The 121896-nt window shown below is 43.6% G+C and overlaps 2 protein-coding genes and 1 non-coding gene across 4 annotated transcripts in view; 1 reads left to right on the top strand and 2 right to left on the bottom strand.

The window, feature by feature from the left end:
* Positions 1 to 284: 284 nt before the first annotated feature.
* Positions 285 to 90405, bottom strand: NRK (Nik related kinase). 2 transcript variants are annotated; one of them, XM_087941147.1, is made up of 31 exons: positions 89910 to 90405; positions 76280 to 76345; positions 68188 to 68244; positions 63936 to 64061; positions 63018 to 63128; positions 59637 to 59727; positions 58562 to 58692; positions 56578 to 56632; positions 54522 to 54600; positions 53725 to 53900; positions 52782 to 52854; positions 51079 to 51286; positions 49245 to 49406; positions 48144 to 48308; positions 43393 to 43545; positions 39152 to 39283; positions 38101 to 38168; positions 37060 to 37175; positions 35328 to 35404; positions 33064 to 33188; positions 29646 to 29739; positions 26342 to 26503; positions 25062 to 25194; positions 23151 to 23309; positions 19752 to 19895; positions 19028 to 19162; positions 17780 to 17880; positions 16868 to 17017; positions 11576 to 11735; positions 5484 to 5623; positions 285 to 3793 (listed from the first exon to the last, which is right to left on the bottom strand). In XM_087941147.1, exons 1-31 carry the CDS (start codon positions 89964 to 89966, stop codon positions 3710 to 3712), a joined length of 3690 nt encoding a protein of 1229 aa, XP_087797273.1. In that variant the 5' UTR covers positions 89967 to 90405; the 3' UTR covers positions 285 to 3709. The 2 variants fall into 2 exon arrangements, with proteins under 2 accessions (XP_087797273.1, XP_087797274.1); XM_087941148.1 differs by having other exon boundaries at positions 25062 to 25191; positions 89910 to 90391.
* On the top strand, positions 81096 to 81167 carry TRNAC-GCA (transfer RNA cysteine (anticodon GCA)). The gene has a single exon. It is a non-coding gene; the product is annotated as a tRNA-Cys (tRNA).
* A 12360-nt stretch (positions 90406 to 102765) lies between the features above and the next one.
* The window catches only part of IL1RAPL2 (interleukin 1 receptor accessory protein like 2), a 321249-nt gene continuing 302118 nt past the window's right edge, over positions 102766 to 121896 (bottom strand). The window contains exons 9-11 of the mRNA XM_087941140.1: positions 116078 to 116221; positions 113080 to 113250; positions 102766 to 105192 (exon numbers count right to left, since the gene is read on the bottom strand). Of these exons, the coding sequence (XP_087797266.1) occupies positions 104492 to 105192; positions 113080 to 113250; positions 116078 to 116221 (1016 nt within the window). The 3' untranslated portion in view covers positions 102766 to 104491. The remainder of the gene's footprint in view (positions 105193 to 113079; positions 113251 to 116077; positions 116222 to 121896) is intronic.

The raw sequence follows: 121896 nt of genomic DNA, 5'->3' as shown, positions 1-121896 counted from the left end.
ATACTGATTTCTATGCTGTCCACATAGGGATAACAGCCCAGCTGCTATTGCAACCGTTCAGTTAAATCTATATTATACGGCACAAGAAGAAGAATATATATTGGAAATTGGAGAAACATTAAGTTCTGATATTACCTCCAAAGTTATAAAAAGAAAACAGTGACTGAAAATTTTTTCTCCACCCAATTACTCTGACAAAGTCTCCAGAGGAAATAAATACCGCAACTTTTTCAATTCCATGCCCTCCCAATTTTTGAGCATTGGAAAAACAAGCAACTCTAAAATAGTTTCTTTTTTTTAATCGAGTAAAAAAAAAACGTTAGGAGAATGTTAAGCATGGAAACAGAGACCCCAAATAATTTTGAAGCGATAGATTGCAGCTGTTTCCACTTATTCTGTTTCAATCTTATTATCTCTGACATAGAAACATGCTTTCGAGTTTGGGGAAAAAGCATGACGGAATACTGTAAAGAATTCCTTGTTTTCTCCCCTCTTTTTCGCCAGTGTTTTTGCTTTTTTTTTTTAAAAAAAATAAAGTATTATTATTCGGGTCTGATTTCAATTTTTAAACCGAAATGCAACAATAATTGTGAGAACAATCAGCTCCAGAAACCAATGGTATCCCTTCCAGCTGGACTATATCGATGGCCAGAATCAGAAAAATCTATTTTACCCCAGCTTAACAACACATCCACTTCCTAACTATCACAAGTGTATGACACAAAAGGCATTTATAGATCATATCCACTCAGTCTTCCGTCCATGGGGCATACCAGTTACTTCATTAGGACACAATGCAAGTGTCCTCATCTTTCACCAATTTCAAATCCTGACAGTCAAGGAGGTGGATGGGTTTGTTGCTATAGAAATGGCTAATACATATGATTATAAAATCTGAAAAGTCGAGACTGCGTGTTATTATCTTATTCTACTGTGCCGAAAGAAGTCAAATGCTTTCTTTTTTCTTCTCCCCTTTCCCCTACGCCTTTTCCTTTCCCCCCTTTCCTTCCTTCTTTTCCTGTTATTTTCATCGTTCCTTTGCATTTCTGTACTTTATACTTTGATAAACTAATAAAAATCCTCGAATCGGGACACGAGTGAGCACACAGAAGAAAGAAAAATGAATTACACAACACCAGCCTGCAGAATGGATGGTGGGTGTTGGAATGAACCAAAGCTTATCACTTTAAGATGAACCCGTCATTAAAAAAAAAAAGTTATTTTCACCCTTAAAAGATTGTGGGGAGCTCCTGGCTGCCTTAATGAAAGCTAAGCAAAGTTAAGAAAAGTCTTTCAAGAAATTGTTCGCATGACAAAAGTCTCCCCATTCCACTTCTCCCAGTCTTTGGTGTTTGGATAAACTCCCCAGTTGGCTAAAAACTGGGAACACAACACAGTTGTGGCAGTGTGGCATTCCCAATTTTTCCCCCAAAATACTATGTCTTTATAACAATCTTGCTCCTCTTCTAACAGCCTTTATTCCATTGAACGATGATTGTTTTTCCAGAGGCTTGAAGAGAGACAAGATTTCCAGCCCAGTTCTCGAATATGCATTTAATTGGAAATCTAGGGAACTGAACCTCACAACTTCTTGGAAGCACAACACACAAGCTTTCCCCAGGAAAAATAATAATAATACTGATGGCAATTTTATGCTGGAATTTAATCCAGGGTCTGTTTAAATCCTTCACAGGCCTCACCTTTCTCCCACTGTCCTCCAGTATATGCTTCTTCCTTGGATAAAAATAATTTGGTAAAAAGTGTTCATCTCCTTAAAAAAAATTGTGCCTTGCATTTTCCCAATGGGCTGTACAAACTTTAGCGAAGCCTTGCAAACCTGAGAAATAGTGCAACCCGAATTGTAAACCCTGAGAATATAAGATTATGGTGGAAAAACACAGTGTGTCATTTGGAGATGGCTCCTATCCATGAGACATTACTGATATAAAATACTTTTTTCTTTTTTAAGAAAAACCTTCAAGAAAGGATCTCACTTCAGGTAAGTCCCAGGGAGGTTAATAGCCATTGTGGTCATTCTAGTTAGAAGCCCGCAGTGGCCTTTAGACTCATTTTGAGGGGCACAATTGTATCTGTCACTATAATAGAAGCATCATGCTTAAATGGAAGTTCTCCATTGAGATCTAACAATAGAAATTTGGAAAAGGCTGAATCCCAGATGGGTGGGGATCCTCTTTCAAATATTAAGGACCGTTCAAGCAAGTAAAGATGAGTGGGGACTTAGTCAGACTGACAGAGTTGGAAGGGACCTTGCAGATCATCTAGTCGAGCCCTCCCTCCCTCTCCCAAGCAGGAGACCCCACACCATTTCTGACTGATGGTAATTTAATCTCTTCTTGAAAGCTTCCCACCACTTCTGAAGACAACTTCAGTTTCATGGGTTGATGGTTCTCACTGTCAGAAAATTTCTCCTTATTTCCAGGTTGAATCTCTCCTTGTTCAGTTTCCATCCATTGTTCCTCGTCTGGTCTTTGGGTGCTTTGGAAAATAGCTTGACCCCCTTTCTCCTCCTCTGTGGCAGCCCCTCAGATATTGGAAGACTGCTCTCCTGTCTCCCCTGGTCCTTCTCTTCATGCAAACATTCTTCGTATATTTTAGCTTCCAGTCCCCTAATCCTCTTTGTTGCTTTTCTCTGCATTCTTTCTAGAGTCTCAACTTCTGTTTTATAGTGCGGTGACCAGTGATGGGATTCAGCCAGTTCACACCAGTTTGGGAAAAACGGTTCTTAACTTTTCTGAGCAGTTTGGGTGAACTGGTTGTTGGAAGGGCAGAGAACCCCTTGTTAAATTATTTGAATCCCACCACTGATGGTGACCAAAACTGGTGCAGGATTCTAGGTGTGGTCTTACTCTCTCGAGGACCTTTTTCGCCCCCTCACGGTTTAAGAAGACCTTGAAAAATCCAACGGAGCAGCACACCCAAGAAGAGACTGTTGTTAGGAATAAACAATGGCAAAATCTGTTAGAAACCAGGGGTGTTGGTGTCCCCGAGGACACTTCTAAGCCTCCAATTGCTGAGAACACAGACTTCCCCTGGGAATTCCTCCCCGTAGAGAAATTCATTCTGCAATGAATGGATGCTTCACCAGGGCTATGAAATCTCTAGGCAAACAAAGATGTGACTTCGGCATTCAGGAAAGGAGGCAGCTCCACCTGAGAAAGCGAGCTTTTGAAAAACAGGGGAACCTTAACCAAACTAATTTAGCCATCCAACGGTTTTGGTTTTTTGTTTTTTTTTCCGCCCACCTCACACAGAATATGCCTTGCTGGGTGCTCGGTTTCACCCCACACGCGCCCTCTGAACATCGAACAAAACAGCATCACGATCTTTGTGCAAAAATTTAAAAAAAATAACACACACGCACACACACTCTCCAACAGCTTTGTGCATACTTTGTAAGAAGGGGAGCTTGGCTTCTATGGCACAATTGTGCTTTGCAAAAAAATAAAAAAAAGCTTTGTTTTTCTTTTTTTTTAAAATAATGGTTGCTCCGGGATGGCTAATTTTAAACGATACACTTGCAAGTGTTATATACCGTCCACCATTGAAGGGCATTCTGCGAGGATCGTGGGGGTTTTCCTTTCCTTTTTGTTGCAGGAACAAAGGGACAACTTCTGAAATGGACAACTTCAGCTTTTGATGGCTCGTAGAAACGGGGGAAGGTCAAATAGGAACTTCATTCCAAAACGATTCACCAGTTGAACAGGATGCTTTGGCCCAGTGTCATAAAGTAAATTTGGCTGCTGCCCCCAGACTGAACCGACGCAAAGAATACCTTGAGGGGAGAGAGATAAGGAAAGTGTCATTCTACCTTTTTAAAAAAAATAAATAAATAAAAATATGGAGCATCGCTGGATAATATTTCATACACTTCAAATTGCATAAATATGCCAGCCTGCTTTCATCCATAAATGCAGGCAGTTCTTGGCTTACAACCACAACTGAGCCCAGAATTTCCATTGCTTAAGTGAGCCATTTGTGAAGTGAGTCTTATGATCATTCTGGCCCCAGTTGTTAAGTGAAGCACTGCGGTTGTTATGTTAGTAACACAGTCATTAAGCGAGTCTGGCTCCCCTATTGACTTTCCTGGGTTAGAAGGTTGCACAAGAAGCTCCATAGACAATATGGGGGGAAACCCAGTCTTTGAACAAGATTCTCACTAAGTTCTTCAACCGGAGGACCTTCTGCCTCTCTTCTAGGAGCACAACTCAAAACACCAGACCTTCTCTGGAGCAAGGAATGGATGAATTCCTCTCCACCCTCCCAACTTCTGCATAAACCGCATCGTGGGAAAAATCTGTTCTATCAAGATTCTCACAAGGTTCTTCAAGCAGAAGGCCTTCTGCCTTTCTTCTAGGAACACAACTCAAAACACCAGATGCAAGGGATAGATGAATTCCCTCCCATCTCTCCCAACGTCTGCATAAACTACAATGTGGGGACAATCTAGTCTTCTATCAAGGTTCTTCGATGATTGTCAGAAGGTTCTTCGACCAGATGTCTTGTCTCTCTTCTATAAACACAACTCAAAACACCAGACTCCTCTTTTGGAGCAAGGGGTGTATGGATACCCTCTTACCCCTCCCAATGTTTACATAACCTACAATGTGGGGACAATCTAGTCTTCTATCAAGGTCCTTGGAAAGTTCTCAGAAGGTTCTTCGACCAGATGTCTTGTCTCTCTTCTAGGAACACGACTAAAAACAGCAGACTCCTCTTCTGGAGGAAGGGGTGTATGGATACCCTCTTACCCCTCCTAATGTTTACATAACCTACAATGTGGGGACAATCTAGTCTTCTATCAAGGTCCTTGGAAAGTTCTCAGAAGGTTCTCCGACCAGATGTCTTGTCTCTTTCTAGGAACACAACTAAAAACAGCAGACTCCTCTTCTGGAGGAAGGGGTGTATGGATACCCTCTTACCCCTCCCAATGTTTACATAACCTACAATGTGGGGACAATCTAGTTTTCTATCAAGGTCCTTGGAAAGTTCTCAGAAGGTTCTCCACTAGATGTCTTGTCTCTCTTCTAGGAAGACAACTAAAAACAGCAGACTCCTCTTCTGGAGGAAGGGGGTATGATACCCTCTTACCCCCTCCCAATGTTTACATAACCTACAATGTGGGGACAATCTAGTCTTCTATCAAGGTCCTTGGAAAGTTCTCAGAAGGTTCTCCGACTAGATGTCTTGTCTCTCTTCTAGGAACACAACTAAAAACAGCAGACTCCTCTTCTGGAGGAAGGGGTGTATGGATACCCTCTTACCCCTCCCAATGTTTACATAACCTACAATGTGGGGACAATCTAGTCTTCTATCAAGGTCCTTGGAAAGTTCTCAGAAGGTTCTTCGACCAGATGTCTTGTCTCTCTTCTAGGAACACGACTAAAAACAGCAGACTCCTCTTCTGGAGGAAGGGATGGATGAATTCCCTCCCATCACCACCTCCCACCTTCTGTACCGTATACCTTATCGTTCCTTTCGCAGAGAAATTTCAGCTTCTGAGCTTTCTTGTGCATAAACACGCCTTCCAGACATCCCGTTTCCACAGCACGCAGTTCAATTGCTTTCTCACCCCAGCCCATCACTTGATTGGACTGAAGATAAGCTTTTAGAAAAAGAAAGAAAGAAAGAAAGAAAGAGTTAATGGAGCTTTTTCTTTAAAAAGGAAAAAAAGAAAAGCCACAAAAACAAAGACAAGTGGCAGAGAAAGGGCTGAATAAATGGCTCTCTTCGTGGGAAGCTGTTGGCAATAGTAATTCCCGCCCCCCTTATTTCTGGTATTTGCAGTGAAGGCTCCATCTGATAACAAGAAGCATTACAATCTTGTGCGACTTTGGCTTTAGCCCGGACAGGACTGTTTTATACTTGGAGCCAGAAGGGAGGGAGGTGTGTATGTGTGTATGTGTGTGTTTCCTGGCTTTATTGTTAATGGGCTGAACATCTTGGCTCTCGTGTGTACCTCGAATTCAACTTTTTAAACGCTTTCTACTGTCTTAAGTCTTGTTTATTGTTTTAAAAGGTTTCTAAATTTTTATTTTTTGAAGGGGTAGACTTTTTTAAAAGTTTAAATTGTAGAGTTCTTAATTGTAGATATTCTGGGTTGTGAGCCAGCCAGAGTCTTTTACTGAGATGAGTGGCTACTAAAATTGAACAACCAACCAACCAGCCAACCAACCAAACCAACCAACCAACCAAACCAAACCGACCGACCAACCAAACCGACTGACCGACCAACCAACCAACCAACCAACCCACAAACAAACAATGGCAGCCCCCTTCCACCCTCCACAGCTGTGTGGCAGCTTTTAATAAGGATTCCAAAGCTGACAGCAGCACGGAGCCTTGGGGAGGGCAAAAAACTGCCCCCCCCGAAGTTCAAGAAGGCCGGAAATGGGCCTGTTTCTGGCTTCCAGAGAGCCTCCGGAGCCTGGGAATCTCGAGGAAAGCCTCAGGAGCCCAGGAGGGAGAAAACACCCACCCACCCACCATGGTGCAGGAGGCTGACTAGGCCACGGCCACCATGGCCACACCCACCCAGCAACCGAGCAGAGAACCCGTTGCTAAAATTTTTGAAGCTCACCCCTGGAAAACACCTTTTGGGACACTAAGGGAACGTTTTACAGACAACACAATGTCACACCATCAACAAGGGGGCCTCAACGTCAGGACCTCCAAAACTGTAGGCATCTCCCCCGCCCCCAGCTCATCTGCAACACGTAGCTAAATTGTGACCAGGAGGGGAAAATAATTTATATTTTGATTGCGTTCATTGTTGTGTTCATTGTTTACATTGGGGCTTTCTTCCTGCCGCCACCTGCTGCATTGCCCACATTTGCATTATCTTTGACCTGCCCTCCAAAATCTAGAGAGAGAGAGAAAAAAAAAAGCTAAACCTTCATTTGAAAGTTGTCTCAGTATCCCATGATCTCTCCCTAAAATTTGAGAGAACCGGTGAATTTCCCTCCGTCTGCAAGATCCTGTAAGTCCGTTGGCTGATGCCAACATGAAACACGATTCTCTTTATTGGAAATCCCGCCTCCCTTCCTAAGAGGAAGCTACCCTGAGTCAGGAGAAGACACCAAGATCGTTTGGAGTTTGTTTTCCTTCTTTGCACATCCCTCCTTCCCCCCCCTCCACCCGTCCTTATTATCGCAACCTCTTCAATCTGAAGCTCAGGTCCAGGGATGGTGTGGTTTATATGAATCAGCAAACCGCACAGGGAGGAAGGCTTTCCAGCTGACATAAGGAGAGAAATGCTTTCATAAATAACCGGTTAGATAACATTTCCAGATGTTGACGGGCATCCAAAAAATACGGACTGTTTGTTCTCGCCAAGGCAAGCCCGAGCTTGCCCCATCTATCGTTCGATCACCAGGCTGCAATCCCAGAGCTGCAGCTTCCTATAAATAGATGATGGCATCTGCTGCTTGGACCTTCTAATCTCCGTGATGTAGCTGGCAGAGAGGGGAGAAAATGAATGTTCTTCCCTATCCAGCTATTTTTTTCCCCTTTAGTAGTTTCTGGATCGGGGTGTCAGCTTTGGAAACCATATTGAGATCATATGCTCCCACACTGACAGGCGTCCCCCCTTGAAAAAAAATCACGTCCTAGCATGGGGTGCTGTTTTCTGCTTGATTGTTTGTCTGCTGTCAATCCCTGCTTATCTGGGATTTGGCTGCTGGAGTGGATGTGTTCTGGTTTAAACAAGGAGCAAACCCCACTTCCTTCTAACACTGATGAGGTTATCTAATCAGGTAATGAAATGTCTTCCTTGAACAGGGTGTTGTTTTCTGCTTGATTGTTTCTCTGGCGCTAATCCCTGCTTATCCGGGTGTTGGTTGCTGGATAGCCTGTGTTCTGGTCTTAAACAACGCCACTCTCATTAGCCCTGATGAGGTTATCTAGTCAGGCAATGAAATGTCTTCAAGAAAAGGACCAAGCTCAGAGACCACCAAGGCCTCCACAATTTACAATCCGAGCTACAGAGATTATCTTTCATTAGAAAAATTGGTGTAGCCGTGCTTCTAATTTCATGGGTAAGCTAAATCTAGACCAAGGTATTTGTTTTCTGCTTGATTGTTTGTCTGGTGTCAATCCCTGCTTATCTGGGTGTGTGCTGCTGGAGTGTATACATCCTGTCTTTAAACAGAGAGCAAGCAATACCCTCACTAGCCCTGATGAGGTTACCTGGTCAGGTAATAAAATGTCTCCAAGAAAATTACCAAGCCTCCAAGGCCTCCACAGTTCAACCCTGAGCTACAAAGATTATCTTCCATTGGAAAAATTGGTGCAGCCAAGTTCCTAATTCCATGGGTTATCTAGGTTTCTTGGGGAACCAGAAAAAATATAACCTCCACACATCCCTAAATTTCATAGAAGGCACACATGATATAAAATATTAAAAGCCAGTTTGCACCATTTCGGGAGAGCCGGTTGTTAACTTTCTGAGCAGTTTGGTGAATTGGCTGTTGGAAGAAATCATTAGGACAGAGAACCGGTTGTTAAGTTATTTGAAGCCCACCACTGGGTGTACCCTTATCCAAACTGACTGAAGGGACAAAGAAGATCCATTTCTAATGATATTCCTGCCATCTTATTTTCAAAGTATCAGTCTCTGTGTCCAGAGAAACCCTGCATTTCAGCTGCACATTTTTTGAAAAGCCAACAACTTAAGCTTCCCCAATTTAATTTCCCTCCGGAGTTAAGTTTCCTTGTTCCAATTACCAGAACAACTCCACCAGTCTAGCTTGCCCTAAATTCTTAAAGAGCTCCCTATGTTTCATTTCTTGAACGATATTGATCATTTTATTCCTCCACCAGTTAAATTTTTGCAAATGGCTTCATTTTATCGATAACGTTCACGACACAGCAGCTGGTCGAAATAAGTCAGAATTAAGGGGTCAGCTTATTCTCGAAAGCACCCAGAAGGCAAGAAAAGAAACAATGGTTGGAAACTAATCAAAGAAAGAAGCAACCTGGAGAAACTTCCTAACAGTGAGGACAATTAACCAGTGGAACAGCTTGCCACCAGAAGTTGTGGGTGCTTCATCACTGGAGGTTTTTAAGAAGAGCCTGGACAGCCGTTTGTCTGTAATGGTTATAGGTCTCCTGCTTGAGCAGGGGGCTGGACTAGAAGACCTCCAAGGTCCCTTCCAGTCTATTCTGATAGATTGAACAGACTCCTGAAACAGTGTGGCTTTGACTGGATATCTAGTCATACTTGAGAAAGTGTTTCCAATAATAATAATGATAATAATAATAATAATAATAATAATAATAATAATAATAATAGTAGTAGTAGTAATAATAGTACAAGAGCCCCCCTTGAACTGTAAGCAATGTTTAGAGAAAAACAAAGACGATGCTTTTAGGAAAAAACGACCTGTTCTTTCATCCCTGCCTTTTGTCTTTTTCTAAAAAAAAATCTTTTTTTTTCTTTTCGCTCAACATTTATTACAGTTCATTGATCCTGGGTTTTTTCCTGCAGAAATCCATTTCTGTTGCTTCCATCCTTGGTCTTCCTTTCCAACCTCAGACCTGGTTCTGAAAAACAGCTTGAAGGCAATTGTCTACTTTAATAGAAAAAAAAAATCAAATATTCTGCCTTATCAGCTGCACATGGTACCAAGATAAGAAGAAAAAAAAATCTACAGTATTCCAGGTTCCTTCCAGTATTATTACTACAGCAAGTTGTAACTTAGCCTGATTCCTCCAGGATATATTTTTCAAATTTCCAGACAGGCTCGATACAAAAACCTAGGATTATTCTCGTCTAAAACCCACTTACTAATAGCACTTTTATCTCTGAGAACTTCACATCTTGCAGCTAATGCTAGATTGTCAGATGCGAGCACTTGACATTATACAGACAGTGTTAAACATCAATGGACCAGGGAGGACAGTTGTCTTGACATGTGTTAATTATATCATGCCGTTCTGATTCTTAATTTAAAAAAAAAAAAAGAAATCATTGGGAAGGTGAAGTATTGTGACAATGCCAACACCAAAAAGGAAATGACTTGCCTTGCTCTATGAAGTAACGAGAGAAGAGAATATCAGTAGCTCAGGGCTGGACTATGGGGTCCTTGCTGCTTCCTGAGCTTGGTTGTTTTCTTGCAGACGTTTCAATTACCCAACTAGGTAACTTCATCAGTGCTAGTATGATGTGTAACTCCCTATTTATATACAGTGGTTTGTCCTGCCAGTGTTGATGGGAATGTGGTTTTCTCCTGGGTAGTTCTACGATTAAGGTATTGTTTCTCACTTGACTGTTTGTCTGGTCTTAATCCCTGTTTATCTGGATGTTGGCTGCTGGAGATGGCCTTTTCTGGTCTTAAACAAAGAGCAAAACCTACTCCTTCTATCACTGAAGTTGTTACCTAGTTGGGTAATGAAATGTCTGCAAGAACACAACCACACTCAGAGAGCACCAAGAACCCCACAGTGCTTTTCCTCCTCCCCTTCTCTTCCTCTTCCTCTTCACAGTTTTCTTCCTCCTCCCCTTCTCTTCCTCTTTACAAACCCCACTTCCTTCAACCACTGAAGTTGTCAACTAGTTGGGTAATGAAACATCTGCAAGAAAACAACCATACTGTGATGACGCGGGGCGTGGCACAAAGGCAACACAGCCAGAGAATAAGTAGAGGTTCTTTTATTAGCTCCAACTTTGCCCCCGATGACCCGGTTATCTTCCGGTCTGGAGAAAAACTCTCCCATGAACCTGCAACAGCCTTTGGCTGCAGATATTCTAGTCCAAACATTGTAAACTGAAAAATTTAAACTATAAAATCAAGGAGGCAAAATAAGGTAATAAATCCTGCAGAGCAAGATGGGGAGTTCCAGAAATGAAGTAACAAGGCAGTAAATCAAACCAGTTGGGAGGATGCCAGGAACTCAGATAACAGCAGCCAACGTGAGATAAACTCAATGTTTTTTCCCAACGAATGCTGCTCTCACTTGCCTCTCCATTAAACTCTCTTCCCAGATGTGCCTAATGAAGGGAATCAGGGCCCTTTCCTCACCCATAAGACAAACCACACATGTTGCTCTCTTCTCTGTTCCATCCCTCCTTAGGATGAAGAAGGGGTGAGCCTGTGTCTTCCTCTGAACTCCCTCTCCCTTGTTCTACCTCTTCCCTGCTCTGCCCAGCCTGACTTTGCCCTTCCCCAGTTTCTTCCACAGCCAACGGAGCCACACTCCCAGTCCCTGATGGCTGTTCATCTTCCTCCTCGGATTCAGACTCTGACAAGGGCATAATGTATACTGAGAGAGCCACAAGGACCACATAATCCTCTTTGCAAACCCCACTCCCTTCTAGCACTGATGATGTTCCCCGGCTGGGTAATGAAACATCTGCAAGAAAACAACCAATAAGCACCAAGGACTTAGAAGGAACAAGAGTAACTGTGATTTGTCCACTCCCGTGTATGGTAGGTGCCCCAAACACATTTAGAAGAGGAGCTGCAAACCTCAGCACGGTTGCAATCATTGACACGTTCCCACATACAGGGAAATCTGGTTCTTGTGGGTCTTCTACTCCCCGTCCATTCATACGTACCTACTGATGTGGGCATTTCTCCCCACTGCAAAATGTTTTCTTTGGAGAAGTGCCCATAGATGTTAAGGTAGACTCCTTCATCTTCATAAGCCAGTAGAAGTTCCATCCCGTTGGTGTTCCGGAGAATGATAATAGCGTGCGGATGAATATTTCCCTGGATCTGGAATAACATTTGATGAAGATTTACATCATGGAACAAGTTACAATTTAAGGAACTGCAGTCCATCAATTTCGGTGTCATGACACTGCATTAAAAATCAACCAGCTTGGAGATCTGAGAAGCGAAAAAAGATTTATCTCTTTGAAAATGTCGGTGTACTTTCTTCCGGATTCAGCGCCGACACAATGGGAAAGGCATTTCTGTCTTTTTTTAAAATATCAAGGTTGAGCTGCTACCTGAGGAAAAAGGTGTTCCTTTTATCCCTCTTGTAAATATCAAAGATCGTCTCGAAGCTTCTATTCAGGGTTTGCCTTTGAATTTGGTGAGTATCATGTTGTGAAAATAAATAAAACCCAGGGTAATTTGGATGCAGTAGGACGTGCAACATAGCATTGTAAAAATGATTGTAAAGGGCATTTTAGCATAGAAATTATCCTGTTAAAAATTCTTACAAACGTTACAGAATTATACAAAACGGTGTAAAAATAAACGATGATAAAGCAATAGATAACATAAATGCACACAGGCTGACTGAGATTATTCTAACGATAACGTTTTTGGTTTTTTTAGTTCCATTCTCAATCATTTCCTATCATGGCATACATAACTTATTAGCTTGGGTGGGGAGGGCATTTTGTTCTATAACTTTACATTAATTCAACCAGCAACTACTAAAACTTCAGTTCTTCCTGAAAACGAGGGGGAAAAAAATAATAGAATCACAAAATTGGTGTACGTGGTAGTTAGAAAGGTGATTCAACTAAATTGCAATATTGAAGTATTTTGCATGCATTTTATTTACCAGTATACCCAGGGGAGCTATGTAAGCCAGAAATTAATATATTGTTTGCTTTTTAAAAATACACTACATGACTTCTAGTTCAACAGATCTGGAAACAATACCAGGGAAGCAATTTTCATTACAAGAATAATTTATTTGTTTTTCTAGTTCCAGCATTCTTATAGGCCTAAACCCCATCTTGACAGAAAAAGAGAGGCCACTTCATTTTATTATAGGGATATTTTTATTTTATCCTTACTTTTTACCTCTTCAATGTGTGTCTCTGGATTCGCTTCAACCAAGCCTGATAACAACACTCAAGACTGCATGGCATAAAGTTTTGTGACACACAAGAGAAAAATGGTATCTGAGTCTAGAGGTTTTTTTTAGACATTGGATAGATGTAGGAGTTTGACAGAAAAATTTGATAGAAGGGGACACGGTGGCTCAGTGGCTAAGACGCTGAGCTTGTCGATCAGAAAGGTTGGCAGTTCGAATCCCTAGCGCTGCGTCACGGAGTGAGCTCCCGTTACTTGTCCCAGCTTTTGCCAACTTAGCCGTTCGAAAGCACATAAAAAATGCAAATAGAAAAATAGGGGCCATTTTGGTGGGAAGGTAACAGCGTTCCATGCGCCTTCGAAGGCATTTAGTCATGCTGGCCACATGACCACGGAGACGTCTTCGGACAGCACTGTCTCTTCGGCTTTGTAACGGAGAGGAGCAGCACCCCCTAGAGCCAGAAACGACTCACATGTATGTGCGAGGGGAACCTTTACCTTTTAGACTTAGGAGAATCAAGGTAGAATGAGGTCTGAGGGAGACACCAAAAAGAGAACATTGAACTTGCCCCTTGGCTGCCTCATCGCTAGAAGGACAGAAGGACATCACCCATGAGAGGTCCACCAGAGTGATCTTCTGCATCGAAAGAGATGGCAAAACCCAATCTGCTTTCATCCAAGAGAAGGGACGTGGGTGAAAAACAAAATGCAGATTTGTTTACTGACATTATGCACTTAAAGGGGGTGTGCATAAGCACACCAGCATGCCTACTGTCTCTGTCTTCATTTATCTGTATTTACTTCCTTTATTCTTGTTTATGTTCATGCTTATGCTTGTTATCTTCTACATGTTTGACAAATAAATAAAATAAAACTATGGGAGATTGTCAAATCAGATGCTAAGAGGAGTCTACAGGTGGGTTTCCCTCAGGGGTGGGATTCTACCAGTTTGCACCTATTCGCTAGAACTGGTTGTTAACATTCTAAGCAGTTTGGAGAACCAGTTGTTAGAAGAAATTACTGGGCTAATCCTGTAAGGAAGGCAGGAAGGAAACATTCTGGTGTTGCTTACAGAAACTGCCTCTCCGTTAACCCTTATTACATTCTCAGCAGGACTAGAGTCCCTGTCTCTGGAACTTCTCTGGAGGCTTTTTTTTCTCCTTTGTTGGTACATTGCTTGTGTGGAGTGACCATTCAAAGTTACAATGGCATTGAAAAAAGTGACTTATGACCCCTTTTCACACTTACGACTGTTGCAGCATCCCCACAGTCATGAGAGGCCAGGTGAGGAGATGCGTGCCTCAATGTGAGTGATGTTGAGTTGGCCACGCCCAGCCAGTCACATGACCACCAACCCACGTCCATCCAGTCACATGACAACTAAGCCACGCTCACCAACCAAGCCACAGAACCAGTTGTTAAAAAATGTGAATCCCACCCCTGGTTTCCCCTCATTTCATCTTTCAAATCAACATATGGGAAGAAGAAGGCACTATAGATTGGGGTTAAACCTGCTCCCCACAGGTTCCCTTAAAGAAAGCCTAATCAAGTGAGGGATTCCTTGTGGGGACATGATCCTTCTCCTTTCACCGACAGCAAGGAGCTTCTTTGAGGAGAGCTGGAACTTAAATCAGGATAACGTCAATTCTTTTCTCCTAACCTCACATCGCCCTCTGATCTGATTTGATGCAGAGAAAAATCCCTATTTAATATAGCCTAAATCCCAGTGATTTCTCTGGTTGAGTTCCAGCTAGGTTCCAGCTGTCTAAATAAATACACATATTGCTTGAAAGTCATTTAGAGGCTTATATATAAGACATGTTAAAACCCACAGATAAAAACGCACTCAGGAGAAACAAGTTGTGCTTAAAAACACCAAAACAAAACCTTCTTTGGCACACCTTCCACCCAGATGCAGAGCAATCTTTCAGTTCCCGCTATAAAATTTTCAGAGAGCTTTAAGCAATTTAGAATATATAACTTCTCAAATCCTAGCCAGCTTCTCAAGAGAGAGAGAGAGAGAAAGGATTTTCAGCAGCATCCATAAAGTGAGCAGAGAAAGAGAGAGAGAGAGAAAGGATTTTCAGCAGCATCCATAAAGAATTTTTTTTTAATAAAAAAACCAGAAGGCAAAATTAATTCTACAGACAATCCCACCTGTACAATACAAGAGACACGAGCGCCTCAAAAATCTAATTAAGTTGGAAAGAATGGCTACTATTGGTGTTTTTTTAAAAAAACACAAATGAAGAAACCCAGGACTGCAAAGCACCCAGGCCTATTAAAGCCTTCGTGCAATTCTTAAGACTTAGAATAATTTTATTGTCCCTTTGAATGTACACTAATCGACATACATTAAAATGAAATTTCATTGCATTCAGCTCTCAAAGAGCCTCCACCTCCAATATACACTACCAATACATGACCATTTTTGCACATACCCACATATATTATAGGACACAGAGAAACACCACAGTCTAGTTCAGATGTATACATGTACATTTTACAGAATCAGGTAGTCCTGCTGGAAATACTTCGAAACTTCCACCCAGAGGGGAGCAACAGATACAGACTGTGAAGTGGGTGTGTGGGGTCTCTAACAATGCTTCGAGCTCTAAGCACATAGTGCTTATAAACAATATCCTGAATAACGGGGTGCAAGTTTCCTATAATCTTCTCCGCTATCCTCACCACTCTCTGTAGGGACTTTCTATCTGAGGCACTGTGGCCAGCAAACCAAACGGGGATACACTTTGTCGAAACGCTTCTAGCTGCCAAGCAAATCTGGCCAAACAAGGACGAGCACAAGAAAACTCTACTTGCTAGACGTACTTGCCCACTCATGTAGTCTGGGATCACTGCCGCAACTATCCGCAACACCAAAATAGGGATCCAGAGCCGGAAAGCTATTTTAATATGCTGCCTCGGATTGAGCGGCATGAGCAATTGAAGCAGAGAAGCCGAAAGCATAAAGGCAAAAAAAAAAAAAAAAAGAAGGAGAGAGAGAGATGAATTCAGAGTCAACGTGTTCAGTGTGTTGGCTTTCAAAGATGCCGGCTCCAAATGGAGAATTTCAGAAGAGAATTATTCACGTCTCCAATCCTGACAGCTACAGCTCAGCAGGAAGAAGAAGAGGAGGAGGAGGAGGAGGACAGTAATCGTTCTTCAATTTCTACCCTCTTGAGGGAATGTGTATTTTTAGTGTATTCCATCTTAACGGTGACAAGCCAACCAAAATTGGAGCCAGAAGGTCTCCTCAGGGAGACCCCCTATTGAGGGCAACCGATGGGGGAAGATTGCTCCTCGCGCAGATAATTGAACGGGGAGTTTGCTGTCGAAGCCAATCTTTTCTTTAAAAACATTATCCCTTTTCATTGGGCTGGTTTACTTTTTATTTGGGACATCCGATGACCTCGTTTATCTTTGCATCCTGTCCTAAAACCGACTTATTTTGCATGGGTTTATGGGAAGGATTTGAAATGAACCTGGAACCATGCAGGAATAGAGGCAGTCCTTGGACTTACAAACGAGCGCAATGTTTCTGTTTCCAAAGATGTCAGGAGAAACATTCGAAATCAACCATTCTCAACCTGACACCTTTCAGGTGTGTTGATGTCCCAGCAAAGGCCAAGATCCTTGGAGAATTCTGGGAATTGAAGTCCACACATTGTGAGGGGACATGAGCGGGGAAAATTGTCCTACGTAATAGCAATAGCACTTAGATTTATATACCACTTGACAGTGCTTTACAGCCCTCTCTAAGTGGTTTACATAGTCAGCCTCTTGCCCTCAACAATTTGGGTCCTTGTTTTACCCACCTCAGAAGTCTGAGTCAACCTGGATCCCCATGAGATTTGAACTACCAAATTACAGTCAGCCAGCAGTCAGCAGAAGTAGCCTGCAGTACTGCACTCTCACCACTGCGCCACTGTGGATCATCATCAATCAAGCTGGATAGTTAACAGATGAAGTGCTACACCACCCTCTAGTAGAGTCTATATCTAAACTCCATAGTCTGGGAAGTTCACGCAGATCTCGTGATCTTTAAAAATGTCTCAAAAGGAGATACTTACATGTGTCGGCAAATATAGGTCATACACCGAGCCAGAGTCCACGTCAATGGCATGAAATCCTACGGCTGACCCATAAGTAACTTTCAGCCGCTGCCCGTTCTCCACAGTCAAATTAACCAAGAGTGGTTTTTGAGAAAGCGAGGTGAAAGACTGTAGAGGAAGAGAGATTTTTTTTCAAGTTTACACACCAGAATCTCGTCAATTAATGGTCAGCATTAAATTTGTGCCAAAGGAGGATCAACAGAATTCAAGGGAAGCTAGATGTGGAACATTTGTGGCAATGTAAGGATTCTAAGCTGATGACACATTTAACCCCGCCTCCCAAAGCATTGCCTGCTCTTCTCCGACATGAAAAGCAAACCATTTCAGAGTTTGGATAAACCTAAGCATAGATATAAAACAGATTTACGGCACTTCCCTATCACAACTTCCCTCCACCCCAGTGGTGGGATTCACATTTTTTTACTACTGGTTCTGTGGGCGTGGGAGGGGAAAGATATTGTAAAATCCCCATTCCCTTCCTCCAGTCCTCGGGGGGAAGTTACTGCAAAATCCGCATTTCTACCACATCCCACTAACCTACTTTCCAGCTCCGTTCTCCTGTGCAGGGCAACCAAAGAAGATGTAGCTGATCAACTGGACTCAGGAGGCAGAGGATAGATGGGGGCGGGGCCAGTCAGAGGTGATATTTGCCGGTTCTCTGAACTACTCAAAATTTCCGCCACCGGTTCTTCAGAACTGGTCAGAACCTGCTGAATACCACCTCTGCTCCACCCCAGCTACAAATCCAATGAAATGCAATTGGTTGAAAATCCTTTTGCTTCCATTCCTTAGCCTTCATTACAAGCCAAATATTCCCGGGACCGTCCACAAAAAGGAACTAATTGGATCAATTTAAGTTCTGCCATTTACCTTAAAAGCCATAAATTTGTGATATGGCTTGGGAGCCCAAGCGTAGACTTCGACCGAATTCTTCACGGCAATCACCAGAAACTTGATCCTCTCGTATTTCACTAGAAAGCAATCATTTCTTTTTTAATTGGCTAAGCATAAAGATTGAGAGAGCATTCTAAATCACTGTTTAAACAGCCAGGGTGTGTAGCCGAATGTAACAGGATTTTGATCTAGTGTGAATGCAACGGGAGTTGATCTACGATGCCGGAGAAAGTTGAGGGTCACGCAAAGACCTTGGTTTATCCCAGGATTCTAGCTCTTAGATCTACTACAGTTCCTCATTTGCATATTCATTTGGGAATAATTCAAAGCTAAAACGAACTGAAAGTAATCAAGCCCCAGCAGAATCATTATGTAAAGACTTATGTTAAAAACAGAGCATCAACGATAATATAAATCTTGGTAAGATATTATCTCAATAGCCCCCTTCTCATGCTACAGATTGTGTGCAAATAACTTGTCTCAGCACACTGTATATAGTTGCAAGATATATTCCGGGATCCTGTGTTGAACAAACAAGGGTTGCATTAACCTCCAAATCTAGATTGTGCCAATAAATATACAGATTGGTTTCTGTCATATATTTCTGTCGTGAAATTGCTTCTGTGTATAATTTTTTTTTTTTTGCCACATCTCATGTGTCCATGTTTTATTTATATATTTAACTATTTTATTTATTTATATATTTATTTATCAAACATTTTCATTTTCTTTTTTTGTCTTCTTATGGATTCTTTTTTTTGACGGGGGGGTTTGTATTTTGTATTTTAACCTTGTCGTGAATAATAGATAGATAAATAGATAGATATGGATAGATGAATAGATGGATGGATGAATGGATGGATAAATGGATGGATGGATAGATAGATTGATTGATAGAGATAGATAAATAGAGAAAGATAGATATGGATGGATAGATGGACGGATAGATAGATAGATAGATAGATAGATAGATAGATAGATAGATAGATAGAGATTGATAGATAGAAAAGATAGATAGGTAGATGTATAAATAGATGGATGGATGGAAAGATAGATAGATAGATAGATAGATAGATAGATAGATAGATAGATATATATATAGATATGGATGAATGGATAGATAGATATAGATATATAGATATATAAAGAAAGAATGACCCTCGTTTTGCCTGACCCTTATTTTAATTGTGTTCAGTGCCCTTCCAGGGAAAGTACCACCCTCACCAACTTTGTAGTGTACACAGCCTTCTAGATCGCCCACCGAGACCCAGCCTTGTCGCTTCTCCACATCGGGATCGTTCCGCAGAATCTTGTTTCGTAGCCAAGACAGATAATATACCCGTAGCTTATTCTTTTTGCCTGCGTGGAACAGAAGCAAAAAAAAAAAAAAAAAAGAGGAGCATATTAAAATTGACTTCTGCAGACAATTCCATCACTGTCATGGTTGTACTAAGCTGGATCATAAAATTATAGAGTTGGAAGCAGATTCAGTTGGTTCTGACCAGTTCTGGAGAACCGGTAGTGGAAATTTTGAGTAGTTTGGAGAACCGGCAAATACCACCTCTGATTGGCCCCGCCCCCATCTATTCTTCACCTCCCGAGTCCCAGCTGATTGGCTGGGTCTTCTCTGGTTGCCCTGCACAGGAGAATGGAGCTGGAAAGCAGGTTAGTGGGGTGGGGAGGGAAGGGGGATTTTGCAGTATCCATCCCCTGCCACGCCCACCAAGCCATGCCCACAGAACCAGTAGTAAAAAAAATTGAATCCCACCACTGCCTCCTTCCCTTAACCATTCATTATATGGTTTAGTCTTCAGATCCCTGATCTTCTTCATAAAGGTTTGGCAAGAGGTGGCAACATTTTATAATCCAGTTTTATGGCCTAATCGTCCCCCTCTCTCATTGCTTGGTGTTGAATGGTCGGTCAGAAGCTTTTGGACCGCAAACAAACCTGAGATGGTAATTAGCACGTTCAATCCTTCCAACACGTCCATCTGTTGAAAGCGTCTCCGACTGATCAAGGAATAAACTCGACCTTGTCCACTCCGGTCCAGAAGCCACAATCCGTTTTCGGATCCAACAAGTAAATTGACCCCTGTTGAAGTGCGAAGAACATAGCATGGAATGACAAGCGTATCTTTGGAATGGCTGGGTCTTTCAACTATGGTTTGGGTTAAAACAAATAGCCTGGAAACAATCCAAGAACAGTCACCACTGTCCTGTACCATTTTAGACAAATGGTTATCCAATCTCTTCTTAAAAACATCCAGTGTTGTACGCTCCGTCCCATATTTGGTTCAGACCAGGTTGCCCTGATTTTTTTAAAAAAACACTTAATCTCTACCCTGGTATAACCAACAAAGCTAGGTGAGCCCGTGGCTTAGAGGGTAATACATAAAGGCAGGGCTAGATGAATCAAAAATTGGAATTAAGATCGCTAGGAGAAATATCAACAATCTCAGATATGCAGATGACGTCATTCTCATGGCAGAAAGTGAAGAGGAACGAAAGAGCCTCTTGATACAGGTGAAGAAGGAGAGTGAAAAAGTTGGCTTGAAACTCAACACTGAGAAAACTAAGGTCATGGCATCCGGCCCTCTCAATTCCTGGCAAATAGAGGGGGAAGAAATGGAGGTAATGACAGATTATATTTTCCTGGGCTCCAAGGTCATCGCAGATGGGGACTGCAGCCAAGAAATTAAAGGACGCTTGCTCCTGGAGAGGAAAGCTATGGCAAATCTAGACAGCACACTCAAAAGCAGAGGCATCCCCCTGCCAACCAAAGTGTGTAGAGTCGAGGCTGTGGTTTTCCCAGTTGCAATGTATGGCTGTGAAAGTTGGACCGTAAGGAAGGCTGAGCGCCAAAGAATGGAGGCCTTTGAACTCTGGGGCTGGAGAAGATTCCTGCGAATCCCTTGGACTGGAGGACCATCAATCTCAGAGGAGATCAACCCTGACTGCTCTTTAGAAGGCCAGATCCTGAAGATAAAAGGCAAAGGCTTTGACCACCTCATGAGAAGGAAGGACTCCCTGGAGAAGAGTCGAATGCTGGGAAAGATTGAGAGAAAAAGAAGAAGGGGATGGCAGAGAAGGAGGGGGCTGGATGGAGTCCCTGAAACAGTCGGCGTGAGCTTAAATGGACTCTGGGAGATGGTAGAGAACAGGAAGGGCTGGAGGAACATTGTCCATGGGGTCACAATGGGTCGGACACGACTTTGCAAATAATAACAATATGTAAGCAGCCCAGGTTCAAATCCCCGAAAGGGTATGGCTAGCTGATGAGAGCTAAATAGCTTGAAATAGATCTATACTATCTCCCTCTACTGTTTTTGTCAGTAAATATAAATTTAATCTAGTGTTAAGAGCATTCACAACTTCTGGAGGCCAGCAGTTCCACTGATTCAAACAGACATCTGAAGAAGATGAGGCTTCCATTAGGTTGGGCCCTGTTGATAGGTTTGATAAGGCAAGTTGTGAGGTAAGGAATGAAAACAAAATGGAAGAATTGTGTATCGTGGGTCAGGGTGAGGGAAGCAAAAGAAGCTCCAAGCAAGAGGCTGATAAGAAGACGGCGTTCTTCACCTCAGCACACACATCATTAACCAGCTTTGCTGTGCTGTTCTGTTCCTAATTTAAAAACTTGGCCTCTTCCAAACATACATCAAATGAAACCCAGAGAGCTGTAAACTGTAAATTTACATTTCCTGAGATAATTTTTTTCCTGGCATTTTCATTCGTTTATTTTGTTCCTCATTTAAGACTTAAGTCAAAGCAGAAAGGCAGGAGCAAAATATTGTGCCGGCTTCGTGAAGCCTGTCGCTTGATGTCAGAAAGATGAAAAATGAAAGCCGGTGCAGAACCACAAGAATGTAATGTTGAAACAACTGAGAGTGGAGTCTTGCTTTTGGTATATTGAACGTTGAGGTAGGAACCAGGGGTGAGCTTCAAATTTTTTAGCAAAGGGTTCTCTGCCCGGTTGCTGGGTGGGTGTGGCCAGGGTAGGCGTGGCCTAGTTGGCCTCCTGCACCACAGCCTGGGGGAGGGGGAGCTTTTTGCCCTCCCCCAGCTCCGGAGGCTCTCTGGAAACTTGAAACAGACCAATTTCCGGCTTGCTAAACTTCCGGGCCGTGTGGGTGGGGCAGGGCCAACCAGGAGTGGGATTTAGGGGTTCTCCGAACTGCACAGAATCTTAGCCCAGGGGCTCTTCCAAACCCCCAGCAGCCCAGCCCTGGTAGGAACCCATGGTGGCCATCACCTGATGCTCTCAGTCCATTCCAAAATGGAGGGAAGTAGATGTATCTAAATGGACACCTTGAGAGGAGATGCCGGACCTCCTTCACCACTCTCAATGCCTCCACAGATGGAGAGAGGACCAGGTTTGTTGTGGCCTGTCGGCCGCCGGTCCCTCCAGCAGCTGAATCAGAGGAGGAGGTGTGGGAGTCAGGGTTAGCATCAAGGCAACCTGGGAGCTCCGAGGAAGAAGAGGAAATGGAGCTGGCAGAGAGAGAGAAACAGACAGAGGTGGAGCTTGGGCTGTCTGTCAGCTCTCAGAGGGAGAGTCAACAGCCCCAGGTCTGGAGGTGGCTGATGAGGAAGAGGAGGAACAGCTGGGTCCAGTGCCTGACGCGAGGATGCACAGAAGGCAGAGGAGAGGAGAGCAGTGGAAATCTATGGGCCGGTCCTTGGGACGGAAGAGCCATCGCTGCTAGCGAAGCCCTACCCTACCTCTGGGGATAAAAGGCAGGGGGCAGAGATGAATAGGTCTGGCACACAACTATTCATCTTCTGGCCGGACTTGTTAGCCTGTGCCAAGAGAGAAACTTGAAGGAATCTTTAAGTTCACGTCAGAGGGTTTGTCACGTTTGAAGAACTGGGTCAGAACAAGGTTCTTGCTTACAATGGGTGCACAAAACCTTTCCTTTCTTAGTTTTACACGAGGAAAAAGAAGCCAGGACTCTATAGAGCAACATCTTGTTGAAGTTCAAGAAAGATATAATAAAGACATAAATAAGTGAATCGTTTTCTTAGTTTTCCCCGCCTGCTCTTAGTGCTCCAGAATGGTTCCTTGGTTCCACCTCTCCTACCACCCTATCACCAAGACTGTATCCAGATATTATACTAAGCCATGGCTTAGCCATAGTTTGTTGAGTAGAACACAATGCCTGGATCTGTCCACGATCAAACCATGGATACCTCAATGTACTAAGGCCAAACCAAACCAGGTTGAGCAGACATGAGGCAACATTTGAACTCTACATTCAAAAGTCTGTGTCCTACATGGTCTGAAAGGGCAAAAAAACCTGGCCCTGTTGTCTAAACACCTGCCTCTGCTTCAAACCAGGTGACTCACCCCACAGCGCAGCACACAAGATTTCGGAATTGAACTTCTTTTTATATTTGCGGATTTCGGGGCTGTCACTCTGTGGCCGGATATTTGTAGGGTTCACATTGACCACAGAACCTTTTCTTGTATTTTGCCGGCTAGGAGGATCCATTTTCACATTAGACGCTGGAAGGAAAAAGAGAGAAGATTTATGAACATAGCTGTTGAGTTTGAACATCTCTAAAAGTACATGGCATCTAATATTCTACTTTCTAATAAGAGTGGGGTAAGGTTACGAATTACGATGATGGTTATGACATGTGGTGGACTGGCAGGGAGAGGAATGGAAGAGAGACAGATGTCAGCAATCAAGAGATAGAAAATGAGGCTGTTGGCAACTATCTCCTAAATGACACCTGAGTTCAGGTGGCAAGAAATCCAGGAAGAAGCGTTTCAAATAATTTAATGAGGTTCTGCTTAAATATTTCCCTATAACTCAGACATTCTTATTAGTTTAGTTTACTTTATTGTCATTGCACCTCGTGCAACGAAATCAAACACCAGTGTACATCCTGACCATGAAAATAAACACAAACGCACATCCTTCACACCCCACACATTGAACCGAAAACCCACAACACTGCACCAACACTGCACTATACAGTAGAATTCAAAAGAGCTACTGCCCTGGGATAGAACCTCTTTTTCAGCCTATTTGTCTTTCTTTTTATTATTCTGTACTGTCTGCCAGATGGTAATAGTTCAAAAAAAGGGTTCCCAGGATGAGATGGATCTTTGAGGATGTTTTGAACTTTCTTAAGGCAGCGGGAGCTATAAAGCTCTTCCAAAGAGGGGAGAGGGCAACCAATGATCTTCTGGGCAATGACATTAACCCTCTGGAGTGCTTTCCTATCTGCCCCTGTGCAACTGGCAAACCATATAGAGGTGTAGTATGTTAAAATGTTCTCTATGGTGCAGCAGTAGAAGGTCACCAGCAGTTTCTCATTCAGTTGTTGTTTTCTGAGAAGCATCAGGTGGTATAATTTCTGCTGGGCCCTTTTGACCAGGGCTGCAATGTGGGTACTCCAAATCAGGTCCTCTTTTAGGGTAACCCCCAGAAACTTAAAACTGGCCACTTGCTCCCCTCGGTCTCCCTTGATAAACAAGGGATGGATTTCTGATCTGTTCCTTCTACAGTCCACTATAAGCTCCTTGGTCTTATTGGTGTTGAGGACCAAGTTATTGTCTCCACACCACGAAAGCAACCGGTCCACCTCATCTTGGTAGGCAGACTCATCCCCCCTGGAGATGAGTCCCACCACTGACAAAAGACAATATTGGTAGCTCAAAGTTGTACTCTGGGTTCCTTAATGTTTTCTGAGTTTGGTTGTTTTCTTGCACATGTTTCATGACCCTACCAGGTAACATCATCAGTGCTAGACGCAAGTGGGATTTGCTCCTTGTTTAAAACAGAACTATCCAGCAGCCAACACCCAGGTAAGCAGGGATTAATCCCAGTCAAACAATCAAACAGAAAACAATACCCTAATTTAGGAACTACCCCGGAGAAAAACAGCTGGATCGGGAAGCACAGAATATGAAAGCAAACCCCACTCCCTTCTAGCACGGATGATGTTACCTTGTTGGGTAATGAAAAGTCTGCAAGAAAACGACCAAGAACCCCACAATTCTTATCACAGTTTTCAAGTTCTTCATTTACTCCAGAATAGCTCTGGCCCTACTGATATTGGGGCAATTCTTGCTTCTTGGTCTTGCCCATCCTACATGGAGTTTAACATTGATGGTCTGTTCAACCAACTCTACAGATTCCAGGGACTTACATTCTAACCACTGAGCTTTGACCTCATCCTGGATGCCAGGAAATTATAGTTCCACCCACTTAGTAAAAGAGACAAGGATGACCTTATCTATACTCACGGGAACCACAGTTTGGTCCAGTTGGACTGGAGTGAGGCGAGATTTGGAGAAGTCTAGGATCAATGAAGGATGTAAAAGATGATGTAGAAGAAGAACTGTTTTTGGAAGGGGTACTGTCAGCATTCAGTGCCTGCTTTTAAAAATAAAAAATAAATTCAGGATATACCTCCAATTGCTTACTGCCAGGATTCAAGAGCTGCAGCTTATGGGCTGGATATGATGAAGCAAATAGTCACCATGTGAGATCTCACATAATTTGTGTTTGATATGTTGGGCTGCAGTCCCGAAATGGAGCTGCTGCTTATGCTGGTCGGAAAGAGTTCAGCGACTGGAGTCAATCCAGCTAAGGTCCTTCAAAGCCCAACGGGATGATGTGAGAAAGGGACATGACAATGAGCGAAGATCACAATTGATATTCTACTTAGGAGCATGATAGAAGAGATTTACCCCAACGCTTTCTGCTTCACCTTCAAATACAAAAAGTCAGTGGTGGTATTCAAATTGTTTTACTACCAGTTCTGTGGGCGTTGCTTGGTGTGGCATTCCCTTCCCACCCTGCTAACCTGCTTTCCAGCTCTGTTCTCCTGTGCAGGGCAACAAAATAAGACCCAGCCAATCAGTTGGGACTCAATGGGAGGCGGAGAAGAGATGGGGGAGGGGCCAGTCAGAGGTGGGATTTGCCGGTTCTCCCAATTACTCAAAATTTCTGCTAGTGGTTCTCCAGAACTGGTCAGAACCGGCTGAATACCACCTCTGCAAAAAGTGGATGTGGATAACAGATTAAGGGGAAGGAGCAGGAAGTAGATTTGATCAACCTCCCGCCTATATCCAAAGCAAAATAGCTCCTTCACAGAAGCGGGATTCAGCAGGTTCTGACCAGTTCTGGAGAACCAGTAAGGGAAATTTTGAATTGTCCGGAGAACCTGGAAATCCCACCTCTGACTGGAGATCTTGCAGTATCCTTCCCCTGCCACGCCCACCAAGCCACGCTTACAGAACCGGTAGTAACTACTCAAAATTCCCACTACTGCTCCTTCAGTTTCCCACGGATGGACTCTCTCATCAGTGGTGACCCAGGTGCATCACTTCTTGGGGCCCCATCTTGATTTGCATTTTTGCAGAACTGTACAACTATTAGACAATTGGACGCTCGTGTCCCTTCTACTTCTCCCCATACATGGTGGTCCTCAGATATGGTGGTCCTCAGAACCAGAAGTTCATCGTTCGCCTCCCCCTTTTTAAATCCTTTTAACATTTGTTACTGGTTTAAGAACTTTAACCTGGTTAGCAGGAGGATTGTTTGGAAGTTCTTGAGCAGAAGTTTTCATTTGGTTTGCTGGAATCTGACTCTGTTGGAGGAGGTCGGGCAGCAGGTAATTTTGGTTGTTCATGTTCCAGAGTTCTTCACGAGCGTCACAGCCATATTTTCCTGCAGCATTATCCTGCACCAAAGAACAAATTGAACCACTAAGTTGCAAGCAGGCTTAGGGAAGGGTTCTACACCCCTCCATTCTCCACCTTCCTTCCTTCCTATATGGGGAAACTTGTCCAAATCTCTGCCCTACCTCAAAGCTAATGGAGATCAGATTACGGGAGGAAAGTCAACACTCTGTGGATCAGGGGAATGGAATACAACAATATGGTGACAAAAATGGGATGCTGTTGGACAACATGGGCTTTAAAGCAGGGGTCTCCAGCCTTGGCCACTTTAAGACTTGTGGACTTCAACTCCCAGAGTTCCTGAGCTAACATGACTGGAGGAGGAATTCTGGGAGTTGAAGTCCACAAGTCTTAAAGTGGCCAAGGCTGGAGACTCCCGAGTTAGGTGATGGATTTGTGTGTTGTTACACACACACACACACACACACACACACACACAAAACTTTTTTCGTAATTTGGTGTAATTTACCAAGTTTGGGAAGCCCTGCCTTAAAATTTGGAGTGAGCCATAAGAAAAAGAACTTTCTTCCTCTTCCTCTTCCTCTTCTTCTTCTTTTTTAAATCAAGAAGAAATTTCCTGACAGTGAGAACAATTAATCAGTGGAACAGTGCTCCATCACCTGAGGTGTTCAAGAAAAGATTGGACAACCGTTTGGCCAGGATGATATGCAGTCTCCTGCCTTTAGCAGGGGGCTTGGACTAGAACAGGGGTCGCCAATCTTTTGGACCTCAGGGACCATCAAACTCATAATTTTAAATCCCGGGGACTACTAATATGAATTTTGACTGACGGAGGCTTGCTAATATTGGTGGGAGAGAGAGAGAGAGAGAGATCTGATCTAACCTTTCTCTCTCTCTCTCTCTCTCTCTCTCACACACACACACACACACCAACACACAGAGGCAGGGGTAGGATTAAAATTTCTTAACAACCGGTTCTGTGGGTGTGGCCTAATTGAATCACAGATTCACTCAGAGATCTATCTATCTGCAATCTGCTACCTGAGTCGGCATGGAAAATAGAAGATTCAGTTTTAAGGAAGCTTCAGCTCTGCTTTTAGATTAGCTAGAAGCCAAAAGTCCAATGGTTTCCTGCTTTCTAGCTAATCTAAATCTCCTGGCACAGCAGAACAGCTGATGGTTGGATAAAAAAAAGGAAAAATAGCAACTTAGAAGGCAAATTTGCTGGGGTAAGCTCTAGGATTCTATAAGTCTAAAGAGAAGTCTTCCGTGTCAAATTTTGAGAAAGCAGCAAGAGTTAGGGCCCACTTATTCTCCCCAAAACCTTTGTGAATGAAATCAAAGAAATGTCCATCCTGGATTTCTTTTGCAGTAAAAATAAACCTTCTTCAGACTGTATTGATGGGGTGCCTTGAATGACAGGAGAAGCGGATTTGGTACAGCTTTTATTTCTATTGGAATGTGTAAAGAATACATTGGCCTGCAAGCACGTTGGGTTTTATTAGAATGGAACTGTTTTGGATCGAAGCAGGCTTGGCGTCTTAACCCACAAACAACCTGGCTGCAGTCCCGACTGTGGTTTGGAAAATATTTGAATCCTTTCAGCTTTATCATCCCATGAGAGCTTCGGATTTGAAAGTTTGGCAATTCCTGAAAGGTTGCAGAGCCAAGAGGGATGCAACTGGAGATAATGGGATGCTGCCTCTTCCTCTCCAAGCAAATGTGAAGCCAGAACCGGAAAAAAGATGGTTTGTTGCTAGCATAGAAGAGGGAAACTGTCGGCCGTGGACTTTGCCGGCTGAGAGGAAGCTTGGCAGATGCCAGCATGAATCCAGAGGTGACACAAAGTTTTCAAAAGCCAAGATTTTCTCACTGGGAAAATATGGAAACATGGAGAAGAGAAGGATGCACAGGTAATCCTCAATTTACAGCCAAAATTGAGCACAGAGACTATGTCACTAGTCAAGACAGTTCTTAAGTGAGTTTTGTCCCCATTATATGACCACTTGTTAAGTGAATCGTTGGTGGTGCAGTGGCCTAGAGGTAGAGTTCTTGTCTCACAATCAGGAGGCTGTGAGTTCAATCCCTAGGTAGAAGCAGATATTTTTCTCTCTGGGCATGTTGAGATTATATCTGCTGAATATAACTCCACGTTGGCAACAGGAAGGGCATCCGGCCAGGAAACACTCAGCTCCATTCGGCTGCCTAGACTCCAACCCGCAAGGGATTATGGGGTCATTAAAAGAAGATGATGATTAAGCGAATCGCTGCAGTCGTTAAGTTGCTAAGACTCTCTTCTCGATTATTTAAGTCCATAAAATAGAACGCAACTCGCTGAACAATTACCTGGCCTACCAATGGCCTAGTTTTGATCGTAAATCAAATCTAGCAACAACATTCACAGGTGTTTCTTTTCCTTTAAAAAATTGGGGAGGTTTTGAATGGTCTAAAAGAAGTTTCAATGAAACTTTGTCCTCCCAAGCATTTAAGCTGACTTCATAACCTTTCATAATTCCCTTGCTTTTAATCTGATTATTCTAATTCCCGTAAGCCAAAGGATCAGATCTGGCTAACATGGAGATTTAGTGTGCTTGTTCAAAGTGTGAACCCCAAGGGAACCGAATCTAAAGAAAATATGGATAGATGTGCTTGTCCTGTTTTTTTTTTTTTTGTTTTTTTGAGAAAAAACTGCTCTTTATTTATCTTGTTTCATTTCCATCGTTTCCTTCCTGTATCTTCCCATAGCTTTCTAAAAAGGAACTACAGATAGTTCTCGAATGGCAACATTCATTTAGTGACTGTTTGAAGGCACTGGGAAAAGGGTTCTATTCTATTCTATTCTATTCTATTCTATTCTACTCTACTATGCTATACTATACTCTATTCTATTTTCCTTCCTTCCTTCTCTGTTCTAATTCTATTCTATTCTATTCTATTCTTCTCAAAGATCAGGAAAGCCAATTTGTACAACCAAAATGTGAGCAGACACTTGAAAAAAAGGGAGTGAGGCTAAGTTGCCAACTGGGCAGAAGGGAACATGACTTTTCCATTATTATTATTATTATTATTATTATTATTATTATTATTATTATTATTATTATTATTATTATTGTTATTATTGTTATTATTAATTTGGGGGGACCCATCCGCTGGATTCCTCTCCCAACCCTCGCGAAGAATTACCTGGCGATCCGCTACAAGGCAGGGAGAGTTCAGCTCAATCCCGTCAGCAACTCCTGCCCTTGAGAAGCCGGTCACTCCGTTGCCGAGCAGTTGCCTAGTAACAAATTCCAATTAGCGCAGGAGAAGGAGAGGAAAATCAATGCATTTTTAAAAGACCCTCCAAGAAAGAGGGTTCTTTTTTCCTTTTCTCCAAAGGAAAACCACACACACACACCTGTATACGCACACACACAAAATAAAAACATGAAAAAACAGCAGCATCCAAGAATCATTAATATCCCAAAAGTACTTTTTTTCAGGAGGCAGCTGGGGCTGTCTTTTTCTTTTTTTCTTTTGAAGACTTTTCGCTTCTGCTCCGAGAAACTTCTTCAGCTCTGACTGAATGGTGGAGGATGGAAGGACTGATATTCCTTGCAGACAGCTGGGGATGCTTACAACGGTCGTTACGTATGAAAAGTGATCCTAAGTCCCTTTTTTCCCCGGTGCCGTTGTAACGCCGAACAACCAGTCGACCAACTATATTGTACGTCAAGAACCCTCCGTACAGGACAGGCATAATATTTCATATTTAACTTCTGCTCTCCCCCAGGATAGAAATTTGGAAGTTTTTTTAAGCAAATGGTGTTTCCCTCCTTTCGTCTCCCCTCGTCCAAGGGTGGGCTGCTGGGGGTTCGGATGGGTTCGGGAGAGGCCCTAGCTTCTGCTGTGCAGGTCGGAGAACCCTCAAATCCCACTCCCGGGTGGCCTTGACCACCCCTCCCCGCACCTCCCCTCCCCGGAGTCCCCACGTGGCCCGTTTTGGATGCAGATAAGTGCAGGGCACGGCGGAGACTCAGGGAGAGTGAAAAATGAGCCTCCCAGAAGTTCAGGAAGGCCAGAAATAGGCCCGTTTCCAGCTTCTAGAGAGCCTCTGTAGCCCCGGGAAGGCCTTTTTCACCCTCCTGGAAGCTCAAAGAAAGCCTCCGGAGTCCGGGGAGGACAAAAACACCCCCCACTCCTTGCTGTGGTGCAGGAGGCTGACTAGGCCACGCCCACCATGGCCACGCCCACCCAGCCACCGGGCGGAGAACCTGTTGCTAAAATTTTTGAAGCCCACCCTTGCCCACTTCAAGCTTTTCTCCTCAAAAAGACCTGGCACATTTTGTTATCCTATCTCGTTCTGATCACGCGGATCACATTACTCCTCCGAGTAATGCCCAGATGGGCAGCTTGCAAATGGTGGCGCGAGCACCTTTGAAAGAGCGCATTCATCGGCATTCTGTGCGGAGGCAGCTATTTCCAAAAAGGGAAAGGTCAGAACCGACAGCTGGGCTCATTGTAAGGAAACCCAAAGCGTTGAAAGCCGCATCCAAATACGTGCCGCTCGGAACACAGGACCCTCCGCCTGGGAATGAAAAGGTGTAACGTTCATCGTCTCTCATCTTGGACCGACGCCAGCTGGAATCTGTGTCAAATCTGAGATATGATGGGGGGGACAAGGGACACCTGATCATCCCAATCGAACTGAAGTTATTTGATTTTTATTTTTATTTTTTTGGAAATTAGGCAGGCATTCAGAAATAATAAAAAAAAATGCACAGCAAAACATCATTTCTGGCATTTTGCTGATATTTCCACTCTGGAATTTTAAGGGATTCGTGTCCCCCCCTTTTTTTTTTAAACAGATGAAAACTGTCGTGGAGGCCAACAAGAAAGCAGAGTCAAGAAATAGAATAGAATGGAATGAATGAGCTGGAAGGGGCCTTGGAGGTCTTCTAGTCCAGCCCCCTGCTTAAGTAGAAAAGGGACTTTCTAGACTCTTCTGAAAAACCTCCAGTGATAAAGCACTTACAACTTCTGGTGGCATGCTGTTCCACTGGTTAATTGTCCTCACTGTTAAGACGTTTCTCTTTAGTTCTAGGCTGCTTCTCTCTTTGGTTAGTTTCCATCCATTGTTTCTTGTCCTGCCCTCAGGTGCTTTGGAAAATAATTTGATCCCTGTCTGTTTTGTGGCAGCCCCTCAAATACTGGAATACTATTATTATGCCACCCCTAATTCTTCTCTTCTTTAGACTAGCCAAACCCAAAACCTGCAGCTGTTCTTCGTATCTTTTATTAATGTAATGCAGGTAGTCCTCAACTTATGATGACTATCGAGTCCCCAATTTATGTTCTTAAGGGAGACAGTTGTTAAGTGACTTTTGCTCCCATTTTATGACCTTATGTTGTGGTTCGCCAGCTGCCGGTGCAGATGGCTGAGGTCTTGGAGAGCGAGGACTCAGATGAGGGGCCTGCGTGTGATGCAGGGATGGGGCCAGGACCCTCAGGGAGTGGGGTGCTGCCTTTGGAGGTGATGGAGGCTGGCAGCAGTGATGAAGAGGCGCCCGAGGAGCCTGTGCCCAGTGCACATGCACCCAGGGCTGCTGGAAGGAAAGAGCAGCTGCAGCAGCATGGGCGACTCAGGAGTAAGGCTGCCCCTCCCTCCAGAGATAAAAGCCAGCTGAGAAACCAGAGTTCTTTGCAGGAAGCGAAGAGGTTTTGGACTCAAGCCTTGTGGATGTTCAGACCATCTTGGTTGGTGTTTGGAAACTCTTTGTATTTGAAATATTTCTTAGTAACTTTATCTTGTGTTCTTGGCAGCCTTGCACAACTTTGGCAGCCTTGTTCTTATCAGAGACAATTAGTTTAAAGCAGCCTTTTAACCGGGAAGGAACGGAATTCGTAAAGAATCATTAAAAGGTTTTGCTGTTACCTTCGTTTGGTGTTTGTTTCCTTGGAACAAGGTTTGGGTTAGAACACCTTTCTTGCTTCAGTGGTTAAGCAAATCGTCGCATGTAATAAGTTAGTAACCTGGTTGTTAAGTGAATCTGGCTTTCCTATTGATTCAGCTTATTAGAAGGTCACAAAATGGAGATTGTGTGGTCCTGGAAGACTACCACCACCAAAAAGACGAGTCAGCTGCCAAGTGTCCAAATTTTGATCATAAGGCAACAGTCATAAGTGTGAAAACTGGTCATGTTACTTTTTATTTTTTTCTCTTGCCATTGTTGCTCCAAACAAATGTTTGTAAGTCAAAAACTCCTCTAACGCCATTCTATTTTCATTTATTTATCAGTCCAATTGGTGTAGCCACCCTTCTACCTGTGGAACTCTGGAGGGTGAACAAAAGATTAAACATAGCAGACCATCAATCGATTAAAAGAACCGAGTCAAAGCCACCGTAAGCACCCATTTGCCTGTCTGTCTTCCCCAAATATACCAAGCTCTATTAACATCCCAGTAAAATCATGGTGGGAAGTCAAAACTACGTGTCCTTCAGAAATGGCTTCATTGCTGACACGGGATAACTAAGATATACCTCCCAAACTAAGCTACTTGTATTCTATTAACTTTGAAGTTAGTCATCTGTGGCTGGAGGCTGAAGATTGGGAGAACCAACCTTATGTGTCCATCACCCTCCTCATCCTCGTCGCTGCTGCAGATTTCGTCGCTGGAGGAGGAATATTCTAGAGACTTCCGGAGCAGATGGCTGCCAACTTTCTCCTTGTTCCACAAAGCTGGGCTCTACGAATGAGAGGAATGTGGTTTGTAAACTTGAGCCTGTATAAGGCCTTGACACAAAGCAACCCCTGATCTAAGCCACCTTTAAATACATACTTTTATTACAAATATTTATATATTATAGAAAAATAAAATAAAATATTGCAATGTTGGCAAGAACAAGTTGTCTGGCCTGGCCATGAAAGGATTAGGAGTTGAGCTAACCTCAAAGAAGTCTTTACTTTTACTGTCTTTCTGATTCACCTAGCCTCTCTTTTAATCGTGATTTATTACAAGTATTTCCATCTTGGCCTTCAGGATAAAAAATCCCAAATAGAATGGAATGCAAGCTACCGTAAATAAAAATACAATAAATATTTGACAACAAACAGAACCCTTATTTGGGAAGGCCCATTTTTAAGCGAACAGGTAATCCTTGACTTATGACTCTGAGTCCACAATTTGAGTTGTAAGCCTTGAGAATTGTAAAGTGTGTCACCATGTAACCAGGCCTGATTTTATCCATTTTTGCAGTGGCCATAAAGCAAACACCACAGTCATTACATGGACCCATTGTCCCTCCATTTTTATGATCCATTATCACCTCAAACGGTTACTAATAAAACTTTTCTAAGTCAAAGATTATCTGTAGTCACCTCACCATTCCTCATGATTTGAGTTCATCCCTTTGCTCCTTGCTGGTCTCCAGATCAATCTATGGACTGATTTAGGATATGCCAATGACAAATCTTTGTATTTAAAGGAAAGTCTCCCGTCAGGTATTTAAGGACTGGTGTTTTCTTTTGAAAGAAAACCCACAGCTCCTAAACAGAATACTGTACAGGTGGTAGATTCAGAAGAGAAATTCAGAAGAGCCTTCTGAAGCTCTGAAGAGCAGCTCAGAATCAACTTGATGATCCAACGTCATGACTTCAGAGGAAGTCCTTATGTTCAGGGTCGACATCTTGTCTGAGAGTGCCACTACGCTAATCCCCATCAAGACACTTGTTTTAACCAAGTGGAATGTTCTCACGTGATGGATTCTCCATCATTCTTCTCTCAAATACAAGAGGAAGGAACATAATAAGCCTTAACTTGTCCTGTGTGGCACAACACCGAAACCCTGTCTTCTGAATATTCAAAACATTGAACCAGCCAACACATCATACCAAGCAAAGCACAATGAAAACAAAACTCCTCTGGGTCTTGAAAAAAGACAGGTAAACAGAGTGGACACTTAATTTGATTAATTAACAGATGGAGACGAAGGATAAAGAGTGAGTCAAGCCCAGGTTGACTTCAGTTGTAACAGATTAACAGAGTTGGAAGGGACCTTGTAGGTCATCTAGTCCAATCCCCTGCCCAGGAAGGAGACCCTATCCATTTCTGACAAATGGCAATCCAGTCTCTTCTTGAAAGCCTTCAGGGATGAAGCTCACATAACTTCTGAATGCAACTTCTGTTCCATGGGTTGATTGTTCTCACGGTCAGAATGTTTCTCCTTATTTCCAGGTTGAATCTCTCCTTGTTCAGTTTCCATCCATTGTTCCTTGTCTGGCCTTCGGGTGCCTTGGAAAATAGCTTGACTCCTTCCTCTCTGTGGCAGCCCCTCAAATATTGGAAGACTGCTCCCCTGTCTCCCCTGGTCCTTCTCTTCCCTAGACTAGCCAGGCCCAGTTCCTGTAACCATTCATTGTATGTTTTAGCCTCCAGTCCCCTAATCATCCTGGTTGCTCTTCTCTGCACTCTTTCTAAAGTCTCGACATCTTTTTTATAGTGTGGTGACCAAAACTGAATGCTTTATTCTAGCTGTGGTCTTACTAAGGCTTTATAGAATGGTATTAATACCCCACTTGATCTTGATTTTATCCCCCTGTTAATGCAACCCAGGATTGCATTAGTTGACTTTGTGGACATCCTCATTAGCAGTAGGGAAGTGATTTGGTAGCACCTCTTGATGCATTTAGAAGCACGTTAAAGATACATATTTTTAAAGACATCCATCAGGGGTTAGAGTAGAAACCATAAAAAAGAAAGAAAAGAAAAGAACTTTAATGGAACTAAAAGCAAAGGAGTACCAAAATTAACCTTGAGACCAGAAAAGAACAATAATGTAGCAGGAACCGTAGAAGAATTAGAAGGTATAAGGAGAAAAAAACTTACTGAAATTTGGCCTGAACGAGATGTATTTTCAGGTTTCTTACAGGACTGGAGATGTCTGTTGTCTATTCTGGAGGACTCTGGATGTTGTAAAGAGAAATATTTACTGATGCATGCACATTATTTAATCATTTAAATAAGAGCACTGCATCTTAAGATGTCTATAGATTGCCCCAGGCAACCACTTGCTAGCAAATTGTCCAAAGCAATACAATTCAACTGCTCTTCACTTCCAAACAGATGCGTTTTGTGCCTCACATATTTGTTGTACTTTAACTGGTAAAGAACACAAAGAAACTTCAGTGGGTTCTTTCATCCTAAGCTATTGTGTTTTATGAAATGGATTTGTATATATATATATATCAATGTGCTATTTTATAACTCCTCTATGCTATTTCAAGGACATTTTAGAGTGGAAAACCAGATAAGTTTTAAAAGAGAGTACTCTGAGCAAATTTAACTTAGCTAAGGTAAGCTAAAAACAATGGTTCCTAACCTGGGATCCATCAACAGATTAAGAAGTTCTCTGAACTTGGATAGAGGAAAAAAATATTTTTACTAACCTCTAACGGAAATTTAGTTTTTCATTAAGCAAAAAAAAGTAAGTTTATGGCCTCTGCACTCCAAAAAAACACTTATCAACTAAAATGAAACTCACATTCTAAAATTATTATACCCTAAAAAGGACATTATTTTGTCCTTGGCTCAGTGAACTGATGAAGATATTTATTGTTTTTAGAAAATATTTTAGAATAGAATAACAGAGTTGGAAGGGCCCTTGGAGGTCTTCTAGTCCAACCCTCTGCTTAGGCAGGAAACCCTACACCACTTCAGACAAATCTCTTCTTGAAAACTTCCAGTGTTGGAGCACTCACAACTTCTGGAGGCAAGGAGTTCTGCTGATTAATTCTTCTAACTGTCAGGAAATTTCTCCATAGTTCTAAGTTGCTTCTCTCCTTGATGAGTTTCCATCCATTGTGTCTTGTCCTGCCTGCTTTAAAGAATAGCTTGACTTTTGATAACTATGCTTGAGTATCATTGTTTTCCTCTGTCACACAGTCTGTAGCTTGGTCTTCTAACCAGTGCATTTAAGTATGTTTTTCTGAGAAAGAGTCTGTAGCTTTTCCCAGACTCTCAAAGGGGTTCAGACACAAAAATATACACAGGATTGACCTGGGTTAGGTGGAGAGGAGGGATTATTTGAAGTCACCAGTTGACTTCAGAGCCCAGGAGACCTCAAGATCCCACCAGCCTAATCTTCTGTCTCCTCCACGCACTGACTCATTTCCATCCAAGCTCCGAGCATTTCTGCCACATGCCATATGTAAAACATATGGAAATATTCTCCTAAATAGTCTTAAGGCAACCCTCCAGCTCTTCTGACTGACAAATTTACATATCTTGCTGGGTAAAATAAAAGGCCAAGGCTGAAGAAGGAGAAGGAAAAAAATCACAACCAGTTAATTCTTTGCAAACACCAACAGCATCTCTCTGGATTTGAGCATGCCCTGCAGTTAATAAAAACATCTAGAGTGCAGATGTTCACCCACGCACATATAAAGTCATGGTAAGATGAGGCTAGCATGGGGAAAGCAGTTAGCAAACAAACATAAGTAACAGAATACCTTTTCTCTCCTAGAACTTTTCTTTCCCGCATTCTCTTTCCTAGGGCAAGGGAAACCTTAAATTCTGGTTGGATCATCCAGATAGTCTACAGCGTGACTCAAAAAATTACCTGAGATCAATTGGCTGTTCTGCTGGGACTTGAAGTCCTTTGGCTTGTTGCCATTGAAATCTTTGTAGCTGTTATTGGATTTCGCTTTCGGATCCCCCAGGAGTGGCTGATGTGAGCTGTAAAGAGGAATGACAAGGGGAAGAGGAGGAGGAGGAGGAGGAGGAGGAGGAGGAGGAGGAAGAAGAGGAGGAAAAAAATGAAAACAAGGGAAGAAGGTGGGGAAGAGGAGGGGAGGGAAGAGAACAGGAACAAAAACAAAGAGAAAGTGGTAGGAGAAGGAGGAGGAGGAGGAGGGGAGGAGGAAGAGGAGGAAGAGGAGAAGAAGAGGAGGAGGAGGAGGGAAGGAGGAGGAGGAGGGGAAGAGGAGGAGGAAGAGGAGGAAGAGAAGAAGAAGAGGAGGAGGAGGACATAAAGGTGGAGGAGAAAGAAAACAAGGGCAAGGAGAAAGAAGAGATTACATTCATCCACTAACATTATAAAAACTCATTCCATATTGCAATATACTTCAAAGAGATAACCAATTCCAGACTAACATGTCTAAAACCACAATAACAACATTTCCATTAAAACTATCGAAAAATCCTGCCGAGACCACAGAGGTTTGGAAATGCTACCCTTGGAGGCTTATAATGCTCATCTCAAATGTCAGGTGAGAATTACGATCCTCAAATTCTTCCCCGACTTGGAACAAAATTTAAATCAGAACAGAGTTACCACTTTCCCACTTCTAGCTCAAAACAAAAAATGTCAATGAATCAAGGAAATGAATCTTGGAAATGGCCACAAAGCAGTTTTCTTGGGTTCCAGGACTGGTTTGCTTTCACCTTTAACTTTTTTCCACTTCTCTTTCTCTCTCTTCCCTCCCTCCCTCTCTTATAGTCTTCACGCTAGAGGCTCCCGCAGAAGACAGTTTGGTCCTGCTGAAATTCTGAATTGTTGGTTCTCAAAGGACTCTTGAAGTTTGGACCAAAGCTACACTTGTTCAAGGACTACAAGGTGCTCAACTGCATGCAGATCGATAGGAGAAGGAATTGCACCTACCTCGAAGGGAAACTCTGTTGCCCACACTGATCCCTGGTGTAAAACGTAGAGGTTGTCCTTTGAGGAACCTATACAGAGGAAAAGCCCAGGAAAGTCAGAACTGATGACATCTGCAATTTTTTTTGGTAGTACTGTCTATATCGGCATTTCTTTACCTCAGTCACTTTAAGGTGTGTGGACAGAATTCCCCTGGCTATTTGATGAAAGACCTTAGTAAGACCACACCTAGAATCCTGCATCCAGTTTAGGGTCACCATACTATAAAAAAAGATGTGGAGACTCTAGAAAGAGTGCAGAGAACAGCAACCAGGATGACGAGGGGACTGGAGACTAAAACATACGATGAATGATTGCAGGAATTGGGCTTGGCTGGTCTAGTGGAGAGAAGGATGAGGGGAGACAGGATAGTGGTCTTCCAATATTTGAGGGGACTACTACAGATAGGAGGAAGGGGGTCAAGCTATTTTCCAAGGCACTTTTGAAGACCAGACAAGGAATAATGGATGGAAACTGAACAAGGAGAGATTCAACCTGGAAATAAGGAGACATTTTCTAATAGTGAGTACAATCAACTCATGGAACAGAAGTTGTCCTTGGAAGTTTGTGGGAGCTTCATTGCTTGAGACTTTCAAGAAGAGATTGGACTGCTATCAATCAGAAATGGTGTAGGGTCTCCTGCTTGGGCAGGGGGGTTGGACTAGATGACCTACAAGGTCCTTTCCAACTCTGCTAATCTGTTAAATGGGTACCACACTAAACTTGCCCAGCAAAGACCTCCAAGAGGCAAAAAAATAAAAAAAAATAAAAACAAAACAGGGAGTCTACAAGACCCAACATGGAATTGTTTAAAGCTGGTTTATTGATTATAGCTGTCAGGGGTATCCAGAGTTATTATGGGCTAGAAAATCTTGCCACAGGACCATATTTTGAAAAATAATAATAATGGGATGGCCCAGAAATAGTGTGATAGTTCTTAGTTACGGACCTCCTATAATAAACCCTTACTTTAAATCATCTCTTTCTTCTGACGGTTCTTCCAAAATTTCATTACCTTTGGGGGTTGTTCTTCAGTCTGAGACAGACTCCAAAACACCTCATCCTGACTGGGACTCAAGGGTGTGACAGTGACATCAGATAGCAAACTGCCATGAGACACATCCCGACTCATTCGGAGGTTTTCATTCTGGAGAAGGAAAGCAGGTAGAAAAAAAATGTTCTGATGATGACAACCCTATCATTCAATTTTTAAAAATAAAAATAAAAACACACTCCTTAAAGAAACCGCTGGTGGCACACTGTGGGTTATAAACAGAGAGCCACGAGATACAAACTACGGCTCCATCATGGAGTCTATTTTGCTAAATCAAACTGGCAGCCGCCAGAAGCACAGCTGTTGGCCTGGCCAAGAGACTTACATCGCAGGGAATCTGCTGGAAATGCTACTTACGGCCCACTTCTTAGGTTTGTCAGATGAGGACGTCGAGCCAATCTCCTTGTCAACTCATAAAACATTTCTATGCCTCTTTTATAGTGGCCAACAGAAAGGGCGGCGGTGGGGGGAAGGAATTTGAATTGAGAGTGCATTCCATTGATGACTTGCAGAGATTGTCACTAGGTGCCATGACCCTGTTGGAATCTGATTTCATAAGGGGAGGTCAAACAGCTGACAGGGAGTGGAAGTGTGGCCCTGGTGGCTGTGGAGGAAACCTCTGCCATCCACACCGGCTCCCGGCAAACCACAACAAGGCCTAATAGAACTATTTGGAAGGAAAACAGCCACCTGTCCAATCCCACACCAAAAACCTTCAGCCGCAAATGCATCGGTTGGCAGTAACACATCGGGGTTGGGGTTTCCACGATGTTGTTAATCAGCCCCATCAGAAAGAAGCATAGGGATGAGGAGTAACCAAAGGGATGAGGGAAAAATAATTCCATCTGTCTTACGCCCGAGATGAAGACCAAGTCTCGCTCGGGAACCCTACCGTCGATTGATGTCTTTTCCCAAACCTGTGTGATGACCCAGAGGGGGAATACAAAACAAACACAGTCACAGAAAACAGGTGAAGCCCCTTTTATTCCTTCACTTTGCTTCCAAGCTGCGAATATTCTTGATGGAAGACAAAAAAAAAAAAAAAACAACCTCCCACACAAACAGTTACAAGAAGAAGGAAAAAGCAACACAAACCAGGCAAGATAAGGGCTGGAGGATGCCCATAGATAACACAAACTGGGAAGGACGCCAAACTCAGAGAGGAACCATAAGCTAGAGATATTTCCATGCTTTGTTTCCAGCGTTCGCCCATACGCGTGTCCGTCCTTGTATTCAGTTGTCACAGCTGCAGCCCATGAAGAGGATGAAGGCCCTCTCCTCCCCAGTAGACCACGTCTCTCCCTTATCCTCTCCTCCCTGTGTGTCCTAGGATGGAGAGGGATGGGCCTGGGTCCTCCTCTGACTGCCCAGTCAGCCTCTGCCCTTCCCCAGCCTCCTCCACAACCTCCGGAGCCACACTCCCACTCCCTGTCGGCTGTTCCTCCTCTCCCTCAGAGTCAGTCTCCACTGCGGGCACGACACCCTGCTTGCCCCCATTGCAGTGAATTTGATTCACTGGGATTCTGCACATCACAGATCCCTGACAGAATTACGCGAGGAGAGCCTGTGGCCAGAGCCTTTCATTTGGCTTCTCCATCAAATTCTCGCCTGGCCGGAAGGATCCTGCACTTCTCAAGAGAGGTATTCTTTATTCACCAGCCGACATTTCTCTCCCCTGAGTTGCAACTGATTAAGGAGCCATAACATCCTTTTTATCTCCAAGGCTGTACGCCTGCTCTTTCGAATGAAAGAGGAGATAAAAGAAATAAGATGGCTTTATTTCACACGGCCTTTTGAGTTTGCTTTCTCCCTTTCTGCAAACATTTGACTCAAGTCCAAATCCAAAGGACCATCCAGTCAGAGCGGAAGAAGCTTCTTGGATGAGAAGCAAAAGGTCTTCAGAGAAAAACCAGAAAGTTTAGTGGTCTCTTGTAAAAAAAAAAAAAGGACCTTTGGGACAACCATGACCTGGAGAACTGAGAATCTCCACAAACAAATCTGAGCAGACTTGAAGTTCCTCAGAATCAGGTGTATCAATTTGGGAGGAACAACGTGGCATTGACAAACCCTGGAACATCTCAATCCAAGCCAGCCCTGCGGATGCTGTATTTGGACAGGTCTGTCTGTCGGGAGTGGGTGACAAAAAGGGAAGAGGTATGAAGCTGGCGTTGGGGTGAAGGAGACAAGTGATTAATAGGCCTGACAATTACCCAAGCAGGTGGAAAGGACAGGATGGCACAATCTTGATGTTGGAAAGGAAGGAAACGGGGTGACGTGGCTTCTTAGGAGCCCCCAAAGATTGGATTAAGGGGTGGGGGGAAGAAGGATTGTCCTATTACAATAGAGCTATCTTAAGAAGTTGAGGAAGGGTAGCAAATAACATTCTCTACGTTTCCCTCCTGCAGTTGTAGCCAATAATAATAACACACTCTAAATTGGCAGAGGAAATAAAACAGATCAGATCTGGAAAGAATTTGGAATCATGCTAGTAGTGGATTTAAGGATAGATCCATCCTAAAAGAGATCTTGGGGGAAAAAAACCCCCTACTTTTGCACCAGCAAACGTTGGAAAAAAATGCACTACCTTTAATTCCAACAGGCTTGGTTAGTTATTGGTTAAGTTTCTGCATAGCCTTTTGATCAGGACGCAGCTACATGCTACACGCAAGTGATTCCGTTCTCATATGTGGGAATGCACCATTCAATCTATCTGCAGCCAATTATCTTTCCTCCCTCCCTCCCTCCCTTCCTTTCTTTCCCCCTCCCTCATAAAAATCCTTCCTTCTGTCTACATTAAATCTCTCCCTCCCCCTTCCTTCCTCCCTCCTCCCTCCCTCCCCCTTCCTTCCTCCCTCCCTCCTCCTCCCCTTCCTTCCTCCCTCCCTCCTCCCTCCCCCTTCCTTCCTCCTCCTCCTCCCTTCCTTCCTTCCTCCCAAAAATCCTTCCTTCCATCTATTATAATCTCCTCCCTCCCCTTCCTTCCTCCCTCCCTCCCTCCCTCCCCTTCCTTCCTCCCTCCCTCCCTCCTCCCCTTCCTTCCTCCTCCCTCCCCCTCCCTCCTTCCTTCCTTCCTCCCATCCTTCCTTCCATCTACATTATAATCTCCCTCCCTCCCCTTCCTTCCTCCCTCCCTCCCTCCCTCCCTCCCTTCCTTCCTTCCTCCCGCATAAAATCCTTCCTTCCATCTACATTATAATCTCCCTCTCTCCCCCTTCCTTCCTTCCTCCCTCCTCTCCCTTCTCCTTCATTCTCCTTCTTTCCTTCCTCCCACCCTCCCTCATAAAAATCCTTCCTTCCATCTACATTATAATCCCTCTCTCCCCTTTCCTTCTTTCCTTCCTTCCTCCCTCCCTCCCTTCCTTCCTTCCTTCCTCCCGCATAAAAATCCTTCCTTCCATCTACATTATAATCTCCCTCCCTCCCCCTTCCTTTCCTTCTTTCCTTCCTCCTCATCTCAATCAATGACTCTGGACAGCTTACAACTCTCTCTCTCTCTCTCTCTCTCTCTCTCTCTCTCTCTCTCTCTCTTCCCCCTCCCTCCCTCCCTCCCTCCCTCCCTCCTTCTCTCTCTCTCTCTCTCTCTCACACACAAATTAAAAAAATTAAAAACCTTTAAATACAGTAAATAAAAATAGCATCTTAAATAAATAGGTCTAGCAGCCATCAACAATAAAGCCAGGAAAAGGGGGGACCTTGACATATTCAGTGCCCCAGGCAGGGAAACACAGGCAGGTGCTTAGAGACTCACATAAGACTAAACCTCTCTCCGTGGAACCAGCCCCTGTTGCCCAAAAAGTTGGGGGCCATTGGTCAGTGGTGGTATTCAATTTTTTTTTCCATGTGGGCATGGCTTAGTGCGCATGGCAGGGGAAGGATATACTGCAAAATCCCCCTTCCCTTCCCTCCCCAGCCCACTAACCTGCTTTCCAGCTCTGTTCTCCTGTGCGGGGCAACCAAAGAAGACCCAGCCAATCAGCTGGGACTCAGGAGGCAGAGAAGAGATCAGGGCGGGGCCAGTCAGAGGTGGGATTTGCCGGATCTCCAAACTACTCAATATTTTTGCTACCGGTTCTGGAGAACTGGTGAGAACCGGCTGAATACCACCTCTATACCCTTGGTGTAGAAGATCTTTCTCATAAAAGGGATGGTGAGAATGACCAAGCTATCTCCCCTGTCAGATCAAAACGAAGAGGATTTCCCACCTGGGCCACCGCCGCTCGTTGCAAAGCTGGCGTACACGGGCTGGAACTACTGCCAGAGCCCAGCCTTGCGTGAGGGTTGGTCTCCTGGCCGAGGGCAGCTGACCAGCTGAAGTCTGGCTGGACACCGTAGCTTTTCTGCAGCTTCTTTTCTGCCTGCGAAGAAACCAGCAGCAAGACGGAGCATTGTTATTCCACAGAGGATGTAACTCCATCCCAATTTAAATTTGTTCTCTTCACCCCAAGATCAGATACAGGCATACTCCGTGCATTTCTTGCTAGCCTTTTGCTCTTTCTTCTTTTCTTTTTCCACACAGAAAAACTTAAATCAACAAAATTGAACCTCTTCTGTTCAACAGCAAGAGATACATAACTAAAAAGGCTATTTTTTAAAGAAAAAAAATCGTCTCTTTGTATTGGAGAGTCTATGCTATTTTCCTTCGTGATGTATATGATGGATTGTTTTAATACCCAAGCCCTCTTTGGTGTACTGATATTCAGTATCTCGCTGATCAGATTTTGACCTTAGAATGAGAATAGCCGAGTTGGAAGGGACCCTGGAGGTCTTCTAGTCCAGCCCCCTGCCTAGGCAGGAAACCCTACACCACTTCAGTCCAATCTCTTCTTAAAAACTTCCGGTGTTGGAGCATTTACAACTTCTGGGGGCAAGTTGTTCCTCTGATTAATTGTTCTCACTGTCAGGTGATTCCTCCTTAGTTCTTTCTAGGTTGCTTCTCTCCTTGATGAGTTTCCACCCATTGCTTCTTGTCCTGCCCTCTTTGGAGAAGAGCTTGACTTCCTCTTCTTTGTGGCAGCCCCTGAGATACTGGAACACTGCTATCATGTCACCCATGATTTATCAGTTATAGCCTTTATGTTCCGTACAATGAGAGCTTATGCACCGAAGATAAATTCCTTGTATGTCCAATCATACTTGGCCAATAAAGAATTCTATTATGTTCTGTTCTATTTTATTCTAGTTTAATCTATTTCTATTCTTCATTCCAATAGCTATTCTATTCTATTCTATTCTATTCTATTCTATTCTATTCTATTCTATTCTATTCTGTTCTGTTCTGTTCTGTTCTGTTCTATTCTACTCTTTATTCTACTCTACTCTACATTCTATTCTATTCTATATTCTATTCTATTCTCTATTCTGTTCTATCCTATCCTATCCTACTCTACATTCTATTCTATTCTATTCTATTCTATTCCATTCTATTCTATTCTACTCTACTCTTTATTCTACTCCACTCTGCATTCTATTCTATTTCTATTCTATATTCTATTCTATTCTCTATTCTGTTCTACCCTATCCTATCCTACTCTACATTCTATTCTATTCTATTCTATTCTATTCTATTCTATTCTATTCTATTCTATTCTATTCTATTCTATTCTATTCCTTCTTTTCATCCAACTAAACATACCCAACTCCAGCGACCATTTTCTATACGTTTTAGCCTCCAGTCCCCTAATCCTCTTTGTTGCTCTTCTCTGCACTCTTTCCAGAGTCTCAATGTCTTTTTTTACATTGCGGCGAATGAAGTAGGATGCAGTGTGATCCTATATATGATATTCAGGAAAGTCCTCTCTTCTTTGGGGGCTTTCATTGAAATAGCTAACTCGGCATTGCTTTTTTTGGAGCTTATGGTGCAACAAATTTATTTACAGTTTTTACTGATAGCACAGTCAAATTCTTTGCAGCTTGATTTAAGCAGAAAAGAGAAATGATTGTGCGGGTTTTAGACAAGCACTTTGGATAGATTTTTCTCAAATTAATCCACTACAGGGAAAAAATAAAACATAAAGTAAGCCTTCTCAAAAAATGCAGAATTCCACTTCTTTGGATAGGCATGTAATCAGCGAATCTTTGACTTACAACAGTTCATTTAGTGACCGTTTGAAGTTATGGTAACAATGAAAAAGTGACATGACTGGGTTTTTTTTCGCACTTACAACCTTGGTAGCTTCCCCATGATGACGTGATCGAATTTGGTGACTGGCTCATCCTTATGGCCGTCGGTGCCTCCTAAGGTTACATAATCCCCTTTGCTTCTGACAAGTGAACTCAATGGGAAAACTAGATTCACTTAACAACCGGATTACTAATGTATCAACTGTGGTGTGATTCACTTAATATTCACTTAATTCACTTAATGCCGGCTAACCACAACATTACCTATTATCTCCTCTCACTTACGAGTATAACTTTGTTGCTTGTATCTTTACAATTTATATTGTTTTCTTTAGTTTCCTAGTATGACTTTGACTGCTTATTTAGTATATCCTATAACTAACACTAAGTGTTGTATCTTATGATTCTTGAGGAATGTATTTTTTTATGTGCACTGAGAGCTTATGCACCAAAGACAAATTCCTTGTGTATCCAATCACACTTGGTTTAATAGTTTTAATACGTTTTAGCCTCTTGGCCCATAAAGAATTCCATTCCATTCATTTCTAATTCTATTCATTTCTAGTTCTATCCTATTCCTATTCTATTCCACTCTATTCATTTCTAATTCTATCCAATTCCTATTCCATTCCATTCCATTCCATTCCATTCCATTCCATTCCATTCTATTTTCCCAATTCCTAATTCAATTCTCTGCCTACAAGGTGATGGAGAATTCCATTCCACACCAACCTTTGAGGTCCAGTTTGACTCCAACTGGTTTCTCTACCTGCAATTGAGAGATGGGGGTCACCTTGTTCTCTACCTCCATCAACACCTCTCTTGGACTATGTTCCTGACTAATCACTTATACCTTTTAGGTACACTGAGAGCTTATGCGCTGAAGACAAATTCCTTGTGTATCCAATCACACTTGGCCAATAAAGAATTCTATTCTCCTTCAGAAATTTGGAGTTCAATTGTGGTCATAAGTCAAAGACTACCTGTACACACTGTGTGTGTCTGTGTGTGCATGCGTGCACACACACACACACACACACACACAGGACAGATTAAAAACACAAGGCAGAAGCCTCCGTGTCCGAAGGAACTGTCAGACCCAATTTGTGTCCTGTGACTGCACCACACTTCCTATAGAGACTCACTGCCTACAGCTGCTAATGTCAAAACTTTCACAATAACTACATCTGGATTAAAATTTAACCAGAAAGGCCTGGGCTGTATTCTACAATGGCTTTTATTCCCTCTACAAAACAGGTCACTCACGGAATGCAAGCCAGAGACGCAAATGGATATTGGAACTGACTTTTTGCCCCTTTCGGCATGCAAGTTCTCGCTCTTCTTTTTTTGGGTGGGGGGTGGGTGGGTGGGAGAATGTGGAAGTGATAGAAGAGAACTTTTAACGCTCTACCTTCTCAAAGCCAGGAAGACCAGTCACATTCTGCCACCCCACTTCTTCTTCAATTTTTTCTACAGGTAACCCTCAACTTATGATTACAACTGAACCCCAAATTTCTGTTGCTCAGTGAGAAATTGGTTAAGTGAATTTCGGCCCATTTTCTTGCCTTTTTTTGTTAAGGGGATCCTTAACCCTAACCCTAGTAGACAGATGGTCATTTGCATCCTTTTAGAGGGCCGTTGAGGCCACTTGGAGGTTTGTTTTCTGGTTTCTGTAGCCTGCAATTTTCCATTCCTACTCCCACACCATTCAAAGGGGGTCACATCCTCTAAAAGGATGCAAATGAGCAGCTGTCTGCAAGGAATATAAATCCTTCCATTCCCCACTATCCGGTCAGAGCTAAAGAAGCTTCTTGGATAAGAAGTGAAACCTCTTCAAAAGAAAAAACAAGAAAGCCCAGTTGCCTCCTGGAAAAAAAAAAACGCCTTTGGAACAACTACGACCTGGAATGACTGAGAATCTCTGCAGACTTTTAGCTATATGATTTGGGATGGACACCCTTGGAACGGTGTGGGAAGCAGGAATGGATTTCCAGAGGAAACAATGGCAAACTACAAGAACCTTTTGCACCGCTCAAGGTGACCCTGTGGACACAGATAAACCTCCACGTGGCCTCAATGACCCTGTAAAAGGATGCAAATGACCAGCTGGCTGCAAAGGAATATCAATCCTTCCATTCCCCACCATCTGGTCCAAGCTGAAAAAGCTTCTTAGAGGAGAAGCGAAACGTCTTCAAAAGAAAAGGAAAAAAAAAAACAAGAAAGTCCAGGTTGCCTCTTGAAGTCTTAAAGTTGCCAAATTTGGAGACCCCTGCGCCGAGAGAAGAGAACTCAAGAAGGAGGAAACGCCATAACTCCATATAATTTTTTCCTCTGTTTTGAGAATCAAGCTCAATCTAAGATGTATAATTCCACCCCGCTTCTCTTCAAAAAAAAAAATCTGGACATTCTCAGAAGACTGTTATTCTTTGGTTTGCCTTGCAGCCTCTAGAGCTGGTCTTGTGATTTTGGAATCTGGACTGTTTTTACCCATCGATGAATGAGCCTTTTCTTATCATTCTCTGTCTTTTCGAAAGCATTCTTACCAAAATAAATAAAATAAATAAATAAAACCTTCAATTAGCTTTCTCTTCAGCCCCAAACAACCATCTATTTATTTGAAGGCTGGAGATGGAATGAAATGGTTCCCGGCCATGTGAGATTTTATAAGAAACAACCAAGTTTGGAGAGACCTCCAGAATGCCCGTTGTTTGCTTCTTCTTCTTCTTCTTTTTCCCTTCTAAAAGCCTTTTTAAAAATAAATAAATTAAAAACTGGTTTTAGATGGCAAGTGGCCAAATCCAACATAGACAAGGGTTGGTGTCTGGGCTTTTACCTCTTGGCTCAAGCAGTTTGGTGAAGGGCCCTGTGCGAGGTTAAGGATCTTAGGAGTCTCCTTATTCTTCTGCTTGTGGTCGTGTTGGAGAGAAAGGAGTTGGGTCTGGTTTTTGGGAAGGGTTCGGTGAAACTTCTTCCCTTGAGCTGCTTCGTCTGCTTTTTTCTAGAACGGGAAAGAAACAAGAATGGCCTTGTAATCAAAAGAAGAACCCTTGCGAGATCAGTGGAGTTGGTTTAGGACTCAACAAGGTCCTTTTTTTTCTTGAGAATCAACAACAGCAGAGGCCATCTTAGATATCTGAAATCAGAGGTGACACTGTGGAATGTGAGAGGGATCCTGGAATCTTAGTGGACAACCAGCTAAATAGGAGCCAGCTGTGTGCAGCGGCAGCCCAAAAAGCCAATGCAATCCTAAGTTGCATTAACAGAGGGATACAATCCAGGGAGGTACTAATACCACTCTATCAAGCCTTAGTAAGGCCAAAGCTAGAGTACTGCATCCAGTTTTGTTCACCACACTATAAAAAAGATGTTGAGACTCTAGAAAGGGTGCAGAGAAGAGCAATCAAGATGACTAGGGGACTGGAGGCTAAAACATACGATGAATGGTTGCAGGAACTGGGCCTGGCTAGTCTAGGGAAGAGAAGGACCAGGGGAGACCGGATAGCAGAGCCCCAATATTTGAGGGGCTGCCCCAGAGAGGAGGAAGGGGTCAAGCTATTTTCCAAAGCACCCGAAATCCAGACAAGGAATAATGGATGGAAACTGATCAAGGAAGAGATTTAACCTGGAAATAAAGGAGAAACTTTCTGACAGTGAGAACAATCAACCCATGGAACAGAAGTTGCCTTCAGAAGTGGTGGGAGCTTCATCCCTGGAGGCTTTCAAGAAGAGACTAGACTGCCATCAGTCAGAAATGGTGTAGGGTCTCCTGCTCGGGCAGGGGGGAGGGGGAGGGGGAGGGGTTGGACTGGATGACCTATGAGATCCCTTCCAACTCTGTAAATCTGTAAAAAATTGGTCTAAGGTCCAATTCTATTCTGATTTCATGCAAAAAAAACCCCCCAAAGACGCCTCCTCTGTCCAACTACAACCACACCTGTTGCATTCCTGCATGTTGGACCGCCTCCCCTTTGCACCACGCCTCCTCCGGCTTGTCCTGGCTGCTTTTATCCTTCGGCAGGTTGCCTGCGGCCACTTTGCTCTCTGGGTATCTCCTTTCCAGGTCCAGATGTTTCCGAAGCTCTTCTTTTTTCTGATGCTGAAGACAGAATGCCAAGAAATGACATTGCTTTCATTTCATCTTTTTTTTTTTTCCGGGGCATCTCATGCAAGGAGTAAATTATTCATTCGTAGGTCACGTCGTTGCAACTTGGTTCTGACACTAGCGGGTTCTAAGCATGGTCGAAAGCATCAACCTCCCCAAGAAATGCTTTTATTCCTCCTCCCTCTTAGTGCGTTTGGCTACCATTCAGCCGACAAATAAATGGATATGAAATTGTCCTGAGCAAGCTCCCAAATGAAGAAATATATATAACAAGGGCGCAGCGCAGTTTTTCCTGACGTTATATATCTACTAGCTCAATATTCTTGCTTCGCTACGAAACTATATGGTTGGGCTTAGTTTTTGGAGAGGAAAATAAGGGGGAAAAATTCTCCCTACCAGCATCCATCGGTATTTATCTGGCTAGCATCCTGTCAGTGTGTTGAGGGCTGTTTGGAAACTGAAAGAATATTTGCTGTGTGAGCAAGAAGGAGACAGTCTGTCTGTCTGTCTCTCTGTCTGTCTCCCTACCTACCTACCTACCTACCTGCTGTTGTATATCTCTATATCTGCCTGTCTGTCTGTCTGTCTATCTATCTATCTATCTATCTATCTATCTATCTATCTATCTATCTATCTATCTATCTATCTATCTATCTATCTATCTATCTATCTATCTATCATCTATCTATTAACTGTGCCAATCAGATAAAGTCAAAGCAGATAAAAATCTGCAAAACTCTTGGATCTTACCATGGGTAATTCCATGCTTCTTCTTCTTTTTATTTTTAAGAGTGGGCACTGTGGAGTTTTTTCTTTAGTTGCTTCCCAACTGATCACTGCAGGACTACCTCTGCCTTGGCAAAGCAGTCTAAAGAAGTCCAAAGGGCTCTTTTCATCTACAAGAGCAGATGTTCCGGCATCTAAGAAGGAGGGCAAGACGTGGCCTTCCAGATTCTTCAAAAGAGATCATGAAAGGCCAAGATACTTTTGTGTTTTTATACTTTCAAGTCCATGTTGACTCCTGGACAAGTCCCTGCGGATTTCTTGGCAGGCTTTCTTCAGACATGGTTTGCTGTTGCCTCCTTGCTACAGCTGAGAGGGAGGCTCTGGCCCAAGGTCACTCAGCTTCCTTTCCGCTCAAGATACAACTGGGATAGTGGTGGGATTCAAAAGGTTTTACCATCGGTTCAGTTGGCGTGGCTTGGTGGGCATGCTTTGCGCACATGCACCAAAAGCACACTACTCTACTCTACTCGACTCGACTCTACTCAACTCTACTCGACTTTACTCTACTCGACTTTACTCGACTCTACTCGACTCGACTCAACTCTACTCAACTCGACTCAACTCGACTTGACTCGACTCTACTCGACTTTACTCTACTCAACTCGACTCTACTCGATTCGACCTCGACTCAACGCAACTCTACCCAACTACTCGACTTATTCTACTCAACTTGACTCAACTCGACTCGATTCGACTCAACTCAACTCTATCTCTATCTCTATCCTATCCTATCCTATCCTATCCTATCCTATCCTATCCCATCCTATTTCTATTCTATGAAAAGAAAACAAGGAAGGCAACAGGACGAGGCCAGCCAAAGATAATGGAACCCAATCCCAACACACACACACACCCTCAAAAAATCAAATCCAATTCCTACATCTTCCAACTTCTTCCTCTGCAGTTTTTGCTCCACGATGCGCTTCTGCCTCTCTTCCAAAAGCTGCCTTTTGTAGTTTTCCTGGTGTTTCTGTTGCTGGTGTTGCAGGGATTGGAGGCAGGGGGGGTCTGAATGGGATTTGTTCTCTTGCTGAAGTCGAAGGAACTCTCGGCGCAGGGTGGATTCCCCCGGGAGATTCACGATGGAGCTTAATTGAAAAACACACATGGGTGCAAAATGAGAGAGAGGGAGGGAGGAAAAGAAAAGAGGAAGAGAAAGAGAGAGAGAGAGGAAAAGAGAAAGAGAGGAAGAGGAAGAGAGAGAGAGAAAAACAAAAGAAAAAAGGGGGAGAGTGAAATATAGGGAAAAAAAGTGTGAGAGAGAAAAAGACAGAAAAAATGGGAAGGAAGGAAGGAAGCAATGAAGAAAGAAAGGAAGGAAGCAATGAATGAAGGAAGGAAGCAATAAAAAAGGAAGGAAGGAAGGAAGGAAGGAAGGAAGGAAGGAAGGAAGGAAGGAAGGAAGGAAGGAAGGAAGGAAGGAAGGAAGGAAGGAAGGAAGGAAGGAAGGAAGGAAGGATGGACAATTTTTTGGACTAATTTTAGTATTAAGATAGTCCAGCAAACGCCAAAAAAACTCAGCAGCATTAGAACATGCCAAAAAAGAAAAAAGAAAGAAAGAAGTAAAACCCTCTGCAGAATCTTTCTGGTTCAGCTCCCAGACCGGCCTCTGTTTTAGCAACTTTTCCAAATCCCAGCTAAAGCTGATTATCTGTTCGCTAGAGACCTCCCTTCACCGCTGCCTTCCCCAAACCCATTTTAGCATCTGTTCACACTTTGCATTCAACAGCAAAACACTGGAAGTGGAACAAAAGAAGGATTCAGCTATCTATATTTTTTTTTTGAATTGGTATGGAAACCCATCTGCTGGGGTTCTGGGTGGTTGGGAGGTGGTGGTAGTGTGGAGGAGAGGATATAAAGGCCCTAGGAAAAAATAATGGAGCTCTAGTGAAGTCGAATTTCCTTTAAAAACAACAACAAAAAAAAACCTCTCAGTGGTTGGGGGAGAATGAGCCATGCACAATTTTTATTTTGCTTTGTTTAAAAGAAAAAAGAAAAATATGAACAACGCTTGGAATTCGTGGCTCGCTTATTAACCAGCTCGTTCCTTCCCTTTTACATCCAACCCACACAGACAGATGTTTATTTTCCCACCTTTTCTTGCAAAACACAATTCGTAGCTAGGGTTCTCTGATCGACCCAGACTGTTTTTCCTGTCACCTTAACTACTGGTTTTTTTGTTTTTTTAGAAAAAAACATCGCTCCTCTGAAGATAAACGGACATGGATTTCAACCCAGGAAAGCATCGTCTAATAACTGTGAAGGTAACAGGCTAACCAGTGGTGGGATTCAAATAATTTAAACAACTAGTTCTCTGGCCTCATGATTTCTTCCAACAACTAGTTCAACAAGCTGCTCAGAAAGTTCACAACTGGTTCTCCTCAACCGGAGTGAACCGGCTTTTTAGTTGACACCCACCACTGAGGCTAACTTAGAAGACACCTGCCCCGTGGCCTCTAGAGCAGGAATGTCCAACGGTGGCGACTTTAAGACCTGTGGACTTCAATGGGCTGGGGAGATGTTGGTCTCTTAGCAGACCATCACAGAACTGTTCCAATTTGACCTGCAAAGGCAAAACCAAACCTTGGTTCTCCTTCGTCTTCGTTCAACTCGTCCCCTTCTTCCTCGCTTCCACTGTACTCATATTCTGTTTCATCTATTAAAAAAAGAGACGGATGGGAGGCAAAGTCATACAAAACAAGCGTTATTGTTCCAGGCAGGGTACAGAAAATCTGTTCCATATATTAGTGTGTGTGTGTGTGAGAGAGAGAGGGGGGGGGGAGGAAGGGAGAAGAGAGGGAGAGAGAGAGAGACAGAAACAGAGACAGACAGAGATGGGACATAGAGGAATGGAGCTATCAGATTGCTTTATCTATCTGTCTATCTCTTTTTGTATATATCTCTCCCATCTATCTTCCTCTATCTACCTATCATCTCTATCTACCTATCATCTCTCTTACCTTCCTACCTATCTATCTATCTTCCTCTAAATCTAGCTATTGTCTATATCTATCATCTATCTGTCTTCCATCTCTCTCTCCTTGATTCCTCTATCTCTTTCTATCTGTCTGTCTGTCTGTCTATCTACTTACCTTCCTACCTACCTCTCTGTATCTATCATCTGTCTTCCATCTCTCTCTCTCTCTATCTATCTCATGCATCTTAAAGGTTGCCATTTGAGGAATTCTGGGAATTGAAGCCAACTCATCTTGAAAAATGCCAGCTGGACATCTTGGGAGTTGAGTCCACATAAAGATTTACCAAAGGGATCTCCAAGAAAAGATGAAAAAGTCATTTCAACTGAGGCCTTGTGTTCAAAATCCCCCCCTCTCTTTATGCCCATTGCAAGCAGGCAACAAAGAGGTAGAGTTTGGGTCATGGTCAACGTCTTTGACCCTTCCTCTACTCCCAATCTCCAACATGCTTTCCTTTGCCATTACGTGAGGTACAAACTGATTTTCAAGCTTTACTCTCTTCCATACAAACAACTCTTCAAAATCAATAGTGGCAAGAATATAGAAATCACCTTTTTCTCCCTTTTTCTTCCTGGTCCTGTCTAGATGGTCTTTTAGCAAGATGCGTACTTGGCGTTCATTTTGCATGTCCCTGATGAAGGAATGTTTGAGCAGAGTCTCAGTCACAGGGCGATGCATGTAATTTTTGACCAAGCAACTGTCGACAAAGTTGAGAAACTTTTTTGACCTAAAAAAACAAAAAACAAAATCAAAATAAATCAAGAAAAATGACACAAACAATCTCATTTTATGGAGAACTTTGGCCATCTTTTTTTCTTCTAAGATGCCAGCAAAATATTTGGTTCTTTTCCATGTCCTACTAAGCCAAGATTTTGCTTTTGTGGTGCCTTGTTAAACTAGGCAGAATCAGTCTTATGGATGAGCAAATTAATCATGGTTTGTTTACTTTGACTTTCTTCCTCTTTGGAGGCAGTATCTCTAGCTTTTTAGCTGTGTGGTCCTTGATGATCTCTGAGCTTAGTAGTTTTCTTGCAGATGTTTCATTACCCAGCTAGATAACATTATCAGTGCTACCAAGAGGAAAATATAATTTCCACCAATACTGACAGGGAAAGCCAGTCAGATATATAGATATATAAATAGAGAGCAAACTCCACTCCCTTCTAACACTGATGATGTTCCCTAGCCGGGTGATGAAACGTCTGCAAGAAAACAACCACACTCAAGAGAGTACTTGGACTTCAATCTGAAGGACATGATGAGATGGCAACTGTTTAGGATCCGTAAAGACCTTCCACCCTAACAAGAGACCACTACACATTCATGATAAATAAAACCGACGCTTTACCATTTCCTGGACTTCAGTTTCGGAGAAGGGTTCCGTGGAATCAGAAAGAGAGCTCTCATTGGATGCATGTCGCACAAAGCTACAATAAAAACATATCCACACAAACACAAAAGATTAAAAAAAATACTTTTGAGATGGGTTTACCTCCCCACTGACCACCACTGTTGCTTAAGTTCTCTAACCCTGCATAGTAAGATACTAAAAAGCAGTCTGAAAGCTTCGTCTGAACCAGGGTTGTCCAAACTTGTTGACTTTAAGACTTGTGAACTTTAACTCCCAGAATTCTCCACGCTGGCTAGAGAATTCTGGGAGTTGAAGTCCACAAGTCTTAAAGTCAATAAGGTTGGACACCCCTATTCCAAACAGTTCTTGTGATGGTCTACTTGTGTGCCCAGAAATCACCCACAAGAGATAAGCTCTTTTGAAGGAGATAGCTCAGGAAAGTCCCATGTTGTCCCTTGACTACACAATGCAGTCCTCACCTCCTTGTCATCCCATATTCCAAACCTTCTTATGACCATCCATGAGCTTCCAGAAAACATTTTTTAATCCATCCCAGGGCTAAAGGCTATCAACCTACTTCCTTCCCTTCCCTTAAGCTCATCCATCCAAACCAGCTTTGATCCAACATTGCTGGAAGCCCATGGAAGATGCTGGTGTTTAAGAGGCAGGAAAGAGATGATATTGGTTGTTCCTGCACCAATGAACATCTTCACAAGCTTCTTCACCCCACAGATACAGTGTCCTTTGATTGGCCAGACAGCAACTTACTGATCCAGTTACATGTCTCAACTCGCCTTTGATGGCAAGGAGTGTGAAAGTCAAACTCGGCTTTGCAACGGGCTGATACGAAACACTCGTAATTCCAACTCAGCCAATCTACACGGAAAGGTTCTTCGCTTGCTCTGAAAACCGCAAGAAGGACGACTCTGAATGTGTGAAACATCTTTCACTACTCTTCTTGCACTTATTTCTTTTAGTAAGACAAAGGCCTTGCTCATTTTCACAATTGCCTCCAGCTGCCAACGCGTCGTTATTTCCATACTGGCCTGTATCGTCTGACACAGAAAACCACAATTCTTGCAGCTGCAACCCAGCGTGGGGGAGCAGAAGGAAATTTTTGTGGTGTAGCAACCACACAATGACTTCAAAAGGGAGCAAGAATTGGACACATGCTAAGTAGCAGATCCATTGTTTCTTTCTTTTTTCCCTTTTAACAAGAGCAAAGTTAGCCGTAGGATGAATCTTTTGATGCAAAGAAAATACAGAATAATAAGAGTTGGAAGGGACCTTTGAGGTCTTCTAGTCCAATCTCCTGTTCAAGCACAAGACCACATACCATGCTGGACAAAATTTCATCCAATCTCTTCTTTAAAAGAGTGTTGGAGCATCCACAACTTCTGAAGGCAAATCCTTCCACTGGTTAATTCTTCTCACTGTCAGGGAATTCCTCCTTAGTTCTAAGTTGTTTCTCTCCTTGATGAGTTTCCATCCGTTACTCCTTGTCCTGCCCTCAGGTGCTTTGGAGAATATGTTAACGTTCTCTTCTGTGTAACAACTCCTCAAATATTGGAACATGACTATCCTGTCTCCCCGATCCTTTTTTTTTCATTAGACTAGCCATACCCAGTTCCTGCAACTGTTCTTCGTATATTTTAGCCTCCAGGCCTCTAATCATCTTGGTTGCTCTTCTCTGCACTCTTTCCAGAATTTCTACAGCTTTTTTATAATGTGATGACCAAAACCAAACGTGAAATTGTGATCCTCCTCCTCCTCTTTTACCAACCCCATAATCCCTTGCGGGGTGGAATCTAGGCAACCGAATGGAGCTAGCAGGAGTGTTTACTGGCCAGATGCCCTTCTTGTCACCAGAGCAGAGTTTTGTTCAGCAGATATATTCTCGTTGTACCCAGAGAGAGAAATAGCTGCCTCTACCTAGGATCGAACTCACAGCCTCCTGATTGTGAGGCAAGAGCTCCAGATGGTCATGGGGTCAAAAACAGCCTACTGGAAGATACCCCCACAAGCAACAAAGAATAAGATGCAGTCAACTTACGGGGAGCTCCTTCAGCCATTTCTATCGCAGTGATGCCCAAGGACCACAAGTCACTCTGGAAAGCAAAAGGTTTCGATGAATGAAAAACAAGAGTCAAATAGGTTTGTTTTGGGCTTTGGGTATCATGTGGAGCTAGAGAACCAGATTAAGGAAGCCAAAATTTAGTTCAGTGTATCTCAACCTAGTTCAGTGTCTCTCAACCTTGGCAACTTGAAAATGTGTGGACTTCAACTCCCAGCATATGGGAGTTGGCTGGGGAATTCTGGAAGCTGAAGTCCAAATATCTTCAAGTCATCAAGTTTAAAAAACCCTGGTTTAATTAATCATAGATATTCATAGCAGGTGAACAGTCAATCTGTATCAGGCAACAACTACCCCAGCAAAAGTTTGATCTACTTGCTCAAACCACAACATTGCCTAGCTAGTAATCAACATGGCCAATATGGAGGAACATCTTAGTTAGCCAGGAGTCATTCCTCTGTCATCCGAAGCAGCAGCGAGCAGCAAATCAAGGAGCATTAATAAAGAAAACCTTTGCCTGGGTATTTATTTTCCTAATCCTATATTACACAGGAAAAGCCCTAATTTTGGCGACCTGGAACAAATGTAATTTGTAATGTTGGATTTTCCCAGTTACCAGAGAGAGCCCCCTTGTGGAGTACTGTGAAGCCGTTACCATGGCAACTCCACAGTGCTGTGCAGTAGAAGCCATTTTAAGGCAGTACGGTAGAAGCCATTTGAAGGCACAACAGGCTGTATCTTAAGAACACAAACCCTGAAAGGTGTTAGGGATGCCTTACCCCACAGTGTTTGTTTCCAGAGGTAAACTGTGTAGCAAGTGTGTGTGTGTGTGTGTGTGTGTATAGATAGATAGATAGATAGATAATAAGATAAAGAAGGAGGAGGAGGAGGAGGAGGAGGAGGAGGAGGAGGAGGAGGAGGAGAAGAAGAAGAAGAAGAAGAAGAAGAAGAAGAAGAAGAAGAAGAAGAAGAAGAAGAAGAAGAAGAAGAAGAAGAAGAAGAAGAAGAAGAAGAAGAAGAAGAAGAAGAAGAAGAAAAGAGATAGAAAGAATAGATTACCACCATGCCTGACTTTAAGGATGATATTCACTTTGCAGAAAATTCAAAAGGGTTCTTGGATTCACACGAACGTGTCCCCCTTTTGCTACTCATTAAAGCAGCTCCATCTTTCTCCTTCAAAGTGAATAGGGCTCTTTTAATGAGTGGCTGAGAAAGGCTGAACTCATGTAGAGTTAGAAATTGCTTTTGAAGCACCCTTGGCTCTGCTCTCTCATTTATGGATTCGTAGCTTCAAACCAGAGCAAAGGGCAGCTGGTATCGATCATGGAGGAAGGAAGGAAGGAAAGAAAGAAAGGGCAGAAATCAAGATGAAGCATAGAAGGTGAGACAGGAAAGATGTTGGCTCGAAAGTCCAGGGGGGCTGCATTTCAAAGAGAATAAAAGGCAATATTTATGACCGACAGCAGTGCTAAGCCAAGCATCTTGAGAGAAAAAAGAGGAAATAAGCATGTACTCAGCCACAAGTGTCTGTCTGGATCCCAAAGAGAATTTAGGAAGTGAAATTCACTTAACCTTTCCACTTTCCTACTGATACATAATGATAGATAGATGGATGGATGGATGGATGGATGGATGGATGGATGGATGATAGATAAAATGGATAGAATTGATAGGTGATAGGTGGATAGATAGATGGATAGATAGGTGATAAATTCACAGAAGGATGGATAGATAGAGAAATAGATAGATCATAGGTGGATAGATGGATAGATGATCCATATATGTTTAGATATATGGATGGACAGACAGACAGAAAAATATCTTGAGGTTAGCCAAGGTTGGACACCCTGATAAATACCATTTCAAAGTTCAATTGGAGGAATGTTTTTTCGTCTAATAAGGAGAAAATGTATGATTCCTTTCCATTGACTTGGAGTAGATAGACGTCAATGGGAAAACTTACTCTGTAGTCATAGGTTGATTCTGGGTTTTCATCGCAAGCAATGACTTCAGGTGCCATCCAATAAGGAGTCCCAATAAAAGTGTTTCTCCTGCCAATCGTCCGGTCCAGTTGAGCGCTGACCCCAAAATCAACTGCAAACAGGAGAAAAAAAGGAGGGGAAACACAAAGCAATAACTTTGACAACTGTGGCTTAAGAAAAGAAGGAGAAGAAGAAGGAGGGGGAAGGGGAGGAGGAAGAAGAAGAGGAAGAGGGGAGAAGTGGAGGAGGAGGAGGAGGAGGAGGAGGAGGAGGAGGAGGAAGAAGAAGAAGAAGAAGAAGAAGAAGAAGAAGAAGAAGAAGAAGAAGAAGAAGAGAGAAGAAGAAGAAGAGGAGGAGGAGGAGGAGGAGGAGGAGGAGGAGGAGGAGGAGGAGGAGAGGAGAGGAGGAGGGAAGGGAAGGGGAAGAGAAGGGTGGAGGAGGAGGAAGAAGAGGAAGAGGAAGAAGAGGAGGAGGAGGAGGAGGAGGAGGAGGAGGGAAAATAAGATGAAGTAGAAGAAGAGGAGGAGGAGGAGGAGGGGAGGGGGATGGGGAGGAGAAGAAGAAAGGCAGGAGGAGGAGGAAGAAGAAGAGAAGAGGAAGAGGAAGAGGAGGAATGAGAGAGGAGGGGAGGAGGAGAAGAAGAAGAAGAGGAGAGGAGGAGGAGGAGGAGGAGGAGGAGGAGGAGGAGGAGGAGAAGAAGAGAAGAGGAGGAGGAGAAGAAGAAGAAGAAGGAGGAGGAAAGAATGAGAAAGAAGATGGCGCAAGACAAAATGAGTAGGTTTGGATTTTGAGGCTGAGGGCTGCTAATCAGTGAACCATCTTGGCATTTCCAACAAAACCCAAGCCTACTCTCAAATAAGGGGCTTTTCACTCATGCCCTCTCTAAGAGTGGGTCCCATGGATTAAGCTTCACCAAACTGTGTTCATAAGTCAAGGACCACCTGTTACTCCAGCTTGTTTTACAACAGGCTTGTGACATTGAAGACAGTCCGGGCTGCTCATCACGCAGCAGCCTGGAAAGACTCTGCTCCAAAACCAGAAGCATGAGATACGTACCCAATTTCACTTCGGCGTTTTCCGTCAACAGCACGTTCTGCCCCTTAATATCTCGATGGATAACATGGTGGGCATGTAAGTGAGACAGACCCTAGAAGAAAGATGGCCCAGCGTTAACTCTTTGGCCCATTTCTGCATCTTTCCAGACCATAGAAACGATAGATCCCTACTTGCAAGCCCTTAGAATAGCCAACCTTCCCCAACGAGGTACCTTCAAGAGGCATCACGGTACGACACAGCTCACCAGCTGGTTTGGGAATTGTGGAACTGCACAACTTGCACCCAGCTAGTTAATGGAGCAGATGGATCTGGTTCATCACTCCAAGGTTTGAAAAGACACCAGGTGGACTTCAAAACATCATAAAATGTAGACAATAGATGCTGTAGGTTTGTGAAGTCTGACCACAAAGGTTGTAGGAGACAGGTAGACCTCAACTTATAAATGTTTCTTTAGTGACCTTTTGAAGTTCTAGTAGGAAGATGGATCTTGACAGACTAGAACACTGGGCTGTATCTAAAAATATGAAATTCAATGTAGAGAAAAGTAGAGTCCTACACTTAGACAAGAAAAACTGAAAGGACACATATAGACTGGGTGAAACCAGGCTCAAAAGCAGGAACTGGGAGAGGGATCCTGGAGTCTTAGTGGACAACCAGCTAAATAGGAGCCAGCAGTATATAGCAGCAGCCAAAAAAGCTAATACAATCCTAAATTGTATTAACAGAGGGATATAATCAAGAACAAGGGAGGTACTAACACCACTCTATAAAGCCTTAGTAAGACCACACCTAGAGTACTGCATCCAGTTTTGGTCACCACACCATAAAAAAGATGTTGAGACTCTAGAAGAAGTGCAGAGAAGAGCAACCAGGATGATGACTGGAGGCTCAAACATGCGATGAATGAGGAACTGGGCCTGGCTAGTCTAGTGAAGACAAGGACCAGGGAAGACATGGTAGCAGTCTTCCAATATTTGAGGGGCTGCCAGACAGAGGAGGGGATCAAGCTATTTTCAAAAGCACCCAAAGGCCAGACAAGGAACAATGGAGGGAAACTGAACAAGGAGAGATTCGACCTGGAAATAAGGAGAAACTTTCTGACAGTGAGAACAATCAACCCATGGAACAGAAGTTGCCTTCAGAAGTTTCTGGAGCGCCATTACTTGAGACTTTCAAGAAGAGATTGGACTACCATCTCTCAGACATGGTGTAGGGTCTCCCGCTTGGACAGGGGGTTGGACTAGATGACCCACAGGGTCCCTTCCAACTCTGATTATCTGTTATCTGTTATGAAGTTATCTCGTAGTTGCTAGGAATCAGCACTGCGTTCCCCCTAAAAAAGGGATAAAATATCCCAAGCTAGATTTAGATGTCCCAAGTTCCAACGGCACTGAAGAAGGTGAATTATGACCCCTTTTCACACTTACGACCACTGCGGCATTTCCAGGGTCATGTGATCAAAATTCAGATGCTCGGCCACTGGTTCATATTTATGATGGTTGCAATGTCCCAGTGTTTCATGATCCCCTTTTGTGACCTTTCAACAAGCAAAGTCAGCTTTGGAAGCCATATTAGTACCAGAAAGCTTCCGTGCCACCACATTCTTGAGTTTGGGAAGCTGGGAGGCGGGATTTCATGGAGCGTATATAGATAGACATAATAGCATTCTTCTTTTACAGTCAAGGTCATGTTATTGCTGCACCTGGTGGGGGACCGGTTGAAAGGATGTCTCAAGGTATATGAAAATACCAGTCTGGCTATCAACATTAGAAGCTTTTACACATCCACAATTTTTAAAAAGGAGCACATGATCAGATATGAAGAAATTTTAAATGAAAAGGGTGAACTCAGAACAAAGCAAGAATTAGAATTACAAGGGATTAAAAATGAATTGGTATTCATATTTGCAAATACATACAAGGTATGAGAAAGACATCAAGATGGCTGAGTTTTATAAGGAATTAACTGAATTGGATAAAATCCTAACAGGCCCTGAAGAGAAGTTGATTAAAAAAATTATGTGGTTATTTATTAGAAGTGAAATTAGAGGAAGAACAAGTTAAAGAATCAATGATTGCATGGGGGAAAAACTTCAGATATGGAATAGACTTGGATAAATGGCAGATACTATGGTCTAGAAACCAGAAATTAACTATCTCAACAGCCTATAAAAAGAATTTGTATAAGATGTTTTTTGGGTGGCATTTACCCCCAACGAGAATTGCCAAGATGTTTAAAAATAAGCCGGCGAAGTGCTGGAAATGTCTGAAGTTACCAGGATCATACGACCATATGTAGTGGACGTGCACAAAAGCTAAAAAGTATTGGACTAGAATACATAGGTGACTGGAGAAAATGATAAAACAATCTATAGATTTAAAACCAGAGACATTTTTATTGGGAATTTTGCTTGAGGGTTACAACAAAGAGTTAACCTACTTGATCATCAATGTATTAATAGCAATGTATTAATAGGATTGTATTTGCACAAAATTGGAAAAATGAGAAAATTCCAGTGGATGAGGAAATAATGAATAATGGAATGTGCAGAAATGAGTAGATTGACAATGGCAATTAAAGAACAAGAGAAAAAAGATTATTATAAAATTTGGAATTTATTTTATGGATGGCTAGATAGAAGAGTAAGAAATTGAAATATGTTAAGTACAGTATAATATTTATTACCGATAAACAAATGAGTTAGACAGAGTAAGAAAATGAATGCAACATATATTACTGAAAGTCAATAAATATAATGTTAAGGTTAATATAATAAGTGATATATGTGATATAAAATACTGATTAGAATAATTATAAACATATATAAGTAAAATATGTATGATGATGGTATTACGTACACAAAGAAATGGGTACACAACTGACACACTGATGAAGAGAAACAAGGTTTTACTTGTTTGTTTTTGTTGTTATTTATACACACACACACACACACACACACATACCCATATATGTTGGAACAGATGGGGATTGGGGCATGTGAGGGAGTGATGGGTGCAGAAGGTGGATTTGTAATTTTTTTACTTATTGGAGGAAAACCCAGAACTCTCAGATTTGGTTTTTACCAGATGTGCCAGTATGACAACTCTAATAAAATGGGACTTTGAGAAAATGCCTGTCTCAGAGTTTTGCTTGTTTTTCTGGAACGCTGAGACAACGGGGAAGACCGATTCACCGAACAACCGTGTTACTAACACAACATCTGCAGGCATTCACTTAGTAATGGTGGCGAGAATGGTTGTAAAATGGCGCAAGTGTCACTCAATGCCTGTCTCGCTTAGCAACAGAAATGTTGGGATCAATGGCAGTCCTACATTGAGGAGTCCCTGTCTGTTGGTCGTTTCCAACCCAGCCTTGACTTACTCGAAGGACCTCTCTGCAGATGTAGGCAATCCAGTCTTCCTTGAAGCAATTCCCTTTCGTCTTCTTCACCAAATCTGTGACAGAACCAGCACCACAATACTCCATGACCAACTGGGGAATGGAGAAATTAAAATTAAAAACAAAATGGCGGTGGACAGTTCAGAAAGTTTACATGCACAAATCCATCTGGTTCAGTTCCAAGCTGAGAGGAAGAAAGACGCTGGGAACAACATGGAGGCCAGAGGTGGGTATTCAGCCGGTTCTGACCAGTTCTGGAGAACCGGTAGTGGAAATTTTGAGTAGTTCAGAGAACTGGCCAATGCCGCCTCTGACTGGCCCCGCCAACCCCACCTCTTCTCTGCCTCCCAAGTCCCAGCTGATTGGCTGGGTCTTCTTTGGTTGCCCTGCACTACTCTTCCTCCCGCTCCTCCTCCTCCTCCTCCTCCTCCTCCTCCTCCTCCTCCTCCTCCTCCTCCTCCTCCTCCCCCTCCCTGCAAACCTCACTCCCTTCTAGCACTGATGATGTTACCTAGTTTAGGTCATGAAACGTTTGCAAGAAAACAACCAAGCTCAGAGAGCACCAAGGAGCCCACATCCTCCTCCTCCTCTTCCTCCTCCTCTTCCACACAAACCCCACTCACTCCTTTCTAGCACTGAAGATGTTACTTTGTTGGGTAATGAAACATCTGCAAGGAAACAACCAAGCTCAGAGAGCACCAAGGACCCCACAGTTTGCTAATCTTTCTCCTGAACACACCTGAGAACTTCTTTTACTTCACTGAAACCCAGGAAGAGTATAATTTTGTCAGATGAGGAACCCCTCCAAGAATCAATTAGTTCCTCAATGGGAACCCAGAGTTACCTAAATTTCCAAACAGGTGTATCTGTACAGAAAAAAAGAGAAGAGAAGAGACCTACCCATAATTGGTCATCCTGACCTACTGGACTTTTCTTGACAAAAGCACCGTAATAGGTCGCAATGTTCCGATGGTGAGAATACTTCTTCAGCATATTAATTTCCAACTTGATTTCTTCCTCCTCATCCTAAAACGAACAAAAACATAGGATATGAAAATAGAGGCGGCAGCATCTTGGGGGCTTCTCCAGTCAATTCTCTTTGAGGTCAGCTTTGCAAGCCATATTTTACTTCGAAGCTTCGAAGCTGCCACATTTTAGTGCCTAGGAATTTGGGAGGGGAGGAATGGCATAGGGTGGTGGTTATAACATTCTTCTCATTAAGTCAAGGACAAGTTACCCTGTACCTGGGGAGGAGTGTCTGGAGCAGGGGTCGCCAACATTTTGGAACTCAGGGACCACTAAACTCATAATTTTAAATCCCGCGGACCCCTAATATGAATTTTGACCTACGGTGGCTTGCTGCGTTGGTGGGAGAAAGAGAGAGACTTTTGGCTTCATGCAAGGAAAACAGCAGAAGCAGCAGAAGTCTTTCTTTCTCTCCCCCAAACTCCACCAGAATGGTGCAGCCTCTTGGAGCAGGAGGCCTTGCAGGGTCCCAAAGACTCATTTCTGGCAGAGTTTGGGGGTGAGAAAGAAAGACTTTTGCTGCTTTCCTTGCGTGCAGCCAAGAGCAGAAGAAGAAAGAAGTGGAAAGAAGCAGCCCGGTGGCCAGGTGAGGCGCGTGAGGTGAGTGGGGCAAGTTCCCCCCTCTGCCCTTTCCCCCCTCCCCTCATTACCTCACGTTGTTCGCAATGCAAGCGACGCAAGCCTTGTGTTCCTGCAGGCCATGTGGGTGGTGCAGCCTTGTGTTCCTGCATAGCCTGAATTAATTGCTTTGGGGGGGAGGGTGCTCTGGAGGTGACATTTCTCTGCGGACCACCAAAATTTTCTTGCAGACCACCAGTGGTCCCCGGCCCACCGGTTGGTGACCATTAGCCTGGAGGAATGTCTCCAGTTGGGATGATGGGTGATTGGGCCATGTGATGGTCTGGTGGGTGCAGGGGAGAGTTTTTTGATTTTCTTTTGGGAAGGGAAAACCCGGCACTCTCCTAGTCAGGTTTTCCAGATGTGCCAATATGGCTTCTTTAATCAATTCTTACTTGGATGGACTTTGTTTCTAAGTGCTGAATGAAATGGGAAGTTTCACTGGAATGTTGACTCTTGACTTGAGATCAAGGAAGTCTAGGTCACGTTCTGCTTTTCTTTGCATGTTGTTATTTTGCTGCAACCAAAACCCTGGCCGGTTATTAGTCTGGTTTATTAGGTGACGTAAAAGGAGCTTGATGGACATAACACTGTCGAGCCCCAATGGCTGGTGCCTACGTTTGTAAATTATTCTGAAATTCACATGAATATGCAAAGGCTTCCCAAATGTTGGGTTTGCCTTCTTTTCTCTTTTCAACCCATAGAAATAGCACGCGTGCCAATAACTGAGTCTAAACAGCTCATTTATCATCGGATGTGAATTGTTTTGTGGCTGAATTGGTGCAAATTGAGCATCAGTGTTGCAGAATAGGCAACAGATTGCACTAAAAAAAAAATGAATTTCCACACTGTTCGTTAGGTAGAATGCATGGAAAGATACCAAGGCAAAAAAAAAAAATCAGGATATTGAGTTCAACTGAATACTCTTATTCCAAGCTCTGCTAGAGATTAAACAAGGATCTGTGGCATTGAAAAATAGTTCAAAGGTCTTTAAACTTGGCAAGCTTAAGACTTGTGGACTTCAACTCCCAGAATTCCTGAGCTAAAATCATTGAAGGAGGAATTCTGGGAGTTGAAGCCCACAAGTCTTAAAGCTGTCAAGTTTGAAGACCCCCTGCCATAGTAACTCCGAACTTGATTTCAGATTCAGTCCCTGTGTTCAACTAAGAGCTCGCAAAATTAGATGCATACATTTGGTGAGGTTTCTCTATCCTTAAGAGAAAGTAAAGAGATTAAGGTTAAGAGGCATAGTCTGACGTTCTAGGCTATCTCTTGAAAAGAGGCAGAACCCATCCTCAGGGAACTTCTCTCTAGCAGAATGTGTTACGTTTGCCTTCATTCGTGAAATATACAGTTATTCCAACTCAACCCCACAGGTTTCATTGGCCTCAAGCCAGCTCATCACACCAGCCCGTTCTCTGCTCCTAATCCTCAACCTCTTCCCCTGGGATGCAAAGAAAGCCAGCACGCTTCCACCTCGCCAAGAAGCGCCCTGCCCACTTTGCTCCATTGGATCTTGGAAAGCCAAGTTTTGCAATCTCCTCGCTTGTCCAGGCGGTGCAATGGGGACGTTCTCTCCACCCTTCCCCCGAAATCGCACTACCGACAAGATTCCCGCCTGCCAGATGGGCTGATTATCCCGCGGTGACCAACATCACATTTTGCTACCTGAGCAGCTGACGGCAGAAGCAGCTCAGCAGCTCAAAGATGAAGACAAAAAGGGACTCAAAGCAGCAACAGCAGCTGAAGAAAAATGGGGCCAGCCTTCTTGGAAGAACAGAGCAAACACATTTTAGGGCCCCGTTGCTTGCAAAGGCAAAAAATCTGAAACTGCTGTATTTAGATTCCCCTCCCAGTTCAGGATGCTTACGAAGCAGTTAAAGATATATATGTCCTTTCTAAAAAAAAAATAAAAAAAATTGAGGAATGGAGACCACAAAAACAGAAATAGAACCGGCAACTTCTCCTCGTCTCAGCCTTGCAACACTGCCCTAGATTCCAAAAGGGCTGGTTGGTGAGAGAGACCAGGATGTTAAGAAAACATCAAGCAAGGGTAGAGTAAACCAAAAGGAAACCTATACCCTATCTCTGGAAACAGATCGTTAGCCAGAAATAAGCAGGAAGAAACTTTGATTCTGCTGGGTTACAGGGAAAAATATTTGAGTCAACGGAAGATTCATCACAACTGGACGCTGCAGCCAGGGGCCAATCACGCTAACTACGTTCCATGTTTTTTAAAAAGCAAAGTAGGGCGCAAACTGGATTTAATAGTCTCCTTGTCTATCGATAAATGAGGATTTGAATATTACGGGCCAAACGTCTCATGGAGATTCTCTCAGTCCTCCAGGTCAGGCTGGTCTCGAAGAGGTGCTTTTTCCAAAAGGCTTCTGGGCTTTTCTTTTTCCCTTTGAAAACGTTTCACTTCTCATGCAAGAAGCTTCTTCGGTTCTGAAGCTCCGGTGGCCTAGAGATGGAGCTCTTTTGTCGCAATCAGGAGGCTGTGAATTCGATCCCAGGTAGAGGCTAATATTTGGAATAGACTTGAGCAGGGGGTTGGGCTAGGTCAGTGGTCGTCAACCAGTGGGCCGGGGGACCACCGGTGGTCCGTGAGAAAATTTTGGTGGTCTGCAGAGAAATGTCACCCCCAAAGCAATTAATCCAGGCTATGTGGGGACACAAGGCTTGCGTCACTTGCATTGCAAACAACATGAGGTAGTGAGAGGGGGAGGGGGGAAACTTGCCCCACTCACCCCACGCGCCTTGCCTGGCCACCGGGCTGCTTCTTTCCGCTTCTTTCTTCTTCTTCTTTTGGCTGCATGCAAGGAAAGCAGCAAAAGTCTTTCTTTTTCTCCCCCAAATTCTGCCAGAAATGAGTTTTTGGGATCCTGTAAGGCCTCCTGCTCCAAGAGGCTGCGCCAGCAAACACTCCTTTCTGGCGGAGTTTGGGGGAGAGAAAGAAAGACTTCTGCTGCTTCTATTCTATTCTATTCTATTCTATTCTATTCTATTCTATTCTATTCTATTCTATTCTATTCTATCCTATCCTATCCTATCCTATCCTATTTCTATTCTAATCTATTCCTATTCCTATTCCTATTCCTAGTCCTATTCCTAGTCCTATTCCTAATCTAATCTAATCTAATCTAATCTAATCTAATCTAATCTAATCTTATTCTATTCTATTCTATTCTACTTTGAATTCTATTTTATTCTTTTCTGAATTCTATTCTATTCTACTCTGAATTCTATTCTATTCTCTTCTACTCTGAATTCTACTCTATTCTGAATTCAATTCTAATCTATTCTATTCTAATCTATTCTAATCTAATCTAATCTAATCTAATCTAATCTAACCTAATTCTATTTCTATTCTAAAACTCTCCCTTTGACTCTCTGGATTCCAGTCCTGAGTCTCAAGCGCAACCATCCCTCATCTTTGAGGGAGTGTTTTGATAAACACATTCATTTTTCCACTCCCCTGGCTGAACCAACTCAGGTCTCTGCTCACCTCGGTCACATTCATAACCTTGATGGCCGCCAGCTGCCCTGTTTTCACGTGGCGACCCTGGAAAAAAAAAAGAGAGAGAGAGAGAGAGAGAAAGACAAAAAAAAAAGACAAAGCCAATAAGAGCATCCCTAATGATAGCCAAGTACAAGCCAAGACATCAAATCCATCATTTTGAAATACATCACTATAAAATGGCCATTTGAAAGCCGCCTCCAGAGCGACGCGAACTATTTGCAAAGCACCTAATAGGAAATCGATATTCCGTCGTAAAGGCAATCTGGCATTTGGTGATGTAACATCGGAAGCCCTCCAGAGTTCCCCTCCTTGGTGAATAAATAAAATAAAGTAAAATAAAATCTGCGACACAGGGACAGCAGGGTAATATGTCGGATAGTAAGAGCCTCTTCTGTGCAAAGCCCCGGATTTCCAATCGGCGAACTGTTTTGCGCAACTAATCGATTGCACTCATCTGCTGAGGCTTGCTTTGTGTGTGTGTGTGTGTGTGTGTGTGTGTGTGTGCTTGTATGTGTGTGTTTAGTTTGCGAGTGAAGCCCTTTGGTACTTAAGGTTAAGTGATAAATGTTCATTTAAGGACTGGAGCACAGCGATTTGAGAAAGGAAGCTAGGCAGGAGATTAGCAACAGAGGTGGGATTCAGCCGGTTCTGACCAGCTCTGGAGAACAGGTAGCGCAAATTCTGAGTAGTTCGGAGAACCGGCCAATCCCACCTCTGACTGGAGATTTTACGGTATCCTTCCCCTACCACGCCCACCAAGCCACACCCACAGAACCAGTAGTAAGGAAATTTGAATTCCACCACTGGTTAGCAAGCCTGCGTTTGAAACCCGAGAGCTGCCACGGGGGAAGGGTTGAGTTCCTGTCCTTTGCTCCAGCTCCTGCCGGGGACACGAAAGGAGACCCATCCTTAATTCTAGAAACTAAATTCTTCCTTCTATTCTATTCTATTCTATTCTATTCTATTCTATTCTATTCTGTTCTGTTCTGTTCTGTTCTCTTCTCTTCTCTTCTCTTCTCCTCTTCTCTTCTATTCCATTCAATTCCATTCCATATCTTCTATTCTATTCTATTCTATTCTATTCTATTCTATTCTATTCTATTCCATTCCATTCCATTCCATTCCATATATTCTATTCTATTCTATTCTATTCTATTCTATTCTATTCTATTCTATTCTATTCCATTCCATTCCATTCCATTCCATTCCATTCCATTCCTTCTCTTCTCTTCTCTTCTCTCTTCTCTTCTCTTCTCTTCTCTTCTCTTCTCTTCTCTTCTCTTCTCTTCTCTTCTCTTCCATTCCATTCCATTCCATTCCATTCCATATCTTCTATTCTATTCTATTCTATTCTATTCTATTCTATTCTATTCTATTCTATTCTATTCTATTCTATTCTATTCCATTTCTTCTCTTCTCTTCTCTTCTCTTCTCTTCTCTTCTCTTCTCTTCTCTTCTCTTCCTTCTTTCTTCCATTCCATTCCATTCCATTCCATTCCATTCCATTCCATTCCATTCCATTCTATCTTCTATTCTATTCTATTCTATTCTATTCTATTCTATTCTATTCTATTCTATTCTTTTCTATTTCTATTTCTATTTCTATTTCTATTTCTATTTCTATTCCATTCCATTCCCCTCCGCTCTGCTCCTCTACTGTACTCTGCTCTACTGTACTCTATTCTAAAATGATTTGGGATCCACAGAGATCTGCCTCAAATCTCTCACTCAGACACCCAGATGAATGTTGTAAAACACTAGCTGTAGCTGAACTTCAGATTTGCCCTCAATTTACACCCAGCTGATGTCACGGTTGGAGTTCCTGTATCGGAAACCATTGTTTTCAACTGTTTCCAGGCATTGAAAGTTTCACAGGGCAGCGTGAATCCCTCCCAGACAAGCTGGCACCCTAATTTAAGTCCCAAACATTGCCAGGAACGAAATATTCTTCTAACTTCCCTGGTCGATTAAATCAAGAACGATCAGATCGCTGGGAAATCTTTGCCCAAGTTAATTTATTGAAAGTCCCGGTCAGCTGCTAGTTGCAATAAAACCGGAATGAAAAAAACATGGGAACTAAGCTTTATCCATTGGCTACTAATGAAGTTACATTAACGCTGATAGGAATAATTCTTGGGAAATTACTTTAATGCAGTGCAGAGGTCTATGGCTAATTCTGGTTAATTAATAATACCCAGAAGGGGTGGGAGGAAACGCAATAGTTTAATATATACACAGACATTAAGAAAAGCAGGGGATTGGGGGAGAGGATTACATTTCAACAAGTGGTTGAATTTCATAAGGTTTACAAAAATTTTTATATTGCTGGTTGATGACAGCTAATCAGGGAAGATTCATCATTTTCTCAATTTAATGAGTTTGTCTGCCATAAGGAATAGAGAAATGCCCTCAAGGGGGTCTAATTTCTAACAAAGACCTGCTCCTTTGGGTTTCATCATTCTGAAGAAGAAAAAAAACTTTGCAGGGAATAAAACTTCAAAAATGAGGTTCCTGCTTGGAAAGGGGGAAAGGTTTGATCCTCAGTCGACAACAGCGGAGATCCCAACTGAATTTTCTACCTGGTGCCCCCAATGTCAGATATTACATCAAAGGTGCGTTAAATCTTCTGGACTGTCCTGCTTAAATTAGCCCAGGGGAGAAGTTAAGCCTCTTATTCCCATAAGCGCTCACCAATAGCTAAATGACTGATATACTAGCAGCTGGAGAGAGACATAATTCCTTAAGGGCTTCTAAGGAACATCTGGCTGAAGTCACCGAGAAGCAAGATATTAAACAAGGGCTTTTTAAAGCAAGATTCAGAGGTGGGACGTCTTCCCCGAAGCCAGATTTAGAAGTTGGAAATAGTCCTTCGTATCGGTAGAAGACGGTTGAATGGATGATTGGAGTGTGGTGCTCTCTGAGCTTGGTGGTTTTCTCGTAGACGTTTCATGACCCAACTAGGTAACGTCATCAGTGCTAGCAGGATGTCTCCTACTTGAGCAAGGTTGGACTACAAGACCCCTTTGCTCTAATCCACCAGGGTTTGGGCCTATCTGAATTCTTTCACACCAAATATCACAGATTTACAGACATTTAGGGAGCTCTGGTGGCGCAGTTGGTTAGAATGTAGTACTGCAGGCTAATTCTGCCCATTGCCAGCAGTTCGATCCTGACTGGTTCAAGGTTGACATAGCCTTCCATCCTTCCAAGGTCAGTAAAATGAGGACCCAGATTGTTGGGGGCAATAGGCTGACTCTGTAAACTGTTTAGAGAGTGCTATATAAAGCACTGTGAAGTGGTGTATAAGTCTAACTGCTATTGCTAACTCTACCCACTGCCAGGAGTTTGATTCCCACCAGTTCAAGGTTGACTCAGCCTTCCATCCTTCCAAGATCGGTAAAATGAGGACCCAGATTGTTAGATGCAATAATATGACTCTGTAAACTGCTTAGTGGGAGCTGTAAAGCACTGTGAAGCGGTATATAAGTCTAAGTTCTTTCTTTCTTTCTTTCTTTCTTTCTTTCTTTCTTTCTTTCTTTCTTTCTTTCTTTCTTTCTTTCTTTCTTTCCTTCCTTCCTTCCTTCCTCCCTCCCTCCCTCCCTCCCTCCCTCCCCTTCCCTTCCTATCCATCCCAACGCAAGGTTGACTCAGCCTTCCATCCTTCCGAGGTTGGCCTACTTCTCACCAGCAGAAATGGGTCAGGTCTTTCCCACATATGCTACAGCCAGGATGTCAAACCTCCCAATGCTTCTGTGTCAACAGCCTGCAACCACCTGCCATTTTATAGGTCAGTTCACATCCATTTAGGTGAGGCAGGAATTAGCCTGGACACCGGAACATCTGATGAAGCTCAGACAGACATGGAACGAGTGAGTAACTGCTGAAAATAAATCAAAGCAGGGGAAGAGTCTAACTTTTAAGGATGCCGCATTTATTGTAGGAGAATACAGGAAGGAGTGATTTCCCCAAAGCCTTCGGGTTTTCCTGCAGCTCTACATCTGAAGCTAGGTCAGTAAAGGAAGACTCTTTTTTTAAAAAAAACGACAACAAAATCAAAGAATCTGTAAGCAGTTGGCAACGCTTATCTAGAGGAAACAGTCAACAGATTGGAAGCTCAGCACCATAATAGAATTATTAGTATTTTTTTCTTCCAGCCTGTGTTGGTTATAACAGCTTTTTTCTCTCTCTCTCTCTTTCAGCACTTCCTGATAAGCGGTTCTTAAATTTAGCATGCTAACTTTTCTCCCTTTCAAGCTTCCGGGTGATTGATAGACTTTCCACCCTTCCTAATTTAACAAAGCCAGAATTTATTTATTGTATTTATTTATTTTGTCAAGCGATTATTAGCTAACAGGTATAAGTATAAACATGGGTATAAATACATGAAATGGATACGAATAAGAAAAAAAAAAGAAACAATTGGACAGGGATGGTTGGTGCGATTATGCACGCCCCCTACAGACCTCTTAGGAAAGGGGTGAGGTCAATAGTAGACAGTCTAAGGTTAAAGTTTTTGGGGTTTGGGGAAGAAACCACAGAGTCAGGTAGAGTATTCCAGACATTGACTATTCTGTTCCTGAAGTTGTATTTTCTGCAATCAAGTTTAGTGTGGTTTACCTTGAGTTTGTATCTATTGTGTGCTTTTGTATTGTTATGGTTGAAGATGAAGTATTCATTGACAGGTAGGACATTGCAATATATAATTTTATGTACTATACTTGGATCGAACTGAAGGCAACGTAGTTCTAGGTTGTCTAGGTCAAAAAATTTCAAGTCTGGTGGCATAAGGAGTAGAGGACTCTTCTTGTAAAATATTTCTGGACTTTCTCAATTGCATTAATATCAGATATGTAATGCGGGCTCCAGACTGATGAGCTGTATTCAAGTATTGGTCTAGCAAATGTTTTGTATGCTCTAGTTAGTAGAGTGGAGAAAAAGCTACGCAGGATTAGGTTAGATTTATCAAATTTAACAAAGCCAGAAATGATTAGAGGGCTGAGGCTAAAATATATGAAGGCTAAATATATATCATATATAAATATATATATGAAGGCTATATATGGAGGCTAAAATATATGAAGAACGGTTGTGTACAAGAATTGGGTATCTCTAGTTTAATGAAAAGAGGATCTAGGGGAGACATGATAGCACTGGTCTGATATTTGAGGGGCTCCTACAAAATTGGGGGTCAAACTGTTTTCCAAAGCACCAATAGAGACGAGAAAACAATGGATGGAAACTAACCAAGGAGAGAAACAACCTAGAACTAAGGAGTAATTTCCTAACGGTGAGAGAAATCAACCAAGGGAACAACTTGACTTCAGAGGTTGTGGAGGCTCCATCACAAGAGGTTTTCAAAAAGAGACAGGACAATCATTTATCAGAAATGGTGCAGGGTCTCCGGCTCGGGCAGGGGGCTGGACTAAAAGACCTCCAAGGTTCCTTCCAACTCTATTTTTATTCTGTGGGTCTGTAGAGCTTCTCAGTCCTCCAGATCATGGTTGTCTCACAGGTGCTTTTTTCAAGAGGCAACTGGATTTTCTGGTTTTTTCTTGGAAGACGTTTTGCTTCTCATCCAAGAAGCTTCTTCAGTACTTTTTACACTCTTAATCCAGAATCAATTGATCATCCAACCAACCGCTTATTGTATTTATTTATTTTGCTCTAGTTTTGTCGCTTCTGATTTTTAAAAACCTGCTCGTCGTTGAATGAATAAATATTGATTGATTGACCTTAGTCCAGAAAGAAATGTAAAAGGATTTAATATGAGCTTTTCCTTCTCTCTAATTTAACCGTCAAGCCAATCCTCAAATCCACCAAGTGGAAAGAAAAAGATCTTTGTACATCAAACAATAATTCTTCTTCTTCTTCTTCTTCTTCTTCTTCTTCTTCTTCTTCTTCTTCTTCTTCTTCTTCTTCTTCTTCTTCTTCTTCTTCTTCTTCTTCTTCTTCTTCTTCTTCTTCTTCTTCTTCTTCTTCTTCTTCTTCTTCTTCTTCTCTTCCCCCTCTTCCTCCTTCTCCATTCCTATCCCTCCTTTTCCAAAAAAACAGAAAGTCCAGTTGCCTCTTGACAAAGTCCCCCACCTTTAGGATTCTATTCTAAGCCATCTGCTATGGCTTCTAACTTCTTCTCAAAGATGAATTCTCTTTTATGTTGTTCATTCCTCTGCTGGCTCTTTCCTGGAGGTTGAGTTTGGATGCTTTGAGGTGAAACCCAGAAACAGGAAGACGTTACTTGGCCCTCAAACCACAAAATTGCTCCCAGGCTCAAAGGACTCCCACCATGCCAGACCATGTGCCTGCTTTGGAGCCTTCTGTTCCAAAAAAATTGGGCAGAGCGTGAAATGGTTGCAGAGAAGTCCAGCAGGCCTTGTGGAAACCACATGGCTGCACAATGCAGTCCTTTTTTTAAAAAAAAATCTGGCACAAAGAAGTCCTATCACTATGCAATTTTCATTATTTTTAAAATGAAAAAAAAAAAAGTTCTGGAAATGACTCCTTTTTGCATGATTCATCTATTTCCTCCGCCTCCAAACCGATCTTTAGCCCAGATTCTCTTACCAGATTGTGCCCTATTCTAACCAACATTCCCCAGTTCTGGTTTTAAAGTCCACACATCTTAGGAAGTTTGTCCCAAGCTATAGGAGAGTCAGTTTGGTCCAGTGATTAAGACGCCAGAAGACAGTGAGTTCTAGTCCCAACTTGGGTGGAAAACAGAAGGAGGAAGTTGTGTTTGTGCTTTATTTGCAAAATTATTAAAGATGGAATATACTGTAAACAAATCACTGTGGTTTACAAATGAGAGTTGAGGTTCTCCTGTTGCTTTAAGGCATACTCTACAATATACACTGTGGCCTTTGGACAACCAATAAATCCAACTGGTTTCACACCTGATGGATGAGTGACAGATCAAAGCTGCGAACTGTATCTCTTACTGTTATTATTTGCCATGGGTGAATAGGCGACAATGTAAATTCAATAAATAAATAAATAAAAACAACTGTCACGGATAAAAGCCGATTCCAGTTACGATATGCACAACGGCTCATTTCGTACCCAACCAAATAGCCCAAAAGTTGCACAATAACCACAAGAACATGTCAGCGAGGAAGTGAACGTCAGCAAAAGCAGTTGGAGTGAATGTTCAACCCATCAATCAAAGTGACTTGGAGCTTTATAATCAGATGGAATTAGTTACATGACAGCATCACATCCCCTCAAGACTTGGTTGCATTAATCGCTGGCCACATTTGATGCGTTGAGGTTTGGCTTAACAAACTAATATAGGAACACGGCCAAACCATGACTATCCCCCTTCTCCTTTTCCACCAGCAGAGAAATCAGCCCCCAAGCCCTTGCTGCTATGGGGGCCTAACATTAAAATCATGGCTAATAATGGCCAAGCAAACCAGGATACCCTACCTAACTTTAATTCACTTTAGAATAGAATAGAATAGAATAGAATAGAATAGAATAGAATAGAATAGAATAGAATAAGGAATAGGATAGAATAGAATAGAATAGAATAAGAAATGAATAAAATAATAGAATAGAATAAGAAATGAATAGAATAGAATAGAATAGAATAGAATAGAATAGAATAGAATAGAATAGAATAGAATAGAATAGAATAGAATTGAAGAGTAGAGTAGAATAGAATAGAATAGAATAGAATAGAATAGAAGAATAGAATAGAATAATGAAGAATGAATAGAATAGAATAAGGAATAGGATAGAATAGAATAGAATAAGAAATGAATAAAATAATAGAATAGAATAAGAAATGAATAGAAATGAATAGAAATGAATAAAATAGAATAGAATAGAATAGAATAGAATAGAATAGAATAGAATAGAATAAGACAGGAGTAGAGTAGAGTACAATAGAATAGAATAGAATAGAATAGAATAGAATAGAATAGAATAGAATAAAATAGAACAGTTGGAAGGGACCTTGGAGGTCTTCTAGTCCAACCCCCTGCTCAAGCCTAACTTTGTTTCCAAAATGAATTATACCCAGTTGCCATTAAACATATTTATTTTTTTTATTCATCCATTCTTCAGAAATATCCCATACCTTATAGACTTGTCCATATGTCCCATTCCCAACGACTTGCACTAGTTCAAATATTCCAGCTGGATCCTAGAAAAGAATTAAATTAAAGGAAGTTAGTGTGCTTCTTGGAAAGATTAGCTTCTTGGCTGAGCTTTGCAGACTGCATCCAACTTTTATGTGGTTTCTTTGGCTTTGCATCTTGGGGTTGATGAACCGTAGTTGATGGTTATGTGCAGTCAACAAACTTAACTACATCCCTTCTCTCTTGGTGCCTTGTGGGTCGTACGCTTTAATTTTAAAAAAAGTATTTCAATCTTTAGTAACGACTGTTTTATGGATTTGTGGTTTTCTTTGATGGCTGTGTACTGCCCAGAGTCGCTCCTTGTGAAATAGGTGGCCGTATCAATTTGATATGTAAACTCTTATATCATTTCCAGGCAAGGCAACAGGGGTAAATTGTGGTCTTTGTAGGATCTTCATTACAGTCCATGAAACAATGAGGATAAAATCCCCCCTGGTCCATTAAAAAAGCAATAGGTAGATAGTTTAACACACACACACACACACACACACACACACCTAAAATAGAATTCACCTGTAGGAAAGGAACACTTGGGATTTTAATGTTTCAATGTTGGAAACCGCCCAGAATCCTTCACTAAAAGATGAGCAGCAAATAAATTCAATAAGAATTTAAGAGCCGTGGTAGCGCTGGGGTTGGAAGGAATTACAGCGGGCTAAACTCTGCCCACTGCGCAGCAGTTCGATCCTGACCAGCTCAAGGTTGACTCAGCCTTCCATCCTTCTGTGATAAGTAAAATGAGGACCCAGATTGTTGGGGGCAACAGGCTGACTCTGTAAAACGCTTAGAGAGGGCTGTAAAACACAGTGAAGCAGTACATAACTCTAAGTGTTAGTGCTAAGTGCGAAGGAAGGAAGGAAGGAAGGAAGGAAAGAAGGAAGGAAGGAAGGAGAGAGGAGGGAGAGAAGGAAGGAAGAAGAGAGGAGGGAGGGAGGGAAGGAAGGAAGGAAGGGCTATGGTGGCTCAGTGGTTAGAATGCAGTATTGCAGGCTAACTCTGCCCACTGCCAGCAGTTTGATTCTAACCGGCTCAAGGTTGACTCAACCTTCCATCCTTCCAAAGTTGATAAAATGAGGACCTGGATTGTTGCAGGCAGGATGCTGATTCTGTAAACTGGTTGGAGAAGACTGTAAAGCACTATGAAATGGTATATAGGTCTAAGTGCAATTGTTATGGCTATAAACAAACTAACACATACTTCCTGTCTGGACCAAACTCAGACAAAAATATGTCTGCCTGTTTCTTGTGGATAAGAACTTCTGAAATGTTGGAATGATCATGCCACATCTATTCTTGGCGAATAGATCAACAGAACCCCAAATTAAAGTAGAATCAACCTCACCCAGGGTCAGGCAATTCTATTTTCTGAAAACAGCTCGGAAAAGAGATGAAGGACCGGACACCCAAAATCATAGTGCAGCTCAGGTCACGCCACCACAGCAAAAACTCAAAACTCTTCCGCGACTGGGGCACAAAAACCTGAACTTCTGCTTTAGCTAAGGATGCAAATAAGGTTTAAAATGAGTTTATTTCCACCTGTCGCTTTCACTTAAGGCAAAGCTGTCTTTTTTATTTAAAAAAAAAATCCTAAAACGATTTGAATATGTAAATGCTTGCGTTTCAAGAAGAAGTCAGCAATATTCAGGTACCTGCATGCAAAAACCTAAAATTGGTTTGATCTTAACAGCGAAACAAACAACAGTCCAGAATTAATGTTATATATGGACAATATTCTCATTAGCATCGGTCACATAATGTATTCCTCTTCAGAGAGATAATAATGGGGCCTACTCCGTTTTAATCATAAAGCCAGTCGTGTGCAGCCGCCGCCAAAAAAGCTAACACAATCCTTGGCTGTATAAAGAGAGGCATAGAATCAAAATAACGTGAAGTATTAGTACTGCTTTATAAAACCTTAGTAAGACCACCCTTGGAATCCTGCACCCAGTTTTGGCCACCACATTACAGAAAAGATGTTGAGGCTTTGGAAAAAAAGTGCAGAGAAGAGCAACTAAGAGGATTAAGGGCCTGGAGACCAAAACATATGAAGAATGGTTGCAGGATTTGGGTGTGGCTGCTCTAGAGAAAAGAAGAATTAAGGGTGACGTGATAGGAGTATTTCAGTACTTGAGAGGCTGCCACAAAGAAGAGGGGGTCAACTTATTTTCCAAGGCACTGGAGGGCAGGAGAAGAAACAATGGATGGAAGCTAACCAAGGAAAGAAGCAACCTGGAATTAAGGAGAAACTCCCTCACAGTGGAGGACAATTTAACCAGTGGAACAGCTTGCCACCAGAAGTTGTGGGTGTTTCATCATTGGATGATTTCAAGAAGATACTGGACAGCCACCTGTCTGAAATGGTATAGGGTCTTCTGTTTGAGCAGGGGGGTGGACTGAAAGACCTTCAAAGTCCCTTCCAACTCTATTCTGATTGATTGATAGTCAACGGCCATGAGATCTAGTGGCTTGGCTCAGCCAATCTGAAAATAAGCAAGGGACTGCAAAGCAAACAGGTAGGACCACTGCAGAAAACAAATGTCCCGTGTTGCCAAGTCTTAAATCTCCATCTGGTTTAAACATCCAGGAAGTCCATTATGCTCCTATTTCCTGTGCTGGCAACCCCAGAAGTTTGTGAAGGCAGGAAACATACTTGGTGGCCTTCAAGTCTCCCGCCTCCCTGGTGTTTTTTTCCCTCACCTTACTGGTCTCCTTGGCCAATGATAAAGACCCAAGTATAGGAGAAACCATATGGCGGAGTCCATTAGAGCAATTAACATCCGAATGATAAATGGTTGGGTCAAACGGTTGGCACCTGTCGGAGGAAAACCCGTAGCTGTTTTGGCAGAAGCTGCTGATCAAAGGGTCCAGGGACGCAAACCCGATGGTCAAGGAAATGCCCCGCCTCTAAAATGGGCCAGATTCTGGGATAATTAAGAATTTGACTGGCCTGGAACACAGTAATAGATCATGGCTGTGCCAAGTAGCATAAGAGCCAATCCAAGTGGAATACCTCAGCTTGAAGATAGATTGCTGCTATTTTTAACCCAATAGCCAGTTTCAAATCACTTGTTAGGTTAAAACCTCTCTCTCTCTCTCTCTGAAGGGAAAAGGGGAAGGAAAGGGGAGAAAAAAATGAAACAAAAAAGGAGATGACAGGAGATGGAGAAGTGAGGGAAGGGAAGGGAAAGGAAGGAAAGGGAAAGAAAAGGAAGGGAGAGGGAAAGGGAAAAGGAGAGAGAAAGGGAAAGGAAGAGAAAAGAAAGGAAAGGAAAGGAAAGGAAAGGAAAGGAAAGGAAAGGAAAGGAAAAGGAAAAGGAAAAGAGAGAGAAAGGGAAAGGAAGAGAAAGAAAGGGAAGGGAAAAGGCGAGAAAAGAAAAGCAAGGAAAGGAAAGGAAAGGAAAAGGAAAAGGAAAAGGAAGGGAGAGGGAAAGGGAAAAGGAAGAGAAAAGAAAATAAAGGAAAGGAAAGGGAAAGGAAGAGAAAAGAAAGGAAAGAGAAAAGGAAAGGGAAAAGGAGAGGGAAAGGAAGAGAAAAGAAAGGAAAGGAAAGGGAAAGGAAAGGCATAGGGAAAGGAAGGGAAAGGGAGAGAAAAGAAAAGAAAAAGGAAAGGAAAAGAAAAGGGAAAAGGAAGGGAGAGGGAAAGGGAAACGGAAAAGGAGAGAAAAGAAAGGAAGGAGAAAGGAAGAGAAAAGAAAGGAAAGGGAGAGGGAAAGAGAAAGGGAAGGAATAGAAGTAAAGCGTTTCTCTGGGCATCTGGTGCAGGGTGGGGCAGCTAACCAAAATGTATGCTGTTGAATAAAATTGGTTGGCCAGAAAAGGTGTTATTAGACTCTTGCTGATACAGGGGCCGCGGTAGGCTGTTCTCCTGAAGCTCCTACTCAGATGTCAGGGACTCTTTGTTTTACTCATTCTGTTTTTGCTTTAACATGGCTGGATTTCCTATTAAAAAAAAATTAGCATATTGGTGTCTGAATCCTGTCCTTTCGGTTTCTAAACCCCAACAGATGGTTCTGCACTTGGCCAGAAAGAAAAATGCTTCCTACAATGTACTAATAAAGGAGAATATTTGTAACTCAGGGTTGAAACGAGGGGCCCTTGGTGCTCTCTGAACCTGTTTGTTTTCTTAGAGACGTTTCATTTCCAAACTAGGTAACAACATCAGTGTTGCAAGGCAGTGAGATTTGCAGAGGGGAGGAGGAGGAGGAAGAGGGCTGTGGAGTCCTTGGTGCTCTCTGAGTTTGCTTGTTTTCTTGCTGACGTTTCATTACCAAACTAGGTAACGTTATCAGTGATCACCATGTTCCTTGAATGTAGTTAAACTGAATTGCAATGAAAGGATAGCAAGAATAATTTCCTTCTTTTGCTACTTGCACTTCAGAGAACAGGATTGCATACTTCCAGGGCAGTGCAACACACTTCAAAGGCGAAGGGGTTTGGTCGCCTGAAACCCAACAACCGCACGTATTCCTAACTTAGTATGGAAACACAGAACTTGTATGCTTGGAAACTTACTTACTACCAGGGAAGAATGAACAAACCTATGGGTACAGTTGTGCAATGAGATGAACTAAGCACTGTATATAGCAGAGGTCTCCAACCTTGGCAACTTTAAGGCTTGTGGACTTCAACTCCCAGAATGGCTGAAGTCCTGCAAGCCTTAAAGTTGCCAAGGTTGGAGACCTCTACATAGGATCAGTATGGTAGTAACATAGCGACAACAGGAGCCTCAACAGAACTACATAACACTCAAAAGAGGGGGTTATAGCTCAGTGGTAGAGCTTTTGACTGCAGATCAAGAGGTCCCTGGTTCATATCCGGGTGTCCCCTCCCTGTGTAATTTTATTTTATTTTTTAAGTCAAGGAGAGAAAGAACTTGGAACTAAGGAGACACTTCCTAATTAAGCAATGAAACAGCTTGTCTCCAGAGGTTGTGTGTGCCCCATCACTGGAGGCCTTTAAGAAGAGGCCGCATAGCCATTTGTCTGCATTGGTTTCCTGCTAGAGCTGGGAGGTGGGGGAGGGGGTTGGACTAGAAGACCTCCAAGACCCCTCCCAACTCTTGCCATTCCCTTATTCCAACTCAAATAAGCCTTTCTATCTCTCCTTATGATAGTTGACCCTTGATGAATGTCTCTTTTCTTTTATGCACACTGAGAGCATTTGCACCAAGACAAATTCCTTGTGTGTCCAATCACACTTGGCCAATAAACTATTCTATTCTATTCTTCTATTCTTCTATTCTATTTCTATTTCTATTTCTATTTCTATTTCTATTTCTATTTCTATTTCTATTTCTATTCCATTCTATTCCATTCCTATTCCATTACTCTACTTCTCTACTTACTCTCCTATTCCATTCCATTCCATTCCATTCTATTTTTCTATTTCTATTTCTATTCTACTCTATTCTACTCTCATCATTCTATTCTATTCTATTCTATTCTATTCTATTCTATTCTATTCTATTCTATTCTATTCTATTCATTTCTAATTCTATTCTATTCTATTCTATTCTATTCTATTCTATTCTATTCTATTCTATTCCTGTTGTTTCCTACAAAAAGACTTTCTACTTTTGCCCATTCTGTTAAATTCTGTAACAATGGCCTAAAAAGCACGCAAAGATTCCTGCCCTCCAATTGTAAGGACAGCTATAAGGGGGAGGAAAAACCCCCCAATAATTGGTTAAGTGAGTCCGTCTTTGCAGCCACTTCCAATTGTGTTTTCCCACAACCAAAAAATAAAAAATAATAAAAAAATTGCAAGGCCGAAGACCTCAGATGTGGTTCCCGAAGAGGTCTTTTTTTCTGTACATATGAAAGAACTCCACTGAAGTAGAACCAAAGCTGTGGTGGGGTGGTGGGTTTTTTTTGGTACTCTGGGCTCCATTCCTCTTTATTCCAATGGTAGAATTTGCACAGTGTGCTTATTTTTGATTTTTTTTTAAAAAAAAATCCAACAGGGATGTATGGCTGGCGATGACTCCACATCTCAGGGGGAATTGATAGGATCGCTGATGGACAGGAAGGCCTGGGGTGGGGGTGGCTGCAGCTCTTGGAGGGCACATTTATCGGAAGCGCCTTAAGACAGGGACCCCTGACTGTGCTGGTCATATCCATGACTCAACCGAGGCACAGAGGGTGACTTAACCACATTTCAGCGGGTTTTCAACACTTTGCAGAACTCATATTTGCTGGTGAGACAGCAAATATGAAGAGACACAGAAGCTCTCTGGCAAGGCCAAGGATTTCCTGAACTCCACCCTTTCCAACTATTTTTTTTTTGGGGGGGGGGTAGGGATCAGCTGACCTAATAAAGGGAAGAACAAAACTTTGGATGGCCCCGATCCAGGAATTGCTGGGAAGACGTACAGAAAAGAAATTCATTTTTTAAAAGCAAACACGAGATTTGGAGAGAGAAGAGAGAGAGAAGAAGAGAGAGAGAGAGAGAGAGAGAGAGAGGGGAGAAAAGAGAGAGAGAGAGACAAGAAGAGAGAGTAGAGAAGATGGGAAAGAGAAAGGAGAGAGAGAGAGAGAAGAGAAGGAGAGAAGAGAGAAAGAGAAAAGGAAAGAGAAAGAAAGAAAAGAGAAAGTGAGAAGAGAGAGAGAAAGAGAGAGAAAAGAGAGAGAGGGGAAAGACAGAAAAGAGAGAGAGTAGAGAGAAAGAGATAGGGAAAGAGAGAAAGGAGAGAGAGAGAGAGAAGAGAAGGAGAGAAGAGAGAAAGAGAAAAGGAAAGAGAAAGAAAGAAAAGAGAAAGAGAGAAGAGAGAGAGAAAGAGAGAGAAAAGAGAGAGAGGAGAAAGACAGAAAAGAGAGAGAAAAGGAGAGAGAGAGAAGAGAAAGGGAAATGGAAAGAGAGAGGAAAGAGAGAAAGGAAAGAGAGAGAGAAAAGGGAGACAGACACAGAGAGACAGAGAGAGAGAGAGAGAGAAAGAAAGAGAGAGAGAGAAAAGAAAGAGAAGGGGAGAGAGAGAATGGACACACACTCTTCCATTATTCAAAATATTGGTCAGTGGGGTGGAATGACATTTATGACAAAGCTGGCATTCAGGATTATGAATCTTTTGTAAAGAAGCCGTAGCTGCAAAAGACACATCTTTGAAACATGAGGTTCAGACACGCAAATGGAAAAGTTCTGGATGTGGTGATTTCATCTCCCAAAGCTTTTCGGAGTTCCAGGCTTCAGAAGAAGAAGGGTGGTAGGTTTTTGGCGGCCTGTGTAGCCACACATCCACTCTGGGTGTTTTCTCTCTCCAGGGGCTAAGAAAAACCTCTGGATTCCGAGTGCAAAGGCCAGAAGTCCAGATGTGGCCAAATCCACCAGGATGGTTGACCCAAGTCCATGTAGCTGGCCTCATGACCCAGCTTTCACATTCAGGTTTCCGCTTTGCTTAGCCGATGCTGGGATTCACAGCATCGCAAAGCCGAGACGGGCATGTTCAGGGCTCAAAAAATCCAACGTCTTGCACAGAGGTGGAAAAATGGCCGAAAAACGAGTGGGGCGGGGCCAGCCAGTGATGGGATTGGCTCCAATCGGCTGGATCCTACCTGTTCCTATGAGGCGAGGGGCTGGGAGGCGGGGCTGAGTGGTGATGAGTGACATCTCCCACCCAGTCACATGACCAACCGGCCATGCCTACCCAGCCAGAGAACCGGGTGTTAAAAAATCTGCAGCCCACTGCTGGTCTTGCGCAGAGGTAGTATTCAGCCGGTTTGCACCAGTTCTGGAGAACCGGTAGCGTAAATTTTGAGTAGTTCAGAGTACCAGCAAATACCGCATCTGACTGGCCCGCCCCATCTATGCTCATCCACCTCCTGAGTCCCACCTGATTGGCTGGGTCTTCTTTGGTTGCCCTGCACAGGAGAAAGCGGAGCTGGAAAGCAGGTTAGTGGAGTGGGGAGCAACCGGTTCGGACAGTTCTGGAGAACTGGTAGTGGAGATTTTGAGTAATTTGGACAACCAGCAAAAACTGTCTTTGACTGGCCCCCCCCATCTATGCTCTGCCTCCTGAGTCCCAGCTGATTGGCTGGGTCTTCTTTGGTTGCCCTGCACAGGAGAACGGAGCTGGAAAGCAGGTTAGTGGAGTGGGGAGCAACCGGTTCGGACCGGTTCTGGAGAACTGGTAGTGGAGATTTTGAGTAATTTGGACAACCAGCAAAAACTGTCTTTGACTGGCCCCGCCCCCATCTATGCTCTGCCTCCTGAGTCCCAGCTGATTGGCTGTGTCTTCTTTGGTTGCCCTGCACAGGAGAACAGAGCTGGAAAGCAGGTTAGTGGGGTGGGGAGCAGCCGGTTCTGACCAGTTCTGGAGAACCGGTAGCGGAAATGTTGAGTAATTCAGAGAACCGGCCAATCCCGCCTCTGACTGGCCCCGCCCCCATCTATTCTCTGCCTCCTTCTTTGGTTGCCCTGCACAGGAGATCGGAGCTGGAAAGCAGGTTAGAGGGGTGGGAAGAGAATGGGGATTTTGCAGTATCCTTCCCCTGGAGTGGGTGAAAACGCAGATTTTACAGTATCCTTTCCCTGCCACGCCCACCGCACCACGCCCACAGAACCGGTAGTAACAAAATTTGAATCCCACCAATGGCCTTGCAACATGCAACAAGGAAGTCCTCCATGGGTACATTTTAATGAGTTAATTATGGTCACTATCCTCCCCACCCCGACATCCTTCTCCAGATCTGGACTGATGTACATTTTCATGGAGATTCCCAGGAGGGACAGATGAAACATGGGGCCGATCAAAGAAAATTCACACTTTTTCTGCCTCACTTCCTTTCTTTCCTCCGTCAGATAGTTCACTCTACCCCACCCAGCATATCTTAGAAATAACGTGGTGATCCTTGCTCTGAGTCCTTTTATGAGTCACCAGCATTGATATGGCTACGGAAAAGGCAAATGCAGTTTAGTTTCTGCTTTCTTTGAATAATAATATACTTTTTTTTTTTCAGGAAGTAACATTTCCTCTTTCTTTGGCCTTAGATCTGATGCCACCTCAAATCCAGTTATTATCCTTGCCGAGATTTTAAAAGATCTGGGGTGGTTCAGAAGGATCCATCAAGGATTCCAAAAAAAAAGACTGAGAAACCTGGCTGGAAGATTTGCAAAGAAACAAAAAAAGAGGAAAAAAAACCCATTCTAATAATACAAATAGTTTTTGACTTACAACCGTTCAAAGTTACAACAGCACTGAAATATGTGACTCACGCCCGTTTTTCACCGCTTTATGGCCTTTGAAGCACCTCCTGTGATTATGGGATCAAAATCCAGATACTTGACAACTGATTCACATTTATGATGGTTGCAATGTCCTAGGGTCCCGTACGACCTTTTTGCAACCTTTCAACAACAGGCGATTCACTTAACAACCAGGTTACTAATGTATCCACTGCGGTGATTCACTTAAACGGTGGCAAGAACAGGTCGTAAAGTGGGATAAAACCCATTTAGCAACGGTCTTCCTTAACAACGGGAATTTCAGGCTTGTTTGTGGTCATAAGTCAAGAACGACCTGAATTCTTGGCAGGCTGGAAAGGGTAACCCAAGCCAGGAGCCGTGGCCCATTCTCTTTCTTTCCGATAAATGCATTTATTTAGTGGCGACCAAATTTATATTCCAGCCTATCGCGAGACTCTAAGATGGTTTATAGCAGGGATATACGCGATGCAATATCAAGAATAAACCTATCGCTTCGTTATGCATATCCCTGCTGTAAACTATAAAGCCCCAAAACACACAATGGTTTTCAAATATAGCCAGTTCCAGTTGAAATGTTTTTGGGGGAAGAGAAAACAGCTACGTTTCTCGCCATAAGTGTGTATACATCTGAACTAGGCTGTGTTGTTTCTCTGTGTCACAAAATATATGTGGGTAGATGCATAATTTTGCATTTATTTATTTATCTTGTCATGTTTATGTAGTGTAAAATTGGAGGTGGTTGTTCTGACCTAGGCTTCACGAAACAGATTCCTCGTCCCGATAAAACCCTTTTTATTTAAGTGAAAGAGAAATTCCTCTCCAGCAAAATCCTGGCAAACAGTCTTTCAGGAGATTGCACAACTACAGACCTTTATCAGGCTAGGAGACTGGCCAGGCCAATATCTTCCAAACGCCACTCTGTAGCAGAAATTACTTGGCAAGGAGTCAGGAATAGATCTTCACCCTAATTAAATGAACTAATTGTCTCCTGCAAACTCCACTCCCAAGTTGACCCTTGTTCCTTAACTGTTCCCTTCTCCTGGCAGCTCTGTGCATGCGCACACTGGGAACAGGCTCCAGCTGTTCTTCTTCCCCACTGATCTCCAACTCCGAAGGCAGCTGATAACTGTCAGATGGCCCTGGCCCCATCTCTGCCTCCGATGCACAGCCCTTGTCAGAGCCTTCCCCAGACTCCAAGACTGGCCAATGTTCCTCCCCAACCTCCTCACTGTCCACGTCTGCCACCAACTCCGCTGACCACTGGCGGGCCACAACACTGGTGACCCTTTAAGAGCTGTAGGCAATGAAATTTCATTTTCAACATATGCCGATTAGTGTACATTCAAAGTAGACAATAAAGTTGTTCCATTCTAAAATTGCAACTTTGAAGAGTTTGGTAGTCCTCAACGTACAACAATTTGTTTAGTGACCTTTGGAATTACAAGAACACTGAAAAAAGTGACTTATGACCATTTCTCTCTCTTGCAGCAACAGCAGCCTCACAGACACGTGGTCAAACTTCCACTGATTCGTATTTATGACGGTCGCAGTTGTCCCGGAGGTGTGTGTCATTTGATCCCTTTTTGCAACCTGAGTCAATTTGGGAGACAGATTCACTTAAGAACCGGGTTACTAACTTAACAACCACAGGGATTCACTTAAGAACAAGGAAGGAAGTTCGTAAAATGAGGCATGACTCACTTAAGAACCGTCTCGCTCAGCAACGGAAATTGGCGGCTCAATGGCAATTGTAAAATCAAAGATTGATCTGTACTGCAAATTCCTCCAGAGGAGCTAAATCCCATGGCTGGATTTAAGCTGCCCTGGACTTGAGGTGGGATTCCTTGAAGATTTTCTGCCTCCTGTGTTGTGCAAAGAGGACACAACCACACACGCACAGCCTCTGCACACTGCCAATTTGTATAGGAGACGTGCAATTAAAAGGGGTGTTTTTTTTTCCTGCCAACTCAGGGAGAAAGCTCTGCGTGTGTGTGTGTGTGTGTGTGTGTGTGCGCGTGTGCGTGTGCGTGTGTGTGTGTGTGTGTGTGTATTTGCAAGGAACAAAAGGCCCAGCTATGGGAAAACAGCTGTAGGATTTCCCTTGGCCACCATGGGTGGCAAGGAGATTTTTCACACTGTCTGTGTCCCCCACCCCAAGATCCTTTGAAAGGGGGGGAAGCTACCAATTGAACCCAGTTTCTGTGCCCCACTCTAAGATAAAGCCTTAGTAAGATTACACCTAGAGTACTGCATGCAGTTGTGGTCACCACACTCTAAAAAAGATGTGGAGACTCTTGAAAAAGTGCAGAGAAGGGCAACAAGGATGATGAGGGGACTGGAGGCTAAAACGTACAATGAATGGTTACAGGAACTGGGCCTGGCTGGTCTAGGGAAGAGAAGGACCAGGGGAGACAGGAGAGCAGCCTTCCAATACTTGAGGGGCTGCCACAGAGAGGAGGAAGGGGGTCAAGCTACTTTCCAAAGCCCCGAAGGCCAGGCAAGGAACAATGGATAGAAACTGAACAAGGAGAGATTCAACCTGGAAATAAGGAGAAACTTTCTGACAGTGAGAACAATCAACCAATGGAACAGAAGTTGCCTTCGGAAGTGGTGGGAGCTTCATCCCTGGAGAGTTTGAAGAAGAGACTGGATTGCCATTGGTCAGAAATGGTGTAGGGTCTCCTGCTTGGGCAGGGGGTTGGACTAGATGATCTCCAAAGTCCCTTTTAACTTTGTTAATCTCTTAATCCTTGGAAGGGGAGAAGCGAGCAAACTGAACCAGGTGTCTGTGATTTATTGTCGAGCTCATCCGTGGGAAGCACCCCTTCCAGGGCTGACCCAAAAGTTTTGAGACCCCCATGGAAGGCGAAGGGGTCCAACTTCGGCCTTTTGGGGGTCAACTTCAATTCCCAAGCCATGAACAGAGACGGGGAAGGAAAGTTGATGATAGGCCAGTGGCAATCGGCGGTGCCAGCCAACCTGGCCCCAAACCCTCCAAAGGGAAACGGAAATTAAACCCTAATTCAATCACGGCCCCGAGCCAACCTGGGCAGTGTGCTTGAAACCGGATTGCTTGGATCACATGCGCACCCTCAGTTTAAGGCCAACGAAGCAACAAGAGTCCAAAAGGACAGTCAAAGCACCCAGCACGGATGGTGTCACCTAGTTGGGTAATGAAACCTCTGCAAGAAAACCAGCCAGCTCAGAGGGACACATCACTTGGTTACAGTAGCCGTCCATGAGCCCCAGGTTCAAATCCCATTTCTGTCCAACCGACCTCGCAGGGTTGTAGGGAGGATAAGTGGGAAGGTGGGCGTATCCTCCCTCACTGGGGGGGAACATGGGGAGGGAACGGATATGCACACTCCACTGAAGAAGTTGAACTGACTCTTTCTTTCTTTCTTTCTTTCTTTCTTTCTTTCTTTCTTTCTTTCTTTCTTTCTTTCCTTCCTTCCTTCCTTCCTCTTTCTTTCTCCTCTTTCTTTCTTTCTTTCTTTCTCCCTCTCTCTTTCTTCTCTCTTTCATTCTTCTTTCTTTCTTTCTCTTCCTTTCCCTCTCTCACTCTTCTCTCTCTCATCCTCTCTTCATCTTCTTTTCTCTCCCTCCTCCCTCTCTTCTTCTCTCTCTCTTCTCTCCTCTCCCTCCTCTCTCCTCTCCACTCTCCCTTTTCTATTCTCTCTCTCTCCTTCTTTCTCCCCTTTTCATCCTTTTCTTTCACCCTCTCTCTTTCCCTCCCTCCCTCTACCCATCTCTCTTTCTCTCCCCGTCTTCCTCTCTCTCTCTCTCTCTCCTTTCCTCCCTCTCCCTCTCAGCTTCTCTTTCCCCCTCTTTCACCTTCTCTATTTCACCCTGTCTTTCCCTTCCACTCCTTGCCCCTTCTTTCTCTCTTTCTCTCTCTTCCCACTCTCTCTCTCTCTCTGTCTCCCTCTGCCTCTTTCTTTCTGTCTGTCTTGTCCCTTTCGGTCTCTCTCTCTCTGTGTGTCTCTCTTTCTTTCTCTCTCCACACGTGTATCTCTGTCTCTCGCTCGCTCGCTGTGTGTGTGTGCGCGCGTGTCTGGTTGCCCAGCCTCCTCAGAAGTTAACTGGGTCGCTGACAACTTTGGAGGCCGCGTTCCCACGACCTGCTCAACCGGGTCCTCGGCAAGTCAGCCTTGGGCAGCCAGTCCGTGGGCTCTCGCCTTAGACGCGCGTTTTGCCCAAAGTCCGAAGACTCCAGCCGGGCGCCCAGAGGAAAAGGCGCACAAGCCCAGCCGGGCTGCGGGGGTCGTGGGAACGCAGCAGTCCCGCTTCTCTCTCTCTCTCTCTTTCTCTCTCTCTCTTTCCCACTCCCTCCCTCCGTCTCCTCTGCAATGCCACGCAGGAGCCACTTACCCGGAGCGCTCCCAGGTCGGTGTTATCCAAGCTCCGCGCGGCGCAATCGCTGGCCATGGCTTTGAAAGGATGCGGGCAGGCGCCGGGCTGCGCGTTGCTGCAGAGGAGCGGCGGTGGCCGGCCCGGCTAGCTGGCTCTTCGGCTGCTTCTGCTCCCCCGCGGGTGCCCGGCGGTTCTAGCGGACTCAGCCGTCGTCCATGGCCGCGGAACGGCCGCCGGGACCCAGCGCAGGAAGCCTGACATGCAGAGCCGGCAAAAGCGGGCTAAGGGGGGTGGAGGGGAGCAAAAGAAAGAAAGAGAGAGAGAGAGAGGAAAGGAAGGAAGGAAGGAAGGAAAGAAGGAGGAGGAGAAGAAGAAACTTTTCTTCTTCTTCTTCCTCCCCCCCCCCTCCGCCCCGCCCGCAGTCAGAGGGCGAGGACACAGCGGCTCCGCCGTCCAGATGCTCGCAAGGACAACAACTTTCGCGCAGACATTTCCTAGGGAAAAGTTTGCGAGGAAGTGACGTGGGCTGGCGGGGGGAGGGTGATGCAACAGCTGGGACGGGTGGGGGTGGAGGGCAGGGGGCAGCTGCAGAAGGGAGAAGGGGGTCGGCTCCTAGGATGCTCCGGTGGCTCCTCTCTCCGTTACCCGCAAGTTGAGTTGTTCACACAACCGCTTTTTCCTGCTTGCTGCATCAGATCCAGTTGCATGGCAGGCTCTCCGGGTTAACGGGGGGTGGGGGTGGGGGGGGACGCCATCCGAAGCCAAGCTGCGTTAACCCGCCCCAAGCTTGTGTCTGTCTGTCTGTCTGTCTGTCTGTCTTTCTTTCTTTCTTTCTTTCTTTCTTTCTTCCTTTCTTTTTCTTTCTTTCTTTCTTTCTTTCTTTCTTTCTTTCTTTCCTTCCTTCCTTCCTTCCTTCCTTCCTTCCTTCCTTCCTTCCTTCCTTTCCTTTCCTCCACCTTCTCTTCCTTTCTTCCTTTGATTCCTTTTCTTGCTTGCTTGCTTTCTTCCTTGCTTTCTTCCTTTCTTTCTTTCTTTCTTTCTTTCTTTCTTTCTTTCTTTCTTTCTTTCTTTCTTTCTTTCTTTCTTTCTTCTTTCTTTCTTTCTTTCTTTCTTCTTTCCTTCCTTTCCTTTCCTTCCTTCCTTCCTTTCTTTCTTTCTCTCCTTCCTTCTTTTCTTTCTTTTCTTTCTTTCCAGCAAATATCCCCAATACTCTTCCATCCTCCTACTTTCCACACAACAACCCTGTGAAGTGGACTTGGGAGAGAGAAAGAGAGAGGGGGAGAGAGAGGGGAGAGAGAAAGAGAAAGAGAGAGAGAGACTGGCCCAAAGTCACCCAATTGGCTTTCCTGCCAAGATGGAACTATTACCAAGACCCTAATCCTCAGCCCAAGAAAAAGCTGGGGATTCTGCGACCTGTAGTCCTAGGGATGGTTCCAGGTTAAGCAAAGCTGCCTGTGACCACAGGCCGAGGTTGGTTTCAGGGAAAAACTTGCAAAAACCAGATATTTCTGCTCCTGTCACTGGGTATCTGTTACTCTTCACCCGATACGGGTCTGAGTTTAAAGACACAATGTGAAAATTAATGAATTTATTTCTTATTTAACTCCTGTAGCCACCCATCTCCCACCCAGTGATTCTGGGTGGCTTAGAATTCTAGAACAGTTAAAATAACTAAAAACAATAAAAAGGGTAAAAGCACTGAGAAAATAAATCCACACCATCGCCAAGATCATTGCCCAACCAACTAGGAAAATGGAGAAATGAGTTCTGAAGCCTCTCCTTTCACGCCGTCCAACTCTTTCCCCTTACCCAAAAACCTTCAAAGCCTTTCTAGATTGTGAGCCCCCTTCCTGCACCCCACTGCCATTGGGAGGGGGAGACATTGGTGTCTCTGACTCTTACCCCAACTTCCTTCGCTGCAGGAAAGAGCATCCCAGCACAAACCACAAAGGCAACCACCCCCTGCCCACAATCAGGGTGTGTACACGTGGGCTAACCTACTTTCTAGAAGTGACAAAGAGGTACCAGTGAGGCTCAAGTTCATTGTGCAAATTATAACTCTGGGAGAGAGAGAGAGAAAGAGAGAGAGAGGGAGGGAGGGAGGGAAGGAGAGGGAGGGAGGGAGAGGGAGAGAGGACTGTAACTGTAGATATAGAGGTAGGCGCACACCTTAAAAAATAACAATGCTAAATGGAGGAGCAAATAGCAGTGCAGACTTCCTGAAAGAGAAGTTAAATTTAGAGGAGGAAGCATTTTGCATACAGCAACTCTCTGAGTGTTTTAACTTTGGCCTGGGCCCTGCTAAAGTGGAGGCAGTTTGGAAGAAAGAGGCATGATCTGGCCTAAAGACAGTCTGCCTACCTTATACCCATTATAATTTTATTTATTTATAATCCACTTTGTTAGATTATGAATAACTCAAGATGGCAAATGGGCTGGATGCTTCTTTGCTCCTCCCGTTTTTTCTCACAACAGCCCTGTGAGGTGGGATGGGTGGAAAGAGAGGAGGTGGCCCAAAGTCACCCAGATGGCTTTCGTGAGTAAGGCGGGACTAGAACTCACCATCTCCTGGTGATCGACCCAAAGTCACCCAGATGGCTTGCATGCTTAAGGTGGAACAAAAACTCACTCTCTCCCACTTTCTAAGCCAGCACCTTAACTACACCAAACTGGCTCTACACTACAAAGAAAGAAAGAAAGAAAGAAAGAAAGAAAGAAAGAAAGAAAGAAAGAAAGAAAGAAAGAAAGAAAGAAGAGAAAAAGGAAAAAAAGAAAGAAAGAAAGAAAGAAAGAGAAAAGGAAGAAAGAAAGCAAAAAGAAAGAAAGAAAGAAAGAAAGAAAGAAAGAAAGAAAGAAAGAAAGAAAGAAAGAAAGAGGAAGAGAAAAAAGAAAGAGGAAAGAAAGAAAGAGGAAAGGAAGAAAGAAAGCAAAAAGAAAAAGAGGAAAGAAAGAAAAGGAAGAAAGAAAGCAAAAAGAAAAAGAAAGAAAGAAAGAAAGAAAGAAAGAAAGAAAGAAAGAAAGAAAGAAAGAAAGAAGAAAGGACAAGATCCCAGTGTTAAAAGCTTCAGGATGTCGGCCTCAGGAAAGGGAAGTGAGAAGGGGAACTTCACTGACTTCAGCCAAGGGCCTGTCATTTCCCTCAAAGCCTGGCCGTTCATTCTGCTTCTCCTCCTGATATTATTTCCTTGTTATTCTATCCCCCGGAGCAGGGAGCCTGTTTATTTTTTTATAAATCTGAACACCAGAGAAACAGAACCGAGAAACCACCATGGCTTAAAACGAAAGAAGCCCCTTCTGCCAAAGGGTGTGTCTCGCCTTCTGCAAAGCCACAAACTCCCAAAGTGGCTGCAATGGTGACTTTGAGCAGCAGCTCCTAAGCATGCTCCTTGGAGAAGGGGGGGGGGGGAGAAACCTCCTCCCCATTCACCCACCCACCCACTCCCGGGGCCCCCACCAGCCCTGTCCGTAAGTGGAGGGGGATGCTGAGAATGAAGGTTTCTGCCTAAGTTCCCCTTGGGCCAGTGGTGGGCTTCAAAAGTTTAGCAACCGCTTCTCTGCCTGGTGGCTGGGCAGGCGTGGCCATGGTGGACGTGGCCTCATCCGTCTCCTGCACCAAGGTGGGGAGGGGGTGTTGCTTTTGACCTCCCTGGCCTCCAGAGGCCTTCCTCAGGCCTCTGGGAGGGTGATAAACCATTGGTGGAATTCTACCGGTTTGGCCCGGTTCACACGAACCGGTAGTAAAAAAACAACAACAGCTACAGGTTCTACTGAACCAGTATTTCTTTTTTTTTTTCCTCCCGACGATCAGCTGTTCCGATGATCAGCTGTGCTGGGATCCCTCTCCCGAACCCCTGCAAACTCACAGCAACCCCACCCCTGCCCAATTCTCTCTGCTATCACGTCTGCTCCAGAGGTGGGTATTCAGCAGGTTCTGACCAGTTCTGGAGAACCGGTCGTGGAAATTTTGAGTAGTTTGGAGAACCGTCCCTGCCCGCATCTATTCTCTGCCTCCCATTGAGTCCCAGCTGATCGGCTGGGTCTTCTTTGGTTGCCCTGCACAAGAGAACGGAGCTGGAAAGCAGGTTAGTGGGGTGGGGAAATCCCACCTCTGACTGGCCCCGCTCCCCTCTCTTCTCTGCCTCCCATTGAGTCCCAGCTGATCGGCTGGGTCTTCTTTGGTTGCCCTGCAGAGGAGAACGGAGCTGGAAAGCAGGTCAGTGGGGTGGGGATTTTGCAGTATCCTTCCCCTCCTGTGCCCACCAAGCCACGCCCACAGAACCGATAGTCGAGAAATTGGAATCCCACCACTGAAGGTACTTCACAAAAACAAGAAAGAAGCGAGAACACCAAACAGTCCATTTAAACTCAGGGTCCGAGAAGTTGTCAAGAAGAGACTTTAGGAAAAGATAACGCTTGGGTTCATACAGCATCCTGAACTCTTGTTTGTTTGGGGTTTAGGTGGAACTTTGTCACCGTAGGACGTCAATCATAGTTTGTGTCTCCTTTGGCTGTCGGACCAGTCACCCTCAGTAATGGAATGTAAGATTTAAACCAGCCCTTAGAGCACCTTTACAAACCCTAGTAGGGCAAAAAAAAAGCTGGAAAGCAGGTTAGTGGGGTGGGGACGGAAGGGGGATTTTGCAGTAACCTTCCCCTGCCACGCCCACCGAGCCACGCCCACCAAGCCACGCCCACAGAACCGGTAGTACAAATTTTTGCATCCCACCACTGGTTTGCTCCCAGCAGTTATTCTGCAGTCTGTATTTTTCAGGCTTTTTTTTTTTTTGCCCCTTGACCCAGTTTTGGGGGGAAATTGATAAGAACCATCCAGCCTTCCCTCTTGTTTCGCAGGAAGCGAACACGGCCAGATCTCATGTCTTTGCATTTTCCAACCTTGCCAGATGTCTCTCGTGACCCACAACTGTTGGAAACGGAGACTGTCGGTGGTTTTGAGTCAGCACACAACCCCCCACCCACCCCCAGCAGATGGGAATGTAAGATGTTTTCTAGAAAGACGAAACGAGTCGGACTTTCAATGAATCCACAGCTTTTTTTTCCTGGACGGTCCTTGGCCGCCAGACGAAGAAGGTTGGGTTTGACTTCTGCCTCTCTGACCTTCCCAGCCTTTAACCTAAAATGCATCCGATAGGATTTAACTTCTGGGGAATCAGCTAACGTCACTCGTTGCCCCTCAATTGCAGAGAAGAAGAAGATGGGGCAAAAAATAATATAATATTTTGAATATCCAAAGCGTTTTCCTGAAAATTCTCCAGGTTTCCCTAAAAAAAAAAAATCTAGCTAAGGAAAAATAAAAAAAAACCACCGTGATTTCAAAATGAAGCTGCTCGTTTTCTGGTCAGGAAAACAGGGACTCAGAGGAAGCGTGCAAGGAAATGGATAAACTGCAAGCCAGTTAGGGAAGTGATGGGACCCTCCCATAGGGAGTCTCGCAGCTCTTGGCCTCTCAGACCCAGAGCTGGCTGTCTACATGTCTGCAGAAAGTATATTTTGGCTTGTTTGCTTCTTTGTTTGCTCCTGGTAGATGATCTGTGTGAGTTGGCTGTTGTTTACAACAGAGCGGCTGCTGGTTGAGAAAGCTGAGGGGAAGTTACGCACCTCTTCTTCTCTTCAAGCAACCAATCTTGTTTCAGAGTCCGGGGAAAGGTGTTGTCATACAAAAGAGTTGACTCGTTTAAGTTGAATGCGGCTGCATTCTTTACTCAGGGTCATGGGAGGGAGGGAGGGAGGAAGAAGACAGATGGAAGGAGGGAGGGAGGGAGGAAGAAGACAGGTGGGAGGGAGGGAGGAAGAGAGATGGAAGGAGGGAGGGAGGGAGGAAGAAGACAGGTGGGAGGGAGGGAGGAAGAGAGATGGAAGGAAGGATGGAGGAAGACAGGTGGAGGGAGGGAGACAGATGAAAGGAGGGAAGGAGGAGGAAAACATGAGGGGAAGTAGGTAGGAAGAGAGATGGAAAGAGGGATGGAGGGAGATAGAGGGAGGAAGACAATGGAAGGAGAGAGGGAGGGAGGAAGATGGAGGGAGGGGAGGGAGAAAGAGAGATGGAAGGAGGAAGATGGAGGGAAGGAGGAAGGCATGGAAGGAGAGAGGGAGGAAGAAAAACAGGTGAGAGAGAGGGAGGGAGGAAGATAGATGGAAGGAGGGAAGGAGGGAGGAAACCAGGAGAGAGGGAGGGAGGAAGATGGAAGGAGGGAGGGAGGGAGGAAGATGGAGGGAGGGAAGAAAGAGGGAGGGAGGAAGACATGGAGGGAGAAAGGAAGGCAGATGGATGAAGGGAGGAAGGAAGATGAGAAGGAGGAAGGCGAGGGAGAAAGATAGAAAAGGAAGGAAAGGAGAGGGAAGGGAGGGAGGGAGGGAGGGAAGGGAGGAGAGAATAGGAAGGACCGGAGAGAAGAGAGGAGAGGATGGTAGTACAGACAGGTGAGGTCTGAAGCATCTCCTCAGGACTATTCATGAGGCATGTACGGCTTTAGCCTAAAGATGGTCTTCCATAAAAACACCCCAAATAGCCAAAATACTTGGGGAGTCACAAAAGAGAGAGAAGGGGAGGCCTTCCGATCTTCCTTCACTATTGACTAGAAAACTGAGGCACCAAGTTCCCTGCGTGGGATGGGGATGACATGGTTTAAGGAACTGATCCTTATTTTGGAATAAAATGTGGTACTCCTTTTCAAGGTAATAAAGAACAAAGCTGTTTCTTTTCTTACTTTCCCCCTCTCCTCTTTGTGGGAGACGTAGCATTAAGTGCGGAAAGCCATTTTAATTTAACTTGCCATCTGTTTAAATTGCTCGAGACTTTATTGTTCTCCAGCTTGGCTTTCTTAAATGCTATATTGTAAAATTACTTTTAAAACAAAAAAAAAACCCCCAAAAAAAACCCAGAGCCAACCTTCAAGACTATATTACTCATGAGAAGTGCCAGAGAAACCAATGAGACAAACAACCCGGCAAGCCAATTTAAGACTCATTAATTATTGGTTGCAACTAACTTAATGCACCTGTTCCTCAGGCGTTCTCCAAGCATAGAAAGGCTGCCTATAAATATATTAATTAAATAAAGATAACAGACCAGTAGCTCATTCCAATCAAAAAGAGACGGTGTGCAAACACTGTTTTATTTCCCCAAGCCGTACAATGTGATTCTTGTTCTGGAAGTTTTCTGGTGGCAAATCTAGGAAGAAAAAAAAAAAAAACCTTGTGCGTGTGGGAAAAAACCTATATACAAAATTGTGGGCATCTGGGTGTGCATATTAATGTGCCTCCGTGGTACCCACTTAGCACAGAGAATGGCTGCCAGGGGAATAAAACGCCTGCCCGTTGCTTCTCTCGAATGAAAATTCATTAAGATGCCCTGATTAGGAACCCTGGTATGGGAAAAAGGGATATTCAGATGCTGGGATATGTCAACACCTATAAAGGTGTTAGGTGTGAAGAATCAGGATGCCGCATTAAGTTCTAGTTAAGATGATTTATTGTTCAAGCCTTTGGACAAAAAATCTAGTTCAACTAACAGTCTGCATTAAATTGGCATTAGGTAAAAGTTGACGGAACTCGAGAAGGGTTGAAGTTGGGACTGCTTGTGGGAATATTTTCTGACAGCGAGAGCAATTAACCAACAGAACAGAAGTTGCCTTCAGAAGTTGTGGGAGCTTCATCACTGGAGGCCTTCAAGAAGAGACTGGACTGCCATCGGTCGGAAATGGTGTAGGGTCTGCTGGGGTGGGTGGGGGGGGTTGGATTAGATGACCTACAAGGTCTCTTCCAAATCTGGTATTCTATATTCAATGGGACAGAAGTTGCCTTCAGAAGTTGTGGGAGGCTTTCGAGAAGAGACTGGACTGCCATCGGTCAGAAATGGTGTAGGGTCTCCTGCTTGGGCAGGGGGTTGGACTAGATGACCTACAGGGTCCCTTCCAACTCTGATTATCTGTTATCCGTATCTAAAATAACGACTCTGTGTCGATTCAAGAATTCCAGCAGAAGCAAGAGTTAAAGATCAAGAAAACATCCAAGGAGAACTCCATTGCAGAACATCTCAACTGAATAACGGAATAACAGAGTTGCAAGGGACCTTGGAGGTCTTCTAGTCCAACCCACTGCTCAGGCAGGAAAAACTATACCATTTCAGGCAAATGCTTGTTCAATCTCTTCTTAAAAAAACACCAGTGTTGGAACACCCACCATTTCTAGAGACTAGCCATTCCACTGGTTAGTTGTCCTCACTGTCAGGAAGTTTCTCCTTAGCTCTAGGTTGCTTCTCTCCTTGATTAATTTCCATCCATTGCTTCTTCTCCTGCCTTCAGGGGCCTTTGGGGAATAAGTTGAACTTCTCTTCTTTATGGCAGATATTGGAACCCTGCTATCATGTCAGCCGTGGTCCTTCTTTTTATTAAACCAGACATCCCCAATTCCTGCAACCGTTCTTGATATCTTTCAGCCTCCTAATCGTCTTTGTTGCTCTCCTCTGCTTTCAAAATGTTAAGTTGCAATGAGCTTTGCTCTGTTTAGTAAGGACCCTCTAAGCTAACTTCTTTTAGAATCTCTCTCTCTCTCTCTCTGTCTCTGTCTCTGTCTCTGTCTCTCTCTCTGTCTCTGTCTCTCTCTCTCTGTGTGTGTGTGTGTTTCCTCTGGCAGATCCTGGCTGTAAAAATACACAGGATATCCAAAAGGAGATGTTGAAAAAGTAACTTCCTTTTAAACCAGGGCCTAAGCAGCCAGACAAGCAAATTGCAGCTGAATAAGGTTTTCATGTGTTAAAAACAAATATATCATTCAAACCATTTGCTGCATTCATTCCTACAGCGCTCATTTTTCCCCCTTTCTTTAAAAGAAGGCATACAAAGAAGTGTATACAGGTTGTCCTGGACTTACGACTGTCACTGGGAGCAGAATTTCTGTGGCTAAGTAAGGCAGTTGCTGAGTTATGCCCAATTTCACCAGCATTTATTTATTTATTTGTTTGTTTGTTTATTTAATTTGTCAAGAGCTTACAATATAACAGAAACAAGAACAAACATAAGTTTAAATACAAGAAATAGGAACTAATAAATGGGGACAATAGGACAGGAACGGTAGGCACGATGGTGCACTTCTGCATGCCCCTGACAGAACTCTTAAGGAATGGGGTGAGGTCAATAGAGGTCAGTTGGAGGGTAAAGGAGTGGTGGAGGGGGGGAGTTGAGCAGGTGACGACAGAATCAGGTAGTAAGTTCCAGACATTGACCACCCTGTTGCAGAAATCGTACTTCCTGCAATCAAGCTTGGAGTGGTTTACATTTAGTTTCTATCTGTTCTGCGCTCTTGTGTTGTTGTGGTTAAAGCTGAAATATTTGTTAACTGGTAAGACATTGTAACATATGATGTAACAGCCTTTTTTTTTTGCCACAACTGTTAAGCATATCATGCCAGTGAAGTGAATCATGCAGTCCTTAAGCGAATCCGGCTTCCCCTGTTGAAATTTACTTGACAGAAGCAATCGTCACTTTTTCCCACGCTGTTGTAACTTCAGTCGGTAAGCAAATGGTTATAGGTCTATTGTACAGTAGCCACCGGGGGGGTTGGGGTGGGGGGGTTGGCTGTTTAGGGTACTAAAAGACAATTTTCAAGGTATTTTAGGGCTGCAGAACAGATCCTTGTGTAAATCTGGCAATTCTGAAATCTGCAAAGCCCAAGAAGATCCCTTGAAAGTGTTGGAAGAAATTTCCACCTGGTTCCATTCCAAGCCAATAGAAAGACACTGGAAACATAGAGGCTGATTGGAAAGATGGTTTAATGATGGACAGAACCACTAAGCCCATGGTTCTGGTGCAGCTGACCACATGAAGTTGAGAGTAAGGGGTATTTATACCTTCTCTTGGGCTTTGCACTTGAGCTTCCTGTTCCTGTGCAAGAACATGTATTCTATTGGCTGTTGTCAGATGGAGCCATGTAGGGCTCATGTTTGTCTGAGCTAAGCTTGGTTGAAGTTTGGGCTGATGCAATGAAGGGGATTGTTGGGCAATTCCTATTGGGGCTGAGGGCTGTAATGGAATGTTTCACTTAGCAACATCAATTCTGGGCTCAACTGTAACTTGAGGACTCCCTGTACAAAGCTGCTTCAATGTAAGTCCCTGACTTATAACCATTCATTTAGTGGCCTATAAAGTTATCTCACAAATCAAATGTGCTGTTAGGATTCTGGCAGCTTCCCTATTTAAATCATGAGTCTCAAACCAAACTTCCAAAACTTTAAAAGGATTTATTGGGAGTAAACCTGCTGGCGCTGCCTGGGTGCAGCCAACTCCGAGACACATAATTCATTGTCACCCTTGACCCTGATTTTCCCCCACCCCCTGGGTGTATCTCAATTCATATGCTCCAATGGGACACGTCCATAGTCAAGAATCCATCAATCATGCTCTCCAGTTAGATTTTTGCATGGCAGAAACTTCAGTCACCTAGTTACCATCTTTGAAAAACTATTTATGGAGTGCACTTTCGGTTTCCAAGCTGCCGCACTGCTCTTTCAAAACCCCTTCCCCCCCCCCTTCCCTTTCTGCTGGCAACTCTAAAAAGACCATAGAAATATTTGATGAGTTGACATATGTCCCTGGTTGGACCAAAAACAACAACAACAAAAATTAAGGCATGTGATTTTAAAACTTAGTGGTGGGTTGAAATGGAAGAGGCACCAGAAAAACCCAGGTTTGCTGCAGTTCTGTTTCTGGCAGATGAACTGGCTGACCCTTGCAAATTTGAGCAATGTTCCCACACGCTCAGTTGCACCATCTGACTCTGCCCTGTGCCAGGCGTGTGCGTCAGGAGACAGTGTTGCAACTGTTTTTGTCAAGCTTGGTTTCTATTCCCAAGTTGCCCACATGGTATTTCACAGCCAACTGGGCATGCGGCGTGGAAGCCAAAAAAATAAAAACAAAACAAAACAGGAAATTACATCCTTGAGTGTCTCGGATGGAGAAGTAGCATCCTTTCTTTTCCTGCATATCAAAGCAATAACAATTGCAGTAGCTCTTAAGACTTATATATTGCTTCATGGTGCTTTTTACAGATCCTGGTCTTTCTTTTCATTAAATTAAGGTAAAGGTTCCGCTCACACATATGTGTGCTAGTCGTTTCCGGCTCTAGGGAGCCACGCTCCTCTCCGTTACAAAGCCGAAGAGCCAGCACCGTCCGAAGACGTCTCCGTGGTCATGTGGCCAGCAGGACTAAATGCCCAAAGGCTCACGAAACGCTGTTCCCTTCCCACCAAAGGGGTCCCTATTTTTCTACTTGCATTTTTTACGTGCTTTCAAACTGCTAGGTTGGCAGAAGCTGGGGCAAGGAACGGGAGCTCACTCCGTGACGCGGCGCTAGGGATTCAAACCGCCAAACTGCCGACCTTTCTGAATGGTCGCTAAATGAACATTACTACCTGTACACATCTCTATACACACAAACCCTGAAATGTTAGATTTCTGTGGAGATTCTCAGCCATCCAGGTCATGGCTGGCCCAAAGGTGCTTTTTTTTTTTTTCAAGAGGCAACTGGACTTTCTGGTTTTTCTTTGAAGAGGTTTCGCTTCTCATCTGAGATGCTTCTTCAGGTTCTCTCAGAATCTTCTTCTGGTCTCAGAGCTGAAGAATCTTCTTGGATGAGAAGTGAAACGCCTTCAAAGAAAAACCAGAAAGTCCAGTTGCCTCTTGAAAAAAAGCACCCTTGAGACCTCAAATGTTAGCTTTTTAGGTTAATAGACAGTTTATCCAGCAACTCAAAGGCAGGAGAATTAAATCAACATTCTTCGTTTGTTGGTGGGAAAGCAACAACGGAAACTCAACTTCTCTGTCTTCCCATTTATGTTTGACCCAACTGTATTTTGTAAATGTTTTCTTTGTAATTTTATGAAAAATTCAGAAGCTATATGTTCAATATTTATTTTTTTCCAAACAGCCAGACTACAATATATATCTTTTTGCAATGTCCTCATTCTATTGCTGTAGAAGTGACAACATTGCCAAGGAGGTATAATGGTTTAGCAAATGAATGGATGTAATGAGGCTGTTCAGAGAGTTTTGAAGTCGATCAAATTCTTTCTTGCTCCAAACGCACAATCCGTTTTTCTAAATGCGTTCCCTTTATAGTTTATCTTGGACTCCATTCTGTTTCTCTGCTACCTAGAGGCATCAAGCAATTAAAATACAGTAGGTGGCTGATTAACAGGAATAAATATAAGAGGAAGAAGTTTAAAGCCAATTAAAAACAACAACAACATCCAAACTCACAAATTGAACGAAGCCTGGTAGAACCCAATCAGTCGATGGCCTGACCTTCCCTACACACAGCCAACACACAGATTCTCCAAAGCAGAAGGAAATACTTTGTAAAAGAGATGAAGACCTTGGGGATTGCTAGGCTTAAGTTCCCAAGCCGAATGGAAATGGTGAAGGGTGCTTGGAAATGCAGTTCCGCAATATCTGGCTTTTGTTTTTTAACAGATGCCCAGGGGTAGGATTCAAAAACCCTGCAGATGCCCGAGATCAATAATTGAGGGTGGGGCAAGAGAGAAAGAGACCATTGTGGGTGCGATATCACACCCATAAATCAGATTATCATTTCTTATTTTCTCTTCTCTCCTCGGCCAGGTTTTGGCAGTTGTGAATACAAGTCTCTCCAGCTGCTGTTTGGTGTCCTTCGCTCCTCACCCAACCATTTAAGAGGCATGTTCAAAGAAAATCTTGCAAGAGGGCCCCATTTTGACAGGAGAGGCTCCCAAAAGCCAAAGATCACCACTCATAAATATCCCCCCGTAAAATATATTCTGAAAAAAAAAATGTTGTGTTGCAGAGGCCGTTTATACTCAGTGCTTCTCAACCCGAATGTCATCACAGAGAGTCCATGAAAGCTCGAAGAAATGTTATGACTTGAACCTGTGACGGTCTGAGGCCATGGTATTCAAAGGGGTTGTGTGGTGAAGAAAACGTTGAGAACCACGGTTCTAAGTCGGTGTTCTTTAACCTTGGCCACTCTTAAGATGTGTGGACTTCAATTCTCAGAATTCCCCCAGCTAGGCTGGCTGGGGAATTCTGGGAATTGAAGTCCAACACATCTTAACATTCTAATTTCTTACTCTAAGGAAGGAATACAGAAGGAAAAAAAAACACTAAAGAAGTAATACAGACATCAAGCAAACAGGTGGTTTTTCAACGTCCTGTTTCTAAGACAATGAAAGCATTATGGCTTGGAATGATAAATTGAGGAGCAATTTGGATTTTCCAGGAATGTAAGAACTGACAGAAACCGGGACACAAACTCTTGAGTAACCTTTTATTAGTGTAAATGCTTACTCCCGTTTTCGATGATTATCAATGCAAATGTTGTTTTGACTGGTAACCAAAACAATTCAACACTTTTGGTTGTGAGTATTGCTGTGCTTTTTTGTGTGTGTTTTGCTGTTTTGTTCCTTGCTCTCTTTTCTAGGCTGACATTTTTCTATCAAAACTTCAACCTTGTAAACCATTACCCACCTTTTTTTTTTTAACCAGGAAAAGAAAAAAGGAACCCAAAATAATAACAACCCTGTGCAGATGCTATGTGACCATTTAGTACATTAAGTCGAGAAGATTTAGGAAATGTTCAGATCTGCAGACTGTGAACAACACCGTGATCTCAGCACATCAAATGCAACAGGAAGGAAGTTCCTAAGACACCCAAGAAACCAGAATTAATTCACATTTTCCAAAATTTACAGAAAATTAAAGGGCGGTCAACTTCCTAAGAATTGAAGAAAACACAACGACAACCGTTGCGAACGATGGGAGAATTAGTTTGAGAACGAAATGACAAATAATTGTTGAGCAGATGATATCTTTTCCAGCCATGGGGATTGAAGAAAGAAAACCAGAGGTTACCATCTAAGTTTTTGCGTGGTCCATCTTCCATAACAACATGGTGTTTGTTTAATCTTGTAGATCTTCTACGGTGCATCCTTGGTGGGAATGGTCTTTTAGCTTTTAGCACAATGCAAAATGCGAGACTTATTTTTTTGTTACTACTTGTGTTTCATATGTATGATGGGTATGCTTCCTAAGTTCTTTCTATTTAAAAAAAACCATTTAAACTTATGTACTAATATATATATATATATATATGTATATATAAATATGGAGTCTTACTCTATTGTATATAGCATTGGAAGTCAACTCATTGTCAACTTACTTCAAAATACTATTTAATCCCATATTCCCTTTCTTTCTTTCTTTCTTTCTTTCTTTCTTTCTTTCTTTCTTTCTTTCTTTCTTTCTTTCTTTCTTTCTTTCTTTCTCTTTCTCTCTCTCTCTCTCTCTCTTTATAATAAAGCGCAAATCATTCTGTACATTAAAAGACAGGAAACTCAGAAGTCGGCTAAAAAAGTAGGCTCCCTCCCCCTTATTAATAATTTTGTAAATGTAAACAAAGAGAGGTTCAAGTATAAAAGTGAGTTACTTTGTGACTTGGCAAAAGAGTTTGGCACCTGATGACATGGGTTTTAAAGGTTATTTTTGTTTTGTTTTGCTTTATTTTAAGGAATTCTGGCTCATTGCGAAGCCGGCCGAAAGAAGTCTAGATCTCTGCTACCATATATCGCTGGTGAAACTCAACTCTCTCGTGGATAAGGGGAGCAAAGCAGGGTTTCTGTGGAAGTCCTGGACATCCTTCACGCTGCTGTTCAGCGGCAACTGCCCGTTGAGAAGTGTCAGGGGTATATTGCAGTAAGTGTGGTGGTTACTGCTTATGGCAGCGAGCGGGAGAGTCGCCGATTGCACGTTGTAGTCGTAACCTCTGCAGTAGTGTCTCATCTGTGCTGTGTTGGTGGGCGGATAATCGCCCAAGTCTGCCTGAGAGGAAATTAAAGTAGCAGAAGTGTCCGTCACTGCGATGGAAGGCACTGTTTGGAGGTCAGCAAAGAGACCCTGCTCGGCGGAATCCAGGACTTGGCGCCGCGAGATCACTTCTTTCTTCTTAGCCGGCATCTCATAGAGCAAATGTTTCCAAAATTTAGAATTCGGCTTGTTACTTTGGGGCCCTTTCCACGGGACGACCGAGAAGAGTTTGATGCTGTGCTTCAAGGATTCCACCTCTTGGTAGTTGACTTTCCCTCTCAGCTGGGGGCACTCGATGAAAATGACCTTGATCTCCCCGCCGAGGAGCATGTTGTGGAGTCGGTTTTCCATCTCGAAAATACTCCACCCTCGTCGGAGTACGTAATCCGGCGTGAGGACAATCAGGAGACGGCGGCTTTGTTCTATGCATCGGGTGAGGTCTTCGAGATAGGCTGCAAATCATAAGATGGACAGTAAAGGAGAGAAGTACACACGGGAGAGAAGAGATAAAACTTTGCAATCAAAATAGGGGAAGCGGAGAAGGGAATGGATTAATCTTTCTTGACCAGGGCCACCAACAGTTTAAATGTCAAGGTAACTCCGCCTCCCTTCTTTTCACTGGGCTTGATCACTCCTTCAACTGAGCTCCGATGGCCGAGTCTAATTTCAAGAGCCATCAAGGTGGAGAACTTCGGAAAAAGCTTTTTCTGGACATGAGCTCCTAAGAGTTCATTGTGGTTCGCCAGCAGCCTGTGCAGAAAGCAGTGGAATTGGACAGTGGGGAAGAATGGGGACCAGTCTGGGAGTCTGGGGAGGACCCGCATCCAATGCAGAGATGGGGCCAGGACCATCTGGGAGTGGGGTGTTGACTCTGGAGACTCCAAAATCTGGCAGCAGCGAGGCAGAGGAACAGTGGGAGCCTGGCCCCAGTGCATGTGTGCGCAGAGCTGCTAGAAGGCAAGAGCAGCTAAGACAAAAAGGGTGACAAAAGTAAGGCTTGGAGGTGATTGCTCCTCCCATAATGTATAAAGGACAGGCAAAGGTAAAGAAACCTTTGCAGGAAGCAAAGTTATTCACTCTGTTCAGATTAAACCTTCAAGCTTGTGTTGTTTTTTTACAGTTCATTTGGCACTTTAGTTGTTGGCAGCAATTCAAAGGAAAGACAGGCAGGTGCTTATCTCGAGGGACTGTTTGGGACTCATTACAGGCTGGGAATGAAAATGATTCCCAGCGTTGAAACAAAACAAGCATTGTTTGGACTAAGCATGTGCTTGATTATGGTCTCAGGAAGCCTTGGTCAGAACAGAGTTGGAGAAATGTTGGGTATCTATCCTGGCCTTTCCATAATCACAAAGTCACCTGCATGGACAGCAGACTGGACTTTCTTGATGTTTCTGCATCAGGTCTGAACATCTCTACCACTTCTTGATGATATTCCCCCTTCCAAACGGGTCCCCCCTGCTAAAATTAACATGTTCTCTCCCCCTCTCTAGAAGAAGTTGACTTAACCTCATGTGTCATTCAAAGTCGTAGGGTGAATTTCGGCTCCACGTGTTGTGCGAACCATGTTAGGGGCAGGCGGAGGCCCACCAACTTGGGGAAAGCCTAGTTTAGGGACTTACACATTGCTAAATGACCCTTTCTCCTCGCCTATGTTGTGCAAATGGCAGGCATGACTTGGTTTCTGGTACTTGATGGATTGCGGAGTTTGGGTTGGATTAGCGTTTGATCCCAGGAACACACAATCTCTTTTAGTCAGGGGTGGCCTTCAAAAACGTTAGCAATGGGTTCTCTGCCCAGTTGCTGGGTGGGCGTGGCCATGGTGGGCGTGGCCTAGTTGGCCTCCTGCACCATGATGGCAGTGGGGGGGGGGCTTTTCATCCTCCCTGGGATCCGGAGGCTCTTTGGAAGCCAGAAATGGACCCATTTCCAGCCTTCCTAAACTTCTAGGAGGCCCGTTTTTCACCCTCCCTGAGCCTCTGTGCGCACCCTGCACTTACCTGCATCCAAAATGGGCCACGTGGGGACTCATGGGAGAGGCAGGATGGGGGGTGGGTGGGACCAGCCAGGAATGGGATTTGGGGGTTCTTCAAACTGCAGGGGAATCTTAGCTAGGGGCTGTCCCGAAACCCCTGTGAACACTCAGCAGCCCCACCCCTGCTTTTAGTCATAGAGGGACAAGATTTGGAGGCACCGGTTTTGCTCGGCAGCTGAGCGCTTTGCAACGCTCGGTGGGACAACCTAGCCAAAATCCTACTCTACTTACTTCTTTCAACTCTCCTTCCATTGGAAGATAGGGGCACCAGTTGGAAGAAGAGCCTGCAGAAGAAAGAGCACATTGTAGGGGTTGTTCCGGGTGGAACTCATCCCATGTACATTTGGGTTGGGTGGGGTTGGCCCCCCAAAAAGAGAGAAAATCATGGACCAGAACTAGCAACATCAATAAATACCACAGACACATGGACACACACAGACAAGACACACAATACTGTTTTGGAGGCTACAGATGGAGAAGATTCCTCACTGGGGTACAGACGTCTTGCTCCCTAGAGTCAAATGTATGTAAAATGTAAGTGACTGGAAGAGGGAGAGGAGAGGAGAACGAGGTCTCTCCGCAAGATCAGATCTGTTCGACTGAATCTGGAGCGGATCTGGGCTTGTCGTGCAAGTGATGTTCACATTTTGGAACAGTGTGCGCGGACAAATCCTCCTGTCTCTTTTGCGTTCCAGTTTGAATGAAATGGGCAGGAACCTTTCCCGCATGCAAAATGATCTGAGCTGATCTGCTCTTTCTGATGACAAGCATCGCCTTGGAGTTCCGCTCCGGAGATCCAACGTGGAAGTTTGCCTCCTTTATGAAGCGTGCTCTGTCCTACGAGAGCTCAACTGAGCTGGTGCAGGCTGACTCTGCCCACTGACAGCAGTTCAATCCTGACCGGCTCAAGGTTGACTCAGCCTTCCATCCTTCTGAGGTGGGTAAAATGAGGAGCCAATTATAAATCGCTTAGAGAGGACTGTAAAGCACTGTGAAGCGGTAGATAAGTCTACGTGCTGTTGCTATTGCCCTTCCTTCCTTCCTTCCTTCCTTCCTTCCTTCCTTCCTTCCTTCCTTCCTTCCTTCCTTCCTTCCTTCCTTCCTTCCCTTCCCTTCCCTTCCCTTCCCTTCCTTCCCTTCCCTTCCCTTCCTTCCCAGTGATTAGAATGCAGTATTGCAGCCTAACTGCCCACTGCCAGGAGTTCAATCCTGACCGGCTCAAGGTTGACTCAGCCTTCCATCTTTCCAAGGTTGGCAACATGAGGACCCAGTTTGTTGGAAGGGGCAATAGGCCGACTCTATAAACCACTTAGAGAAGGCTGTAAAGCAGTGGTGGGATTCATTTTTTTAAAAAACAACCAGTGTGGGCGTGGCTTGGTGGGTGTGGCAGGGGAAGGATACTATAAAATCTCCAGTCAGAGGTGGTGTTTGCCGGTTCTCTGAACTACTCAAAGTTTCCACTACTGGTTCTCCAGAACTGGTCAGAACCTGCTGAATGCCACCTCTGCTGTAAAGCACCGTGAAGCGGTATATAAGTCTAAGTGCTGTTGCTATTGCTAACTGCAGACATTGTATGGATGTGTGGTTACTGATTCCTCCATACCTATTTCACAAGAGAACAGGCAAGTAAGCAAACGCTGAGTGAGGAGGTGGAAAACTGGTATACATCACAAAGTGTGCGCTTTGCCTTCGTGGATGGATAACCCCTAGTAAGACTCTGAAAAAACTTACATTCTTCTCCCCGTGGATTTGAATGAAATTCCTAAATGACATGCATATTGGATTGCAGACTTCAGTTACAGCTAATCCTCAATTTATTTTATTGTATTTATTTCTCTTGTCAAGCATGCATTTGACAACACATATAAGTGTCATGCCCTATTAGAGACTGACTCCAAAGGAGAGGAGGAACAGTCGACAGGGAGTGGAAGTGTGGCTCTGGAGGTTGTGGAGGAGGCTGGGGAAGGGCAGAGGCTGGCTGGGTAGTCTGAGGAAGACCCAGGCCCATCCCCTCTCCATCCTAGGAAGAGAGGATAAGGGAGAGATGTGAGTGGCATGGTCTACGGGGGAGGAAAGGGCCTGGATCCTCTTCATGGGCTGCAGTTGTGAGAACTGGTTAAAAGGACGGACATGTGTACGGGCCAGTGCTGGAAACAAAGCATGGAAATATCTCTAGTCTGTCATTCCTCTCTGAGTTTGGCGTCCTTCCCAGTGTGTGTTCCGATATCTGTGGACGTCTTTAAGCCCTTATCATGCCTGGATCCCGTAATTGCTTCAGTGTGGTTTGTGTTGTTTTTTTCTAGTTATAATTTATAGGCATTTTTAGTTTAAATGGCGTTTCCTCCTTTTCATAACTGCTTTTGGGGGAGTTTTTTGTCTCCAGTCAAGGATACTTGGAGCTTTGAAGCAAAGTGAAGGAATAAAAGAGGCTTCACCTGTTTTTTGTTACTGTGTTTTTTGTATCCCACCCTGGGTCATCACAGCTTATGATAGTTGCAGCCTCCCCAGGGTCACGTGATCAACATTCAGATGTTTGGCCACTGACTCATGATTTATGATGGTGGCTCTGTCCTGAGGTCCAGGGAATCTGGTTTTGCGGCCTCCTGACAAGCGAAGTCAGCGGGGAAACTAGAATCCCTTAACAATCGTGTGATCGACTCAACAACTGCAGGGATTCCAACTGTGAAGAGAAAGGCCGCAAAATGGGGGCAAAACTAATTTCACCGCTGTCTCGCTGAGCAGAGGAAATTTGGGCTCGACGACGGTCATTAAGTCGAGGATTCTCCTGCGAATCCCCTCTGCCTTTTTGTAAAAATCCTGACCCAAAAATTAAAATGGATTCTACAACATTCCCTCAGATCGCTGGGAAGCGAGTCTTTCATAAAATCCGCTTCTTACTGTTCCGTTCGCGGTGTCTTCCGACTGCCGCCTCGACTATCAATCTCAGGAACTAGAACAACACTGCCAGGTATGTTCGTCAGCCTGAACATTCATGCTTTTTCTTCCCCCACCCGCCACCGTTCCCCCCATAAGACAGCACAACCCCGTTGGCATTTGCTAATGACCAGAAGCTGTCAAACCCAATCTTTCCTCCCTAGCCAAGAAATCAAGAAACAGCTCTCAGCAAAAGGCCTTTTACAAGATGCGTCTCTGCATCAGCTAGGCTGGCAGAGAAGAGTGTTGTTCCGTTTTACCCTTTAGTGGTTATTTTGCGTGACAGGGACATCTATATACTGTGTTTCCCCCAAAATAAGACCGTGTCTTGTATACTTTTTTTCGCCATGAAAAAAGGCACCAGGTCTTATTTTCGGGGGATGTCATCCACTGACTAATCTCACTTGGGTGTGTTGGTCCCAGCCTCCTTTTCATGGTCAGAGGCCTTCAGGAACTTCTTCTGTGGCCGGCAAGGCTTCCCTGAAGGCCTCTGAAGCCAATAACACAACTCCAGATTGATCTGGGAAATCCTTGCTGTCTGCAGAAGAAATGGGCTGGCAAGGCAGGTGTCGGGGTATGCAATTCCTGGCTACAACTGTCCAAAGGTAAGTAGTAGGGTAGCTCCACCCCACTATCCCCACCCTAGCTTAAATTTTACTTTTATCTTTATTAGGGCTTTTTTTGGGGGGGTAGGGCTGATATTGGTGGATGTGTAAAAATCAAGCTAGGACTTATTTTCAGGATAGGTCGTATTTTTAATATACATGTAAAAGAGAGGGTGACAACTCTCCAGGGGTCCTCAAACTTTTTAAACAGGGGGCCAATTCATGGTCCCTCAGACTGCTGGGGGCCCCAGAACAGATGGGTGGGCATGGCTAGGTGGTCATGCGACTGGGTAGGTGTGGCCAATTGAGCAGTCCATTAAACAATACACACAAATTAAGCTTTAAATTAAACTTTGGGGGTGGAAAGCAGGTTAGGGAAGGAATGTGGCTGCCTTGGGGGAGGTGAGGGTCTTCTCTTTGTGTGTGTGTGTGTGTGTGTGTGTTTTCCCTCTTTCTCTCTCTCTCTCTTGGGGGGGGGGAAGGAACCCCTGGTGCAAATCTGTTCTCCAGAAGTTGATGAGTAGCGCGTCGAATACCAGCTGGTCGGTGGAGGAATCCCTCAGTGGCCCCAAAAGGCCAGCCAGCGGGTGGGTGAGTGCGCAGCTCTCCTCTTCCAATCCAGTCATCCTCCACCTCCAGTAGCACTCTGCTGGCCTCCAGACACTCAACCACAGCCTTCCCCGATACTTCATTTGTCCTTCTAACAGGGTTGGCTGGTTCCAAGAAACCTACCATCCAGGCTTTCTCAAGAAATTCTACAGTCTGTCCTTTGACTTGGGCAATTTTTTGCCTTAAGTGTGCAAGCCCAAAACAGCACCCTGCCAATAAACTAGCTGCGGTGGTACAGTGGTTAGAGTGCAGCACTGCAGGCTACTTCTGCTGCCTGCTGGCTGCTTGCAATTTAACAGTTCGAATCTCACTGGGCTCATGGTTGACTCAGTCTTCCATCCTTCTGAGGTGGGTAAAATGAGGACCCAGTTTGTTGGGAGCAAGAGGCTGACTCTGTAAACCGCTTAGAGAAGGCTGTAAAAGCATTGTAAAGCGGTATATAAGTCTAAGTGCTATTGCTATGCAAAATGCTAGCCTAAGAATCTCAACCTAGGAAGTTCCTAAGTTCTTCACTCTTCTCCTCTGGTGACAACAATCTCCTGGGGCCACTAAATCCAAGAATAATCTAGGGAGCTCTCCTGAAGCATAGCAAAAAAAAACAACCCCTGCTAGCTCTATTCTATGAATTGTTCTCATTCTCTGACTTTAAGAGTTGTATTTCCTCAGAGAACACGGTCTTGTTTAATTGCTCCAGGTTAAAGCCGATGAAAGATGCATTTAATGGGAACGACAGAGTGAGCATCTCAGAAGCATTCCAAGTTGACTTTCCCTGCCAGACCCAGGAGCTTCTGTGGGTTGCAAAAAAAACCCAAGCTGGCTTGGAATGAAATCAGCCCGAGTTCCCAATTTAAATTCTGCACCATCATCATTAGCGGGTGATTAAGCATTTCTTAATCTTCTGCATGAAAGCATCAAATCTGTTCAAAACTATATGAATCATTTCAGTTTTGCAAGCCAGGAAAGGAAGAAAGGAGACCGCATTATTTATGCTGCGCTGCGAAAAAGCCAACGTGCCAGGTAGCGCTGCACATTATTTTGATGATGCTTAACAACTCTCTGAAATTACAATGATGAAGATTTTTGTTGGCTCGTCTGAGTGACAGATGGACAGAGAAAGAAAATGCAATCCTGCCTTTGGAAGCACCTGTGAGGAAGCTGATTCATCTAAAGCATTTGTTCTCTTCGCTCTTCCTGTATTGACTTAAAAGTCTTTGATTCTGCTCCCTTCTTTTAAAACCAAGCTCGGAGCAACACCAGCTGTGCACAAAATTAAATCTGCTCCCCCCCCCCTCCACATGCACAGCTGTAGGCGGCGTGTAGTTATATACCTGATTCTTTGCTTTAATTTTGATTCGTTGATGATGGGATGTGGAACTACAGCGCTACCCCGAGTGAAAATATTAACAGACGGGGCCAGCCCTGCGTGGTTGCAATCAAACAGTGTGTTTCACACACTTGGGCGAATCCAGAATGTGACTTGTTGGGTTTGGCTTAATCTTTTGCCCTGCTAGGGTTTGTAAATGTGCTCTAGGGGCTGGTTCAAATATTACATTCCATTACTGACGGTGAGTAGCCCAATAGCCAAAGGAGACACAAACTATGATTGACGTCCTACAGTGACAGAGTTTCACCTAAACCCCAAACAAACAAGAGTTTGGGATGCTTTGTTGAACCCAACTGTTATCTTTTCCTGGTCTCTTCTTTACAACTTCTCGGACTCTGAGTTTAAATGGACTGTTTGGTGTTCTCAATTCTTTCTTCTTTTTGTGAAGTAGCTTCAATGGTGGGATTCAAATTTTTTTTTTTTACTATGGCTTGGTGGGTGTGGTTTGGTGGAAGATTACTGTAAAATCCCCATTCCCTCTCCACCCCGCTAACCTGCTTTCCAGCTCCATTCTCCCGTGCAGGGCAACCAAAAAAGATCTAGCCGATCAGCTGGGACTCGGGAGGTGGAGACTAGATGGGGGTGGGGCCAGTCAGAGGTGGGATTTGCCGGTTCTATAACCTACTCAAAATTTCCGCTACCGGTTCTCCAGAACTGGTCAGAATACCACTTCTGAGTACCTTGCTATAAATTGGGAGGGGCACTTAAGAAGGACGCACTTTCTTAGCAGGATCAAGAAGTTGTCACAAGCCTCAAGTAGATCGGTACTTACTCCCAGTAGGGATGAGGTCCCGGTCTGGAATGAAGAGCTTATATCCGTACTGCTTCTCCAGAACATCTGGCAAAATTTCAAGGACAAATTGTTCTTCCTCCCGATTGTCGCGGTCTAATGTATCGGGATCGACTTTTGTGTATGACAAGTAGGCGTCGTATTCTTTGTTGTCTGCAAATAAAACGACAAAGTGTGGGAAGAGAAGGAAGAGAAGATCTTAAAGGAGCTTGTGCATGAATGCACGTCTGAATGGTTTCACTATCCAACAACTCTAATCGGTAGTCCTGGGTCAAGCAGTGTTTCTTAAACATTGATTTATAGAAGTATCTTGGAGGCGGAACTAAGGATCCTGAGTAGTCTAGGTTTATAATTCAGCCACCTTACTAAAGAAAAGGTAGGTGCGCTAATAACTGTCGGACAACCCATTTAAGAATCCCAATATGCATTAACCTTGAATTGCACCATTGAAAAAAGGTGGCTATGATTGGAATAGAATAGAATAGAATAGAATAGAATAGAATAGAATAGAATAGAATAGAATAGAATAGAATAGCTATTGGAATAAAGAATAGAATAGAATAGAATAGAATAGAATAGAATAGAATAGAATAGAATAGCTATTGGAATAAAGAATAGAAAAGAAAAGAAAAGAAAATAATAAAACAAAATAAAATAAAATATGGAATGCAATGGAACGGAATGGAACAGAACAGAATAGAATAGCAGCATTGGAAGGGACCTTGGAGGTCTTCTAGTCCAACCCCACTGCCCAGGCAGGAAACCCTACACCACTTCAGACAAATGGTTATCCAACATCTTTTTTCAAAACTTCCAGTATTGTTGGAGCATTCACAACTTCTGGAGGCCAGGAGTTCCACTGGTTGATTTTTCTCACTGTCAGGAAATTCCTCCTTAGTTCTAAGTTGCTTCTCTCCTTGATGAGTTTCCATCCGTTGCTTCTTCTCCTGCCCCTCAGATGCTTTGGAGAATAGCTTGACTCCCTCTTCTGTGGGGCAGCCCCTGAGATACTGGAAGACTGCTATCACATCACTCCTAGTCTTTCTTTTCACGAAACTAGACATGCCCAAGTCCAATTTACATACCCAAAGATAAAATTACGAAGCGATGAGGTAGAATTCGATCTGCAAAATGTTCACTAGAACATTAAAATCTTTCCTTTCTTTTGCTATGCTTTGACGGTTCAGGATGCCAGGATTCCCAAGACCGAAGAACAAGTCAGTGACATCCATTTGACTCCAGCTCCTTATTTAGTTATATTGAATGGACAGAATCTTGCCAGAGTAAAATTATAACCTTCTAACTTAATAGACATAACTTGAGAGACCTAGGCTGTGGCTACTCTAAATCTCTTCTTACTTCCCCCAATCCACTTAAGTCTCTTGTTTTGAATCCCTGGAATATGGAATGTGCTGACTCCTCTGTGGGAAACTGTGATGTTCATACCAGAGAAACTGCTCCCGGATCCCTCCTGATGTTTTGCTAACGTAGACTAACACAACTCTCTTCCTACAATGTCAGCCAAGGGACGAGTAGCCCTTACAAGCTGATTTTTCATTCCCAATGAAGCAAGCAGTAAATGTAAGGTAGTAAACAATATCCCTGAAACAATCGTTCATATTAAGGGTGGAGATGAACTGATATAGTCAATCTGAATGCTTGACGTGTATCTTTTCAGGTATATCTATCACAGCCCATTTTAATGCAGAGACATCAACATTTATATCACTCCCGAGAACTGCAAGTCTATTGGGGAAAAAGGAGAGGTTGTGACTGAAGATTCTTAGGGTGATTTAAGTGATTTAATTTCCTGTGACTTGTAGAGAATAAAAATCAAACCGCTAATGCAGTGAAGTCAAAAGTACAGCCGGCTGATAAAGCCTCAGTTTTCTACAAACAACTAAACTTGTCTATGTTTAAGAAACCACTGAAGATAGCTTCAAGCAATCACTTGTTTTCTGACTCAGGAATTGCAAAATAGAAGAGAATATTTACAGCTCAGAGTTGAACTGTGAGGAGTTTGGTGCTCTCTGAGCTTGGTTTTTTCCCTCCCTTGCAGACATTTCATTATCCAACTAGGTAGCATCATCAGTATAGAAAGGAGTATGAGGTTTGCTCCCTGTATAATAGCTGGCCATAGCTATATTTGTGGGGTGTGATTTTTTTTTCTTGGTAGTTCATTGATTAGGGTATTGTTCTCTTCTTGATAGTTCGTCTGGTGTTAATCCCTGCTTCTTTGGACGTTGGCTGCTGGAGATGATATGTCTTGATCTTAAACAGGCAGCAAACCCCACACTCACTGTGCATTGATGTTATCTAGATGGGCAACGAAGCATCTCCAATGAAACAACCAAGCTCAAAGTGCACCCAGGACTTCAGAAAGACGAAATAGCCAATTGGAATCTGGCTTGTTCTTCGTGTTCTTCAAATTAGGGCAATTTTCCTAATTTGCATGAAGGACAACTGGCTGTGAATGATGAGATTTGGGGAAGGTGCAACGTTTTTTCCCCCTCCTTGGTAGAACTGGGCTAACAGAGAAGGACTATTAGTCACCCAGTTAGGTTTCACACCTAAGGTAGAACTAGAACTCGCCATCTCCTAGTGATTGGCTCGATGTCACCCAACCAGTCTGTTTTCACGGCTAAGGTGAAACATGAACTTACAGTCTCCTGGTTTGGATTGACCCAAAATCACCCAGCTTGTTATCATGCCTGAGGTGAAACTAGAACTCACAGTTTCCTGGTGATGCAAAGTCATGGCTAAGGTGGGACTTGAACTCACGGTTTCCTGCTTTCTACTGTGGTGCTGTAAGCACTAAACCAAACTGGTAGGTGCTGATATTGCATTTCCGCAGGATCTGAAGAGTGATAGTCCTTCTCTAGCTCTGTCAATTGACATCCGTTTCTCTTATTTCGGATAATACTTTCAGTGGCTGATCCATATCATGGACATTTGATCAGCCATTTAAAAGTCTACTCACCATCCATGGCTTCATCTCCTCCAAACATCTGTCTGTAACATAGCATCAGCTCTATATTGTAGCACTTATAGATGGTTACAAGTAAAACCAGTAAGAGAAATATAGCTCCCAAACCTCCAGCAAGTTCAATTCTGGAGATCAGATCTAGAATAAGACAAGAAATAGGTTAAAAAATGGAATGATTTAGCTGGTCTTTTCTGGCCCCAGAAGTTAAGATCAGGGATGGTTGAGATGTGGATGAGACTACCAAGGAATTCAAAGCTTGGGAAGCTGAAAAGAAAATATTAGAAGAAGACAATAGCCAACTGCTCCAGGATGAAGTCCATGAATATATCCACAAAGTTAACCAAGAGTCAAACTTGACTCAAAAGAAGATCTACGGCAGGGGTCTTCAAACTTGACAGCTTTAAGACTTGTGGACTTCAACTCCCAGAATTCCTCCTCCAGTCATGTTAGCTCAGGAACTCTGGGAGTTGAAGTCCAACAAGTCTTAAACTTGCCAAGTTTGAAGACCTTTGGTCTACGGAGATTCTCAATCATCCAAGTCATGGTTGCCCCCAAACGGCAACTGGTTTTTCTTGGTTTACTCCCTTTCAAAACATTTTGCATCTCATCCAAGAAGCTTCTTCGGGTCTTCTGGGGTCTCATTCACCACCCTCCCAAATTATTTTCATGCTCTGTTGAAAAATTGCCAATAGTAGAGTAAAGCCAGGGACTCTACAATAGTAGGGATGCGGTGGCTCAGTGGCTAAGACTCTGAGCTCGTCGATCAGAAAGGTCGGCAGTTTGGCAGTTCGAATCCCTAGCGTCATGTGATGGAGTGAGCTCCCGTTACCGGTCCCAGCTTCTGCCAATCTAGCAGTTCGAAAACGTAAAAAAATGCAAGTAGAAAAATAGAGACCACCTTGGTGGGAAGCTAACAGTGTTCCAAGCATCTTTGAAGGCGTTTAATCATGCTGGCCACATGACCACGGAGACGTCTTCGGACAGAGCTGGCTCTTTGGCTTTGTAATGGAGATGAGCACCGCCCCCTAGAGCTGGAAACGACTAACATGTATGTGCAAGGGGAACCTTTACCTTTAGAGTAGAACCAAAGGGAACGTGTCATGAAATGCTTTTCAAAACTCCCCAGTGGAACAGAAAGGGGAATTATAAAAATGTTCTCAACCCCGTCCCCCCGATTTAGCTCACTTCTTGCTTCTGGCACCCAACTGTGGAAAGTCAATATGATTCATGACAACCATAACTCAATGCCAATGGGAGAGCCTTATTAACAGACAGACATATCATTTGAGACCCTGCATCGTAACCAGGGGGCATTCTTAATCTTGCTTCCTAGTTCACCCACTCATTAAAGAACCACAGGACACGTTTTCGAAAATTACAAAGATATGGGGGGAAAAACTTAAAATAGAGATAGAAATAAGAGGGGAATAACAGTTTATATATATTAATATACCAAGATTCATGAAAGAATAGGAGGGAGGATTGGGCTGGATAATTACCTTGTATTTAGTACGGTAATATGTGTACTAATAGTAGAAATATATGGATTGGGTGATTGGTATGAATAGATGTATTTAAAATGCTTAAAGAATTGTGATTATTATTAGAAGTGTATATTGAGATATGGGTCAATGAAAGAAAGATGGATGAAACTTTAACAAAATAGAGGGGAAGACATAAATAAGGGAAGTACGATTAAAAAGACACATCTTTGAAAATTATAAAGATATTGGAGGGAAATATAAAATAGAGATAGAAATAAGAGTGGAATAACAGTATGTAATAGAGTAATATACCAAGATTTATAAAAGAATAAGAAGCGAGGAATGGAAAATAAAGGGCAGAAGTATAAGATATGTGTAAACAGTATGAAATAATGAAATGTAATAACTGGGATTAATAACACTATGTCCATTTGTATTAAAATGTATGATACCCAGGTATCATGCCATTCATGCAATGATATGTACAAAGAATATAAAATAAAAAAAACTTGACAATTAAAAAAAAAGAAACCACAAGAACACTTTGAGACTTTGAAAAACGATATTAATTTAATACTCTAGCTCAGCCCAGATATTTATTGCCATGATAAATAAGCAATGTGAAAGGCATCCAACTCAAGACACCATTAAGAATAAAAAGGGGAAATAGAACGCTTCTCCAACTTGGATGAGTCTATATATCATCGACATCACTCTGAACTTTACACAGCTTTGCACGCAGTCGAAGTTCACGGTTAACTTTTCTTCTTGAAAGCTTTTTGGGTTCTGCAATTAATGGTGGGAGTTCACTGCCTTCTTTCCTTCCAAATGTCACGAATAAGGTACACCTTTGGATCAATAAAGGGGGAAGTTTAGAAGAACACGGAGATTCAATGCGGTGCCTATTTTCTCATCTAAAGCTTCTCAGAATCCCTGGATGATGTCAGACAAGCCACAGTTAAGTTTCCGGCAGGTGTGACTTTAATCTCCTGCTCTTTGGAGGTGTATCAGACGTCTTTCGTGACAAATTGTCCATCGATTCGGAATGTGGGTCTCTTTGTCTAGCCCTCCAGGGGTGGGCTTCAAAAATTTTAGCAATGGGTTCTTGGCTCGGTTGCTGGGTGGGTGTGGCCAGGGTGGGAGTGGCCTAGTCAGCCTCCTGCACCATGGCGGGGGGGAGGTTTGCCCTCCCCGGACTCCTGAGGCTTTCCTCGAGCCTCTAGGTGGGAAAAATGGCCTCCCCAGGAGTGGGATTTGGGGGTTCTCTAAACTGCACAGAATCTTAGCTAGGGGCTCTCCCGAAACCCATGCAAACCCCCAGCAGCCCAGCCCTGGTTCTCTCTAATCACAACCTAGAACCTGGTGGGTGTCTCTGCTTCTATAGCAGGAGTAGGCCATCAAGATTTTTTAAGCTACTAATACTTTCGATACTTTACAGTACAGAACAGACACTGTGTTGAACCTCCAATGTTTAGGATTCATAAGGCAATGTCCTTTCTCCCAACGCCCACCCATCTTCAGGAAACAAACCCCACTTCTCCACCGTAAATATTAAAGAAATCCCTTGTGTCATCAGTCCTTTCAAGCTGCAAGATGTCAGATTAACAGAGTAGGAAGGGACCTTGTAGGTTATCTAGTCCAACCCCCTGCCCAAGCAGGAGATCCTACACCATTTCTGACCAATGGCAGTCCAATCTCTTCTTGAATGTCTCCCACAACTTCCAAAGACAACTTCTGTTTCATTGGTTGATTGTTCTCACTGTCAGAAAGTTTCTCCTTATTTCCAGGTTGAATCTCTCCTTGTTCAGTTTCCATCCATTGTTCCTTGTCTGGCCTTCAGGGGCTTTAGAAAATAGCTTGACCCCGTCCTCCTTTCTGTGGCAGCCCCTCAAATATTGGAAGACTGCTATCCTGTCTCCCCTGGTCCTTCTCTTCCCTAGACTAGACATGCCCAGTTCCTGCAACCGTTCATCCTATGTTTTAGTCTCCAGTCCCCTCATCATCCTGGTTGCTCTTCTCTGCACTCTTTCTAGAGTCTCAACATCTTTTTTTATAGTGCAGTGACCAAAACTGGATGCAGTACTCTAGGTGTGGTCTTACCAGTGCTTTACAGAGTGGTATTAGTATTAGATCTGGTTGGTCAGGAGCAGAAAACCCTTGAACCAAATGACAGTACTTCTTCTTCCAACAGGTTTTGTTGATTAATCTTCTGTTGATGTTCACCATGCTACCTTTCTCTCCCCTTCCTTTTCTGCATTAGAGGCAAAACATGCCGAAAGAGCCTCGGTGGTGCAGTGGTTAGAGTGCTGCATTGCAGGCAACCTCTGCTGACTATTGGCTGCCTGCAATTTGGCAGTTCGAATCTCACCAGGCTCAAGGTTGACTCATCCTTCCATCCTTCCGAAGTGTAAAATGAGGACCCAGATTGTTGGGGGCATTATGCTGACTCTGTAAACCGCTTCAAGAGGGCTGTAAAGCACTATAAAGCGGTATATAAGTCTAAGTTCTATTGTTATTGCAAAGAGCCCGGCCGTATATCACATCTGAGTTGGAACTGTGCAGGGGAGCAAAGAGAATCAGCTTGGAGAAGAGTTGAGGAGGGAAAGAGTCCGTGGTGGGATTAAAAAAAAAATTACTACCAGTTGTATGGGTGTGGCTTGGTGGGCGTGGCAGGGGAAGGATACTGCAAAATCCCCATTCCCTCCCTACCCCCACTAACCTGCTTTCCAGCTCCGTTCTCCTCTGCAGGGCAACAAAAGAAGACCCAGCCAATCAGCTGGGACTCGGGAGGCGGAGAAGAGATGGGGGTGGGGCCAGTCAGAGGTGGTATTGGCCGGTTCTCCTAACTACTCAAAATTTCTACTACCGGTTCTCCAGAACTGGTCAGAACCTGCTGAATACCACCTCTGCCAAGAGTTAAATATCCCATTGTACCCTGCCACACCATCTCCGTTGTAAATTTTCCCTCCATAAATTACTTTTCATGCCACTCCTGGACTCCATCTGGGACATGCGTTTGCATGCAAACAGGTTGTTAATTCCAAGCACTCCTCCTTACTTTCATGTCTATCGACAGCCAAACCAATTTCCTCGTATGGATTGAACAAACTCTAAAACACCCAACGAGACTCTGATTTTGCTCTCAGCGTGTTCTCCGAGAAAGAAAGCATGTTCAGACAGCATAGGAAGTGGCAGAAAAATCATTTTTTATAAATTGACCAGGTTGGTTAAAGAGAAGGGGGGGAAAAAAAAAACCCAGTAACAAAAGCCTGTGAAAGTTAATAATAATAAGAAAATCTATGCTGTGAAGGAACATATCCAACCTTTGAGTTGAATAGGAAGGAGGAATTTGGAAGCAGCGGGCCCCACTTCGATGTCTCTTTATTGATTTGTTTTGCATATTGCACGTCATTGCACTGCACCATTGTTTAATAGTAGCTTGGAGAAGACTCTCCAATTTTATTCATTCATTCATTCATTCATTTATTCATTCATTCATTCAATCAATCAATCATAACACCACTCATCTTATAACTGAACTCTGGCTGCCAATAATTGATTGAGAGAAAACAAGCGAGCTAAGTCAACCCATCCAAAACAAACTACTTTATGGCTTAGGATAATGCCAAAGCAAACTACTTCGTGGCTTGGGATATTGTGCGAATTCAATTAAAACTAGCGTAGCACAGAAGGATGGAAAAACTGTCTTTTCCTGAAGGAAAAGCCTTCAGAAGCAACTATTCGATCCAGCCAGTCAACACCCATTATTTTCATTCTGCAACACCATCCAATTAAAAAAAAAAAAATCCAGTCTTTTCAAAATGCAGGTGTGAATGGATAAACCATTTTAAAACAGGATGCAGTATTCCACGTGTGGCATTACCAAGGCATTATAAAGTGATGCTAACACGTCACGTGTTCTTGATTCTATCCAAGTTCCAGTTAAGCTGATTTTGTCAGCTTTAGAAGCCATATTTTAATTAGAAGCTTCGAGGCTGCCACATTTAGTGTCTGGGAATTTGGGAGGGTGGATTTCACGGAAAGGTGGAAGATTAGACTCAACAACATTCTTTCTCAGAGAGTCAAGGACATGTTGCCCTGCACCTGGAGGGGAGTGACTGGAAGGATGTCACCCGTTGGGGCGAAGATTTGGTGGTGGGATTCAACATTTTTTATTACTGGTTCTGTGGGTGTGGCTTGGTGGACGTGGGCAGGGGAAGGATACTGCAAAATCCTCATTCCCTCCCCACCCCACTAACCTGCTTTCCAGCTCCGTTCTCCTGTGCAGGGCAACACAAGAAGGCCCAGCTGATCAGCTGGGACTCAATG

The sequence above is a fragment of the Pseudonaja textilis genome, chromosome 12 (genome assembly GCF_049901715.1).
Source record: "Pseudonaja textilis isolate UNSWEBS1 chromosome 12, rPseTex1.2, whole genome shotgun sequence".
NCBI classification, from domain to species: Eukaryota; Metazoa; Chordata; class Lepidosauria; order Squamata; family Elapidae; genus Pseudonaja; species Pseudonaja textilis.
This window is presented reverse-complemented; position numbering and strand designations above follow the sequence as displayed.

What these genes read in the sequence shown, in the direction of transcription:
- NRK (XM_087941147.1), bottom strand. Translation starts at nt 89,966, where the DNA reads ATGGCCAGCGATTGCGCCGCGCGGAGCTTGGATAACACCGACCTGGGA. An exon ending in GTCAGGATGACCAATTATGG is followed by an intron (nt 63,129 to 63,935) that starts GTAGGTCTCTTC and finishes TCCATTCCCCAG; the next exon opens with TTGGTCATGGAGTATTGTGG. An exon ending in CTGTGTACACTACAAAGTTG is followed by an intron (nt 17,881 to 19,027) that starts GTGAGGGTGGTA and finishes ATTGCTTTCTAG; the next exon opens with TGAAATACGAGAGGATCAAG.